This window comes from Maylandia zebra, linkage group LG9, assembly GCF_041146795.1.
Source record: "Maylandia zebra isolate NMK-2024a linkage group LG9, Mzebra_GT3a, whole genome shotgun sequence".
Lineage (NCBI taxonomy): Eukaryota > Metazoa > Chordata > Actinopteri > Cichliformes > Cichlidae > Maylandia > Maylandia zebra.
This window is the reverse complement of record NC_135175.1, coordinates 32,926,518-33,070,696: the sequence shown is the minus strand read 5'-3', so window position 1 is coordinate 33,070,696 and position 144,179 is coordinate 32,926,518. Positions and strand designations below refer to the sequence as shown.

Below are 144,179 nucleotides of genomic sequence, written 5' to 3'. Positions count from 1 at the left end.
AGAAACTGAAAAGAAATGGCACACAGTACAAGTTTCAGCTCCTCTTTAATTTTTAGAAGTGAAGATTTCTTATTGTGTTATTCCTGCACAGACATGAGAGTGGATGAAAAATTTAGCAGAACTGAAGCCATTTCTGATTTTATTAAGTGTAAAAACTCTAGGCTAAAATTTTCTTTTATGCCATCACACCTCAGATTATTGATTTAATCTGACTGTAGGCCACTTTTCCTCACTTTAGTTAACCTCTCCTTTATTTCTTCCCCTCTTGTTCCATCCCTGCACCACCGGTTCCACCAGCAGCTATTGTTATTGAGACACACCTCAGATACTTTCAATCCGACTCTGATGGAGGAAAAAAACCCAGAAACACTCACGATCTTTGTTCCGTAGCTAGTTTGCATAATACATGCAGTGTACTGCGCGTGTGTATCTTTCTGTGAGGACTGTGTAACTTTCTTTGTTTGTGGTGTTATGGTTCAGTAAAGGCCACAGTATTTGCGTGAAATTTGCTTTTAGTTTGCAACTGAACATATAATTAAGAGTGTGTACTTTTTAACTCAGTAGTGTACTAAGGGGAAAGTCTAATATGCAGGATGTACTAGTAGAATCATGATGCTCTACCTTCTTAAGCTTTTTAAATTATTGGGGTGAAAGGTTAGTATCTAATAGCTAAATATAAGTGGTGACAAGGAAACATTGTATATGGACGTTTTGTTTACGTTGGTTTTAAACCAGTTTATCAAACAGCTCAGAGGCCTACTGATTGGTTGTCAACCCTCTGGCAACCTCTGTTGTCTGTAGGTATTCCCTAAGCAGTTGACAAGTTGTTGCTGTAGTCTGCTGGGTGAATTTAGCAGGGTCCTGTGGTTGGTAGTTTGCTTGGAAGATGTTGACTTGTCTGCTTGTCGGCATCTTCCACTTAAAAAGATTGTAAGAAGATTTTTGGGGCAGCACCTTTTTGCAACCCAGCGACTGCTAAACCCCCAGGTACACTTTCTCTACTAACCCATGGTTGCCAAATGGTTGCAGACCAGTCTCCAGGCCTGTGTGACTGGTGCTAAATGAATAGGGATGGGTATCGTTTAGGTTTTATCCGATACCGGTGCCAAATCGGTATTTTTGAAACAGTGCTCGTGCTTAACGAATGGAGAACACAAACGTTGTCGTCTTATGTTTTTTGTTTTTTTTTTTTTTTTTTTTTTTTTTTTTTTTTTTTTTAGCCGTCTTTTTTCTTTTTTTTTGACTCCACCGTTGAAAATGGATGGAGATCTTTGACTTTAAATTTTGTCACTGCCCTATGAATTTCGACCACTTTTTCTTTGGTCATTTTAGCCTTTTTGGCCAGAGTGAAGGATGTATCTGCCATCAAACATGAAGACAGCCGCATATAACTACGACGGTGTTTGCTAGTTCACCCTACATGCATTAATTTAATAACATAGTTGGCCTACTCAACGTAAATTACACACGAACAACATTAAGCTACTCGCCCGAGAAGAATGACGGCACGGATACCGGTACCCATTCCTATAAATGAACCAAGCTTTTCAGCCTGTGCAAGCTGTGCGTGAGCTTTTTATGGCTCCTGAAGTGGGGCTTCAGGGGGGTAAGGGTAAACAAAAGATTTGAGAACCATTGCTTTAAATGAGCAAAATTAAATACTTATTTTGGGGCTGAGTAAACAAAGTTTTTCAGCATCTTTTTAATGAGATTTGACAAGTGAGAGGTGATTCTGTACATGACTGCTAAAGGGAAAGCTAATTAACTTATTAGTACATAATTAGTACATAATATCTCAACATGCATACAGTTTATTAGACGTCTTCTCTTGAGACGGAAGTCACTGATTGCATTTCCATGTTCATAAAATTTGACTTCTGACTTCGTGTTGGAAGCCATTAGACGATAGTAAACTGTGGCAATAAAGAAAACTGTACAGAGTCAGCAGAAACACTCATGTCGTGGCAGTCAAACTACGATTTACTGGTAAATTAAGTGTTCAAAGTGTGCCAAGAAAACATTCCCCAGTCTATCTGTATTGTTGGCAACAGCATGGAGTCATCTTTTTAAAGCCCAATGACCCTGCTGTCTGCAGTCTCAGCATAAATGAAGTTTTGTTAGAAGTTTTTCTGTCCAGATTTAGTGAACCGATGCTCTTCACAACCTCCAGTTTCAGAAACCTGACACGGCCCTTTATTGTAGTCCATCCACCTCAAAGTTGGTGTGTTTGTGTGACGTGAATCAGTCAGGATTGTTTGATAACTATATAACGCTATAATATTTTTTTCTTTACAACATATTTTCAAACTGGAGATGAAATGTTTGGGTGGATGAAACCGACAAATTAGAAACAAAAATCTGCAACTACAGTAGAAATTCACAGCAGCAGAGGACCATAAACACCCACAAAACTCCATTCAATCTTAGTAATTAGAAAAAAGGTATTTTCACATTGAGAATGCACTGATGATCCACGATGATCTCAGTGTCCTTAAAAACTTTATGTGGGCGATCATAAATGCTCCAATAGTGGATCTTTATTTACCTCAGAGATCGACTGGAGACATGTTTATAACAAACATTATTGACAATATTTCTTTTTATATTTGCTCAGTTTCATTAATAATGGTTAATATCTGTCAGTTAAGCTGTTTTGACGGCTCTAACTGTGCAGCTGGTTGTTGTTCAGCGATATTAGTAAGTTACTGCTCAACATGTTGCATTTACAAAACATACTCTGGAAGCAGAAAAAATAGGATTTCGCTCAAATTTGGCACTTTGGGGTGATTTTTAAACCAAAATCAAATGAAACCTGCTCCAGTCTGGGATATGTGTACAGCATAAGTTACCATAGTGATCTAGCTCGATAAAAACAGAGCCAGCAACTTTGTGACACTAACCAGTCTGACTGTAAACTGGACATATCTCATTAACCCATAAATCTAGCTTTATAGTTGCACCCCTCCAGGCTCATGCATGACCCAACTTGGTAACTTCAAAGTTGGTTACTTAATCTGCACTTCTCCTTTAGTAAGTTAGTGCTTAGTGACGGACAGTACAGTTTTTTCTGTTTGTGTGTGTGTGTGTGTGTGTGTTCGTGTTCGTGTTCCTTCTGACTCTGCAAATGACACTTCAGTGAGTCGTCGTCTTTCCTTCCCTTTCCTACTAGACTTTCAGTATGAAACAAGAAGCTTTGCTCATATTTCTCCTAATATTGCAAAGCAGCTGTTCAGACAGTTTTTCTAACTAAAAATGCAAAGGTCAGGGCTGGAGTGATAATTCCAACGTACTGATGGAGTTTGAATAGCAAATCATTATGTAACTCCTTCATGCTTTAGTTCTGTACTTGGCTGCTGTTTATTTTTTGTTATTGTTTATTTGTGGATAGTTTAATAGGGGGCTTTGTGTGAAATCCTCAAATTTAATAAAAAAGGATTTGGATTAAATCATTTATTTTAAAATGCATGATTTGTGTGTGCGTGTGTGTGTGTGTGTGTGCGTGTGTGTGTGTAAACTGTGATGGCTTGCGTGGCTGTGGGAGAGTTGGATTAACGGTTATTTAGCCAGATTTTTTATCTGTGAATAAACATTGCAAGCAAATGCTCTTTGGGGTTCAGCGGGGTGCGGTTTTCCTGCTTGTGTGGTTGTTCTTGGTGTTTTGTTGGCACAGGAAGTGAAAGCAGACAGACCACAGTGAAACCAGTTCTGACTAAACCCAAACATAACCCATGTTCTTCCTAAGAATGAGCTGTTAGACTTTGTCCGGCAGGAATTGCATCATAATGTCAGAAATCTGACTCCTGCGTGGTTTATTTTTTTAAATAGAGAACAGTAATGAAGCACAATCTTATTATCGACTGTATTTCTGCTGCCTCTTAGAATGTGCTACCTTTAGATAGACGTGTTTTTAGTCAAACATGATGACAGTTTTACAAATAAGCTTCACACCAGAGACCTTGACGGACCTAAATGTGTGATATCACTGGTTTAATGTTTCTGTTAAAATATAAGCAGAGATGAGGTGAAAGTGAATTAAAAATATTTTTCTTTCTTTGGGTTAAATTTAAAAGGGGAAGTCCTCTGCAATCTGAAGGTATCCAATTAATAAACATATCGTAAATCTAAGATCAATCTTTGTTAGATTTGACTATTAAAATTGTTGTTTATGAACAGAGAAAAAAGAAGAAAGAAAAAAGAAGGAAATCATGGACCCGGAATTCTTTGCAGTTTATTTAATGTTTTGTTTTGGTTTTTGTTTTTTTTGTTTTTTTTTTTGAAGGCCAGCCAGGAAGTTGGTTAGCATTGCCTTGGTTCCTTTGATTGAAAGAAAATACCTTTTTTGCAATAATAAAGAAGTTTATCAGTAACATATTATTTGCAACTTAACTGAGATCTTCCTAAAAGCAAAGCACTAACGTTAAACTATAAACTACACCGCATGATGTCAGCATAACCACGAATAACTTCCTATTTTTAGCGTGATGACACTGAAAATGTCTCACAATATAAAAGCTTCATAATTGACAGCTGAGATTTTTACTTAAGCTTCATATTTTTAAGCTCGTCTTAACCCCAGACCTTATTTCAGATGAGTCGGCGTCAAACTTGTCCATTAAAACACATTAAAAACAAGGAAGCTGTGTAGTTATTTCCTGCTTTTAAGCCTCCTCTGCATCACCCTGGAGATGCCCACAAAATGTAATGACGTACAGCATTGAGTTTGAAGTAGAAGCTGGTTCAGGATGATCAATAAAAATGATGGACAGTAAATCAAGCCGTCCATTTTCTTCAAGTTATCTATTTAACAGCCACATTTAACAGGGTGAGAGGTTGGCTGCACCCTGGGCACGTCTGTAGCCTGTCACAGGGCCACCACAGAGACGACTATTCATGCTGAGAAAACAGGAAAATATAAATCAATGAATCTCCAAAAAGTTGATTCTGTTCATCTGGACGCAGCGTTCTGTGGGAGAAACGTTTCGTCACTCATCCAAGTGACTTCTTCAGTCTCAGCTGACTGCAGGTTTCCCCAACCTTATAAACAGTACATTTGCATAATGACTTAAACCAGCCCACTGAGGGAACAATGGACTGGGAGGTCAGTTCCTTAATCATAATTATGCAAACACCGGGTCTCTGTGGCTTTTAAACCCCAAAACACGCTGCGCCAAAAACTCTGTTACTCTGTTAAGTACCAGGAGAATTGCCAGGATTTATACATCGGGGAAACCAAACAACCTCTGGCGAAGCGGATGGCACAACACAGAAGAGCGGCCTCGTCAGGCCAGGACTCTGCAGTCTATTCACACCTACAGGCCAGTGGACACTCAAGGATGAGGATGTACACATCCTGGACAGGGAGGAATGCTGGTTTGAGGGCGGAGTCAAGGAGGCCATTTACATGAAAAGGGAAAGACCATCTCTGAATCAAGGAGGGAGCCTAAGGGTACATCTTTCGCCATCTTACAATGCTGTGATTGAAGCCATTCCCCAACTCTCTGTGAATGGTACTCATGGCCATTGATCAGTGAGTTTTGGTCAGTGATTGTTGATCAATGGTCATGAGAATTTGCATAATTATGATTAAGGAACTGACCCCCCAGCCCATTGTTCCCTCAGTGGGCTGGTTTCAGTCATTATGCAAATGTAGTGTTTATAATATTTGGGGAAACCTGCAGTCAGCTGAGACTGAAGAAGTCACTTGGATGAGTGACGAAACGTTTCTCCCACAGAACGCTACGTCCAGATGAACAGAATCAACTTTTGGAGATTCCTGGATGATTGAGAATGCATCACGACGATAAATCAATGAAAGCATATAAAGAGCTAACTTGAGTTTTTTGAGCCCGTTTTCGCCGTCTGACTAAGATGTGTCCGGGACACCACCTTGTTATTTCAGGAGGCACCGGGGCAGACCCAGAACACACGGGGAGATCATGTTTCTGTGCTGCCTTGGGAACACCTCTGCCTCCTCCCCTCCCCCCCCCGCCTGGAAGAGCTGGAGGAGGGGCTCCAAAACCTGGACCCATTAAGCATCAGAAAATGGATGGATGTCATATGTATCATAGTAAAGCAAGGTGCTGGGTATATTAAAAGCTATGGAGACTGTGAGAATTCATTAGGGGCTCCTGTGGTGGTTCTGGAGGTCAATGTCAACTAGTGTTTAATTCTTATTTGCTCACATGAAAACTGTATACAATTCAGCACACATCAAGATATTTATAGAATTACAGCATGCTGAAAGATTTACGGCATCTTTCAGTTCAATGTTTGAGTTTTATAGCCCACAACGATACTATTTTTCATTCTTATTGAACAAATCTCATTTTAGGCAGCAAGCAGACATGGTTGGAACATGAGTTGGGGGTCAGTGTTCAGCCTGAGGATGTGGTGGAGACCAAAAGTTGAGCTAAAAGAGAGAAAATATCTGATTTTGATTCGTGTGACCTAAACCCAACAGTTAATCTGTCATCATTGCTAAAATGTTTGCAAAAAAATCTGTGGGACAATCCCAAAAGGTTGATTCTGTTCATCTGGACGTAGCATTACATCCAAATGCACAGAATCAACTTTTCGGGATGTCCTTCCCTGGATAATTGAGCATGCATCAAGACTGTGGAACAATCCTCTGACCACAGGCTGATCACCTGATAAAATAAAGTTCACACTTCACCTGAAAGATCTTTAAACATTACAGCTTTAATCTAAGTGGGCTTTACTCAGCTCCAAACGGCAGATAGATGGAACCTGGATATGATAATGTGGATGTTTATATCAGTGATGTCAGTCAGGATTTCAGGATTGCCACACGGTAAAGCATTGCTTTACTTCAGAAACCTTTTCTCGTGCTTTCTTATAAGCGCTCTTATCCATTTTTTAACCTCTATACACATCTTTTCTTTTCCTGGATTCCTCTTTAATCCCCTTTCTTGTACTACAGCCTACCGGTCCATTCTCCTCCTCCTTTATTCTCCCGCAGCGGCAGTTAACCTCACATAAGACACTAATCCAAAGATCAGGATTAACAGAGGAGAAGCACAGGAAGCACATATTCCCCTGTACAATTGTATGTCTTAGCATGCGGAGCAAGAGTTGGGGAAAAAAAGGAAAAACAAACAAAAAGGGATCAGTGGTGTTCACGTGTGCACTCATGAATGAAGAGGATTCACTGGAGAGGATTTTCACACAAACTGACCCAGAAACATGAATGTGAAGAGAAATGCTGTGCGTGGGTGAAACACACCAGTGAGCTTGTCATGTTGGCTGGATGACTCATCCAAAATTTGGGATGTGGACCGGGAATTTTGCATAATTCCAATTAAGAAATTCACCTGAAGTTCTTTTCAGGCAACATGAAATGATCCATTTAATGAACTGAACTGACCGTCAGACAGGAACTGTAATGGGTTTAGAACGCTCTGATGTTGGTCGCTGTGCTGCCGTTAATGATACCCTGACATTTCTTTTCAGTGCACAACCAGCGAGTGGTTACATGTTGACTCTGAGATCAAATGTTTCTCTGTTGGTTTAGACCAGACTCAAGGCTTCCTGATTATTTTTCCCCCACAGCAACTGAACCTGAAGTCTGTAATAAGCAATTAATGTCAGATAAAGAGTTTTAAAAACACATCAGAACAGGATTCTTAGAGCTAGTTTTATCCACAGAGACGGTTGCTTTTAAAATCTAAAAGTTTAATTGGCACATTCTGATCTGTTTTACTCTAGATGACCACATCCAGTTTTGTTCCTTATCTTTGACTTAACCACCATATTCCCTCATTACCTGCCAGGTGAGCCCCGGGCTCCAGACTGAGTGCTAGCCATGCTGCAGCAGATTGAGCCATCGTCCAGCACCCTGCAGCTGGTTGCCAGTGATATGAGCGACATCATGGACAATCTGGACACCCGCGATCTCGATTTAGGCGATGGAGATTATGACACGACAGACACCAATGCACCTGGTACCTGCCATCACTGCACTCTGTACAGGTGTTTCTCTACTTGTTGTGTAAGCGATTTGTTTGTGTAACTGTTTATATTTTTTCAATAGCAGAGGGTTTGCCTTTTAAAGAGATTTACAACACAGTGGGTTTCAAGGAGACAGAGGCCAAAGTCTACCTTTCCTCTCCCATCACTGTCAAAATCCTGGAGGTGGAGCGTTTCACCTCAGTTCAGGACCGCTTCAACCTCACCACGCAGAGGAGCGTCAACAAGGTGAAGAGCTTTTTGTCACTGTAGGGAAGAAAATGCATTTAGCCGTACACTATACATGAAACATGGAGGTAGCCACTGTGACGTCACAGTTTGAGCCAGAAGGGACTATATTTGTAGAAGAGGATGGTGTGCTAAGCTGCAGCTAGATGGTTAGCAAGCTGCATCTGTATATTGTGTGGATGCAACACAGGCACAGATACCTGCTGATTAGGGCTAAGCAAGAAACTGGGTACCAGAGTTTTACTTACCAATACTGTAACATAGGTGATGGGTGAATATCTGTCCATTAAAATGCTCTTAAAAGCACCAGCAGTAAAAATGCACTGAAAAGGTCCATTTTAGTAACTTGATGTAGCTGAGGTTGGGTGTAGCAGCAGCTGAGATGGCATCTACAGTCATGGATAAAGCAGAAGAAGTCATTATTCCAGTTCCAGGGAAACTTTTAGCTGCTTAGGAAAACCAGGTGACTCGATTACTTAAAGATTCCAACAACGTAGTAAAAGTTGGCAGTTTATCAACCAGAAACAAAAGAAATGATGTCAAAATTCTAGACTAAATCCCAAACTTTATTCTAATCCCATTTATTTGATGAGCTTTTTGAAATGATAAACACTGAATGTAAATAACTGGAGGCCCTGCTGTGTGTGCAGTCAATGCCAGCTGTGTATAAAATTGAGATGAAACATGGAGAGTTTACATGGTTGGTGAAGAGGAAGGAGAAGCACTTCATCGATCTCCACAGAGAACTGAGAACATACAAGACCTTCATGAAGATTCCACTTCCACGCAGGTACCTCAGTGCCTCCTGTGCCTATTCACAGTTCATATTTTATCTTCACTGTGCTTTGCAGAGCTCATTTTTCTGCCTGTATTTCCACTGCATGTTCTTGGATTTGAACACACAGCCTCCTAACAAAACTTTATTTTATTTCTCTCTCTGCAGTCACACGGTGAAGAGGAACATACCGTTGAGGAGTGAGGTGAGCCAGATCCCAGAACTCCCCAGAGGAGGCGATGGCGAACTGGACAGAGGAGTTTCCAGTCGAAGGGTAAATTGCTCCTGATGGCCGATATTTAATTTTATGGTACCAGATTTATGTACTACGTATATTAAATTGTACTGAATATTTCTCATTGTTTCCTTGATCTAGAAACAACTGGAAGATTACTTGAATACTGTGCTAGCGATGCAGATGTATAGGAACTACCACGCTACGGTAAGGACACAAAAGTTACAAAGTAACTACATTCTGCTCATTTTCAGCTCCATGTTTTTGTTTTTGGATTCTATCAGAGTCACTTTGCATAATTCACAGTTCCAAATAATCCTTCTTACCTTAAACTTGGCCCCTCAGTTTTAGGTCCAACCCCCTCTAAGCCAACTTCTGATTGGCTACATCTTGCAAACAGGTTTAAGTAAGAAGTGGGCAGGGCTTCTTTATCTAACATGACCGGGTTAAAAAAGAGAGAAAGAAACTGAGTGTTTAGAGTATTCTGGAATCCGAGCTTCATTTTTAAAAACTTTGGCAATGCTTAATATGAACATCCACTGTAGTAACACTGTACATAATAGAGAAAAGCATAACAGTTAACCTTGAAAGGTTTCAATATATTTTGGAAAACACTGACGACCTTTTCAGGTCAACTTAGAAGATGATAAGTAGACAACAATCTTGTGAAAGTGAGTTTATAAATATTTTTGCTTGATTTTCAGATGGAGTTCATTGATGTTAGTCAATTGTCTTTCATTCACGACCTGGGACCAAAAGGACTGTAAGAATCATTTGTTATCAATGTGTCAATTTTTCACTGAAATCTTGCACTTTAAGAAATATATCCAGTGAAATTCTGAAATTTCTACTCAAAGATGGTGTAGGTGGGGAGTGCAGGTTAAAGTTGATGGCAAAATATTTAATCTTGTCTTGCTTTGTATAATAAGGTTCTCCTAACCAGTCCTTTCTAAGTATTTTTCTATATTATGAACTGTCCTTTTGTCTTTTAGAGAGGGAATGGTGCTGAAGAGATCCGGCGGCCATCGGATCCCCGGCATGAACTGCTGTGGTCGCAGCAGAATGTGCTACCGCTGGTCCAAACGGTCAGTAAATAATCAGGATTCTTACAGGATGTTTGCTTAGCCTTAATAGTCTTGGTCATTTTCAATGTGAGCTTGTGATATGTCACAAATACACAGCAGCTTAGGTAAAACAGGAAATGATGGGGAAGCTTAGAGACATCTTACCGGTGCATCACCTCGTCTATGCAGAAGATGCAATGCTGTATTTATTGGCTGTTTAATCTGAGGAAAGGGTTCAATTCTTGGGGGTTCTGAAGTGAAAAGTTAGTACTCGATTTAAGAAAAACATTTGAATCTATCTATGTAGCTGACAAACCAAACGTCCTGAAGATGAGATTTAAATATAAAGCATTTAAAGCAATGTTTTATGTTATGCTATCTTATCTGGAACCTTATCTGTACAAACCTTCCTTAGATTTATACTTGAAATTAGTGTTAAAATCACTGTAACGGTCTGCAAATTGTACAACTGCAGTTCAGAATCGTTAATGCCTTGGATACGGAGTAAAATGCTGACACGTCATTTTAACAGAGCCTCTTATTAATGGCAGGAAAGAAGGGTTAACAGGTAAGTCCACTAAACAACAAGAGGAAACTTTGATTAGGATCGTCAGTGTTGCCACAGCTGACTGACTCAAAAACAGTAAAGTTCTTTCCATTTAGCTTTAGATTCATTTTCTTTAGCAAACAGTAGAATTCACCTTTGATTCTTTTTATTTAAATCCTTCATCTTATTCCCAGGATGTGCATCATAAGTTAAATGCAAATCCACACTCAATCACGCAAGGATAGGAACTAATTGCATGAACTCCTGGGTGTGAAATGGTGAACAGAAGAATATTAATATTAGAAACATTGCTCTGTGTATTTGTTGCGCTTCATAGGGGGTTTCCTGAACCATCCTGCTTGGTTCATTACAAGTAGGAAGAGTTGACATTTAACCAGTTAAATATGTGGCACGCCAAATGGGGTATTTAACCTTTTTAAAATGCCGTGATCCATCATAACAGATAAACATTTTGAATCTAAGAAGCTCGTCAGCTTTATTTATTTATGTATTTATTTTAAAGGGGAGCCATTATGTTTACATAAGCCAAATGGTGTTTAAGGAAGTATATGACAATAAAAAACTTTTACTTAAAATACTGCCTGTGTGTGTGTGTGTGCAGCTGGTTGGTGGTGAAGGACTCGTTTCTGCTGTACATGAAGATGGATTCAGGCGCCATCTCCTTTGTAATGCTGTTTGACAAAGAGTTTGGCATCAAGATGGACTCCAAGGACACGGATACCAAACACGGCGTCCGTGTGGACAGTCTCTCCAGGTCTGCGATGGCTATTTTTACTGCATATGTTCAATATTTTAAGGCTTGAAGAAAATCAGAAACTGAAGTAGTGTTTGTGCAGGTCTTTGGTGCTCAAGTGCAACAGCTACAGACATGCCCGCTGGTGGGGTCAGTCCATTGAAGGCTTTGTCCAGAAGAATGGCTCAGCCTTCCTCAAAGATCACCGCTTTGGATCTTTCGCTAGAGTGGAAGTGAACATCCCTGCCAAATGGTAACCACACTTACTCTTTCTGCTGTAGTTACACTCACATTTGACACCTTAAAACCTGTTATTTAACATTCAGATCACTTCTAGTCAAAGTAGTTTCAGTTCCTGAGTCACATTAGACCGAGTTAGGGATACACCGATCTACATTTGTGGACTGTGCATCGGGCCGATCTTGTTGACAGACTCTTAGACGATTTCTTTATTTCAGTTCTTTGTTGTTCTGTGTTTACTTCAGTTTAAAAGCAGCAAAACAATATAAGAGAACCTCAGTAATGGATACCTCCAAAACACACATCACTATTCTGCTGCAATAGGTAAATGCATCATAACTGGAAAGCTCTCAGCGCCTGATACAGAAAGTGAATGCAGAGCTGTTAAAATGCTATTTAATGATGCTCTCAAGTGAAAGAGTGAGTGAAGGCTGCAAAGTTCAGCTGCAAGTGAACACATCACCATTTAAACTGAACTTCTGGATAACAGCGGGTAAAATCCACTGCCATTATAAAGCATTACAGTACAGTTTCCATAAAAGCAAGCGAACAAGATGTGGATACAGGTCAGTTTTTTCTTCACTGCTGTGACGCTGATGCTTCAGGCAACTTAAAACTCGGCAGCAAGCAGACACAGTTGGAACTTAGAGATTTAAACTTAAATGGATACGAGCTGATCTGTGTATGAACTGAGCTTCTTTTATTTATTAACAAGCAGTAAAAAACAGCCTCACATCTTCCTCTTAACCTTAAACTGAAGCACTTTAGTGCCAATCACCAGACGCAGGATCACTTTAAAAAAAAGTCTAGACAATACCCGGTCCAGCTGGCACAGTGTGCAGGTTAGTGTGTGTTTGTGTACTTCTGCCTTTGTGGGAACTGCTTTGAGGTTTAGACTTTAAACATGAGGACATTTATAGAAAGTGATGAGCCACTTTTAGAGATTTAAAGACTGTAGCTGCGAGGTTACACAAAGAAAAAGCATTATGTAAGAGGCAATCCTCACAAGGTAGATGCACAAATGTGTGTCTCGCGCTGGAGTAACCCGACACAAAGCAAGGGAAAGTGAGACTCACCTGCTCATCACCTGTCCTCCCGCTGGGGAACCCTATACCATCTGTGAGACACACTGTGAGTGAGTGTGTGCCTGCTGTCAAGAGCATAAGGATTCAACAGGCAATGGACAGATTGAAAAGTGAGAGGAGAAGTGTTCGTTTCATTTTTCTTTCTGTCCAAACAAGAGCAAAAAGCATCAAACACTGCAATGAAACCAGAGGACGGCTAAAGCTGAAACCTCGGAGGCTGAAAAATGAACCTAGTGCTCAAGTTCCAATAACTGCAGGTCCTCTAATGTCCACTGGGGCTGGCTTCAAAAGTGAGTCAGTTCCCTACAGACTCCCATGTTAAAATGCCTAATTTTACAGCAGAAGTAAACATGTTTACAGCCTCCTGCAGAAACTGTTTTGTCTCTTAGACAGGATCAAAGGTCAGGGAAAGCTGGAACAGCTGGGTTTGAGGAGGGATGAGAACACGCTCCCATTCTCTGTTAAACAGAAGACAGAGCAATCAGCAAGTTTTCCCACCTGGTGCACGAGAGAGAGAAAAACGAAGAAGTGAAGTTGGAGGAAGGACATGAGGAAGGGTGTGACAGGGAGAGGGAACAAAGAGGAGGGAGGGCAAGAAGTGCACGTCAGGCTACGTCGCAGGTTATAATTCAAATAGCACAAGAAAAAACTATTCCTACTCTGATTCACTCCTCCTACATAAATAAAAAAGTTAGCACTCCACTCACGAGTCAAATAGAAATAAAAGCAACTTAAATAAGAGTCAATCTCAGCGAGTTAAAGCAGCAGACACATCACAACCTCCGCAGCTGTGTCTTTGTCAGAGAAGGTGGACAGATGGTAATTACATGCAGGAGGAGATGTGAGGATAGTGTTGCAGTTTAATTCAGCATGCATGGCTTCCACAACATCCTACAGCAGGGGTGGGGAACTCCAGGCCTCGAGGGCCGGCGTCCTGCAGGTTTTAGATGTGTCCTTGATCCCACACAGCTGATCTAAATGGCTAAATTACCTCTTCACCATGTCTTGAAGTTCTCCAGAGGCCGGATAATGAACTAATCATTTGATTCAGGTGTGCTGACCCAGGCTGATATCTAAAACCTGCAGGACACCGGCCCTCGAGGCCTGGAGTTGCCCCACCCCTGTCCTACAGCAACATGATGACCAGTCAGGTTATAGATAAGTGGGACCCTTCATCAGGACCCTGATTAGAAACCCCTCCAGGCTCGACTCATAACTCATAATCCCCCAGGTTAAAATCAGCTGAGACAGTTTGGAATGAGTTGGAGTGCAAAGTAAAGGAAGGACAATTCCGTTTATGAAGGGCACACCTTCAAAATAAAAGAATCCAGAATATTTTATAATTTTATATGTGGTGAACTAGTTCTGATGCCTTCTGTGTTGTTGTTCACAGTAGGAAAGAAAATAAACAAAGTGTTGAATGGGAGAAAAAAAACAGATTTCATGGATGTCTTGTGCTCCTTCGATTATTTCTTTTTTTTGTACTTTTTAATATGAAATTTAAAAAAAAAAACTGTTTTGGACTGATTTTCCCATTTTGAGAAGGCGATGATTGAAGTGTAATTTGTGGGTTTGTTTGTGGTTCTTCTGAAGGTACGTGAACGGGAAAACATACATGGAGGATGTGGCCAATGCTCTCGAAGAAGCCAAGGAGGAAATCTTTATCACCGACTGGTGGTGAGTGTTCAGCGCACACAGAGCTGTGAGTGTGTCTGTGTGTCTGTTTCATAGTGCACTGAGTGCATGTGGCGGTCACCTCTAAGAGAGGTTTCTGGTCAAATAGATCAGTTACAGTCTAGCTACTGTTACTTACACACACACACACACACACACACACACACACACACACACACACACACACACACACACACACACACACACACACACACACACAGACAGACAGTATTTGTTTTTATAAATCAGTCTTACCACTAAACAAAAATACTACATTTTACTTGCATATATATATATATGTATATAAAAAAATAAAAAAATAAGTGTGTGTAAGTGTAATCAAGTATCCTGGAGGCCGGAGTCCGCAGTTTTAAGTCTACTGGTATGCTTCCGGATTAGCTAGAGAGGAAGTAAAGGGAAAGAGAAAAGGGAAACCAGAAAACAAGCAAAGTAAGGAACAGAAAAGATGAATGAAAGGAAAGGAGGAGGAAGCGTAACAGTGAGAGTGAACTGAGGGGAAAAACCTTTTTGGCCTGTTTCGTCCCGCAGGCTGAGTCCAGAGATCTTTTTGAAAAGGCCAGTTGTTGAAGGAAACCGATGGCGTCTCGACTGCATACTAAAACGCAAAGCGGTAAGAAGGACGTTTTTCTTAGTTTTTATAGCAAAAGTAAAGCTGTCATGTCAATTTCTCCATATTGATATAATACAAAGTATTTTTCCCTAAATTTAAGGTTGTGTCCTGATTCATTGTTTCCCTGCTCTCCTCCACAGCAACAAGGAGTTCGAATCTTTGTGATGCTCTACAAGGAGGTGGAGTTAGCTCTGGGCATTAACTCAGGATACAGCAAGAGAACACTGCTGCGCCTCCACCCCAACATCAAGGCAAGTACACAAGTGTAAAGGCCTTCTGCAGGTTCATAATGGCTGAAACGTTGCATTTCTTCTCTAAATTTTGGGATATTTTGTTCACCAGGTGATGCGCCACCCAGACCACGTCTCCTCCGCTGTGTACCTGTGGGCGCATCATGAGAAGATCATCGTCATTGATCAGTCGGTGGCCTTTGTGGGTGGGATTGACCTTGCTTATGGACGTTGGGATGACAGGGAACACCGGCTCACCGATGTTGGGAGTGTGACGCTCTCTCACTTGGAGCAGGTTACTTCTTCAATTTAGTGTCACTTTGTGCAAGAATCAAAACATTTTATAGACCTATTTTCCCATCATCACTCTCCACAGATACTTATCTCGTTTCTTTCAAATAGACTAAAGGATTTAATGCTCTGCTCACATTGAGAAAACCCTGCACAGAAACATACCCAGACAGGTGTTTAGAACCCTCCTCCCATGTTCTGATATTAGGTGCTAATTAACCTCCTTATAACCAAGGGTGTTCCCCAGGGAACCATTCTAGGGCCTCTCAAATTAATAACACTCTTAGCCACAATATCACAAATGCCTACTCCAACTTTTATGTTTCTGATAGAGTGATCTGCTGCTCAAAGTCTTCTTCTAACCAAGCTTTCTATCAACTGAATAACTTTTTAAAAACTTTTCTTAGTAAAAAATATTAAAAACCCAAAAAGAACAGAGGGAAAATGATCTAAAAATGAACCCAATAGTCATAATTAATATAAATTAACTGAATTAACTGGATCAGACTTACATTAAAGAAAGCAGCACAAGAGTGATAATACATCTGTTTTATTACTGTTTATTAGGCTGCAGCTGCCTCTCCCAGCATGGCTGCCCAAGCCAACGGCAGTGGTACGTTTTCCCAGAGCAACGGAAAAGGCGTATTCACTGTGGCAGACTCGATGGACCAGCCAAGGCTAAAGAGTCACGGGAGGTTGAGGAGGACCAGGATGAGCATCAGAAGACACCTGCAGAAACACGGGCTGGCCCATCCCGATAGCGACAGTGACCTGGAGCACGAAGAGTGTGAGTTTTGCAAAAGTGCATGCACAACACAGCAGATGCACAGAACACGCTTATGTCAGGGTGCATGGGTGTACTTTCACTTTAAAAAAACAAAAACTGCTTAGTCGACTTTATGTGCAGAGTGTGTGTCTCTGCAAAAATAAAAGATTTTTGCTCACCGGCGCTTAAATTATGTTGTGTTTTCATCCTTGCCTTCAGTATTTTCACATGGTTTTGATGAAACAGATACAATTTGTTTAGGTTAGCTTAGGCATGGTAAGACAGACTGTGAGCCACATGGGACTCTATCGGCTAATGATATTGGTATCTGCTGCCTCCATGTCTCCATCACATTCTGCTCTTTTTAAATGTAGTTTCATAGGATGATCTAAAGTGGCTCTTTTGATGTTGGAGGTTGCCGACACATGGGTTAGGTAAACAGTACTGTGTGTTACTGGTGTACGATTCATGCCATTTTGGGAATGACAGTGCTATGGAAGATGATAGGTGACAGAGTGAGGTAATCATCAATAATCAAAGCATCAGCTTTGCCCCCATAAAACTTTGCAAAGATTAATGAAATAGAAAACAGGAATTAAAGACAAATGAATCTAAAACTATTAGTTTAGGTTGTTTTTTGTCTTTCTATGTTAATCTCTTTTAAATACATTTCATCTTAAAATGTAAATTTTTACTAGGTTTATTTATTCCTTGCTTTTATTTTATTTATTTTTTTTATTTCCTTTCTTTCTATTACTTTAATAAGAACATTTATTATTATCTGTTTATCTTTATTAAATCAATACATGCATTCTTTCTTGTTAGCTATTTCTTTACTCTCTTTTTGTTAAATTAAAACATTTCTTCCATTGTTTTCATCATATTTGATGGTGGCGTTCGTGCTGATGCTTTTTTATCTGCCTCGGTCTCGTCAGTCTCTCGTATTATGTGGCCGTCAGAACTGCATCAAGAACAGCTGAAATTAACCTGTAATTAATGAGGTGTTATTAATTAACATGAACTCAAATGCTCCTGCTTAGAGGGAAGAAGGTGATTTGATGTGTGTTTTCATGGGCGCTGCGTTTAGGTTGGTCTGACAGCATCAGCAGCCATCAGGCTCTGATCCCCGGCAGGCTGTCAGAGCCGAGGGTGGCCATACCGCTCGGCCTGTGCCAGGCTGGTGAGTTGGAGGCAGGGTGGCTGCTAGATCGCCTGTTTTGCAGTGTGCTTTGCTGTGGTTTCAGCTTGACTGACATTTGATTCTGTTTGTCAAAGGTCAATCTAAGCTTCTATTTTTTTATTTAACTTTAATTAAGACACGACATTTAATCAAAAGAATAAATGTTATACCAGGAAAACAATTAGTAGAAATACTGTATGAGTTATCACTAACAAGCAAGCATTAACAGACCTGATTTAATGCTTCCACCTAACGGGCCTCTATGTGAACCATAAGTCCCGTTGATTTTCTAAACAAAACTAAAATCTCACCCAAAAGTCACAGTTTAATGTTCCCGATCGACTGACTGAGAGAGACTTGGAGCTTTTTATTGTCACTGTGCAGTTTCTTGCACAGCGAAATTGGGTAGCTGGACTACAAAGGTGCAAAAGTTAAAAAAAAAAAAAAGAGAGAAAACAATATACAACGAGGGAAAAATAAAAAGCAATATGTATGTGTACATATATACATATATGTGAGTGAACTATATACATGGTGTATGCATTGGAGACATTGAAACAGAAACATTGTGGGGCTGTATACAAGGGCACGTAATAACACGTTTTGATCAAACGACCAAAGGTTCTCAGTGCTGTTATCTAGTCCATTGCACCTGCACACGCAGTGAGCTGAGAGCATGAATACATTCATAAACGTCAAAAAAAGCTAAGAAATGGGGGAGTAAGGGGGAAAAAACGCACACACAGAGGGTGAAAACGTGTATTTGTGAGTTTAATGATAAGGAATCAACCAGCCTTCTCTTAAATAACTCACAGCTCAGTCTGATTGTGGCCTGTTTCAGATTTTCCCTTTAATGATATACCACAGCCTGTAATCACTTTCACTCCATTTATTTATTTTTTTAAACAAACACGTTTCTGAGCGTGTTTCGTTCCTGCAGTAAAACAGCTGCTGCAGGCTTTGTGTTTTTAGCTGCAGGAGGCATTTTGTTTGTTTGCCACGTTCATCTACGTTAATCCTGCTGATGTCATATCACAGGGAACGTGATGCAAATTAAACAATAAGGGCAGAAAAATCACCCCTGCTGTTGCTTCTTCTCTTTGTTTGCACATCTGATACAGTTGACCGTATGAATATGTTTTTGAAATGAGCCTCCAGCCTGGCGGGTAGGTGAAGTGATTGTAGTGCAAACAGGGTGAGTGGAGTTCAGTCTGCTTGCAGCCTCTATGTCCTGTCCTCCTTCCAGCTGCTGTTTCATGTCTTTAAAATGGCTGTTGAAGCATTTTCAACACCCATATATCACTGACAGAGTCTCCATGGCTCTCTAAGATAAGCTGCACTGTAAAATTGAATTAGTTCCCAGAACTTAAAAAGACTATGCAAACTCATTGCCTCAAAAAACAAAGTGAAGTTTACTTAAGATAACGTTCATTGCAGGTATACAGTACTAAGAATAGCCAGGTGTTTCTGGCACAATACTAAATGTTTACCCTCTGATAATCATTTCAAGTTCTACTAAATTAAAAAATAATTTGTGCTAACTTACTTAAAAAAATCACATTATTTTTTTATCATCCTTGAAATTTCTAGTACAGCATTTATATTAATATAACACTGAATACAAGTATCATTCAAAAAGAACTCATTTGCTTTCTTAAACATTTTTTTTCCTGCATTTGCTGTAGAACAGACCTCAAAGTAGACAATCTCAGGCTCCCTCCCCACCGGAGAGGCGACATTCAATGTCCCACCTGTCAGTCTGGATAGCCCTGACCACCACCCAACACACATTAATGTCAGGAAAGCATATTTTTAAAAAGAGCTATGTTCAAGAACTTTTCATTGTGATTATTTGTATAATAATTTGGACACAAAGCAAATTTAACTGTTCAAAAACTTGCAGACTTCATTATATATTGTGCAGACAGTGTGGACCCTCTAAACCAGGGCTGGGTAACTCCAGGCCTCGAGGGCCGGTGTCCTGCAGGTTTTAGATCTCACCCAGAGTCAACACACCTGAATCCAGTGATTAGTTCATTATCAGGCCTCTGGTGTAGACACCTCTGCTCTAAACTAAGTTTGTGCGATATGATTTTTCAAGAAATGCAGATTAAACTGTCGTTGTTTGTATTTACTTACACAGGATGTCTTGTGGAATTAACTCATCAGTGACTGCATAGTGCAGTCATAACGCAACTCTAATATCAGAAGGCAGGAAACGATCAATAAAGAAACAAGTTCCCCAAAGCAAAGATCAAATGAAACAAGAAGTAAAACGGGTTGATCTGCAGTATAATTACAGTTGCAGTTATTAGCAATTGTCACTGACAATTACTAATATATTGGAAAACCAAAATACTTCCCACTCAGGTTATGTCTCTCTGTCCAGCAGCTGCTTTTCTAGACTCAGTTTGATAAGTAAGAGTTTGATGTAATGTGTGCTGTGCTGGTCCTGAGCCTCAAAGACTGTAAGAAGCAAGCAGAGGGAGAAAAACCATTTAGAAGCTGATTTGATCCTTAATAGCTGTGCAGACCCCATACAACCACATTAGACTAACACATTTAGTATTAAAAACATCATCTATTGCTGTGTCTGAATGTGTGTTATTGGCACTGTCAGTTTAGGCCTAAAGAGATATGTGTGTTAAATTAGGTGGTTTTATTTTTTAATGTAATGATTACATGCTTGTTAAAAGAGTCCATGTCCAACTTGTGGGATCTTTATCCCACATAAAAATGTATAAAACGACTTCAGGTGACTGTTGTCTAAGGAGCTTGGAAAGAACTGTTGTTGTTAATTGGCGCTACATAAACAACATTTAATAATTTAATAAAAAGCCAATGCTCATGTAAAGGTATTAAACCTATTTTTAAATGGCAGGCTTTTTTTTTGTTTGATTGTATGAAAGTGTACTTTTCATTTGATCTATGACCTCAGTAAACACTTTCCAGATCAGTTTATGGCCTCTATTGATCCACGGCCACTATTAAAATATGGTCCTTATTTGTATCACTTTGGACAATAAATCTCACGTACCGTGCTGACTCCATCCATCTCTGATATACAGTTTAACTGTGGTGTGTGCTTGGATGTGTATTTTTGTCAGCAGCAGTATCTTTGAAAATCCCACCATGAAAATGGTGCGTTGTTTAAACAGCACAGGTGCAACATCAGGAAAACTGAAATGCTCAAAGAAGAGACCGTTGTTATCATTGTATATTGACCATATAATGGTTTCAAATAAGTATAATAAGAACTGGTCAAAAATGAACTCCCCAGGTTGGGTGAACTCACTGAAATAGCTTTTATAAGAATAGTTCATTGTCTTCTTTTGATGATAGATAATTGATCAATATCAATTGTTTTTTAGCCTCTGACCCAGTGCAAAATGAGCCTGCGGGGGTCAGAGAGTTGCATGGGAACACGCGATTCTGGCACGGGAAAGACTACTGCAACTTTGTGCACAAGGACTGGATTCAGCTAGATAAGCCTTTTGATGGTAAGCACATCATTGATGGTCTCACTCTTGATGCAGGATGCTTTTCTTTAGGTCTGAACTTCCTGTTTCTGCTTCTTTAGATTTCATAGACAGGCACAAAACTCCCAGAATGCCTTGGCATGACATCGCCTCAGTGGTTCATGGGAAAGCAGCTCGGGATGTGGCCAGACACTTCATCCAGCGGTGGAATTTCACTAAGGTTGGGGGTCATGCTGCTGCTGCTTCAGTCTGAATAAAAATGACAGAACTGGGAAAGTTGTGATCAAAAATTATGTGATCCCTGGTTGAACTGACTTGCACTAAACAAAGTCTGCTTGATTTTCATGACTGTAGAAGAAAAAGTTGATGAGATCTCTTTTCTGTTGCATTACCAGCTTGTGAAGCCAAAGTACCGCTCCCTGTCATACCCATATCTGCTGCCCAAGTCTCACACCACTGCTGGAGAACAGCGATACCAAGTCCCCAACTGCATCCCCACCAAAGTACAGGTTAGTAGAGGTACTAACCCCCAAGTAGGCTATTTTGGGGTTGTTGTTATTTTTGCTGGCTTAGCTAATAGTCATCTGGTGTCAGTTATGTGCCTTATTCTTCGGTGAATTGATTAGTTTTACATTATTTGTAAAAAGTTGAAGCTACAAACACTGGTTTATTATATACTGTAATATACATTATTATGTAGTTTGTTGTGTCCGGATCAGCCGGTTTCTCACTTTTCAGACAGGAGCTTTATAATTATTAAGCCAGAACTTTGCCACTTGAACTGACGTGGCGTCCCCCAGAGCTCTGCCTTAGGTCCAATTATGTTTCTATTCAAGTCAATTCAGTTTTATGTATATAGCGCCAAATCACAACAGCAGTCGCCTCAAGGCGCTTCATATTGTACAGTAGATCGTACAATTGTACACGATTCCTTTTGCACACACATCCTTTCATTTCCATGAAGATAATATTCAGTGATTCATATCAAATAACCTTCGTAGAGTTTGACTGCATTGTCTTGTGGTCAGTTTAGGATCACATCAGTTGTGAATAAGATCTTTATTGTCCTTGCTTGGGGTTCTTCCCCAACTCAGAGGTAGAAATCCACTGTTTTCTGGCAGAGAACCAAGACCTCGTACTTGGAAACTGTACAAGGTCAGACTTGGAGGTGCTGACTCTCATTCCAGCTGCTTCACGTTCAACTGCAAAATACCTGCTGAAGATCACACTGAAATCAAACCAACAAAACATCATCTGAGATACAGTTCAGAGGTTCCCAAAACATAAAAAAGGAATGTTAAAAATGTTATAAATTTTCTACATAGTTATTTGTTTGTAATTTATTTGCTAACCCACATCAGGTTATTCAGCATGGAAAAATTGAGCAGAATAAAATCAAAATATGGGAATAAATGGGAATGCCAACTAGCTGATAACCAAATATAGAAACATGTTCACAAGGAACAGTTTCAAGCTTTTTTGTAAAAGCTGAAATAAACATAAAAAGGTAATAAATCTTGTCTGTGAAGTTTCCTCTGAGTGACAGGAAACAGAGTCTGTGACTTATTCCCATCGCTAATCTGTGTTCCCTCAGATCCTGCGCTCAGCTTCAGATTGGTCTGCTGGCATCAAATACCATGAAGAGTCCATCCACAATGCCTACGTTCACGTCATCAAGAACAGCCAGCACTTCATCTACATAGAGGTTTTCATTTTTACACATATAACTCCTTCCTGTAGTAGAAGTATACAACAAAAGTAGAAATTGTTTCTAAACGCTGCAACATAGAAAGATACCAACTTGATTTTTAAAGCTTCAGCCTTATTTTGGCTTCATGTTCTTGCAGAATCAGGTCTGCGTATGCAGCATGAAGCTTTGATATCCATAGGAGCACTTCGCTTTTCTTCACTGTGCAGAAAATATTTGTGACCTTTGTACAGGATATAAGAATGTTTCTGTTTTTATCTCCCAGAATCAGTTCTTCATCAGCTGTGCCGACAACAAATATGTTTTCAACCAGATAGGAGACGCGATTGCAGAGCGCATCATTCGTGCGTACAGGTAAAACACAGATGCACACGCACACAGCGTAACGCTGAAAGAACACACAGTTTGTCGATGTTTGTGTGGCTGCTGTGTGTTTAGAGTAAAAACACTCCAATGGACTCGACACTCGCTCTGGTTTATTGTGACATTATTTCCTAGAAACACAGTGTTTGTGTTGCTCTGTGTACCTTCCACATGTTTAACAGATGAACTCGGTCTGACACAGTCAAAGAGCTCTTTGGATACTTTCCTTTTGGTTCTCCTCTCTGTGATGTTTTGCTGGCGGGAAGTTTATTCTATCCTGCAGAAACACAAACCTGCCCCGACGTCTCTGTGGCTTCAGTTTATAAACAGTCTAGGATGGGTTTTTGATGAACCTTCCAGCTTTAGTGGATGCATACGCAGGAAAACATGTGTAGCATAATTAATGCATAATTCATTTAAAGATCTTTAAAATGGCCACACTCTGAAGTTCAAATTCTTAATCAAATCTTTTTATTTACACTATAGCAGATGTGGGTTTTTTTTACCCGCATAGATACGTTTTTATCTGAGTTTATGCTTCACATCTGTTTTTGCACCAACTTCCTGGGCTCAAAGTCAAAGTTGTGCACAAGAACAATGTCCATTCTGGAAAATTCACGGACTGCTTGTTGTTGTACAGTTATTTAGAGGATTGTTTTGATTTTATAGTCATGTTTAGAAGGACTGAAGTACCTCTTCCTCCTCTCAAGTTACTGAGCTCGTTAAAATAGCCTTTAATGAGTGAAGCGCGAATATAACCCTCTACCAAACTATTGGATATTTCGGATGTTCTGGTCCTGGAGGCACTGATCTTTGTTTGATGGCATCTTGGATAAGGTTGCCAAACGGATGGACAGTTGATGGATGTTTAATCACCACCTGAAGTGTCAAGCCTGGTAGCGAACTCTGCAGTTGAGGGAAAAGCTGCCAATCATTGGATGTCATCAAATAAAGACAAACGAGTCTAAAATATTGTGAAAAGCTTCATAAATATACTGAAATGTTGTGATTTTCTATGTGTGATTTTTAGGGCGGGTAAAACGTATCGTGTTTATGTGGTGACGCCGCTGTTGCCGGGCTTTGAAGGAGACATCAACACTGGAGGCGGCAGCGCCATCCAGGCTGTCATGCACTTCAACTACAGGTGTGTGTGTGTTTGTAAGTAACAAAGAATGAGCCATGTTAAACCACTGCCACACCTTACCTTTTAACACACACACCTGTTAGATCTGCCGTGTGTGTGGGTGCTGTGTGCCTTCACTCCGTTCCTTTTTTTGTTGAAGCATTTTTTTCTCGCCCACATCCTTGAGTAAACAGGCAGCGCTTCCTGTTCAAACATGCTGACACACACAGAGCCTTGTGTTGTGTGGAATGTGGACTTGCTGCTAATCCTCCTCTGTCTCTCTGTCCCTGCAGGACCATGAACAGAGGAGACCACTCCATCATTTCCCAGCTCAAGAAAGAGAGTAAGTCAGCACTAACAGCAACACCCTGATGGTTACAGGGTGTCACGTAGCCGCTCTGGTTGGGACTATGAGCTCTCTTTGCACTGTATGCACTGTATTTTCCATCATTGTGTCACAGCCTTTAACATATGTAGGGTTAAGTTAATAAATTAGTTCTGAAAAAAGCAGTTTATTTACAGTCAGCTGAATCTTAGGTAGACTTTTAATCTCAAATCCTGTTTATCGTGTATATTTGTGCAGTAATGCCTAAAGCTTGGTTTATACTTCTGCGGGAAATCTACGTCCTAACTTGTGTAGTAACCAGAAACTCCTTTTATCCCTAAAATGACACCGTCCATGCCATTCAAGTCATTGCAGCGCAGTGTTAAAATGGGATTCCAGTTACAGTGTAGATTGTTACAGTTACAGTAACTTCAGCAATGTTTTCCTGTAAATTGTAGTTGTAGCAATGAAGCTCTTACCTGAGTCAGTTTGAACATTTCGTAGTTCCCTCGCTCACTTCGGTTTCATTTGTATATCACCAACTCACACTTTTATATTGTAAGATAAATAATCGATAGTATTAGCCAGAGAAGCGCATCAGTCAGTTCCTTATGAGCAAACACTAGGTGACGGTGTGGATTTTCTGCTCTTTCTATACAATTTCAATGATCAAAACCCCCAAACTGCTAAAATACTGATGTGATTGTAACTGTGTGGTGTTTGCTTGCAGTGGGAGATAACTGGATAAACTACATCTCCATCGCTGGTCTGAGGACTCACACTGATCTGGAGGGGAAGCTCGTCACTGAGCTCATCTATGTCCACAGCAAGATGCTCATCGCGGACGACAACACCGTCGTCATCGGTGAGCAGCTTCAACTGAGTATAGGAATTAAATTCCACCCTGAACATGTATAATAGAGAAGCGAGAAATGAGAGCTGCAGAGTGAGACGTGTCAGAAGATTTTAGATGTTTTTAAAATGGTTCAAAACAAAGTCACGACTCAGTTTCCACAAGATAAGACCGTTTTCAAAGATGGAGAGAGATGAAATCAAACACCTGTTTCTGATGAGAGTTTGTCTTTTGTGCAGATTAGTGGAAGATGCTGTGCTTTACAGGAAGCTGATGATCTATTCGGTTTATAAGTTCATTTAAAGACGCGTGCTTCCACAACTCTGGTTTTATTTGGAAATTGCTATAAGAGTTTTAATAATTTAATTCAGAATTACAGAATTTCCAATAAATAGTATAATTTATACATTATTTTGATCACTGATGTCATAGTAGCTGTAAAAGACAATAAGTTTTCTTATTTTTGCAAATAAATGTTTGAAGTAAAAGACAAAAATGAGTGAATCTAAGGAAATTACTGAAGTGGATTCCTTAGATTTGACTTCTTGGTTTGTGTGTTATAAAATCATCAGGATCATTTCATGTAAACAACCAAACGCAGGGTATTACATTTTTGTTTGTTTGTTTTAATATTAAATGATGCTGTTTAAAAATGTTACCTTCTTACTGTGGACAGTTTCAGAGTTTCAGGCGCTTGAATTAAAATCTCGAGGTTTTAGTTCAGGTTTTAAACCCACTGTGGGAGGGCACCACTTGTGGCCACAAGTGGCGTCATCTAAAGCCACTTTTTTATATATCGAGATATAAAATGAGACTGATGGGTTAATTTGGGAGGCAATGATTGAGTTTCTCAGATGTTTTCATAAGAAAGGCCCAGAGTGTTGTGTACGGATAATCTGAGAGTCGTTGACACCCGGACGGATGTGGTGGTGATGGGGAGGAGAGTTAGTACAGTAGATTTCAAAGGCAGAATTATCTGATAATGTGGTGACATCAGTATTATAAATATTGGTTGACAATGTGGGGAAGTGATGGTTAAAATAACAAAAATACTCGGCCAGAATAAAGAGATAATCTGAGGGAGCAGAACTTCCTCCTCCAAACTTCATCTCAAGATCTCTTTTCTGTGAATCATCTCTAAGCTTAGGTGATAGTTGGCAGTAACTCTTGACCACTGAACAGTGTCAGCATCCTATAATACTGTCAGGATATGTTGCTGATGTCTTGACTGTTTTGTTGCTGTTTGCATCGTAAGTAAATTTAGGAATAAATGCGTTTTTCTCTGTTTTTAAATGGAAAGTTGGTGCTTTTATTTTGCCCACACTCACAAAGACAAGTTTAAAAGAAAAACATTTCCCTAAAAAGCTGAATTAGCACAAGAAAGTAAAAGTAAACTTTTATTTAACAAAAACTCTCCTGTTGAATTAATTGTAATTAAGTCTTTTAGTGTCTCGTGGTAGTTTTAGTGAAATGTATTTGTTTAGCTGCAGGTCTTATGATTAGGATGTGATTCTAACATAAAGTGAAGTGAAAACCTCCAGTACACTCAAACTGGCTGTGAGAGAGCTGCAAACAGCCTGAACAGCAGAAACCTAAACAGTCTAAAATCCAGTGTTGCAGCGCCCCCTGCTGGTGCTTTCTGTCCCCTGACGCCTGGTTTGATCCTCGGTTTCTTCAGGTTCTGCCAACATCAACGACCGGAGCATGCTGGGAAAGCGGGACAGTGAGGTGGCGGTGATCGTGGAGGACTCGGAGATGGTGGACTCGGTGATGGACGGAGAGCCGTACAAGGCGGGAAAATACGCCCTGCAGCTCCGGCTCGAGTGCTTCAAGTACTGAAAAATGTGCAATTACACATTAGAAAGGCTTATTTGACAGAAACACTGATTATTTAATGATGATGATAACTGGAAACATACATTCTCAAATCAGCTGTCCAACGCTAACGTGGTGAAAGAATGGGAGGTTCAGTCCCAGCCTGAAGGAGCGTGTTTGAGGCAAAACCCTTCTTTCAGATTCATTTAATATTAGTGCATTACTGCTCTCTTAACCTCCTTGTTTTCTGACATGGATTCTGCTCTTCACCACCTCTCACTGGGTGCAGATTTCAAACTTCTCAGACTTTCAAACAGTCTCAGACTGCACACCTCTGCCAGTTTGTAAATTTCCCTTCACATCACGCACGACTTGAGTTTCTGCATCCATACTGACATCTAGATCCTGATTAGTTAGTTACATTGTTGTCTTTCAAAAAGAAAAAAAGAAACCAGAGAACAGATAAAAAGAGGTGTGATAGTGCAAACATCCACACAGTCACTGCTTCTTAATATGTGGTTCAATCCATGAAATTAAACAATCCAGATGTGACTGAAGTGCAGCCTTTAAGCTTTAAGTTATGCTATATTGTATCCATTTTTATACATAGTCCTTATTTGCCTTTTAAATTCTTTTCAAGTTTGTCTCGAAGTAAATGTGTAATTTTTGTATGACTATTATATTCATTTTCTACCCTTTAAGTCTCTCGGTTGTTTAATGTTATGATGAAATGTAAAGATTTTAAAGCAGGTTGTTGCTCTGTTTTTACTTATTATATTGTTCAGTATATCTTTGTGTGTCTCACCCTCCTCCTGTGTCCATCAGGACGATCCTCGGCACTTACACAGATCCCACCATCGATGTTTCGGATCCAATCAGCGATCACTTCTACAAGGAGGTCTGGATGTCCACCAGCGCTCGCAACGCCTCCATCTACCAGCGAGTGAGTGTACTCCTTTGTATTCAGCTCAACTTTTTCTTTCTTTTTCTAAAATATATTTTTTACATGAGTTTTCTATTATTTAATGGATGATTTAGTCAATATTAAAACTACAAGCATATCAGCTGAAGGTAAAGCTGAACTTTTCCACTTGCTGTCACACAGTCATGGAGGAATACTATAACTACATAATCAGTCATAGATCCTGAATAATGACATGAAAAAATTGCTCCAAGCTCCTGTTTCTCTCCTGCTCCTCCAGGTTTTCCGCTGTCTGCCATCCAGCGACGTCCGTAACATAATGGAGTTGGAGGGCTACCTGGCCAAGGCCGGCCTGGACAAGGAGGACCCGGCTCGGGCTCAGGAGGAGCTGAAGAAGATCCGTGGCTTCCTCGTTCAGTTTCCTCTTCAGTTCCTGTCTGAACAAAACCTGCTTCCACCCATCGGCTCCAAGGAGGCTATGGTGCCCATGGAGGTCTGGACCTGAGGCAGAGGGGGCACGTCTGTGTTCGTTGAGTGGAAGGTGGATAGAAAACACTCTGACGCCATTCTGGAGGTCTGACGGGGCTCTGACCAAAAACAGATGAGGTCATGCTGGAGCTTTTTAAATGTTATGATCTCTGTTTCACATCATAGATTATAGCTCATGATTGCATGTTAAGAAGACAGCATCTCCCTGAGTTGAGACTCTCAGGAGACATTTACTTTTAAACTGTAATCTGATCATGGCAACATGAGGAGTTCTCAGTGATGAGTATTTGGATTTAGACTCTCCACAAACACACAGACCGATGTCAAAAATGCTGACATGTTCACAGAGAGCAGAGACTGGAAAAATGAAGTAATCATAGATAAAATCATACATGAAGTTTAAATGATAAATAAATGTATTGACAACAGGCAATTTATGTGATTTAAATAGATTACCTGGCAGCCTCAACAGGCGTGCCACAGGAAAACAGGTGTGGTCAAAACCGTTTAAAATGGTTGTGTCACACAAGGAAATCACAGAAATCGGAGATTCTTTAGAAACACCTACTAATTACTGTGATGAGCTTTAAGCTGCAGCTTTAGAGGAATGTCTGCCCTTAAGGCAGAAATATTTCTGGATACTCATGTCAATAAAGCAGGAACTAAAATTTTGTCCAACCAGGCTTTTGTGTGTTTGTTCAAACCCACATTTGTTTGAGTTACACTAATCTGAAAAAACTCTAATAAGCTCCAGTTTCTAAACGAATATACGAGACCACACCTGAACATACATCAAGCAGCCACAACATTAAACCTTCTGACAGGTGAATCACATCTTGTGAAAAAACAGTGCTTTGCTGAGAAGCTTTGAGTCCTGGCATCCCATCAAAAGATAGTTGCAGACTAAATGCATACACCCTTTTATGTTACCAACACTCCCTGACAGCAGCGGTCTCGTCCCAGCATGATGAAACATGACGCAAAACCTTCCCGGGAACACGATCTCCACCTAGAGGCCAAAACTTCTAAACTCCACTAAAATCTGGTCGACCATCAGCAGGATGAGCCAGAGCAGGCAGAGCAATCAATGCAGCCCACATTATTAAAGGACAGTCATTAGGGTCGGGCATGGACCTCAAGTCCTGGGCAGTTTTTGCTTTGTGGAGGAGACCACTGCTGTTGCAACGGGTGGTAGCATGTAGATGTGCATGAGCTTGGTCTGCAGAAATCGTGATACATACCAGGGCCCTGGGGCAGAATCTTTAATTGCATCAAAATTACAAATGTTATTCATTTAAACTGCCAGGACTTCTGTTCTCACAGCATGGGGTGACCACATTATGACTGTCCCCACTTTGTGACATCATACAGAGCCAATAGTGGAAACATTTTTATAAACGGAGGGTTTGGAGCAGTGTGAGTTTTGGGCTCAGCCATGTTTAACATGACTATCCACCATCTGATTTATGACAGAAGGTGGACAGACCTAAATGTTGTGGCTCTTTGGTGTGTGTTACTTTCTGTGTTTAGTAGCTCCAAAAACCAGAATTGACTCTTTGTTACAGACATACAGCAGTTTTGATTACAGCCTTGTAAACGTCAACTCCAGCATGGCGTCAGCTGTGATGTAACATCTATGAACCTAACCTTACGATGTTCAAAGACTGAGAGAGACTCCACAGCTTCCCAGAGCTCATATGTGCACACAGGTTGCTTCTGAACAGAAGCAACAGACATGGGCGTACAAACCAGCAACAGAGGGAGTGATGGACTCTACAGTGCCTGAAAATCTAGGCCTCGTGTTTACAGGAAAAAATGAAATTCCCCTGTCACCGTGAAGCTATTACTCTACCTTTTTTGTTTGTTTTTTAAGTACAGCTTGAGCCTCCGTTCTCTAACAACACTATGCAACGTCCAGCTCTGACTCTTCTGCTTTCAAAAGACACTAAATCGTTAAATCCAGCAGAGCAGAGGCGGGGATGAAGAGCCGGATCGAGCTGTCGGGCGTCTCTGCACATGTTTTCCTTTTAAACTTGTCTCATGTGGCTGCTTTTAATATTTATGTCAAACAGGAAATCAAACGTGCCAAAGATGACGGACTGTACGCTGATGTTAACACACATTCCTCATACTGTGGATTCTGCATGACTTAAGCCTCAAGTGACCTACGTTTATACCAGCTGTACTGATATAGCTCTATGTTGCTGGTTTCTAATTTCCTAATAATAATTTTCTGGAAACCACTACTGTAACTTGGTGATTGGGGGATTTAAATAATAATAAATATTTATTTATTACTTGTGTGTAATTGGGAACATTTTTCTAGATGTAATAAATTATTTTCATTGGTTGACTTTTAGAAAGACTCCAGTTATTGAGATCAATTCATACAACGTGTCACTATTTCCAGGAAACTATTAGGAAATTATAGACTTGTACAAAGCTATTTTATTTTGGAGAAGCATGCATGAAGAGTTTATTAAATTGCTGCATTTCCTTTTGTGTCAGAAAGCGGAAATTTCCCACAATGGCTAACTTTGCATTAACAGGTAATACTGGTTTGTCACTGGTATAATGGATGTTTTATGTCCACCAGGGGGCGGTAGAACAACATGTTACCACTTTAGTAAGTTGTTGTGATGACTGTGTCTGCAAACTGTTGCCAGTTTAGACAAGCAGCAGGAATAAAGACACATGACTGTCCATTACTGCGTTCACCTGCTGAATATCCATCAAATCTAATTCGGAAAGTTATGATGCCAAAGTCTGTCACTGTTCCAGATGGTGATTCCCAATGTTTGGTTGACTGAACGATTGAACTGTGGTGCTTGGATAGATCTCCCCTTGGTGAACTTGTGTGTGCAGCGTTGCTACCATGAGACACTGCAGTCACATGTTTTTGCTACCATGAAGTCAATCAAAGCTCTCTTATCTTAGATCAGGACGTCTGCCTGTGATACTTGTGATACTATTTGCATTCTGCCTTTTAGTCATTTTAAATTATCCGGTGTTAACAGTCATGGGGGATCTAAAAGAGTAGCTTCTGTCACATTTTCACAATCCTGAATCAACTATTCACCCCAAAAGTCAAACTTTCACTCTTTCAGCTGCATATTTGGTCTCCACCTACTCTAAGAATTGCCTCTTACAGTTCAGCTGCTACATGTAACACTATACTGATCGGCTACTTGGATAGTCTGTGTAGAGTTGAGGAGAATCCAACAAACAAAAGCCTTCAATGCTTGTGGCGTTCCTTTGAAATTGGATTAAGTGTTGGTCCTATTTGGAACAGAACTGCACTTTGGTGTAAAGTGCGACGAAGTCAGACCACAAGACTTTCATGATTTCATATTGACTTTGTGGACTTTGACTGATTTATGTCAAAATTTGGGTAAATATCACCGTGACCATGTCCATGTCAAAATAGACAATTTCAGTTTTAACCTTTTTATTGCTCAAATCAGCCCTAACTTCTGGTGATTAAAAGAGGACTTTTGTGGATGCAAACATGGCTTCACCTTGTGGAAAATATGTCTTTAAGTGCGTTATCAAGAAGATATTACACCAGCTTTGTCTTTGTACTTTGTTTCTGCTCCCCTCAAGTTGCCAAAAGATATTATTGCAGGTTTGGAATATTTACAGTTAAATACCTTCTGATTAACCAGATTCTGATGCATGAAGCCTCATGCATCAGAATCTTCTGATCTTCTAACACATCTGGAACGCAGCATCACTATTAGTGTCTTCCTCGTTGGTCTGTTCCTCTGCATGATGCTGTTTTGTGCTGTAAATTTGAAATGTAAGGATCTTTACTGACTGCAGCTGACAGCATGACAGCAGCTCGTTGCCATTAAACCGTCACGGACAAACGTGTGAACTTTATAAGCTGAACAGTTTTCTTTAAAGCCATTGTTGAAGCTAATCGTGTGTCTGTCTGTAAGATAGACCTGATACTTTAATGTTGTTGGAAATTGGACCTTAAGTGTGCTCTTTCTGTTTAGTCTTCCTCTCTACCTCCCTGTGTTTCTACCTCCTGGTCCAGCGCTTTCTCAGCTCCTCACCTTTTCAGCTTTTGTGATATCAGATTAAATCTAAATCAGAAGCTTAAAATATAAAAGGCTGAGCTCAAATCAATCAACTTAAACACAGAAATATATCTGAAATCTGACTGTTTGCTCGTGTTCTTTGAATCTCAGCTTTTCTCTCGTCTGCCTTTGTTTTTGCTGTATCTCTATAAAAATGCACTATTTGCACAGTTTGTTTCTTTGTGGCAGCCCCTTAAAGTGATCTGCACATCATGTGTTGCTTTTTGAAATGATGGATTAAATAAATGAGGTGTTAACAAGTCATTGAAAAGCATCTGATCATGTTGTTCAGTGATTCCTTAGTTCAGTTCAACTCAGACTTATACTGAGACGCTCAGTAGCATCTTCTTTAGAGTTTTCTGTCAATCTACACAGAGGCACAAGCACTCACTGTGCTGGATCTATATGGGCTGTTCAGCACCTACGATGTTAAATATTAAAATGTTTTCATTATCAAAGTCTAATTCTTTAGGATTTAAACCCTTGTATGGAAATACATATTTTTTCATGATATCACAATTGTTCTTTTTTGTTGAATGAAATTCAATATTTCTTTTTATTCATAAAAGATTAACATTTTTTTTCCTGTAATTAAAATGGAAAGTTTAAAGTTTGTGAAATGGGAACGTCCAGCTAAGAATCCACTGTAGAAAAATACATTTTAAATACATTTTAAAAACACCTTTTATTTCTTAATAACATGGTATACATTTTTAAATTCTCATCATCTATTTCTCAAAGTTATAAAATGCACAAATGTCTTTAAAACTGACAAAAATGCTAAATTCATAACATGAAATGCTGAAATTAATGTGATTAATGTGAGTAGTTTTATGGCTTCATTTATTGGTAAATGTTTGGAAACTTGTTTAAATATTAATCATTTCATTCTGTTTCCCTGCCTTTCTTTTGTCACATGATGGAAGTGTTACTTAAAAAAAAAAAATCCTTTCTTTCAAACCAGGGGTCTCAAACTCCAGCTAGACGCCGGTTAGCTTAGCATTGCACAAAATTTGAAAGCACCAGGAAAACACACAAGTTCAGTTCAGTACAGGTTTATTTATACAGCACTAAATCACAACAGGACTTTCTACTGAAAGGTAATTTATCCTAAAGAAAATCACCCCTACTTGTGGCTCGTGTATGTGAAGGAATACAATGCAATCTGGCCCTTGAAGCTGCTTTTTTTGTTAGGGGGATTTGTTTGTTGTTCTTCTTTAAAAAGCAAAAAATGATTTAATATGAAGGCAAAATACAAGTTTACATTTGCAGTTTAAAATGAAAGAAACGGCGAAAAGAAAAACACTACATTTTTGGATTTCTGGATGTTTTCTTATTTATTTGTACTACTTTAGCACTAAAGTGGCCAGCAGGGACCCACAGCTCATTTAAGATTGAGTCCCTGTTACAAACCAATGCTTTAGTTTCTTTTTACTCAAATCTACTGTGACACACACCAGTTTAAATGTTTTTATTTACATGACTACTTTTTAAAAATCTCCCGTCAAATGGAACAAAACTGTGATGCGCAATACAAACATCAGTTGAACTGGATCCACAACAAGAACAAACAAACTCTATGAAAGAAAAACGGCATATCAGAGAAATCGAGTGGAAACGTTCAGATGGCTACAATTTAAATTCCATAAGAAGCCCATAAACACTCACTCCTCTGTGACGCTGGGCTGATCATTGTCAAAAAACTCAGATGTGGATTACTCCAGATGTGAAAGTGAGCACTGACAAATTCTCCCTGTTTGATAAAACTCACAGCAATCACCTGAAGTATTAAAGAAATCTTCTTATGGAATTTGTTGACATGAAATGAAAAACACATAACAAACAAACATCCAACACTGCCTTATAAGGAAAGATGATGGAAATCAATCTGTTGGTAGGAAACCGTGACCCTGGTATCAAAGACTATCCACCATAAAGAGACACCTGCAGTACTTCACAGGTTTTTACATATTTTATGGAAATAAACCACAGAGGCTTTAAATAACTACAGGTCATCTGCATGTTGGTCCAGTTCTATCTTTGCATTCACAGTGTTAAATAAACCTTTAAGGCCCAATTCTTGGATGTGTTTCAAATGCACGTTTGACACTTGAGAATACAGATGTAGAAAAATACAATCTACACAATCAAAACTGAACAGCATCACCTCTGTTTTTGTTGGCATTTACGTCTTTTTCTAGTTACTTTTTACAGCAACTGTAACGGCAGTCTCGCTTTTCATGCCCCTCTGAGTTTGGCAGGAGATTTACAAGAATCGATCGACCTGTGAAATATATTTCCATTATGCATATATGATTAAAAAGACAACATGGTTTAATGTGATCAGGAGGAAGTAAACTTACGTGTCTTTTCAAAGGTTCAGGTTGGACTCTATAAATCGGGGGGAAAACTTCTACTGTTTGTCCTCACACACGGAGTTCTGTAAAAAGAAGAAGTCATGCATTTATAAACAGTGCACTGAAACTGTTACACAACGCAGTTTGTCAATATGACGTTCCAGCTAGAAGCCGGTTAGCTTAGCATTGCACAAAATCTGAAAACAACAGGGAAACACGTGAACTAAGCAAACAGTGAAGAAAGTTCAGTTCAGTACAGGTTTATTTATACAGCGCTAAATCACAACAGGACTTTCTACTAAAAGGTAATTTATCCTAAAGAAAATCACAGCAAGCACTTGGCGACAGCGGGGAAGGAAAAACTGCCTTTTAACAGGAAGAAACCTCCAATAGAACCAGGCTCAGGGAGGAGCAGCCATCAGCACTGAGTTGTTGTATTAGTTAAGAGTGGTTGAGATTTGTATTTATATCTCTTTCTTTGTATTATGTTTTAGTCTCCCCACAGAGTCACACTGAATCTTGTCCTCAAACCCTTTTTAGGTCACGTCCTATTTTACTTTGACTTTGTGCCTGTTTGATCCTGGTGTTTGCTGGAGTTTGGTTGTTGTTTTGCTTCATGAACTTTGTACACTTGGAGTTACCTCTAATTTTAGACCAGCTAGCATTTTCTTAATAAAGGTATCAGAAAGCAAGACAAAGACAGGGAATTAAGGCACCTTTAATCATGCTTACTTCACATTTTCATTCTCCAATTTAGATCCGATCAGCTCCTGGTTGCAGTTGTGTTTCATCAGCAGAAACTTGGCTGTGGGAAACTTCGGTGCGTCCATCTGTAGCTCATCACTGAAAGACAGATTCACTCAGTCACTTTGGCTAAAAGAGAAAAATGTAGCCTGGCTGCAGTAAAAGTACAGAAGATCAATAAAGTCAGTCATTCGAGGGTTGAGGATTTAGCAGCTGCCCTCGGAGTGTGCTGAACTGAAACAAGTTTGTGTTTTATTACTTAGAAGTTATAAGCTATATTTAACAGTTTGCACCATGTTACTTCTTTGGGACATTTTCTACATACAGCTGGCATCAATCTATAGTCAGTTGCAGATAGTTTCAAATAGAAAGTCAAGAATATCGTGCACGGGCACTGTGACCACCAGCTCTTAATCATCCTTTACATTTAGTGCATTTATTCTCAAGACTGGTTGGTATTAAGTGATTTTACACATGTACGGATCCACGTTCGGAACAGCCAGCTTCTCGTGTCACTGTAACAGCTGAATGTTAAATGTTGTCTCACTCTGTATGTTTGTGGTAATAACTGAAGCACCGACTGATGGGACGCTTTGTGAATGTGGACCAGCTGGTCGCTCCAGTCTCTGCTATGTGCTTCTCTGCAATGTTTCCATCCTGGTATCCTTCACGGGGCGCCATTTTGACTGGTTCAAAGCACCTGAATGAGATCAGGAAGATAAACAACTGAGCAAAACTGTTCACTGTTAGAGAAAGTATGCAGATGGTTTAGTCTGTAAGAATGTGGAACCACTTCAAACATTCATTACATCTTATGAGCTCCACGAATAATTATAGTTACAGCATAGCATCTAAGTATTTCTGAGATAAAGCTGCGTCCGTCGCATAGAAAGAGACAACCATTCATTCTCATCCATGTAGTTATTCATTTAAAAAAAAAATACATTTTGTTGGTTTATTAATAATATTTTTTATATGCATGCCCTTTCATTATTATTTAGAATCACCAATTAACCTAACCCCACTAAAGGCATGTTTTTGGACACATGGGGAGAACATGCCATCTCCACACAGGAGGACCCAGCCAGTGGAGTCACACTCAGGACATTCCTGCTGTGAGACAACAGTGCTAACCACCACAGCACCGTGCTGCCTGCCGAAACAACAACTGTATTTTTTATCTTCTTTTTTCTTCTTCTATTTTTTGCATTTAACATATTAAATGTAAAAAATAGAAAAAAAACAGAGGAGTAACTGAGTAAAGGCAGCTAAGTACTTCACACTGATAGCGTCACACTCACTGACTGCAATGATTCAGAGCAGGGGTGTTAAATATGGGCTGCGGAGGCCAGAACTGCTCTACGAGAGACTACAAGCAAACTAAACAAACAAACGAAAAAAACATTAAAAAAAAAAGTCAACACACAAAATGTCCGTTTCATTTTACACAGATGAATGAAGAGCAGAGTTCTTTGGTCATGCATCAGGTAGAAACAAGTAGAAACTGTTTCATTTTCACTGACAGCACAATTAAGTTCCCACACCTGCTTTCACCCTGGACAACGTTTTCTTCAGACACAAAATTTAAACAGGTGGTCGGAAACATGACTGTCAGTAAACACGAGCCCATACAAAAGCAATTTTATATTCATTTGATATTTTTATATTTATACTTTTATATTTTCATCAGTTGCAAATTGTTATTTCTTAGATGCTCCATTTTTCTCCGTTACATTTATAATTAAAGCTGCAAGAGGCGTTATGAGGGCCATCGCACCCCGGCGCATCGAGCCACACCCAACACCTACACCCATCACGTCTGATCTGATGTCACATTGATGGAATTCATGCGTAGAACCACGAGCTAAAATTTCATCTTGTTCAATGATGATTATAGTCGTCCCACTAGGTGGCGCTCTAACTATTACTGAGAAATCGAGAAATCAGCCTGCGATGTCTGGGAGATACTGGGCATTGTGTTTTTGAGTGACAGCAGATTACTGCTCTTTGGCGAGTGATTGAAACTCCACGTGCCGCCATGACCACCCCGTTTCCCTAAACGTAAAAAGCGTCGCAATTTAATATCACAAAGGTCTTTAGAGTCCCTGCACCGGAGATCACGTCATTTTGATGAAATCCCTTGGAGGAGTTCGTCTAAGTATGAGGCCTGAAAAGAGGGGAAAATGTCGCGAAAATGACACTTTAATTTTAAAATGGCTGACTTCCTGTTGGATTTGGGATATTGCTCCAAGAGACTTTTTTGTACATCTTGATATCTTCAATAAGCTTACCAGGTCTCAGACTCATAGATGAAACGCAGAGCAGGGGCTGATGTTTTGAAATTTTGTAAGGGGCGCTGTGGAGCCATTTTCCAATATTCCATGAAAATGATCACATAACAAGGAAGACTTCATCACATTGGAGGTGTGCGTCAAATTTCAAGAGCTTTTAAACTTTCCAAGCCCCTCTAAAGCTACTTCATCTTTCATCATGAACCGCGTTGCCACCAGGGTGCGTTGTTCAGTTTAAAGTCACAATTTTCTCACTGAAGCATCACGAGGAACTGATGTTAATATCCACCGCTTTTGAGGTGGACCTGATGAACCTGTAAAAATCAGTGCAACAAAATAAAAGACATGATATTTCCTGTTGCCACTAGGTGGCGTTCTGCGTATTCCTGACAATGGGCACATCAATCTGTTCAGGGCGGGTCTGACATCATGCCTGTAAAGTCTGGTACTGACTGGATTTTATTGAGTTATACTAATTTGTTTTTCATGGTGTGACATCAAAGTTCGCCATGCTGCTGGGGTCACACCCTTTCACAAAAACTCACAGTTTTCATTGTAACCCAAGACCAACTCCTTAAGGCTTTCCTGGAAAAATTTGAGGCTGCAGATGTTACCCATCAATATACTGTACCCCAAAGTGTAAAACATGACACTTCCTGTTCCCAATAGGTGGCGCTCTACTTGATGTCAAATATGGCAGTTGAAATTTGTTCAGGGCTGGAGCCTTATCATATGTGTGCTCTTTGGTCCAGATCGCACAATGTATGAAAGAATGAGAGGCAATAAGATTTTGATGGCAAATCATCGAAATTCGCTGTGGCGCCACGATCACGCCGTATCCCAAAAACTCAAAAGCTCCGCAATTTAACATGGCCCAGGTGTGTAGTTGACACTGACCAAATATGAAGCTTATACGATCAAATCCCAAGGAGGAGTTCGCAAAAGTACGAGACGTGGAAATGGGAAAAACGGAGCCAAAATGTCACCTTCAATCCAACATGGCGGACTTCCTGTTGTGTTTGCGTCAGTGGTCCCACTGACTTTTTGTCCGTCACAGCATGATACACGTGTGTGCCAAAATACATTCATGTAGCTCAATCAATGTTTTCGTAGGGCTGCATTTAACAATGCATAGGTGGCGCTCCAGAGCCATTTTCCAATGCTCATATGTAAAACCATTAAAATACAAAATATTTCACCAGACCTGACATGTGTGCAAAATTCGCACTCTCACTGCTCGGGCCCTAATAAACTAAAAGATCACATTAAAAAGGTGCCAGTCCAGGTCTGGTTAGGACAAGTGTTAATCCAATTGGCCACGCCCCTAACTTAACTTTCCAGACAGAGAAGTAAAAAAAAAGAACAAAACAAAACAAATAATACTCTTAAAGCGAAGGCTGTCACGGAAACTCAAGCCTAAACTCTCACATAAATTCCATCCATCCCATTCGTGCTTCTTCTAGATAAGATCATTATTTTCCACCTCAGGTTATGTAAAGAATGTCGAGCTCGTGTCTGAAAGGTGCTGAACAATTAAGCGCAGCTTGCCTTTCTTTCCTCTGCTCTCATTTGAATTCCTCATGTTTGTCCAGCTTTAGAAATCAATAATGATTTTCCTATAGCCACAAGAATTTCTACTTTTTTCCCAGCATTTATATTTTCCAATCGCATTGCTGGAAAAAGTTGTCGTCACCATCTTTTGCACAGGTAACACGAACGCCTGGTTGTAGGTTTTTGTCTTTCACCGATACAAAACTCTCTTAGAAGCAACTTTATTCCTAAGTACAAATTTTGAGTGGATGTGCACCTGTGTAGGTTTTACTTTTAAAGAAATAAGAGAAGCGTGGGAGTGCACCACAGGTCACGAAAAGCTCGTTGAACTGCTGTAATTTAGTGTTCCCACTGAGCAGCAGACAAAACTGAGTTAGCTAGATTACAAAAGGAGCTGCACAGCAAAACTAAGGTAGGTCAGTAAAGCCATCTATGGAAAAGTGGTTCAGGGGTTGATATGCTCCTCTTGTAACCAGAATGTTGCTGGTTCGATCCCCAGCTGTGTTTGTCTTGGTTGTTGTGTCCTTGGGCAAGACATTTCACCTACTGCCCACTGGTGTTGGCCAGAGGGGCTGATGGTGTGATATGGCAGCCTCGCTTCTGTCAATTTGTCCTGTGGCAACTGTAACTTACCTCCACCAGTGTGTGAATGAATAGTGCAACTGTAAAGTGCTTTTAGGGTCTCGAAAAGTGCTATATAAATGCAATCCATTATTATTATTAAAAGAAACCTTGGAAAAGTTGAATTTGCTTCATTGTACTCTGGACTCTGAAAGTGGGATCAGGCTATAAAGAGCCAGAGATAAAGAGATTTGATCTTATTTAAGCAAAGAGGGCAGGTGCTGATCCACAATGCCCAACACAAATAACGGCAAAACAGACAAAGCAAAACTGTGGTTCACAAACTTCACCCATTTGTTGCACCACAGAAACTGATGCACATTAGTGCGTAAGATGTTAAAAGTCACAGATTTAGCTGGAAAACATGAGATTTGCAGAAATTATTACTTTCTTTCTTCCTCACACCATCCAGCTCACCCTCTGCTCCGACACAAAAACGGCACATACAACGTGAGACACAACAGATCGGTCAGCATCGTCACACACAGAACAAGGTTTTTCAGCTTCCTCCCCGGCACTGTACGACTGATGGCAAAACAAAAAACACTGAACACTTAAAATAACACAACACTACCTCACTTCAAATGTACATTGGGATTAAGTCACTGACTGATGTTGCAGTATACTCACTGAAACAGATTTGTGTAAATGTGCAATGTTATGTTTGCAGTACTAAGAAGTGCATTACCATCCTCTCTGTACAGTGTTTTTGTATATAGTAAACATGATGATTGATATGATTGATCCATTAGTTGCTTTGTTTTTATCTTGTAAAAATGTAACTTGACCCGGAGAGCTCTGCGCAAATGGCAAATAAAAATCTTGAATCTCTGATCCTGTAATTTAACTATAGAACATTTTGATACTCCAAAGTCTGTTTCAGTAGGTTTGAACTTTGCCAGTTTCAAATTGTGTAACATAAACCATCTCATACATACTTATGAGCTCAGGCTTTTGGGCCTTTCTGGGATTTGAAGTGTGGCTGATGATAGAGTTTTAGTAAATCTGGCAATAAAACTAATAATAACAGTTTCATTCTTCTTTCAAAAATGGTTCCTGATAAAGAAGAGAATCACAGGAAGCAAACTTTACACAAACACACTGTGATACCGCTCTGACTGCACTATTGTCAGCACTTACCCTCAGTTGTAGTTTGGATTTCAGCTTCTCCTCCGACATCCCAAAGCCAAATCAGAAATGTCCTCAGTTTTCTGCTCTTTTCAACTGGTTCTTTGACACTTGAGATTTTTGATCATTTGCCAAGTTAACTTTGCCACTCCTATAGAACACCTGCACGAAGAGGAATTTCAATCTGGAAAATAGCCAAGTCGCCTCATTTGATAAACCTCACCCTGCGTCACTGAAAACAGGTATGCTGAGTTAGGTAACGAAGTTGTTTGCATCTAATCCTTCAGGCTCATAATAGTGGTGGAAAATGTTACAAATTCTGTTATTTGATATTTAAGCAGTGGAAAATTCATTGTGCACACCAAAATAAATCACAGTTATGATGCAAGCAACTCTATAATATAGTAAATTATTATAATAGATGGTAAGGTTATGGCATGGTACTGAGGGTGACCCAGTGTTTGTACTTATTTAGAAGTTACAAACTACATAAATTACTTACATTTACAATGTAATTTAATGTGTTTTTATAAGGTGCTGTCAATTTTTTTTTAGCTTCTTTGCCTCTGAAACACTTTTTAATGAGACGACCTTACAAAGATTTTAAAATGCAATTGAAGGCCCAATTTTCAGGATTTGAACCTCAAAACAAAACTGGTATGAACAACAAAATATCAATTTATGCTGTTAAGTAATGGAAAACTATAAAGAAATTATGTTCCTACATGCATATGTATACATGCATGTATGGAGTATACAAGCATTCAAATGTATGCATTAGAGATGGACCGATCCGATATTACGTATCGGTATCGGTCCGATACTGACCTAAATTACTGGATCGGATATCAGAGAAAAATAAAAAATGTAATCCGATCCATTAAATATCACGAAAGCACCTCACAAAACTTGCAACACGCCGTAACTCACCTCAGAACGTTAACACGTCGGAGCAGTATGCATCACGTGATAGAGCGGCTGTGGCATGCGGGACCTGTCGGTGGTCTGGATAGCATTTGGAGCTTCGCTAGCAACCCGGCATTTCATCTCCGACAAAGTTATCCCCGAGAGAAGTAAAGCAAGTGTGTAAGTTCATCTCTGAATGTTTGTAAAGCATTCCTGCGTTAAGCTTAACCCTATTAGTTAGGTTGCTTAATATTTACGCTAAGTGCTCTTTAAAATACCAGAATAGGGAGGATGGTGCAGGTTTAAGTTTATTAGATTGATCAGTATTGCTGAACTATGAAATATTTTTTTTTGCATACAGGTATAACAGAATAGCTTTAGTGTAGTTGTTGTTTTAAACTTGAGTATGAACTTATACAAAATGCCGCAAGATATTTAAAAAAACAGTTTTGTTGATTAAAAAACACTATATCGGATTCATATCGGTATCGGTAGATATCCAAATTTATGATATCGGTATCGGACATAAAAAAGTGGTATCGTGCCATCTCTAGTTTGAACCAAGACTTACAAGTTTAAGTACAATAATGGCAACATTTAACAATTTGACTGCAACAGTGTATAGCTGTTAAATCAGAGATTAAGTTACTGAAATTTTGTTTGCTCAGTGTGTATGAGCATTACCTTTTTTCTTTGTTCTATAGTCTAAAACTAAATAAAAAAGTGATGATTTTAAAGATCTTATTTTAGGTCAGATTTTTAATAAGCTGCAGGAACCCTGTTCAGTGCGAGTAGAGAACAGCCAAGTCTCCTCTAATAAACCTCCATCTGTGCTAGTGAAAACAGTTCATCTGACTGTAAACATGTTTCCATTTGTCAATTCAGTCTTCACTCTGAAATACAGGAAGTGAAATCACGGCTCAAACAGTTTATTTTAATTTTTTATTTTACCGTTCCAGAATTTCAGAGCACAGCCTGAACAAGAAAACATCTGCAGAACATGTTTTAAAACACATGCAATAAAAACTTGATAACATGACAACAGTTTTGTTCATCCAACTGCTGGAACAAAGCTAACCATTCGCCACGAACACTGACGCAGAACAGTGTAGAAAGCTTAAAATTTAAGTAGCAGAACATTTTCATTCAAAGTTACCTGATTAGATCTTTACAGGAGATTCCATCTGAACTCTGTGGAGCCTGATCTCAAGGGTTTTGAGTCTGACCCTGAAACCAGAGGATCTTTCTGTCTCTGCAGATTCATTGTGATCCAGTGATGGGAGTGATTTCAGCCCTGAGTGATCACGCTGATGTTTGCACAGAGCAGATAATGAAGTGAATGTTTTGGCACATTGGTAACAGTGAAACAGTTTATTAGTAACGTGGGATCGTTTGTGTTTGGAGTATGAACTGAGATTCCTGAAGCTCTTGTCACACTGGTCACAGCTGTAGTTTCCTTCCATGTGTGTACGTTCATGATGGTTACAAGCAGATGAACATGAGAAGCTTCTGTCACAGTGTCTGCACTTGTATGGTTTCTCTCCTGTGTGGACACGTTTGTGTATTTTAAGGCTACTGGCACTAATGAAGGATGACCCACACTGATCACAGAGGTGATTTTTAACCCCACTGTGAATCAGTTCATGTTGTTTTAAGTCACTTGGTTTGGGGAAGCCTCTCCCACATTCTTTGCAGTAGTTCAGTTTTTCTCCAGTGTGTCTACGTTGATGTAGTATTAGGCTTCCCTGAAGAATGAAAGTTCTCCCACAAAGGTCACAGAGGAAGTCTTTCCCACCACCACAGTGATGACAGGGTTGAGAACTGGATCCACCTGTGTCGCTCTGCTTCTAAACAAAGACACAAAGACAGTGTAAGTCAGTACGAAGCCACATCCTTGATGGATTGTTGGAGCACTACGGGCTACTGTAGTCAGGAGCCTTGCAGAGTGATACGTACAGTGCTTTAACATAATATTGCCATATGTTGTGTGTATAAGGACCCCAAAATGGCACCTGTTAAGAGACATGCTTATGAAACTGATTTCAAAGTCAAGGCTGTCAGCCACGCATTAGAACATGGGAATAGAGCAGCTGCAAGAGAATTCAACATTAATGAATCAATGGTACGGAAGTGGAGGAAGCAAGAAGAATGAGTTGAGTAAAGCTTGACTTATCTGACCGTTTTGTTTTGCTTAATGCACCTTATGGTCCAGAGAATACGGGACACTTCAGTTTTATGATACAAAGTTTTGTGGATATTATACATGGTTATGCTGAGGATATGTCAGCCAATTTCCACTAGAAATGCCATTTGGTTAAAATGTTAGCAAGGAATTTGCATTTGCACTGTTAAATTTTTATATACAAAATAAATTCATGTCTTTTTTTTCACTAATAATGTTGTGGAGTTGTAAAGTATTTTGTCTCACGTCAATTATATCATCAGTTATGTTGCTATTAGAGATGGACCGATCCGATATTACGTATCGTATCGGTCCAATACTGACCTAAATTACTGGATCGGATATCGGAGAAAAATAAAAAATGTAATCCGATCCATTAAATATCACGAAAGCACCTCACAAAACTTGCAACACGCCGTAACTCACCTCAGAACGTTAGCACGTCGGAGCAGTATGCATCACGTGATAGAGCGGCTGTGGCATGCAGGACCTGTCGGTGGTCTGGATAGCATTTGGAGCTTCGCTAGCAACCCGGCATTTCATCTCCGACAAAGTTATCCCGAGAGAAGTAAAGCAAGTGTGTAAGTCCATCTCTGAATGTTTGTAAAGCATTCCTGCGTTAAGCTTAACAAGCGACTGCCTCTTCTTGCTGCTACTTCAATCATGAAACTGCTTAACGATCAGCTGATCGGCTTTTCTGTCACGAGTCCGTGTCTCTAGTTTGCTTTTGGCCCACTTTGCACCAGAAAGAGGAAACCAGCGGCTGAACAACAGCAGCACGTTTAAGCTTGATCAGCTGTTGTTAGAATGTATTTAATATTACTTTCTACTCGAGGATCTTTTTCTACGTAGCTGACGCTGGTAACTGTGCAGGGGCGGATCTAGCAAAGTTTAGCCAGGGGGGCCGATAGGGCATTAACAGGGAAAAGGGGGCACAAAGACATACTTTTCTTTCTTATTCTCATTTAAAATGTCAAGCTTTTAATAAATAATTATCTGACACCCAAAGTTTTAATTTGATGCAAAATGAATAGAAGTCCATTACTGTATAGAGTAACTATTAAGTCTAATATATATACTCTAGTAAGCTATAGTACTTTTTCCTTTGGGAAGGTACCATCTGTGCAGTCTGCAATTTTGTTGAAGAAAGATGTTGAATCTATTTAATATTTCTTGAAAAATAATTGATTTCTGTGCATTTTTTTCACACTGCATCAAATTAAGGTTGATTACGTCGATTAAGCATCATGAGGTGGAGCGTGAGGGGTGGTTCCCTATTTATTTTTTATTTATTTTTGTTGTTGCTGGGAGTTGGAACCCTATTAGTTAGGTTGCTTAATATTTATGCTAAGTACTCTTTAAAATACCAGAATAGGGAGGATGGTGTAGGTTTAAGTTTATTAGATTGATCAGTATTGCTGAACTATGAAATTATTTTTTTTTTGCATACAGGTATAACAGAATAGCTTTAGTGTAGTTGTTGTTTTAAACTTGAGTATGAACTTATACAAAATGCAGCAAGATATTTAAAAAACAGTTTTGTTGATTAAAAAACACTATATCGGATTCATATCGGTATCGGCAGATATCCAAATTTATGATATCGGTATCGGACATAAAAAAGTGGTATCGTGCCATCTCTAGTTGCTATTGCAAATTTTCAATATATATATATATATATATATATATATATATATATATATATATATATATATATATATATATATATCGTGAAAAATATTTTTGGGCCATATTGTCCCGCCCTAATGCCACGATAAGGCACGAAACTACCTGAACATTAAATAACGCCATCATATCTATTTTCAGCACTTTTAGTTTTTCATGATCGTGTAAACAAAAATCATAACTGACATGAAAATCTGAATAATCACTCAGAGCTGCTTTTCCATGCAGTAGAATTGCTAACATGCTAACACAGTTTAATGAGCAGAGTTGTTCCAAACAGTCAGGCTAAAATGACAAGATAACAATATAAATACATACCTCACAGTAACTGCACTTGGAGAGTCTCTTTCTGGTGTGGATCTGTTGGTGTCGTCTCAGGTAATGTATAGTTTTAAAAGTCTTCGCACACAGGTCACATTTATGAGGTCTCTCCTCAGTGTGGGTCAACATGTGTTGTTGTAACTGTGAGCCTGTTGTAAACTGTTTGCCACACTGATCACACCAGTACACATCATGTCTGGTGTGAATGCGTAGGTGTATGGTTCGGCTGAACGGCCGGCTGAAGGTTTTTCCACAAATCTCACAGCTGTATGCCTTAATTCCAGAGTGACTAACTAGATGCCGCTGTAAGCTGCTCTTGCGAGAAAAAGCTCTGCCACACTGATCACAGCTGTACGCTTTAACTCCACTGTGAATGACCTGGTGTGCTTTTAGGGAACGCTTCCAGGAAAAAGTCTTTCCACACTCATCACAACTGTACGGTTTCTCTCCAGTGTGGATGACCTGATGACGTTCTAGTTTATACTTCACAGTAAACTCCTTCCCACACTCGTCACAGGTGTATGTTTTCTCTCCCTTTCTTCTGTGAGGTTTGTCGGCCTCCTGAGAGCGCTGACTTCTCGCTCCATGTTGGTCCTGCAGTGACAGAGATACAAACAGAGGCAGTGAGTGAAATGCAGTCGTGGAACAAACTCAACCTTCAAACTCCCTCCATTAACACTAGTTTTAAACCTGTGGCACCAAACACCTTAAAGGCATCTTATCCCCACCTGCTGGTAGTTCTAACACATTACATCCAACCTGGTGTTAAAAATAATTAAGACCAGGTTGGATGACTGTTCAAACAGTAAAATCATGCCCATCCCTCCTACTTATACACAAATATTAATGCTAACATGCTAAAACACTCATAATAGTAAAAAATGTTTACAGGTCTATGCTTTTTTTTTTAATATTTCCCGTTCCTGATATTAGTTTGTTCAATGACAACAGATCCATTGTAATAGTTAACAGGTTCTTAGTCATTCAGGTCATCGTACTCTAAGGAGCTTGGAAGGCAAGCATGTTCAAGCTTGCTTGAAGACGTTTCATCTCTCATCCCAGAATCTTCTTCAGTGCTAGGGTCAAATGGTGGAGAGTCCCAGATTTTAAACTTAATGGGAGTTTCCCCCAAAAAGGGTCATGGACCCCTATTGATCCTCTACCTGATCACACCAGCCATGGTGTAAAAACAGGTGTGGGTCACAGTCAGCCAAGGTTTCAGGTGAATCTATTATGAAACTTAACTCCACCCTATCATGTGATTTCCTGAGGGTTTTTTCCCCCTGTCCAGTTTGGCACCGTAACAATAAGATTTATTGTCTGAAGGCCAAAGAAAATGTTTGGAAGGGGCTCGACTGAGCCACAGGTGCCAGGCACCACCAAGCAGCCACCAGGAGTGAGCCAGTACACAGCTGAGCGCCTAAACCGCCACACCTGGGGGGGGTTTGAGATGTTCCCAGAGAGGTGGAGTTAAGACCAGACTTGACATATAAGCATAGACAAACAGGCACAATCATGCATCCCCACCTTCATGCACACCCATAAAAATACTCAGCACTCGCCCAACGTGGAGACAAACACAAATATACACTGTGCACACACTAACACTCCCCCACTCTGTATCCCCAGGTCCAGGTGCCATCACCCACGGAGGGGCAATCTGCTCCCAGACCCAGGAGATGCTGCCCTGTGCTCTGGGGTGGAGACAAGCAGACCGTCCCCAGTCCTGCAGCAGCAGAGAGGCCCAGCATCCCAGACCCCGACTAGATGGGCGACTCCTCCTGGCCCCTCATGGTGAACAGAGAACAGGGGTGTGAAGACCCCATACCTCTCGCCACCCACTCATATGTAGTGTTTCTGTGTGCTGTTCATTAAAATCATGGGAGGGGCTGTGATTCTTTTCCCCACGCTGAGCCACTACAGCTGATTTTAGGGTTCCCACCTGCTCAATCCCACTTTAACCTCTTCCCTGCTCATGTTCCTGTTTAGAGGCAAAGTCACCCTCTACAGTGTAGGCAACAGAAAATACACATATGTTTTATTTTCCTTTATTTTCCACTTAACTGATTCAAACAGAGAACCTTTATTAGAAATAAATAGTTCTTATTTCATCTACTAATCTTATTTTATTATTACATTAATGTAGCACATGGTTCAGTTAGCTTTGGAGAAAAACAGGTGGTAAAAATGTTCTTCAAGGAGCTACTTTTACTTTCTTACTCTGATTACATTTCAGAGCCTGTACGTTTTCACTTTATCTTGAGTAAAGAGGTTAAATCAGTACTTCAACTTTTACTAATAAACTCATATGTGTTCTTTAGGCGAGAAGACATCACATGTTACCCACCAGCTCGATAGCAGACGAGGATCATTTGAGCCCGGCAAGAACAGCGGACTCCCACAAACCATTTTCAGACCCCCGCAGGTTAAACATAATATATAAGTGTCTAGATTTATTTCATTGTTTTATTGTTCCTGAGTAAATCAGTTTGGCTGAGATTAAAGTTAAGCCTCATAACATATTATAGCACAGTTACATAATAGGGGACCTATTATTATGTATTATGTAATAGGGGACCTATTATGTAACTGCTATAATGGTAAAAACTCAGTAAAAATCGCATCAAGTACACTGGTGTTCCAATTGTACAAATCATACTTGAGATTTGAGAAAGGGCCATAGATTCCTCACCTTCTGTGTTGAGCTCATTGTTTCCTCTGTAGTGACTCAGCTGAGTCCAGATGGCTGAAAATGTTCCTCTGCTGCTCCGTCAGACTCTTCTCCTCCTGCTGATCAGCTGGGACACAAAACAGATCTTTGTTAGGCTCCACACTGCACTGAAGAGTCAAAGTGTCTCATATGTTCATCTGACAACACAAAGTACAAATTTCACTCTGATTGCTTGTAGAAATCTTGTGAGACGTGTTGTGCTGCAAAGTGAGGAAACTCTCTCACTCACTTATACTTCAGGAGGAACTTTGTGACATTGGCTCTAATATTCTAAGCAGCCCTTTACTATGACAGGGCCAGAAAGTCATATTCTTCTACCAAATCACCAGGAGCTGCACATTAACCACCACAATATATTTTATTCTCTGTGCTTTCAAATATGAACACTGTTTACTTTCATCTCTGTTTCATTAGTTTTTGTTAACATCTTCCTGTGCATCACTTTACAGCAGCCACACTCATTAAAATGAGACTTTGTAGGAGTTCACTTCCTCTCATGTGTTCATCCACAGCAGCTGGACAATAAAGTTTATTGTGACCCTGATACTGCAGCAGATCGCTCTCATCCATTTCCTGTTATCACTTCAAATAGAAATGAGGCTGTAGAGGTTTGGTGCAGGCAGAAAAACAGCTGCAGGAACAATGAAAAGACTTTTCTGCTCCAACTTCTCCCAGCATGCTGAGCTAATGATTAGTTGGTGTTTTTCTCCAAACACTCTCTCACTCTTCTCTCAACGTGTTCACAATAAACTGTGAACAGACACCGAGGAGAGCAGCAGAAGACCTCATTCAGGAGCTAAACTCAACATGAACTGAACTCACAGTAAAGTTAGCTCGGTGCTTACCTTTAGATGAGCCCACAAACCGAGAGAAACTCCGCGATGAAGTTGCAACTCTTTCCAAACACAGGAAACAGATCAGGGAGCAGAGACCCACGTGGTTCACGCTGATCTCAGCTACGATCCAGGAGACAAGGGTGGGCAGATCGATGCAGATATCGATCCAAACGTTGGTTTAGTTTGTTTTATCATCCAAAATCAGGATTTTACTCGCTTGGGATGAAACGGTAACTCCGTCTGCATAAACTGTGTCCAGCATGTGATCCCGGAACAGACTTCTTCTTCTTTGTATTGGTTATTGGCGGTTGTCAAACACCAAAATGGTGCATTACCGCCACCAACTGGTGTGGAGTGAAACGTCGACACCAGAATCCTCCCTCAATGTATACTCTGTTTTAAAAACTGGAATAAGGCCTGACAACTTTCACTTCTTGAACCCTTTTGCAGTAAACTTACGTTTTGAACAGCGGGCGCGTCAACATTATCCCCCTATTCAGCTTCTCGGCGACTCAAAGGTTTGACAGTCACCAATAGTAGTGATCAAACCAATATGTCCAAATCTTATTCCAGATATGACCACCTCCTCTCTCCTACTCCTTCCTGTGCTTCTCATTTCTCCTACCCTCCTTAAATTTTTATACAACCATCGTCCCCTCCTTTCTTCCTCCCACTGTTTTTGTCATGTTTCCTTTATTTCTTGCCTTATTATACTCATTATCTCTGTCTGACAGAAGTTAATAGCCAGTTCAGTTAACCCATGTTTTGTGGCTTTCTTCACAACTCTGTCGTTTCATTTCCTCTGACTCCATAGTGAGCTGGATCCATAAAAAGCCAACTATAAGTCCCATCATGTGTATTTCGTTAAATGTTTGCTGAACCTCTGTTAGTACATCTGCTCTACTTTCTGAGTGGCTACACTGTAAACTGGCCAATGAAGAGCTTCAGTCACTTCTCCCTTCCCTGGGTAGATCTGATCACAACCTGGTGCACCTTGTCCCTGTGTATAAGCCCTTAGTGCACAGGGAGCCACCAGCCACCCGCACAGTGCAGAGATGGTCAGAGGAAAGCGAGGAGGCTCTTAATGACTGTTTTGAGTCTACTGTGTGGGAGGTGGTCTGTGAAACCACGGAGAGGACATCGACAGCCTGGGGACATGCATTACAACAAAACAATGTTGGCGAAGTCTGGAGAGGCCTCAGAACCATCTCAGGGTACAAACGTCAGAACTCTCTGCCTGGCAGGGATGTGAGGTGGGCAAATGAACTGCATCATTTCTTCAACAGGTTTGATTCATCCATGAGGCAGTCTCCCAACATCGGCTGCAGACTCACCCACACCCACTGCTGCTGTTCCACCTCTGACACCTCAGATACTTAACACCTCCTCTACTCACCCTGGTCACTCCTCCCCACCCCCAACAACAGCATCCAATACACACTTAACACAAGGCTCCAGCCTGCCTCTCTCAACCACCCAGCTTAGGAGGGAAGTGAGGAGGATTAAAGCCAGGAAAGCTGCAGGTCTAGATGGCATCAGCTCAAGGGTTGTCATGTCCTGCGCAGACCAACTGTGTGGGGTGATGGAGCACCTTCTCAACCAGAGCCTGAGGCAGCTCTGGAAAACCTCCTGTGTTGTACCAGTGCCAAAGACCTCAACAGCTATGGGCTGGTGGCTCTGACATCCAACTTGATGAAGACCCTGGAGCGGCTGGTCCTGGCTCAGCTTCGGCGCCTGGTGAGCTCATCACTTCAGTTTGCCTAGCAGCAAAAACTGGTTTGCAAAAAGGCTGCAACTTCAGTGGTGTGGCTTTGTTCCGTCAGATACACAACAAAGCACTATTTTTGGTAGCACATGCTAGCGGGCCGTCGTTATTACCGTGTTTTTTTGGAAAATACGGCACACTTAAAATCAATCCTTTGATTTTTCTGAAAATCAACAGTGCCACTTATAATCCTGTGTGTCTTATGTATGAATTCTGGTTGTGTTTACTGACCTGGAAACGATTTTATGTAGTACACGGCGCTCGAAAAGGTTTTAGTATGACTTTTCTAAGCTACGAATCCGCACCGCTTGATGGATTGTTGGAGCATTACGGCTATCGTAGGCAGGAGCCTCGCGGGGTGATAAAAACTGTGCTTCAACATAATATTACCGTATTGTGTGTGTATAACCTCCTTTTAAGTTTTGTGGATATTCTACATGGTTATGCTGAAGATATGTTGGCCATTTTCCACTGGAAATGCCTTTTGGTTAAACTGTCAGCAAGGAATTAGCATTTGCACTGTTAATTTTTATATAACTGTAATGCACATAAAAACAGCTGCTTGTTTATGTGAAAATACATTGATGGGGTTTTTTGCACTAATAAAGTTGTAAAGTATTTTGTCTCGTGTCAATGATATCGTCAGTCACCTGGATTTTGGACTACCTCACTGACCGACCACAGTATGTGAGAACTCAGGGCTGTGTGTCGGAGAGGGTCGTCTGCAGTACGGGGGCCCCACAGGGAACCGTTCTGGCTCTGTTCCTCTTCACCATCTACACTGCAGACTTCTCCCACAACTCCACCCAGTGCTTCCTGCAGAAGTTCTCTGACGACTCTGCAATAGTCGGCCTCATCACTGATGGGGACGACAAGGAGTACAGTACAAAAGTGCATCACCCCATCACTAGGAGTCCCAGGCTTCTACCTTTCTACCTTTAAAACCCGCCTTCCAGCCAAATGGCTGGAAGGCTTTTAGCTAAGCTTTAGCTTCAGCCAAGTGGAAGCTAAATTGGCTAGTCATTCATATGTAAATTAGGTTGTTACCTGGGAATTCTGGAGGGAGGGGAGTGGGGGTATGTGATTGAGGGGGTGGGGGAGCTGCTAAAAGCTGTGAACTTCCTTTTGTGTTCGCTTTGATGCATTCTCAATCATCCAGGGAAATAAATCTCCAAAGGTCACCAACTTGGAGTGTTTCAGTTTGCCATCTTAGGGAGAAATCAACACACATGGGTGTATGTCCTTTGTTGCTGAGATTTATTGATAAAAACAGTACAAAAAACCAACCATTTGTACACATATTTACAAATAATAATAAAAAGTGAGTGAATACATTTCAACATTTTCAACATTATACCAGTGGTCTGATTGATGCCACAATGGATTGCCCTGAAGAATTCTGTGATGTACGGACCTCCTCTCCAAGGAAAGAAAATGCAGAGAAGACTCACCACTCAGCAGGCCTTGGAAATGATCCTGAGGGAAGTCGACCCTTGTGACTCGGATGGAGAAGACCTAGAAGTTCAGCCGGATTCGGACTCAGAGCTGTCTGATCAGTCTTCCGGTTAGTTTCATTTCATGTTATTTCCTAATACATTTCAAACAAGTAAGTGGATGTAGTTAGTAAGTAAGATATTTCAGACATTATTCTGATACAGAGGAGGAGGAGATCATGCAACACCTACGCTTTGATGACAAGTCCACCCGCAGTGATCGAGCAAAGACTGATAAGTTCGCTGCAATTTCCAGTGTGTGGGGATCATTTGTCACCAACAGCATCACGTGCTGCAACCCTGGTCTACATATCACTGTTGATGAACAGCTTTTCCCATCAAAGACTCGGTGCTGTTTCCTGCAGTATATTGCAAGTAAACCTGACAAGTTTGGGATCAAGTTTTGGGTGGCTTGCGACCTAAAATCCAAGTACATTTGCAATGTCTTCCCATATCTTGGCAAGGACCCCAATCGTCCCACTGGGGAGAGACTTTCTGAAAATGTAGTAATGAGGCTGATGGAACTATTCCTAGACAAGGGCAGAAATGTTACCACGCACAATTTCTTCACATCGCTTTCACTTGCGCAAAAACTTCTTAGACGGAAAACCACCATCCTCGGCACAGTCAACAAGATTCGCAGGGAAATTCCTCAATCCACTAGACAGACAGATCGCAATGAATTCACCACTCAGGTATGTTGCAGGTCTTTTGTGGTTCTATGTTTATGTGTTTCATTGTGTGTAAAAGGGCTATGGAAATAACAATTTATCTTATTTCTTAGGTGTTTTCAACCTCTGCTGCCACGCTGACGGCGTATGCGGCCAAACGGAAGAAGACAGTCTATATTCTTAGCAGCATGCACAGAGTGGTTCAGACTGATAACACTACCAAAAGGAAGCCAAACACTGTCACCCTTTACAACAAAACAAAGTGTGGCGTGGATGTGATGGACCAGATGGTTCGGGAGTACACTGTCCGCAGAGGAACACGGCGCTGGCCAGTTGCCGTGTTTTATAACATGATTGACATGGCAGCACTGAATGCACATGTGCTGTATCAAGCATGCACCGGGACGAAGGAAAGACGGGTGGACTTCCTGGTGGAGCTTGCAAGAGAGTTGGCTCACTCTCATGTAGCTGAGAAGAAGGCAAGAAAAGAACAGTTGCTTTGGACACAACCCTCCACACCTAGCCCTGGAAAAACTATCTCTATCTCTACTTTTAAGATTAGGCTTAAAACTTTCCTTTTTGCTAAAGCATATAGTTAGGGCTGGACCTGGTGACCCTGAATCCTCCCTTAGTTATGCTGCAATAGATGTAGGCTGCCGGGGGATTCCCATGATGCATTGAGTGTTTCCTTTCCAGTCACCTTTCTCACTCACTATGTATTAACAGACCTCTCTGCATTGAATCATATCTGTTATTAACCTCTGTCTCTCTTCCACAGCATGTCTTTTATCCTGTCTTCCTTCTCTCACCCCAACCGGTCGCAGCAGATGGCCCCGCCCCTCCCTGAGCCTGGTTCTGCCGGAGGTTTCTTCCTGTTAAAAGGGAGTTTTTCCTTCCCACTGTCGCCAAAGTGCTTGCTCATAGGGGGTCATATGATTTTTGGGTTTTTCTCTGTATCTATGAAGCGCCTTGAGGCGACTTTTGTTGTGATTTGGCGCTATATAAATAAAATTGAATTGAATTGAAAAAGAGCCATGTGTCAGGTCAAACACAAATGCAAGAACAGTCATGCCACTGTGCGATGTGTTCACTGCTACAGATACACATGTGGTAAATGCAGACTACAGATACCATGGCAGTGCCAGAATTGTGAGTGATTGCTGAAAATGTTGAAATGTACTCACTCACTTTTTATTATTATTTGTAAATATGTGTACAAATGGTTGGTTTTTGGTACTGTTTTTATCAATAAATCGCAGCAACAAAGGAAATACACCCATGTGTGTTGATTTCTCCCTAAGATGGCAAACTGAAACACTCCAAGTTTGGGACTTTTGGAGCTTTATTTCCCTGGATGATTGAGAATGCATCAAAGTGAACACAAAAGGAAGTTCACAGCTTTTAGCAGCTCCCCCACCCCCTCATTCACACACCCCCACTCCCCTCCCTCCAGAATTCCCAGGTAACAACCTAATTTACATATGAATGACTAGCCAATTTAGCTTCCACTTGGCTGAAGCTAAAGCCTAGCTAAAAGCCATTTGGCTGGTAGGAGGGTTTTAAAGGTAGAAAAGCCAACTGGCTGCTCTCCGGGGCCCTAGTGAAGGGCCCACTCCTGAAGACCTTCTATGACTCTGTGGTCGCCTCAGCCATCTTTTACAGTGTGGTCTGCTGGGGCGGCAGCATCTCTGCTGGGGACAGGAAGAGACTGAACAGGTTGATCAGAAGGGCCAGCTCTGTTCTAGGATGCCCTCTGGACCCAGTGGAGGTGGTGAGTGACAGGAGAATGGTGGCTAAGCTGTCATCCCTGTTGGACAACATCTCCCACCCAATGCAGGAGACTCTGACGGCACTGAGGAGCTCCTTCAGTGGCTGCGGCACCTACGATGTGGGACGGAGAGATTTCGCAGGTCTTTCCTCCCCACTGCTGTCAGACTCCACAACAAAGACTTCAACTGACTAAGCACACACATCCACACATGTGCAATACTCTTTCTGGCATCGTTGTATTATACTCAATTGTAAATAGTATTTGTATTCTATTTTATTCAATTGCATGTAGTATTTCATTCTATTCTATTGTGTACAGTATCTCATGGATATATTATTCCAGTGTTTTTTCTTAAAATTTTCTATGCAACTTTGCACTGTCCACTGCTGTAACAAAACAAATTTCCTACGCTCGGGACTAATAAAGGTTATCTTATTTTATGCAACCAAGACTATATATCTCCCGTACTGGCATCCTTACACTGGCTGCGAGTTAGGTTTTGAATTCATTTTAAGATTTTATTATGTGTTTTTAAGGCGTTGCATGGGTTAGGACCCTCAAACCTTTCTGATCTTTTAAATTTGTTCACTCCTGTAAGATCACTGAAGTCTGTGGATCAGATGCTCTTAGCTGTCCCAAGGTCCAGATTAAACACAGAGGATAAGAAAGGTCTGGCCTCTCTTATCTGGAAACAAAATTAACAAAATTGATTGAAAAACCTGTTGCAAAAATTCCTTTTTATTTTGTTTTGTGAAGCTACAAACTGATGAACTAGATTACTGGTAGAATGATGTATAAATAAAACATGATTTGCCGTCTTATGCATATTGTATTGATGTATCATGACCAGTGATGTGCAATACCACTGATTTCCTTTCTGATCCAATACCAAGTAAAATTCAGGGTGGTATCGACGATACTGAACCAATACCTAGTAGAAAAACGTATATTTTTTTTATTGTATCTCAAATTTTAGCGTCATCATGATTACAGGACATCAGACTACTTGTTCTTATCACATAATAAAGCTGAATTCATCATGGCTCCTTTAAGTTCAGTAATTACTATGTCCTCTGCCTCATGTAATTAGGAGCTGGTGTGTAGGAGCCATTTTTCTTATTTCCCTCTCTTTAACACTACTAGAAGGTTGTATTTCATTTTATGTACTGGTTATGGCAGTGGTAGGTACAGGGTTATTTAAGGTCAAGGGTAATTCTGTCCAGGTGTTGCTGATGAGAAGGGGCAAACCATTTCCTACTGTGCTTAGTCCAGTTACTTGTCTGTGTTTAAATGGATGTTGCAAAGGAAATAAAAGTCCCCTTAGGCCCCCTCCTTGATTCAGTCTTTCCCTTTTGACGTAAATGGTCTCCTTGACTCTGGTCTCAAACAGGCGTTCCTCCCTGTCCAGGATGTGTACCTGTGTTCCTGGAGGACAGGCGGGTCCATGGACCAGTCCACAGCTGGACACCGTACTTGGGTTAAACTTCCAGTGAAACTGAGGCCACAGCTCAGGACAATAGAAGATTGAAAAATGCTGCCTGGTCTAATGGGTCTCAATCTCTGCAACGTTCAGCTTTCAGAATTTGTCTTAAACAGCATAAAAGCATGGATCCATCCCACCTTGCATCAGGAAAACATTGATGAACTTTGAGCAAATGAAACCACAACTTTAAAAAATGAATTCACAAAATTAATTGTTTCGACATCTTAAACACAAAATCATAAGTTTTAATACCTACAACAAGTTTAAGGAAAAATAAAAGATTTTAAAGATCTTTCAACCTTTTTTCTCAAATATAAAACAGCTGATGACACTGACATGCATCTTACTATGATGGGAGTGATTTCAGCCCTGAGTGATCACGCTGATGTTTGCACAGAGCAGACAATGAAGTGAATGTTTTGGCACATTGGTAACAGTGAAAGAGTTTATTAGTAACGTGGGATCGTTTGTGGTCGGAGTATGAACTGAGATTCCTGAAGCTCTTGTCACACTGGTCACAGCTGTAGTTTCCTTCCATGTGTGTACGTTCATGCTTGTTTTGATTACCTGATTGTGAGAAGCTTTTGTCACAGTGTCTGCACTTGTATGGTTTCTCTCCTGTGTGGACTCGTTTGTGTCTTTTAAGGTCGACTGCAGTAATGAAAGATGACCCACACTGATCACAGAGGTGCTTTTTTGTCCCACTGTGAATCCGTTCATGTTGTTTTAATCCACTTAATGTTGGGAAGCTTCTCCCACATTCTTTGCAGTATTTCAGTTCCTCTCCAGTGTGTCTACGTTGATGTGTTTTTAGGGTGTATTGGTGACTGAAAGTTTTTCCACAAAGGTCACAACGAAAGTCTTTCCCACCACCACAGTGATGACAGGGTTGAGAACTGGATCCATCTGTGTCGCTCTGCTTCTAAACAAAGACACAAAGACAGTGTAAGTCAGTCCTTCAACATTTTTATCCTGAACATCGCCTGAAATAAAGAGCAAATAAAAAACAAACAAAATCATAACTGAAATGAAAATCTGAATAATCACTCAGAGCTGCTTTTTCATGCAATAGAATTGCCGAACGATCAGAATCAGTGAGCTGCAAACTTTCAGCCCCGACTGTGTCCGTGCTGTCAGGTGAGAAAGGCGACAACTCGCTTATTCTAATCCGCAGGTCTGCGGTTTGTGCATAATCCGTGTACCTCCTCTAGTTTACTGTTTGAGCTGTTTGGTGGTTGTCAAAATTTTGTGAGGTTTCACCTGAGATTCGGGCGTTTTGGGAAAAATAAAATTATATTAAAAAACTCAATTCAGGATTTTAATGAATTGATGTCACGTTATCCAAGCCAGACTCGATTTTAATCGGTAAATCGATTATCAAAACCCACCTCTAGCTGAGACAGTTTAACCCTTTAAGACCTACCATAGAACCAAGTCCGCCAGAGCTTATATTATATTTTTACATGCTGTGGAGCCAGTTTTGGGAGCATTTCAAGTTGCTATACATCAATACAACCATTATAGCCCAGATTTTAATAATATGTATTCATTAAGTGCATAGTAATTACATAAATTGCAAAAAAGTGCAATAAACTACAAAAAAATTGAAAATCGTTTTTGATTTTTTAACATATATTTGTAGTTAGAGAAATTTAAGAGGCTTATCCCTCAAAACTGTAAATACAAAAAAGTTGCACAAAATAGTTTCCCACCACAGGAAATTTATTTTGAGTGTCTTCATAGTTTTATTTTTGAAATACACCAATTTTTATACACTGCAGGAAAAACGAAAATAAATATTATACTGCAAATTTGCAAAAAAGCAGCATATGCATCAAAATAAACTATTTCCAGCAGTGCAATATGAGTCCTAAGCATCCCAGAAACGACACAGAAAGTCATAAAGTCAAAGATAACTTTTAAAAAGAGCAGTATAGGCCCTGAGGCCCTGATCGCAAAAAAGACTACATTTCCGCGAAAATGATGTCACTTCCAGTTTCGGCCAGGTAATGGCGGAAATGCAAAAGTTCGCGCTGACGTCTATTCCAACGTAGGAAGTGTTTTGAACAGCTGATTGGATCGGCAAAGCGTGTTTCTGGAATATTATGTTTTTGTTCCTGCAAGCGCTTTTTATGCAGTTTTTGCAAAGCTTTATGTGGAAGGAAACCGTGACCTAGGACAAGCTGATGGCATCAGATGTAAGTACAACTCCTCCGGTTTCATATGCAAAAAATTTTTTTGCGCTAGCTTACGTGGTTGCAGTGCTACCGGGATTTAAAAATAGTTACGCATAACAGAGCGTTCCCGCTCCGATCGGCTCTAAAGGGTTAATGAGCAGAGTTGTTCCAAACAGTCAGGCTAAAATGACAAGATAAAAATATAATATAAAAACATACCTCACAGTAACTGCACTTGGAGAGTCTCTTTCTGGTGTGGATCTGTTGGTGTCGTCTCAGGTGATATGGAGATTTAAAAGTCTTCTCACACAGGTCACATTTATAAGGTCTCTCCTCAGTGTGGGTAAACATGTGTTGTTGTAACTGCGTGTTGGTTATAAACTGTTTGCCACACTGATCACAGCAGTACACATCATGTCTGGTGTGAATGCGTAGGTGTGTATTTCTGCTCTCAATCCGGCTGAAAGTTTTCCCACAAATGTCACAGCTGTATGCCTTAATTCCAGAGTGGGTAACTAGATGACTCTGTAAGTGGCTACTGTGAGTAAAAGTTCTGCCACACTGATCACAGCTGTACGCTTTAACTCCACTGTGGATGAGTTGGTGTGCTTTTAGGGAAAGCCTCCAGGAAAAAGACTTTCCACACAAGTCACAGGTGAACGGTCTCTCTCCAGTGTGGATGACCTGATGATGTTTTAGTGACTCCTTCAGAGTAAACTTCTTCCCACACTTGTCACAGCTGTATGTTTTCTCTCCCTTTCTTTTGTGAGGTTTGTCGGCCTCCTGAGAGCGCTGACTTCTCGCTCCATGTTGGTCCTGCAGTGACAGAGATACAAACAGAGGCAGTGAGTGAAATGCAGTCGTGGAACAAACTCAACCTTCAAACTCCCTCCATTAACACTAGTTTTAAACATGAAGGTGGAGTGTGGCACCAAACACCTTAAAGGTCTCTTATCCCCACCTGCTGGTAGTTCTAACACATTACATCCAACCTGGTTTTAAAAATAATTCATGACTGTTCAAACACTCTAAAATATTTTTCCTTTTTTTCCTTACTTTTACTCCCCACAGAAAAAAAAGACTTTCTACTCATTACATTTTCAAAACAGACTTTTTACTTTTGGTTTGAGGAATTTGAGGGGAGTTATTTCATCACTAAAGGCATCAAACTGATTTGAGCCTGAAAAGTAACACATGAAAGGCAATCCTGATCGTGTACTAATCACCAGGGTGTGAAACATAAAAAGAGATGAAAGAGGCAAAACTGTGAGTCATAGTCAGGAGTTAAAGTGAGACGTTGTTCTTCTTTCTTTTTTGCACAGCACCTGAACAAACAGGTAATTTCAAATGCAGCGTTTCTATCAACAAACATCAGCAAACACACAAACTGTTTGTGTGCAGTTTGTCTCACAGTGTGTTGCTGGCTAAAGGTCCAGCTGCTGTACATCACAGGGAGAGAAAAGAAAGAGAGCTAACTTCACTCAGATGGAGAAAGATAAGACACACAGGACAGGAGAGGAAGAAGAGAGGTTAGATTTAAAGGGAAGGACTGCTCAGTGGGATTTGATCAACTGGAGATTAAAGCTTACATGTAAGTCCTCATGTGTTGAAATCAGATATTGGGTCTGTACATGTGACATTATGTTTTTTCATAAACTGAAAGATGCTGCAAAACAATCTGAGGCAGATTAACTGTGTTATTTAAAGACTGCATGAAGATCCTCTGCAGGTTAGTGCAGGATAAACAGGTTCGTTTGCTGAACTGTGATGGATTTAAAGTAAAGAACAGTGTGTGACTGGTGCACAGTGACTGTGGTGCTCATGTCACAGTTAGATTACATCAAGTGTAGCAGAGATTCATTTAAACTGAAGCTCATGATGCTGACATTCATTCACTGAGTTCCACCTTCATACCAACAGTATAGTGTCTAATATAAAGACAGTGTACTGTCAGTGTAGAGGATGGAAATCAGCCAGGACAGCTCATGAAACATCTGCTGACATCTGGTTGAATTCAGTTGTGTACATCCACAGAGAGCAGCAGCCTGTACTTTAACAGGGCTCTAGAGTGCGACCAAATTTTTCAGTGGTGCGACAAAAAAAAAAATATTTGGTTGCACCTGTGCGACCAACTGTTCGGGTAACAAAAATAAAATAAAAATCTCTGCAACCTTCCCTGTGGTCAACAACAGACACATTATGCCCCTATCGTGGACTAAACCAATCAGAGATAGTAAGGGGCGGGACCTCTCTGATTGGCCGTGGTCCAGTTGAAAGTGCAGGTGGAAGTGGGAGGTGAGTAGCTTGAATAAAGCGATATCAATTCATTAAATCCTGAATCGACTTTTAAATATAACTGTGTTTTGCCAGAAACACCAGATTCTCAGATTAAAGCTCACAAAACCATTTCAACAACCACCAAACAGCAAATGAGAGCAGGTACACGGATTCCACACAAAGACGTAAACACAGAGCGGACCGACGCATCAGAATCAGCTTTGTCTTTCTCAGCTTTCTCACCCGACGACCCGTAGATGGACACGCTGTCAGAGCTCTGTGTTTACGTCTTTTGCGCCGATTCTGAGCTGCAGGTTTTGTCTCTCTCCAACCAAAATTCACCGAGCCAGCAGCAAAAGAAGCAGCAAACTGCGCTTCACATTTGATCAATGTCGTCATGAATTTTGCTGTTTTGCTTCCACGACTAGGGATGGGTATTGATAAGATTTTAACGATTCCGATTCCATTTTCGATTCTGTTTAACGATTCGATTCCTTATCGATTCTTTTTTTTAAAAAGGAGAACACTAAAGTCGATTAGCTTAGAACTGTGTTTTATATGTTCTCTTTGAACAAGATAGAAATTTAGGAGTAACATGGCCTTACAAACCCAACAGTGAGATCTTAAGAGATCCAGCCTACGGCTCTTCCATGGGGTGTCACAGGGTCCCCAGGAAAAAAAATGTATATGTAAAATAATAAAATAAATATTCTCCTGTAGCAATAACAAAGTTTAACATAAATTATTCTGTAGCAATTACACAAGAATATCCAGTAATGTCCCTGCCTACAATTAAACACATTCACTTACCAAAGTGAAATCGGGGGCATCTGCTGTGGCAAATGGGTGCAAGCCTTTGACCACAAACTTAGACACTGCTCGGTGACATTCGTCTATCCTGGCCTGAAAGGAGACGCTACCGGTAGACTGCAGCGAGAACTGCCAGCATCTGAGCCAGCCAGACTCTGTCTCTCTCATCATGGTTATCTAAATGCAACGCACAGTAATAGCAGGTTTTGTAATAAGGTAAATCGCGCTAACATAATATGCAATGCTAATTGATTAGTTACCTGCAGTATTAACGGGAGAGGACGTGGAAACGCTACCGCTGCTGCTGGGTTGAGCTTCGCTAGTCCGGAGCGGATCAAAAACACGACATTCGTTGAAAGCAATCGCGTGTTTTTTGAGCAAATGCTTTTGCATGTTCGTAGTGTTTCCTCCCTTTGATGAAATCTCTACTTTGCAAGTATTGCACGTTGCCCTGTTGTCATCCTTTCTCATAAAGTGTAACCAAACTTTTGAGCGTTTGTGCCGCTCAGGCGCCGTGTTTCCTACTGGGTAAAAGACGCTATTCAACGTGATGACGTCATTCGGGGCGACTGGAATCGATAAGGGAATCGTTTATAAAAGTGGCGAACGATTCCAAGGAATTGAAACAGTGGGAACCGGTTCTCAACAAGAACCGGTTTTCGATACCCATCCCTATCCACGACTATTAAAATCACACTTCATGCACAGCTCTCTCTCTCTCTGTCTCTCTCTGTACTTCAAGAACAGTTTCCCGTCTCCAATCTCTGTTTTCTGTATTATTCATTCGTTTATTACCCAGCAGTCTACCGTTGTTTACAGCGCTGTCTTTTTCTTTTTTTTCACTTAAATGACCTCGGACAAGAAAGCCTAATTTTTCTGTTGTTCAATACTGAAGTAATTTAAACTTTATATGCAGAATATTGCAGAATGTTTTTAAGGTTATCTGCTATAAAAAGCCAGACCAGAAAAATCTCCTTCATGTTTTTCTGTGTTTTATTCTCAGTTGCTTTGACACAAAGGCATCTGCTGTGATGTTCACAATTCTGATGAAGTCTCACATGTATCAGTACTGATAAATGATCAGAATTATAATATTTCTGACTGTCTGAGGCTAAGTTGAACCGAATCGGGACTTTGAAAACCGGAATCGAATGGATTATAGAAATCAGTGATGATACCCAGCCATAGTGAGCAGCCTAGGCACGACAGAAGTGGATGTAGCTGTAATAGGAAAAGAAGTATTGATAACTTTTCTGTGAAGTTAAGGCCTGATCCTTCTGAAATTCATAGCCAGTGCTCTGACACGGTGTCATCAATCTTTGAAAGCTGAAAAAGCACAGTGTATCCAGAAAAACACATTATATTATGTCAATTATTATAAAATTTGTGTGCGCCTAACTTTTGTGCCGGTACGCCTAACTTTTTAAAGTTAGGCGTACGCCTAACTTTTTAAAGTTAGGCGTACCGGTACGCCCATGGCAAAAAGTTAGTCTAGAGCCTGTACTTTAAGAAAATCTACTGGAGCTCTCAACAGAAATTATTGTGAGCTGTGATTCTTTTCCCCACGCTGAGCCACTACAGCTGATTTTAGGGTTCCCACCTGCTCAATCCCACTTTAACCTCTTCCCTGCTCATGTTCCTGTTTAGAGGCAAAGTCACCCTCTACAATGTAGGCAACAGAAAATACACATATGTTTTATTTTCCTTCATTTTCTAATTAACTGATTCAAACAGAGAACCTTTATTAGAAATAAATAGTTCTTATTTCATTTACTAATCTTATTTTATTATTACATTAATAAAGCACAAGGTTCAGTTAAATTTGGATAAAAAACATGTGGTTAAAAAGTTCTTCAAGGAGCAATTTTACTTTTTTACTCTGATTACATTTCAGAGCCTGTACTTTTTCACTGTTACTTAAGTAAAGAAGGTGAATGAATACTTTTACTGAAGTATTTATAACACTAATATCTGTACTTCTACTTAAGTATAGAGTAAATGTACATTTGCCTCCTCTGATCATTTCTATAATATTATTTATATCAGTGATGGCCAAATGAAGCTTTCTGAAACACTGAAGCTTGTATTGAAAAAGGTTCATTACTCAAAGCTTTTCAACACAGTCCTCTTTGGTGACATCTGCTGGCCAAAAATATGAAGAGCAGCTTGAATCTACAAATTATAATATAGAGTTTCATTATAATTGCCCACTCTACAGAGCTCAGCTGACAGCTTCTGTCTGATATCGGGCTGCTGTTGTGGTGCTTTGAACGTGTATTTTTGGGGATGATGAAAAAAATGTTTTGCCTATTTGATTATTAATAATTTTGATGAATAAACCTTCCTGATTTTAACATGTGCTGTGGTCTCTAAAAAACAACATAATATACAACACAGTCATATAACAGGTTTGGAGGATGAGAGTTTTAGACGTGACTGATTATTTGGTGAAACTGTGATATTTTCCTCACCTCCTGTGTTGAGCTCATTGTTTCCTCTGTAGTGACTCAGCTGAGTCCAGATGGCTGAAAATGTTCCTCTGCTGCTCCGTCAGACTCTTCTCCTCCTGCTGATCAGCTGGGACACAAAACAGATCTTTGTTAGGCTCCACACTGCACTGAAGAGTCAAAGTGTCTCATATGTTCATCTGACAACACAAAGTACAAATTTCACTCTGGTTGCTTGTAGAAATCTTGTGAGACGTGTTGTGCTGCAAAGTGAGGAAACTCTCTCACTCACTTATACTTCAGGAGGAACTTTGTGACATTGGCTCTAATATTCTAAGCAGCCCTTTACTATGACAGGGCCAGAAAGTCCTATTTGAAGGTTTGGGAGAAGGACCATGTTAAAGGTGGATTGGGGTTTATACACTTTGTTATGATACAGGTAAGGCTGTAAGAGCCTGAGAAGGTGTCCTGAATGAACCTCTAAAACCAGTTTTCAGCTAACGACTCTGCTTCAGTCTGGAAAACAGCAACTACAAGTTTAAAGACTCCATCAACAATTCACACCCAGCAACAGCCTGAACAGCTCCTCCTGTGGTTTCCACAAACAGGGACAGACCTGTTACTCCCCCACCCCACACTTTCAACTCCTTCAGCCCCCCAGTCCCACCACCTCCACCATTCCCCAAACTTTGATTCTGTTCATCTTGACGTAGCTTTTGCAGTAGGAAAAACGTTTCGGCCCTCATCCAAGTGACTTCTTCAGTCTCAGCTGACTGCAGCTTTCCCCAATCTTCAACAGTGCATTTGCATAATGACTGAAACGAGCACCACTGAAGGAACAATGGGCTGGGAGGTCAGTTATTGAGCATTAATATGCAAATTCTCATGATCATTGATCAACAACCACTGATCAAAGCTCATTGATCAAATGCTGTGATTTTAGCGACTCCCCAACTCTCTGAATGGTACTCATGGCCATTGATCAGCGGTCTTTGATTAATGAGCTTTGATCAGTGGTTTCAGTGCTTTCCTTCCTGCTTTGACTGCAGCTGTGTTTGACACAGGAAGACATTATTACATTCTTCACACTCTCCTGCACATTAACCACCACAATATATTTTATTCTCTGTGCTTTCAAATATGAACACTGTTTACTTTCATCTCTGTTTCATTAGTTTTTGTTAACATCTTCCTGTGCATCACTTTACAGCAGCCAGACTCATTAAAATGAGACTTTGTAGGAGTTCATTTCCTCTCATGTGTTCATCCACAGCAGCTGGACAATAAAGTTTATTGTGACCCTGATACTGCAGCAGATCGCTCTCATCCATTTCCTGTTATCACTTCAAATAGAAACGAGGCTGTAGAGGTTTGGTGCAGGCAGAAAAACAGCTGCAGGGACAATGAAAAGACTTTTCTGCTCCAACTTCTCCCAGCATGCTGAGCTAATGATTAGTTGGTGTTTTTCTCCAAACACTCTCTCACTCTTCTCTCAACATGTTCACAATAAACTGTGAACAGACACCGAGGAGAGCAGCAGAAGACCTCATTCAGGAGCTAAACTCAACATGAACTGAACTCACAGTAAAGTTAGCTCGGTGCTTACCTTTAGATGAGCCCACAAACCGAGAGAAACTCCGCGATGAAGCTGCAACTCTTTCCAAACACAGGAAACAGATCAGGGAGCAGAGACCCACGTGGTTCACGCTGATCTCAGCTACGATCCAGGAGACAAGGGTGGGCAGATCGATGCAGATATCGATCCAAGCGTTGGTTTAGTTTGTTTTATCATCCAAATTCACTCTTTTACTCGCTTAGGAAGAAACGGTAGCTCCGTCTGAGTTATCACTACCCGATCCGTACCGGAAACCCGATCGGTAGTGATGGGACGTTCTGTATCGAGGCTTCGAAGCTTGTGTCGAGTAATGGAGGGGGCGTTTCCGCGAAGCGCGTATCGAGGCTTGCTTCATTTATGGGAGGAGCTGAAAATGATGACGTCCGAAGCCTCGCTGCCCGGCTGTACCACGTGACTGGTTCATGAAGTGGTTCGAACTTTGCCGCGAGATATGACAGCGATATAAACCCCTCAGACTTCATTCAAAAATGTGGGTGTTTGATGGAGAGTTGCGGTTAGTGAGAGTTTGGAGACCGTATGGAGGTTTATGAGAGTGAGGAAAGTCAGGAGAGAATGGAGCCGGCTAAGAAGAGGAGGATGTCCTCCCCTGTGTGGGAACATTTTGATCTTATTCCTCCCAACAAGGTATGTAAATTTCTACAGAAGATGTATTTTCATAATACTGATGGTGCAATACAATTTATGTTAAGCTGTCTGTACTTTTGTACAAGGTGAAGTGTTTGCTATGTGCCAGGGAGCTGGGATATAACAACAACACCTTATCCATGCTTAGGCACTACAGAGCTTTGCATGAGAATAAGGGGAACACCGATTGTGGAGCAAGACCAGGTGAGCCATCAAATGCAATGATAATATAGCATGCAGTAATGTTACTAAATGATATAACAATATTATACAACTGTTATAAGTTACGTGTGTGATATTTATATTTGTGCTTTATCTTTATTGTCTTTCCTCAGGAGAACAATCTCAAATAGATGAAGACCTGGTCAGCATGGTGATTGAGGACTCACAGCCATTTAGCATTGTGGAGGACAAAGGATTTAAAAGATTTGTTAAATCATTAAATCCCAGCTATGTTCTCCCCACTAAAAAGGTCGTAAAAGCAGTGAAAATTTAGTTTTTACAGAATAAAATGTGAACAGGCAGGACTGAGGCTCAAAGCCTCAGTGTGTAGCTGTCCATACCTCAACGTTACAAAAGCACAACTACTGTCCACACCCCAACCACACCTCACCTCACAGTAAATGATCATTTCCATTTCAAGCATTTCCAAATAATCATTTTCCATACTGCCAGTATAAATATACACAGTATACTGCCATCACTACAATATACATGTTTTACACACTCCTTTTGTTGTTGACATTTACAGGCTGTGTGCAAAATGCCACACTCTTCAAATTCATGCCAGCTATTATTTTTTACGTCCAGTAGGTGTCCTGCTAGAGCAAATGAAGCTTCATGAAGCTTCGCGTTGGGGTGAACCAATTGGATGAAAAGCTTCAGTGCTTCATGGGGCTTCATCTGCCCATCACTACCGATCGGTACCCCGCATGCGCGAAAGGTGTCTACTTCCGGTCGAAGCGTTTTACGATAGTTACGGGTCAGAGTATCTTTTTTTTAAAACTTTATTTAACAAACAATGAGTATACAACATACGAACAGATGAAGTATACAAAACAACAGAACATGAACACACAAAGCCAGGGGTAAAAGACGAAGGTAACAATTATAAGAATACACGCAAAAATTCACATACATATATTGTTTTGAGAGCCTTTTTGTTGGTGGAGTCTGATATTGATTGTATGTACATTTCCACATCCTTAAAATAATGACAGAAATATGGTGTTTTGTTAGTAAACTTACATTTATGGATAAAGAATTTCGCTAAAGGTATTAACAAATTTATCATAAAAAAAACATTTATCATTCTTCCTGGTGAACTTAAAGAAACAGAATAAAACATTTTCCCATCGTAAAGAAAACTCCCTTAAAATATGGACAATAACAAAGCTGCTAAATTCCTTCCAGAATCTCTGTGTAAAAGAACAGTACCAAAAAAGATGTGTCACAGTTTCTGGATGATCCCCACAGAAGTACAATTAGTATTTATGTCCCTTTTAAATTTTACCATGTAGTGACTGGCTGGATAACATTTATGTAGAATTTTAAATGAGACTTCTTTCACCTTATTTACAATCAAATATTTATGGGGGACCATCCAGACTGTCTTCCACTTGATATCTGGAACATGTTGGTTCCAGTAAGATATTATATATATGGGAGAGAGACGATATCTTCTTGGAATAAACTACGTATTCTCTTATTGCGGTTACCAAGTTCCTGTGAAAAGCAGATTTTTCCTATTGGTGACTCAGCTGGATCAGGGAGAGTGACTGAGGTAGAGATCGAGCTGTCAGTGTTTTTATATAACATTAAAGTCCCTGAGGGTATGGCACCAAGCACCATTGAGAATTCCTGAACACTGATTGGAAAATTATATAGTGCAAGAAAGTCGTCGTATGTAAGTAGTTGTCCCTCTTTACTAACCAGCTGAGCCACCAATAGGATCCCATTTTGGATCCAAGTTTCCAGGAAAAGTGATTTATTTTTCTATAAAATATCTCTGTTGTTCCAGATGAGGTATTTGTGAGGTGAGAAGTTGTGTTTATAAATGAGGGTCCACGCTAAGAGGACCTGCTTATGGAAGGATGAAAGCTTTACAGGGAGTTTCTCAACATTGTAATTACAATTTAAAATAAAATTAAAGCCACCAAAACGAGAGAAAATATGATATGGTATAAAGTTCCAGATAGAGATAGGGTTTTAAGAAAATGTTTAGCCCAGTTAATTTTGAAAGTGTTATTTAAAGTAGAAAAGTCTAAGACGTTAAGCCCACCTGATTCATACGTATTCATCACAACAGTTTTTCTAATATAGTGCGTACGGTTTTTCCATATAAAATTAAAGAGCATACAGTCAATATCTTTACTAATTTTCTTATCCAGATGTAAGGAGAGAGCAGCATATGTTAATCGGGATATCCCTTCAGCTTTAGTAAGTAACACTCTACCTTTCAAAGACAAGTCCCTTTGCAGCCACTGGTTGAACCTTTTTAGGGTTAATTGGAGTGAAGTTTGACGAGCATCTTGATTTTTGGTCTTTGGATATTAACAGTCCCAAGTATGTGACTTCTTGTTTAACAGAGATATTACAGATAGTATTTGCAGGACAGTCTTTAATTGCTAGTAACTCACACTTTTTAAGATTTAGGCATAAACCAGAGGCCTCAGAGAAATCACTAATCACAGTAAGAGCTGGTGGGATTTGGTTTGCATTCTTCAAGAAGAGTGTGGTGTCATCGGCTAACTGGCTGATGACGAGCTCCTTATCAGCTATGGTGATTCCTTGTACAACACTGTTTGAAATATTAGTTGCAAGAATTTGTGTACAAAGTAAAAATAAATATGGTGAAATAGGACATCCTTGGCGAATACCACGTTTCAGGTCAAATCTCGGGGTGGAGCCGTTAATCATTTTAATAGAACTATTGCCATTTGTGTATAAGGTTTTGACAGCTTTACAGAAAAACTTGCCGAAGCCAAATTTTTCCAAAGAGTGGAAAATAAATTGATGTTCAATTGTATCAAAAGCCTTATAAAAATCCAGGAAGAGAATGAAGCTATTGTCAGGTACCAAATCAGAGTAATCAAGTAAATCCAAAACCAGTCTAATGTTATTAGAAATGTGTCTGTTTCTCATAAAGCCTGATTGTGTCTCATCAATAATTGTTTCCAAGACCTCTTTAATTCTGTTAGCAAGTATTAAAGCCATAACCTTATAGTCATTATTAAGCAGGGAGATGGGTCTCCAATTATCAATAAAGAGTAAGTCTTTGTTTGGTTTTGGAATAAGTGTTATGAGACCCTGAGTAAGAGAAGGAGGGACGATGTTATTCTCTATACTTTCTGTAAAAACCTGCAGTAAAAATGGAGCCAGGAGATTAGAAAATGATTTATAAAACTCTGCAGTCAAACCATCTGTGCCGGGAGATTTATTGGCCTTAAGTGCAGAAATGGAATTACAAACTTCCTCCACAGTCAGAGGGCTGTCACAATAACTTCTATCTTCCACAACAATAGATTTTAGGTTTTTAATATTATTGAAAAATCCTGTTGAGACAGCCTCATTATATTTTGAGTCGTATAGTTTAGTATAGAATTCGGCACAGAAATGTGAAATTTCTCTAGGATTGTCAGAGACAATGCCATTAATATTTAGTTGATGAATAGAGTTTGTTTTTGATCTGTATTTTTCAAGTCTGAAAAAGTAAGCAGAATTTTGTTCGCCCTCCTCCAGCCACCTCTTCCTGGATCTTATGAAAGCACCCTCAGCCTTGCGTCGATATAAACCGTCCAGTTTATTTTGAAGTTCTAGTAAACTTAATTTATCTTCCTCTGAGATTTCTTCTGGGGACTTCTAGTAATAAGAGGCAATTCTGCTTATTACTTCTTGTTCTTCAGCTTTCCTTAATTTAGCAATTTGACTCCCGTATCTTCTCAAGAATTTGCATGCTTCAAATTTAAAAAGTTCCCAATTGGTACAAAAGGACTTCTCTCTGTTAGCTTTGTTCCAATAATAAACAATTACTTTATTAATCTGCATGTTAACTATTTTATCTTTTAGTAAAGAATTATTTAGCTTCCAGTAAGAGAATTTATGAGGTATAGTATCCAGTGTAAACATTTGGACGTTAATGTGAATTGCTCTATGATCAGTGAGGGGGGTGGCAAGTATATTAACAGTAATATTATCTTTATCAATACAGTCAGAAACAAGCCAAAAGTCAACACGTGATTGCCTGGATCCTGTCTTATTGCTCCAAGTAAAGAGTCTATCATCTGGAAATTTTTCTCTCCAAATACCCACAAGATTAAAGTTTGCACTGTATGAAGACTGCTGCCCTGGAGGCCACCTATCAACCGTATTGTCTAAAGCAATGTTAAAGTCTCCACCAATTAAGAGGACTGAATTTGGGTATTTGGAGAGCCAGAAATTAATTCTTTCTTCTAAGGAGTCAAGTAATTTATCATTTTCAGTTTTATTATTGTAACCATATATATTTACTGCAATGAAAGTACTGTTATTGTGTCTGATTAGTGAGCAGAGGTAGTGTCCTAAGGTGTCACAGTCAGAGTGTAACACATCTCCAGAAAAAGAATTTTTAAGCGTGACAACTCCAGCAGAACGCTCAGAGCCATGGGACAACCAGACTTCATTACCCCATTGTGATTTCCAAAAATTTGTATCAGCAGGTGTGGAATGACTCTCTTGGAAAAAGCAAAAATCTGTTTTAAATTGTTTGGCAAATAAAAACAAAGCTTTGCGTTTACATGTTTGTCTTAAACCCCTGGTATTAAGAGAAACAAATGAAAAAGACAAAGTTATTAGAAAAAAAGAAAGAGAAAAAGTAAGTTCTAAACTTCTACAGCTAAGAACAGATCTATAGGATAAGGGGACCGGGTGCTGCACAATTTAGGTAGTAGAACAGTAAAAACCCTGAGTGACTAAGCTTATAAAAACACAGTATTTAACTATCTACTGTACTATGGTTTAAATATAGCTTTTCATAGATAAACACACTCTTCAACACAAAATAAAGCTTTAACCTGAGGGTGAAAATATCAAGTTCACCATGTAAACAAGCTTACAGAAATGTCATTTCGGAGACTGAATAAGCGTCTCTATGAAGGAGGGAAAACTTCTGATCCACTGATGAATCCTCGGCCTCCCACGAAATAAGCCGGCTTACCCTCCTTACGGGCTTTGTCTATCATCGGCCACAGTTTGTCACGACGTTCTCTGTCCTCCCTGGACAGATCTTCAGCGAACCTCAAATGATTGTCTTGCAGGTAGGAGGATGTCTTGGCTGCTTTCCATACAGCATCTCTGTAGATTCGGGAGGTGAACTGCACGATGATGCCTCTAGGTCTGGTGCTACCTTGTCGCTTGGCTCCGAGTCGGTGTACGGTGTCGATGACGTCAGGCAGCCTATGATTTTGTTCTGGCAGAACAGACTGGCATATCACAGTCACCTTTCCCCTTACGTCTTCTTTCTCAGCCTGCCAACTGTGGCACGCGTGCCTAGGGTTGCCGACCCCTGGTGTACAGTATCTTATGGATATATTACTCCAGTGTTTTTTCTCAAAGTTTTCTATGAAACTTTGCTGTTGAGGAGTACTTGGTGAGGGCTAGTTCTTTTAGGTTCAGCAGCTAACAAGATGGTGTATCGGTCAGGATACAGGAGGACAACAGGCTTCCACTTTGCTGGATTGTCACCGCCAGCTGTTTTATTGCCACACAATATTGCAGAACATAGACATAAAACCCCAGAGCCTTTTATACATTTGCACTGTCTACTGCTGTAACAAAATAAATTTCCCACGCTCGGGACTAATAAAGGTTATCTTATCTTATGCAACCGAGTCTCCCATACTGGCATCCTTACACTGGCTGCGAGTTAGGTTTTGAATTCATTTTAAGATTTTATTATGTGTTTTTAAGGCGTTGCATGGGTTAGGACCCTCAAACCTTTCTGATCTTTTAAATTGGTTCGCTCCTGCAAGATCACTGAAGTCTGTGGTTTAAAAGCTCTTAGCTGTCCCAACGTCCAGATTAAACACAGAGGATAAGAAAGGTCTGGCCTCTCTTATCTGGAAACAAAATTAACAAAATTGATTGAAAAACCTGTTGCAAAAATTCCTTTTTGTTTAGTTTTGTGAAGCTACTAACTGATGAACTAGATTACTGGTAGAATGATGTATAAATTAAACATGGTTTGCCCTCTTATGCATATTGTATTGATGTATCATGACTAGTGATGTGCAATACCACTGATTTACTTTCGGATCCGATACCAAGTAAACTTCAGGGTGGTATCGACGATACCTAGTACAAAAACTTATTTTATTTATTGTATCTCAAATTTTAGTGTCATCATGATAACAGGACATCAGACTACTTGTTCTTATCACATAATAAAGCTGAATTCATCATGGCACCTTTAAGTTCAAGAATTGCTATAATCTCTGCAACGTTCAGCTTTCAGAATTTGTCTTAAACAGCATAAAAGCATGGATCCATCACACCTTGTATCAGGAAAACGTTGATGAACTCTGAACAAATGAAACCACAACTTTAAAAAAAATGAGCTCCCAAAATTAATTGTTTCGACATCTTAAACACAAAATCATAAGTTTTAATACCTACAGCAAGTTTAAGGAAAAATAAAAGATTTTAAAGATGTTTCAAATTTTTCTCAAATATAAAACAGCAGATGGAACTTACATGCATCTTCTATGGGATTGTCTAAAAATATCTAAATTCTGGCTCTGCATCAACAAGAAAATGAACTTGATACTAAACTTTAAGATATATAAACATCCGGGTCAATTCTTACCACAGTTGCTGCCTCTGAATAAAAATCTGGACAAAAAGGGATCCACATTATTAAATAAGCTTATGTTTAATGTCAGGAGATGTGTTATTGAACTGGATTATGGAGCAGCCCCCCTACTGTAACTCAGTGTTACAAGGAAACTTCATAACTTTCAGGTCAGATTTTTAATAAGCTGCAGGAACCCTCTTCAGTGTGAGTGGAGAGCAGCCAAGTCTCCTCCTCTGATAAACCTCCATCTGTGCCACTGAAAATAGTTCATCTGACTTTGAGCTGTGATTTCATTTCCTGTATTTCAGAGTAAAGGCTGAAGTGACAAATGGAAACATGTTTACAGTCAAACTTCTTCATCCAACTGCTGGAACAAAGCGAACCACTCGACATGAACACTGAAGCAGAACAGTTTAGAAAGCTTAAAATGAGACTAGGGAACCATTTTCATTCATAGTTGCCTCATCAGATCTTTATAGGAGATTCACTCTGAACTCTGTGGAGCCTGATCTCAAGGGTTTTGAGTCTGACCCTGAAACCAGAAGAGAATCTTTCTGTCTCTTCATATTCACTGTGATGGGAGTGATTTCAGCCCTGAGTGATCACGCTGATGTTTGCACAGAGCAGATAATTTAGTGAATGTTTTGGGACATTGGTAACAGTGAAACAGTTTTTTAGTAACGTGGGATCGTTTGTGTTTGGAGTATGAACTGAGATTCCTGAAGCTCTTGTCACACTGGTCACAGCTGTAGTTTCCTTCCATGTGTGCACATTCATGCTTGTTACGATTAGCTGATTGTGAGAATCTTTTGTCACAGTGTCTGCACTTGTATGGTTTCTCCCCTGTGTGGACTCGTTTGTGTCTTTTAAGCTCACCTGCAGTAATGAAAGATGACCCACACTGATCACAGAGGTGCTTTTTTGTCCCACTGTGAATGAGTTCATGTCGTTTTAATCCCCTTAATGTGGTGAAGCTTCTCCCACATTCTTTGCAGTATTTCAGTTCTTCTCCAGTGTGTCTACGTTGATGTGTTTTTAGGTCAGCTTTCCAACTGAAAGTTTTTCCAGAGAGGTCACAATGAAAGTCTTTCCCACCACCACAGTGATGACAGGGTTGAGAACTGGATCCATCTGTGTCGCTCTGCTTCTAAACAAAGACACAAAGACAGTGTAAGTCAGTCCTTCAACATTTTTATCCTGAATGTCGCCTGAAATAAAGAGCAAATAAAAAACAAACAAAATCATAACTGAAATGAAAATCTGAATAATCACTCAGAGCTGCTGAGATTCGGGCATTTCGAGCAAAATAAAATTATATTAAAAAACTCGATTCAGGATTTTAATGAATTGATGTCATGTTATCCAAGCCAGAATCGATTTTAATCGTAAATCGATTATCAAAACCCAACCCTAGCTGAGACAATTTAATGAGCAGAGTTGTTCCAAACAGTCAGGCTAAAATGACAAGATAACAATATAAATACATACCTCACAGTAACTGCACTTGTTGAGTCTCTTTCTGGTGTGGATCTGTTGGTGTCGTCTCAGGTAACGTGGAGATTTAAAAGTCTTCTCACACAGGTCACATTTATAAGGTCTCTCCTCAGTGTGGGTAAACATGTGTTGTTGTAAGTCTCTGTCTGTGACAAACTGTTTGCCACACTGATCACAGCAGTACACATCATGTCCGGTGTGAATGCGTAGGTGTGTATTTCGGTTCCCTAACCGGCTGAAGGTTTTCCCACAGATGTCACAGCTGTATGCCTTAATTCCAGAGTGGGTAACTAGATGATTCTGTAAGTGGCTACTGTCAGTAAAAGCTCTGCCACACTGATCACAGTTGTACGCTTTAACTCCACTGTGGATGAGTTGGTGTGTTTTTAGGGAACGCTTCCAGGAAAAAGTCTTTTCACACAAGTCACAGCTGTACGGTTTCTCTCCAGTGTGGATGACCTGATGACATTTTAGTGTAGACTTAGCAGGAAAATCCTTCCCACAATCATCACAGGTGTGTGTTTTCTCTCCCTTTCTTGGTTGAGGTTTGTCGGCCTCCTGAGAGCGCTGACTTCTCGCTCCATGTTGGTCCTGCAGTGACAGAGATACAAACAGAGGCAGTGAGTGAAATGCAGTCGTGGAACAAACTCAACCTTCAAACTCCCTCCATTAACACTAGTTTTAAACCTGAAGGTGGAGTGTGGCACCAAACACCTTAAAGGTCTCTTATCCCCACCTGCTGGTAGTTCTAACACATTACATCCAACCTGGTGTTAAAAATAATTCATGACTTTTCAAACACTAAAATATTTTTTCCTTATTTTCCTTACTTTTACTCCCCACACAAAAAGGACTTTCTACTCATTGTATTTTCAAAACAGACTTTTTTACTTTTGGTTTGAGAAATTTGAGGGGAGTTATTTCATCACTAAGGGCATCAAACATCAAACCAATTTGAGCCTGAAAAGTAACACATGAAAGACAATCCTGATCGTGTACTAATCACCAGGGTATGAAACATAAAAAGAGATGAAAGAGGCAAAACTGTGAGTCATAGTCAGGAGTTAAAGTGAGACGTTAGGGCTGCACAATTAATCGTTAGAAAATCGCGATCTCAATTCATACTTATGTGCGATCTCATTTACAAATGACAACGATTAAAAAAAAAGAAGAAACAAAAGATGACGATTGTACCGCATTTTGATCCGGGACATGAAAACAAGCGCTCACTCTTCCTGCTCAACAAATGACAAGGGCGGAGCCTTATACCACGTGATACAGAAGCCAGCTTGCTGATGCAGGGGAAAAAACAACGGAGAGCATGTGAGAGATGACGAAGCTGTAAAGGTCAAGAAAGTGACAGGAGAAAATCCGTCCCGGTCAGCCACCCAAACATCAATAACGGGAACCTTATACAGCGCCGTCGAACTCCCGCAGGCACAAAGAAATTATGGAGGCTTTCACTTATCACCTGGCTAAAGATATGGCTCCCATCAACACTGTGCAAAACGAGGGATTTAGGAAAATGATCAACACCCTAGACCAGGGGTCGGCAACCTGCGGCTCCGGAGCCGCATGTGGCTCTTTAGTCCTTACAGTGCGGCTCCGCGTGGTTTGGGAAATAAATTAGAAGTATTTAGCTGAAGTGTATTTTATTTATGTTAGTTCTTTGTTAACTTGTAGTTCTAAATTGGAAGATTATTGTGATATTGAAATATAAAAATAAAATTATATTCTATTTTTTTTTTCCCGCTCAAAATAAGCGTCACACTGGCGGAAGCCGATATACCGCCCGAAACGCCGTGCAATTTATCGAGACTTTCAACCCCATGTAGGACAATTATGGATCTTCGGATCCACATTATGTCAGCTGCTGTTCTCCACCGTGAACTATGTTAAAAACAAACACCGCTCATGCCTCACAGATGACAGCTTATAGTCCTGCGAGAAGATGAAAGTGACTTCGTACAACCCCGATCTGCAGACGCTGTGCGCAGAGGTTCAGGAGCAGAAGTCCCATTGTAAACATATCAGGGCAGACCCGACGATGTTTGTACACTCAACAAAGATATAAACGCAACACTTTTGTCTTTGCTCCCATTCCCCATGGGATGGACGTAGAGACCTAAAATTCATTCCAGATACACAATATAACCATCCCTCCCAAACAGTGGTCACAAATCAGTCCAAATATGTGGTAGTGGGCACATCTGCCATATTGAGATAATCCATCCCACCTCACAGGTGTGCCACATCAGGATGCTGATCTGACATCATGAGTAGCGCACAGGTGTACCTCAGACTGCCCACAACAAAAGGCCACCCTGGAATGTGCAGTTCTTTGCGCTATTGGGGGTCTGGGGACCCAGAACCGGTCAGTCTCTGGTGTGACCACCATTTGCCTCATGCAGTGCAACACATCGTCGCATGGAGTCTATCAGATTGTCAATTGTGGCCTGTGGAATGTTGGTCCACTCCACTTCAATGGCTGTGCGAGGTTGTTGGATATTCGTGGGAACTGGTACACGCTGTCGTATACGCCGGTCAAGCACATCCCGAACATGCTCAATGGGTGACATGTCCGGTGAGTATGCTGGCCATGCAAGAACTGGGACATTCTCAGCTGCCATCTGCCCTGAACAATGTGAACCATGATTCATCCGTGAAGCGCACACCTCTCCAACGTGCCAGACGCCATCGGATGTGAGCATTTGCCCACACAAGTCTGTTACGGCGACGAGCTGGAGTCAGGTCAAGACCCCGATGAGGACGACGGGCATGCAGTTGAGCGTCCCTGAGACGGTTTCTGACAGTTTGTGCAGAAATTGTTTGGTTGTGCAAACCAATTGTTCCAGCAGCTGTCTGGGTGGCTGGTCTCAGACGATCTTGGAGGTGAACCTGCTGGATGTGGAGGTCCTGGGCTGGTGTGGTTACACGAGGTCTGCGGTTGTGAGGCCGGTTGGATGTGCTGCCATATTCTCTGAAACGCCTGTGGAGACGGCTTATGGTTGAGAAATGAACATTCAATGCACGGGCGACAGATCTGGTTGACATTCCTGCTGTCAGCATGCCAATTGCACGCTCCCTCATTGCTTGTGGCATCTGTGGCATTTTGCTGTGAGACAAAACTGCACATTCCAGGGTGGCCTTTTGTTGTGGGCAGTCTGAGGTACACCTGTGCACTACTCATGATGTCAGATCAGCATCCTGATGTGGCACACCTGTGAGGTGGGATGGATTATCTCAATATAGCAGATGTGCCCACTACCACACATTTGGACTGATTTGTGACCACTGTTTGGGAGGGATGGTTATATTGTGTATCTGGAATGAATTTTAGGTCTCTACGTCCATCCCATGGGGAATGGGAGCAGTAACAAAGGTGTTGCGTTTATATTTTTGTTCAGTGTATGAACATACTTTTCAGCATCTCTTTATTGACCACTTTTCACACACGGTTGCTGTACGTATACAGCTGGCTGTAGCTTTTCAGCTCACAGCCCGACACACACCAACACAACAGCATAGAGAGCACAGACTTTAAGGCGGCGAGGCGTGATTGCGGGTCCCGCTCAGATGCATCTGCCTCCCCTGCAGCAGCGCTGCAGACCACGCCCCGCCACACACATTAACCAGGTAAAATACATATTTAGGCAGAATTTTGCAAATATCTATTTTTCATCTTTTAGCAGCATAGTGCTTTTTTCCAGTTATTTTTTTTTAAAGTCAGGTCAAGGCTCCAAAAGCCCAAAGGCGATATAAGGGTGGCGGCTCACAACAGTTTTTCTTTGCTACATGGATCATTTTAGTTCAGCTGGGTGTCTTTCCTTTTGTTATATTTCTTTAAGAGTTCAAAATGTGTTAATTACAGAAATAAAATGTAATTTTCTCTGTAGCACTTCATGGACTTCATAAGCAACACACCTTAGTTGTTCACACAAAGCATAAAGGTAAAAACAATATATACAGTGTTATCTTCATTTGAGATGTCAAAAAGTATTTGCGCCCCCATCGTTTTCTTTTGCGTGGAACCCGGGTCCAAATGGCTCTTTGGGTGTTAAAGGTTGCTGACCCCTACCCTAGACAAACGCTACACAGTGCCATCCTGCAACTATTTTTCAAATGTTGCACTACCTGCTGTATACACGCAGTGTCGAGCAACGGTGGAGACGAAATTGTTCTTATGTTCAGTCTCAACTATTACGAAGTTGATGTGCAGTTAATAAGTGTAATAAATATTTATATTAGAAAAGAAAATTGTGAGAGAATCGTAATCTCAATTCTAAGCAAAAAAAATTGTGATTCTCATTTTATGCAAAATCGTGCAGCCCTATGAGACGTTGTTCTTCTTTCTTTTTTGCACAGCACCTGAACAAACAGGTAATTTCAAATGCAGCGTTTCTATCAACAAACATCAGCAAACACACAAACTGTTTGTGTGCAGTTTGTCTCACAGTGTGTTGCTGGCTAAAGGTCCAGCTGCTGTACATCACAGGGAGAGAAAAGAAAGAGAGCTAACTTCACTCAGAGATGGAGAAAGATAAGACACACAGGACAGGAGAGGAAGAAGAGAGGTTAGATTTAAAGGGAAGGACTGCTCAGTGGGATGTGATCAACTGGAGATTAAAGCTTACATGTAAGTCCTCATGTGTTGAAATCAGATATTGGGTCTGTACTAGAGATGGCACGATACCACTTTGTTATGTCCGATACCAATATCATAAATTTGGATATCTGCCAATACCAATATGAATCTGATACTGTGTGTTTTTAATCAATAAAACTGACCACCACTGGTGGTGGTCAGAGGGCCCGGTGGCGCCAGTGTCCGGCAGCCTCGCCTCTGTCAGTGCGCCCCAGGGTGGCTGTGGCTACAATGTAGCTGCCATCGCCAGTGTGTGAATGGGTGAATGACTGAATGTAGTGTAAAGTGCTTTGGGGTCCTATGGACTAGAAAAGCGCTATACAAATACAGACCATTTACCATTTACATTTTTTAATATCATGCTCAAGTAAAAAAAAAAAAAAACCCACTAAATGTATTCTGTTATACCTGTATGCAAAAAATACACTGCACCCAAAATATTTCATAGTTCAGCAATACTGACCAATCTAATGAATGTAAACCTACTCCATCCTCCCTATTCTGGTATTTTAAAGAGTAAGCAACCTAACTAATAGGGCTCTAAAACTCCCAGCAAAAAAAAACAAAAACAAAAGGCAACCACCCACCCTCCACCTCATGATACTTGCAAGGAAATCAATTATTTTTCAAGAACATTTAAATAGATTCAACATCTTCAACAGATTTGCAGACTGCACAGATGGTAACTTCCCAAAGGAAAAAGTAGTATAGCTTACTAGGGTATATTAGACTTGATAGTTACGATATACAGTAATGAACTTCTATACATTTTACATCAGATTAAAACTTTGGGTGTAAGCTTCGTATAATTATTTATTAAAAGATAGACATTTTAAATGAGAATAAGAAAGAAAAGCATGTAAGTCCTCATGTGTTGAAATCAGATCTTGGGTCTGTACATGTGTCATTATGTCTTTTTTTTCAGATTATGAAACATGCTGCAAAACAATCTGAGGCAGATTAACTGTGCCGCCTCAGATGCAGCCTTTTCCAGGCAGTAGAATTGCTAACATGCTAACACAGTTTAATGAGCAGAGTTGTTCCAAACAGTCAGGCTAAAATGACAAGATAACAATATAAATACATACCTCACAGTAACTGCACTTGTAGAGTCTCTTTCTGGTGTGGATCTGTTGGTGTAGTCTCAGGTAATGTGGAGATTTAAAAGTCTTCTCACACAGGTCACATTTATAAGGTCTCTCCTCGGTGTGGGTAAACATGTGTTGTTGTAACTGTGAGCCTGTTGTAAACTGTTTGCCACACTGATCACAGCAGTACACATCTTCTCTGGTGTGAATGCGTAGGTGTGTATTTCGGTACCCTTTCCGGCTGAAAGTTTTCCCACAGATGTCACAGCTGTATGCCTTAATTCCAGAGTGGGTAACTAGATGATTCTGTAAGTGGCTACTGTGAGTAAAAGCTCTGCCACACTGATCACAGCTGTACGCTTTAACTCCACTGTGGATGAGTTGGTGTCTTTTTAGAGCAACCTTCCAGGAAAAAGACTTTCCACACAACTCACAGCTGAACGGTTTCTCTCCAGTGTGGATGACCTGATGATATTTTAGTGACTCCTTCAGAGTAAACTTCTTCCCACACTTGTCACAGCTGTATGTTTTCTCTCCCTTTCTTCTGTGAGGTTTGTCGGCCTCCTGAGAGCGCTGACTTCTCGCTCCATGTTGGTCCTGCAGTGACAGAGATACAAACAGAGGCAGTGAGTGAAATGCAGTCGTGGAACAAACTCAACCTTCAAACTCCCTCCATTAACACTAGTTTTAAACCTGAAGGTGGAGTGTGGCACCAAACACATTAAAGGTCTCTTATCCCCACCTGCTGGTAGTAGAAACACATTACATCCAACCTGGTGTTAAAAATAATTCATGACTGTTCAAACAGTAAAATCATTTTTTCCTTACTTTTACTCCCCACATTAAAAAAAGGACATTCTACTCATTGTATTTTCAAAACAGTCTTTTTACTTTTGGTTGGAGGAATTTGAGGAGAGTTATTTCAGAATCAGAATCAGAATACTTTATTTATCCCTGGGGGAAATTATTTTTTGTTACAGTGCTCCATTATAAACCAACATTAAGACAAGACAGACAATATGCTAACTAAGAATAGTACAATATATACATATATATACATACATACATACATAAGTCACTCATAAATAAATAGCTGGAAAAGAAACATGTGTAGTTGTAGCAGTAACCAGTGTGTTAAGTGGATGCGTTGTACAGGGAGATGGCCACAGGCAGAAAAGATTTCCTGTGTCGTTCAGTGGTGCTTTTCGGTAATCTCAGTCTCTCACTGAACGAGCTCCTGTGACTGACCAGCATGTCATGGAGTGGGTGGGAGGTGTTATCCAACATTGTCTTTATCTTGGACAGCATCCGCCTCTCCGACACCACCTTGAGGGAGTCCAGCTCCATCCCCACAACATTGCTGGCCTTACGGATTAGTTTATTAAGTCTGTTGGCATCTGCGACCCTCAGCCTGCTCCCCCAGCATGCAACAGCATAGAGGATCGCACTGGCCACAACAGACTCATAGAAAATCCTCAGCATTTTCTGGCAGATGTTGAAGGACCTCAGTCGCCTCAAAAAATAGAGACGACTCTGGCCCTTCCTGTAAAGTGCTGTGGTGTTTTTAGCCCAGTCCAGTTTATTGTCAATGTGAACTCCAAGGTATTTATAGTCTTCCACAATGTCAACACTGACCCCCTGGATTGAAACGGGGGTCAAGTGTTTCCTGGTCTTCCTGAAGTCCACGATCAGTTCCTTGGTCTTTGCCACGTTGAGCTGCAGATGATTCTGCTCACACCACGTGACAAAGGAGTCGACCACAGCCCGGTACTCTGTCTCATCATCCCTGCTGATGCATCCAACCACCGCAGAGTCATCAGAAGACTTCTGAAGATAGCAGGTCTCCGTGCAGTGGCTGAAGTCTGTGGTGTAGAGGGTGAAGAGGAAGGGGGAGAGGACAGTCCCCTGTGGTGCCCCTGTGTTGCTGATCACCTTGTCAGACACACACTGTGGGAGACGTACATATTGTGGTCTTCCTGTCAGGTAATCAACAATCCAGGACACCAGAGAAGCATCCATTTCATCACTAACTGTGTTATTTAAAGACTGCATGAAGATCCTCTGCAGGTTAGTGCAGGATAAACAGGTTCGTTTGCTGAACTGTGATGGATTTAAAGTAAAGGACAGTGTGTGACTGGTGCACAGTGACTGTGGTGCTCATGTCACAGTTAGATCACATCAAGTGTAGCAGAGATTCATTTAAACTGAAGCTCATGATGCTGACATCCATTCACTGAGTTCCACCTTCATACCAACAGTATAGTGTCTAATATAAAGACAGTGTACTGTCAGTGTAGAGGATGGAAATCAGCCAGGACAGCTCATGAAACATCTGCTGACATCTGGTTGAATTCAGTTGTGTACATCCACAGAGAGCAGCAGGTCAGCTGATCACAGCCTGTACTTTAAGAAAATCTACTGGAGCTCTCAATAGAAATTATTGTGAGCTGTGATTCTTTTCCCCACGCTGAGCCACTACAGCTGATTTTAGGGTTCCCACCTGCTCAATCCCACTTTAACCTCTTCCCTGCTCATGTTCCTGTTTAGAGGCAAAGTCACCCTCTACAATGTAGGCAACAGAAAATACACACATGTTTTATTTTCCTTCATTTTCTAATTAACTGATTCAAACAGAGAACCTTTATTAGAAATAAATAGTTTGTACTTCATTTACTAATATTATTTTATTATTACATTAATAAAGCACAAGGTTCAGTTAACTTTGGATAAAAACGTGTGGTTAAAATGTTCTTCAAGAAGCTACTTTTACTTTTTTACTCTGATTACATTTCAGAGCCTGTACTTTTTCACTGTTACTTAAGTAAAGAAGTTGAATGAATACTTTTACTGAAGTATTTATAACACTAATATCTGTACTTCCACTTAAGTATAGAGTAAATGTACTTTTGCCTCCTCTGATCATTTCTATAATATTATTTATATCAGTGATGGCCAAATGAAGCTTTCTGAAACACTGAAGCTTGTATTGAAAAAGGTTCATTACTCAAAGCTTTTCAACACAGTCCTCTTTGGTGACATCTGCTGGCCAAAAATATGAAGAGCAGCTTGAATCTACAAATCCTAATGAAGCTTCATTATAATTGCCCACTCTACAGATGCTCAGCTGAGAGCTTCTGCCTGATATCGGGCTGCTGTTGAGGTGCTTTGAACGTGTATTTTTTGGGGTGATGAAAAAACTGTTAGGTTTAATGTATGTGTTGTAGGTTGCCATTTAAAAAGCTACACAATGCCATTTAGAAAGCTAGAATGCTTCTGTTTGCTATCTAGGTAACCTACGCATATGACTACATGCATGACATTGATAAGGGGAACAAGCAGCCTTGAGAAGAACAGATTCTACCAACAACAATCTGGGAGAGCTGCACTCTCATCATATAACCACACACAATGTATAATCACGCTTGCACAGCACAATCACTTCGTAACCAGTTATAGTAGTTTCTCATAGGTAATACAGCAACAAGCTTTATGAACATTCATGTGTGTAACCAATAAAAACAACCTGCAGGGGGAAAGCAAGTTGAAGTGGGTTGGAGATAATTGCTTCCCCCTCGCAAGTGAAAACTTGAGCTCTGTGTGACCTCGTTCCTGAGTGAGTTTCTGTTTATCCAGCAGTATCAGGGGTAAAACTCTGACAAATGTCCATTTGATTATTAATAATGTTGATGAATAAACCTTCCTGATTTTAACATGTGCTGTGGTCTCTAAAAAACAACATAATATACAACACAGTCATATAACAGGTTGGGAGGATGAGAGTTTTAGACGTGACTGAATATTTGGTGAAACTGTGATATTTTCCTCACCTCCTGTGTTGAGCTCATTGTTTCCTCTGTAGTGACTCAGCTGAGTCCAGATGGCTGAAAATGTTCCTCTGCTGCTCCGTCAGACTCTTCTCCTCCTGCTGATCAGCTGGGACACAAAACAGATCTTTGTTAGGCTCCACACTGCACTGAAGAGTCAAAGTGTCTCATATGTTCATCTGACAACACAAAGTACAAATTTCACTCTGATTGCTTGTAGAAATCTTGTGAGACGTGTTGTGCTGCAAAGTGAGGAAACTCTCTCACTCACTTATACTTCAGGAGGAACTTTGTGACATTGGCTCTAATATTCTAAGCAGCCCTTTACTATGACAGGGCCAGAAAGTCCTATTTGAAGGTTTGGGAGAAGGACCATGTTAAAGGTGGATTGGGGTTTATACACTTTGTTATGATACAGGTAAGGCTGTAAGAGCCTGAGAAGGTGTCCTGAATGAACCTCTAAAACCAGTTTTCAGCTAACGACTCTGCTTCAGTCTGGAAAACAGCAACTACAAGTTTAAAGACTCCATCAACAATTCACACCCAGCAACAGCCTGAACAGCTCCTCCTGTGGTTTCCACAAACAGGGACAGACCTGTTACTCCCCCACCCCACACTTTCAACTCCTTCAGTCCCACCACCTCCACTATTCCCCAACAACCACTGATTAAAGCTCATTGATCAAATGCTGTGATTGCAGCGACTCACTCACTGTTGTCGGGATGAAATATTATTTACTGTTACTATTCATAATCATTAGTAAAGCGCTATATAAAAATACAGGCCATTATTATTATTGTTGCATCATTTATGATTTATCATTATCACTTCATTGACACATTTATTGAAACTGTTGATGTTATGTTAAAGTCTGTATTTCAGGTGTTAGTATAACTACATTATAATCTTATATACACATATAAGCTCGGTCAAGTTAATTAATGGTTTGAAGCTACAGCTGGCGCGAGTTCGACTGATCTATGGAGCAAAGTTCAAGTTGAAAGAATTGCCCTACATGTTTACAGTACAATTTACCACATATTGAAGGCTGGTGTGTATGCTCAGCAGCCTGCTGCATTGAAGTTTGCCTGGTAATAGATGACTCAAACGGAGTCAGGAAGTATCCGGTTGTTCAGTCTGACGTCACTAGCCGTGTCTGGGTCTAAACTCCGCTGCAGGTCCATATATCAAACGATCACTATGGCATTACTGAGAGTTGAAAAACTGTCTAAAGTCTTTCATCTTTAATAAAATGATCAGCGTTCTGCTCTACCAGGTGTAACAATTGAGTTTAACATCCAGGCATCCATGAAAACGGAATTTATGACATTTAACGGAGGTAGAAGTTAGCAGGGACTTAGCTCGCTAGCTTCTATCTAAATACAATATAGCATGTCCTGACTGCGGGGTTTTGGAAACAAATTAAAACGTACAGCTCTGTTATCACTTCCAGCATAAATGAAGACAGAAAACTAAACAGCAGTGACGTTTGTAGGATTACTGAAGTTTGGCTAGCTGGTACATAATGACGTGCTACGTGACCGCTAGCGACACAGCTATGTTAGCATAATATAAACAAGCTAACTTTTTTTCCACTCGATAAAAGTTAACGTGAGTGTTCTCGGTGGTCAGGAACAAATGTAATCGCATGGCAGGATGCTGTAAAAGGACCAAACTTCAGCCAGGAGAACAACTGAGATAATCCATCCACAATACGAGGTTAGTCATTCATATACTGCTGCATGGGCTGGGCTGTAGTTACATCCTAAGGTTTTAAAAACTGAGCTTAAATAAATGATTAGCGGTAATAAAAGCCGAGGGAGGTCAACAGGGATCACTGACTGTTTTAGGAGCTTTTTGAGATCAAATAGAAGAAAATACATAACATTAAACATGTTAACAACACAAAAGCCATATTAAACGCAGACTACTTTAGGCCCGGAAGTAGGATTCGTCGTGTCATCACTGAACAACCGGATACTTCTAAAATGTCTTTGTTTGTTGAGTGAGGTCATGTACTGAGGTTAAAACACAGACATAAGTCGGCCTGCACACATAGTAGACTTGTGTTGCTTGTAAACGGCATGCTCATGTTCTGTTCTGAAGTGCAGAGGGAGTGGAATAACAGGCAGCATCTGGAGGAACAGAGGAAGTAGCTGTTCTTTTTTAGAATATGTCCTCGCTGGAGTTACTGGAACATGCATCTGCGGTGACGCATATTACAAGTATAAATATCACACCCACCTATTGTTCGCGGGAGATCGAGGCTGATGTTTTGCAGAGCCTATCTTCACCACATATATGTGTTTTAATAAAATCATTTGTGTTGACCCACTATGGACTTTCAGTCGTATGTCTCTTCTCAAATTCGAACCACAACACTGAACGGTAATCATGGCCATTGATTAATGAGCTTTGATCAGTGGTTTAAGTGCTTTCCTTCCTGCTTTGACTGCAGCTGTGTTTGACACAGGAAGACATTTTTACATTCTTCATGATTATACTTTATTCTTTTTGGGGGAAGTGCAGCTTTAAACCTTCACATGATTCAAGTAAATCCAACAAATCAATCTGAACGATCACAAGTGGGAAAAACTTCTGTAGACAAAATGAAATCAAACCCAACATTCAATCCACAACATGATTAAAAACATGATTCTCCCAAATCACCAAGAGCTGCACATTAACCACCACAATATATTTTTATTCTCTGTGCTTTCAAATATGAACACTGTTTACTTTCATCTCTGTTTCATTAGTTTTTGTTAACATCTTCCTGTGCATCACTTTACAGCAGCCAGACTCATTAAAATGAGACTTTGTAGGAGTTCACTTCCTCTCATGTGTTCATCCACAGCAGCTGGACTCTTCTCTCAACGTGTTCACAATAAACTGTGAACAGACACCGAGGAGAGCAGCAGAAGACCTCATTCAGGAGCTAAACTCAACATGAACTGAACTCACAGTAAAGTTAGCTCGGTGCTTACCTTTAGATGAGCCCACAAACCGAGAGAAACTCCGCGATGAAGCTGGAACTCTTTCCAAACAGGAAACAGATCAGGGAGCAGAGACCCACGTGGTTCACGCTGATCTCAGCTACGATCCAGGAGACAAGGGTGGGCAGATCGATGCAGATATCGATCCAAACGGTGGTTTAGTTTGTTTTATCATCCAAATTCCCTACTTTACTCGCTTAGGACGAAACGGTAGCTCCGTCTGTGCAAACTGTGTACGGCATATGATCCCGGAACAGGCTTCTTCTTCTTTATATTGTTTGCACCATTTTGTTGTTTGGCGGTTGTTAAACAACAAAATGGTGCATTACCGCCACCAACTGCTGTGGAGTGGAACGTCGACACACAAATCCTCCCTCAATGTATACTCTGTTTTAAAAACTGGAATAAGACCTTAAAACGTTCACTTCTTGAACCCTTTTGCAGTAAACTTACATTTTGAACAGCAGGCGCGTCAACATTATCCCCCTATTCAGCTTCTCGGCGACTCAAAGGTTTGACAGTCACCAATAGTAGTGATCAAACCAGTATGTCCAAATCTTATTCCAGATATGACCACCTCCTCTCTCCTACTCCTTCCTGTGCTTCTCATTTCTCCTACCCTCCTTAAATTTCTTTCTCCCTCCCACTGTTTTTGTCATGTTTCCTTTATTTCTTGCCTTATTATACTCGTTATCTGTCTGACAGAAGTTAATAGCCAGTTCAGTTAACCCATGTTTTGTGGCTTTCTTCACAACTCTGTCGTTTCATTTCCTCTGACTCCATAGTGAGCTGGATCCATAAAAAGCCAACTATAAGTCCCATCATGTGTATTTCGTTAAATGTTTGCTGAACCTCTGTTAGTACATCTGCTCTACTTTCTGAGTGGCTACACTGTAAACTGGCCAATGAAGAGCTTCAGTCTGAACAAATGCCTGATTGTAACGGTCACATGTCTTCTACCCACTGAACAGCTGACAGTACTGGAAGCATTTCTCCAGTGTGTACTGACGGTCCACCATTGATCCTTTTCAGGGACTACAAATGCTACCCCGGTTTGACTGGCTGTATTCTTTGATGCCAGCCCCCAGGCCTCTGGTAGAGGACCTGAGCTTGAATGATAAACCACCTGCACGGGCGAGAGGGGAATTTATCATCTTTCTGTCTGGTTGGGGTTTTTTTTAGCATCTATTTTTTATTATTTGGTAAGAGTGAATTCTGGTCCACACTAGTTAGTGGTGGCAATGCCCCACCTCCTTATTTGCAAACCGTCAAAAAAAGTGAGCATGCACCAGGAGAGGAAGACTGTGTCCAAATTCAGGGGACTGATACTTCAAATGCCGTATTTGTAGGCAATTATGTCACAGTGATGCGATGAAGGCTTTCCAAAGTCGAAGAGTCCTCCGAATGTGGTGACGAACGTGTCCTACTTTTCCACACATTTCAAGGATGGGTCTGGTGTATCCTTTGTGGCCCACCATATCCGAGGATTCACTGCGAGTCATACAGGAGAATTTTTCCTCATAAGAATAGCAGACAAAGTAGGAGTTACTGCTGGAGAGGAATACACTATTAAATGAAGTATACGAAAATCTGGTCGTATAAAAGTTACATTTTTGTAGCAGTTGTGTTGTTAGACTTTGGGCATTTGCATATGGTTTTTAAAAAAAATTAATATAATCTTTGTAAAAACTGCTCGTAGACTCGCTTGTATGGTGGGTCCTGTGATTTTTCATGTATTGCCGCTAACACACAGCTGATTTAGATTTTTAGAATTAACCTTTTTGTGATATGCTTTGGTACCAAAGAGCAAACGGCTCAATTTATTAAAATCAGGCAATAACAATAACCTCTTCACTGGGGTGAAGAATCCAGCCACTGTGGCATGGAGGTACAAGAATAAATCAATTTACACATCATATTGATTTGGGTACGGTTTATTAACCCTCATGCTGTACAGAACCTGTGGTGTCCAGATTGTAGATGGATTTAGGGATAGATATTTGATGGCACCTGTGTGTGAAGTCCAATAGACTTGGACATAGAGGATTGGGTCAGGGTCCGAGGATTCGTGCGATCTAAGGCAGGATCAATAACACAGTTTAAGTAACCACCCAATATTAAAAGATGGCGAAGGACCTCATTGAAAGCCACATGGGCCCGTGCTGTCTTAGCAGTGTGGTTGGTGAACACAGAAATGGTCATATTATTTATCTGAACCGTCTGCAGCTCCCTGGCCTTCTGGAGAATCCTAGCACAGTCCGCGTAATAGTGCAGCTTCACAATCATAGCGCGGGGACTGTTCCATCTCCGTAACTGTGCTTCTGAGGCCAGCGAATTCCTGCTGCATGGTCATTATGTCTGAGGAAAGGTCAGTTTTTAGTTGCTGTATGTTGGACCTGATAGACGTGAGATTCTCTGCAAATGCTGCCGTCAGTTCCTTTTTAAACAGTGCTGAAATTTCTTTACGAAGTTCAGAGAAGAGTTCAGCCTTCGTGAACGTCTCCGTATCGACGAGCAGCGTGTTGGGCGACCCAGGCAGTGGCAAAGTTTTACCATGAGGCGGGGATGCAGTGTTAGCAGCAAGCCGCAAGTTTGACTGAGAGGTGTTTGCGCTCTTATTAACCTTACGCGACATTCTAAACGCAAAAAGCAAAAACATTCTTGTCTCGGAACTATACAAAACAGTTGATATATCAAAAAAAACCAAAAAAACGTCAAAATGTGCTTGGAAATACTCGATAATAACTAGACTCTGTAGGAACTACTAGGGGAGGTAGGATCTAGATTCTGTGTTTTTAACAGAGGGGTTACCTCAGCATGTTTAAAATAGGACGGAACACAGCCTTGCCTCAGTGAATTGTTGATGATGGATAGTAGTGTGGGACCATTGCTGGTGAGAGTCCCAGACAGGACAGAGGGAGGTAATATATCTAAGGAGCATGATGAGGATTTCATTTTACCTATTACTGCAATTAAGTCATTGAGTGTGTTTGGAGAAAAAGAAGTAAATGACCCGGGACAACAAGGGGCATCTTCTTAAGGGGAGGCACTTGAGGAGATTTTGGATCTCAAGTCCATCAACTTATTTACAAAGTAATTGAGGAAAGTGAGGTTGATCTGATCACAACCTGGTGCACCTTGTCCCTGTGTATAAGCCCTTAGTGCACAGGGAGCCACCAGCCACCCGCACAGTGCAGAGATGGTCAGAGGAAAGCGAGGAGGCTCTTAATGACTGTTTTGAGTCTACTGTGTGGGAGGTGGTCTGTGAAACCACGGAGAGGACATCGACAGCCTGGGGACATGCATTACAACAAAACAATGTTGGCAAAGTCTGGAGAGGCCTCAGAACCATCTCAGGGTACAAACGTCAGAACTCTCTGCCTGGCAGGGATGTGAGGTGGGCAAATGAACTGCATCATTTCTTCAACAGGTTTGATTCATCCATGAGGCAGTCTCCCAACATCGGCTGCAGACTCACCCACACCCACTGCTGCTGTTCCACCTCTGACACCTCAGATACTTAACACCTCCTCTACTCACCCTGGTCACTCCTCCCCACCCCCAACAACAGCATCCAATACACACTTAACACAAGGCTCCAGCCTGCCTCTCTCAACCACCCAGCTTAGGAGGGAAGTGAGGAGGATTAAAGCCAGGAAAGCTGCAGGTCTAGATGGCATCAGCTCAAGGGTTGTCATGTCCTGCGCAGACCAACTGTGTGGGGTGATGGAGCACCTCCTCAACCAGAGCCTGAGGCAGCTCTGGAAAACCTCCTGTGTTGTACCAGTGCCAAAGACCTCAACAGCTATGGGCCGGTGGCTCTGACATCCCACTTGATGAAGACCCTGGAGCGGCTGGTCCTGGCTCAGCTTCGGCGCCTGGTGAGCTCATCACTGGACCCACTTCAGTTTGCCTAGCAGCAAAAACTGGTTTGCAAAAAGGCTGCAACTTCAGTGGTGTGGCTTTGTTCCGTCAGATACACAACAAAGCACTATTTTTGGTAGCACATGCTAGCGGGCCATCGTTATTACCGTGTTTTTTTGGAAAATACGGCACACTTAAAATCAATCCTTTGATTTTTCTGAAAATCAACAGTGCCACTTATAATCCTGTGTGTCTTATGTATGAATTCTGGTTGTGTTTACTGACCTGGAAACGATTTTATGTGGTACACGGCGCTCGAAAAGGTTTTAGTATGACTTTTCTAAGCTACGAATCCGCACCGCTTGATGGATTGTTGGAGCATTACGGCTATCGTAGGCAGGAGCCTCGCGGGGTGATAAAAACTGTGCTTCAACATAATATTACCGTATTGTGTGTGTATAACCTCCTTTTAAGTTTTGTGGATATTCTACATGGTTATGCTGAAGATATGTTGGCCATTTTCCACTGGAAATGCCTTTTGGTTAAACTGTCAGCAAGGAATTAGCATTTGCACTGTTAATTTTTATATAACTGTAATGCACATAAAAACAGCTGCTTGTTTATGTGAAAATACATTGATGGGGTTTTTTGCACTAATAAAGTTGTAAAGTATTTTGTCTCGTGTCAATGATATCGTCAGTCACCTGGATTTTAGACTACCTCACTGACCGACCACAGTATGTGAGAACTCAGGGCTGTGTGTCGGAGAGGGTCGTCTGCAGTACGGGGGCCCCACAGGGAACCGTTCTGGCTCCGTTCCTCTTCACCATCTACACTGCAGACTTCTCCCACAACTCCACCCAGTGCTTCCTGCAGAAGTTCTCTGACGACTCTGCAATAGTCGGCCTCATCACTGATGGGGACGACAAGGAGTACAGTACAAAAGTGCATCACCCCATCACTAGGAGTCCCAGGCTTCTACCTTTCTACCTTTAAAACCCGCCTTCCAGCCAAATGAAGCTTTAGCTTCAGCCAAGTGGAAGCTAAATTGGCTAGTCATTCATATGTAAATTAGGTTGTTACCTGGGAATTCTGGAGGGAGGGGAGTGGGGGTGTGTGATTGAGGGGGTGGGGGAGCTGCTAAAAGCTGTGAACTTCCTTTTGTGTTCACTTTGATGCATTCTCAATCATCCATGGAAATAAATCTCCAAAAGTCACCAACTTGGAGTGTTTCAGTTTGCCATCTTAGGGAGAAATCAACACACATGGGTGTATGTCCTTTGTTGCTGAGATTTATTGATAAAAACAGTACAAAAAACCAACCATTTATACACATATTTACAAATAATAATAAAAGGTGAGTGAGTACATTTCAACATTTTCAACATTATACCAGTGGTCTGATTGATGCCACAATGGATTGCCCTGAAGAATTCTGTGGTGTACGGACCTCCTCTCCAAGGAAAGAAAATGCAGAGAAGACTCACCACTCAGCAGGCCTTGGAAATGATCCTGAGGGAAGTCGACCCTTGTGACTCGGATGGAGAAGACCTAGAAGTTCAGTCGGATTCGGACTCAGAGCTGTCTGATCAGTCTTCCGGTTAGTTTCATTTCATGTTATTTCCTAATACATTTCAAACAAGTAAGTGGATGTAGTTAGTAAGTAAGATATTTCAGACATTATTCTGATACAGAGGAGGAGGAGATACTGGAATTATAATTAGTATCTATTAGGGATGGGTATCGAAAACCGGTTCTTGTTGAGAACCGGTTCCCACTGTTTCAATTCCTTGGAATTGTTTGCCATTTTTGCAAACGATTCCCTTATCGATTCCAGTCGCCCCGAATGACGTCACCACGTTGCGGAGCGTCATTTACCTGGCAGGAAACAAGGCGGCTCAAACGCTAAAAAGTTTGATTATACTTTACGAGAACGGATGACAACAGGGCAACTTGCAATACTTGCAAAGTAGATATTTCATTTAAGGGAGGAAACACTACGAATATGCAAAAGCATTTCCTCACAAAACACGCGATGACCTTAAATGAATGTCGTGTTTTTAATTCCGCTCCGGACTCGTGAATCTCAACCCAGCAGCAGCGGTAACGTTTGCACGTCCTCTCCCGTTAATGCGGCAGGTAAATAATCAACTAACAGTGCATATTATGGTAGCGCGATCTGCCTTATTACAAAACCTGCCATTACTGTGCATTTAGGTGACCGTGATGAGAGAGACAGACAGAGTCTGGCTCAGATGCTGCCAGTTCTCGCTGCAGTCTACCGGTAGCGTCTCCTTTCAGGCCAGGATAGACGAATGTCACCGAGCAGTGACTAAGTTTGTGGTAAAAGGCTTTAACCCATTTGCCACAGCAGATGCCCCCGATTTCACTTTGGTAAGTGAATGTGTTTAATTGTAGGCAGGGACATTACTGGATATTCTTGTGTAATTGCCACAGAACAATTTATGTTATACTTTGTTATTGCTGCAGACGAATATTTATTTTATTATTTTACATTTACAATTTTTTTTCCTGGGGACCCTGTGACACCCCATTGAAGAGCCGTAGGCTGGATCTCTTAAGATCTCACTGTTGGGTTTGTAAGGCCATGTTACTCCTAAATTTCTACCTTGTTCAAAGAGAAGATATAAAACAAAGTTCTAAGCTAATCGACCTTAGTGTTCTCCTTTTTTTAAAAAAAAAAAAAAAAGAATCGATAAGAGAATCGATAAAGAATCGAATCGTTAAACAGAATCGAAAATGGAATCGGAATTGTGAAAATCTTATCAATACCCATCCCTAGTATCTATGCATGCATTTGTGATTTTGTTTGACCTTCCCATTGCTCACAATTTGAATTTGTTCACACTGCAGATGAGGAGACTGCTTCTCCACCTAAAAAGAGAGCTTTTTTGGGGACTGAGACAGCGAAACATGGCACAGTGTGGCGTGAAGAACAGGTGGGGACCTGTCTCCCTTTCACCCCAATAGAAGCGTACGCTGCAGATGGAGAGCCAAGGGCTAAGGCCAGGAGAAGTATCTCGAGTCGCCTTCAGAGCTTCCTGTGTTTCATCACTCTTGACATGCTTCATAGCATTCAAGAATGGACTATTCAACATGCACAGCAAACGGAGCATGTTCATTGGTTCATGGACCTCCCTGAACTAATGGCATTTATTGCAATTGTCATCTTGCGGGGGGTTAACAGGGTTTCATCTCTACGTGACTGCTGGTCAGCAAACCTGGGAAACCCACAGATAATTGGAACTATGGCACGAAACCACTTCCAAGACATCATGCAACACCTACGCTTTGATGACAAGTCCACCCGCAGTGATCGAGCAAAGACTGATAAGTTCGCTGCAATTTCCAGTGTGTGGGGATCATTTGTCACCAACAGCATCACGTGCTACAATCCTGGTCTACATATCACCGTTGATGAACAGCTTTTCCCATCAAAGACTCGGTGCTGTTTCCTGCAGTATATTGCAAGTAAACCTGACAAGTTTGGGATCAAGTTTTGGGTGGCTTGCGACCTAAAATCCAAGTACATTTGCAATGTCTTCCCATATCTTGGCAAGGACCCCAATCGTCCCACTGGGGAGAGACTTTCTGAAAATGTAGTAATGAGGCTGATGGAACCATTCCTAGACAAGGGCAGAAATGTTACCACGGACAATTTTTTCACATCGCTTTCACTTGCGCAAAAACTTCTTAGACGGAAAACCACCATCCTCGGCACAGTCAACAAGATTCGCAGGGAAATTCCTCAATCCACTAGACAGACAGATCGCAATGAATTTACCACTCAGGTATGTTGCAGGTCTTTTGTGGTTCTATGTTTATGTGTTTCATTGTGTGTAAAAGGGCTATGGAAATAACAATTTATCTTATTTCTTAGGTGTTTTCAACCTCTGCTGCCACGCTGACGGCGTATGCGGCCAAACGGAAGAAGACAGTCTATATTCTTAGCAGCATGCACAGAGTGGTTCAGACTGATAACACTACCAAAAGGAAGCCAAACACTGTCACCCTTTACAACAAAACAAAGTGTGGCGTGGATGTGATGGACCAGATGGTTCGGGAGTACACTGTCCGCAGAGGAACACGGCGCTGGCCAGTTGCCGTGTTTTATAACATGATTGACATGGCAGCACTGAATGCACATGTGCTGTATCAAGCATGCACCGGGACGAAGGAAAGACGGGTGGACTTCCTGGTGGAGCTTGCAAGAGAGTTGGCTCACTCTCATGTAGCTGAGAAGAAGGCAAGAAAAGAACAGTTGCTTTGGACACAACCCTCCACACCTAGCCCTGGAAAAACTATCTCTATCTCTACTTTTAAGATTAGGCTTAAAACTTTCCTTTTTGCTAAAGCATATAGTTAGGGCTGGACCTGGTGACCCTGAATCCTCCCTTAGTTATGCTGCAATAGATGTAGGCTGCCGGGGGATTCCCATGATGCATTGAGTGTTTCCTTTCCAGTCACCTTTCTCACTCATTATGTATTAACAGACCTCTCTGCATTGAATCATATCTGTTATTAACCTCTGTCTCTCTTCCACAGCATGTCTTTATCCTGTCTTCCTTCTCTCACCCCAACCGGTCGCAGCAGATGGCCCCGCCCCTCCCTGAGCCTGGTTCTGCCGGAGGTTTCTTCCTGTTAAAAGGGAGTTTTTCCTTCCCACTGTTGCCAAAGTGCTTGCTCATAGGGGGTCATATGATTTTTGGGTTTTTCTCTGTATCTATGAAGCGCCTTGAGGCGACTTTTGTTGTGATTTGGCGCTATATAAATAAAATTGAATTGAATTGAAAAAGAGCCATGTGTCAGGTCAAACACAAATGCAAGAACAGTCATGCCACTGTGCGATGTGTTCACTGCTACAGATACACATGTGGTAAATGCAGACTACAGATACCATGGCAGTGCCAGAATTGTGAGTGATTGCTGAAAATGTTGAAATGTACTCACTCACTTTTTATTATTATTTGTAAATATGTGTACAAATGGTTGGTTTTTGGTACTGTTTTTATCAATAAATCGCAGCAACAAAGGAAATACACCCATGTGTGTTGATTTCTCCCTAAGATGGCAAACTGAAACACTCCAAGTTGGTGACTTTTGGAGATTTATTTCCCTGGATGATTGAGAATGCATCAAAGTGAACACAAAAGGAAGTTCACAGCTTTTAGCAGCTCCCCCACCCCCTCATTCACACACCCCCACTCCCCTCCCTCCAGAATTCCCAGGTAACAACCTAATTTACATATGAATGACTAGCCTAGCTTCCACTTGGCTGAAGCTAAAGCCTAGCTAAAAGCCATTTGGCTGGTAGGAGGGTTTTAAAGGTAGAAAAGCCAACTGGCTGCTCTCTGGGGCCCTAATCACTACTCAAAACTCATCTATTTAGAATTGCATACACCTGATCTGCTCAGTTCTTATATTTGCTTTTATACTTTTATGACTGTTTATGTCTAAATTTTATCTGCCATGTTTGCTATATATACATTTTTCTTATGTTTTTTATGGTATTGTTTACATGTTACTGTAAGTTGACCTTGATGGTCTGAAAGGCGCCTATAAATGAAATGTATTATTATTATTATTATAAAAGAGGAGTGACTCAAGGCTTTGTGGACTGGTGCCAGCAGAACTACCTCCAGATCAACACTAGTAAAACCAAAGAGCTGCTGGTAGACTTCCGCAGGCACTAACATCCCCCACTGCAACCACTGAGGTCCAAGGTATGGACATTGAGACTGGACATCTACAGGTACCTTGGTGTTCATCTGAACAATAAACTGGACTGGACTCATAACTCAGACGCCCTCTACAGGAAAGGGCAGAGCAGGCTGTACCTGCTGCAGAGACTCAGGTCTTTTGGAGTGAAGGGCCCACTCCTGAAGACCTTCTATGACTCTGTGGTCGCCTCAGCCATCTTTTACGGTGTGGTCTGCTGGGGCAGCAGCATCTCTGCTGGGGACAGGAAGAGACTGAACAGGTTGATCAGAAGGGCCAGCTCTGTTCTAGGATGCCCTCTGGACCCAGTGGAGGTGGTGAGTGACAGGAGAATGGTGGCTAAGCTGTCATCCCTGTTGGACAACATCTCCCACCCAATGCAGGAGACTCTGACGGCACTGAGGAGCTCCTTCAGTGGCTGCGGCACCTACGATGTGGGACGGAGAGATTTCGCAGGTCTTTCCTCCCCACTGCTGTCAGACTCCACAACAAAGACTTCAACTGACTAAGCACACACATCCACACATGTGCAATACTCTTTCTGGCATCGTTGTATTATACTCAATTGTAAATAGTATTTGTATTCTATTTTATTCAATTGCATGTATTATTTCATTCTATTCTATTGTGTACAGTATCTCATGGATATATTATTCCAGTGTTTTTTCTTAAAATTTTCTATGCAACTTTGCACTGTCTACTGCTGTAACAAAACAAATTTCCTACGCTCGGGACTAATAAAGGTTATCTTATTTTATGCAACCAAGACTACATATCTCCCGTACTGGCATCCTTACACTGGCTGCGAGTTAGGTTTTGAATTCATTTTAAGATTTTATTATGTGTTTTTAAATCGTTGCATAGGTTAGGACCCTCAAACCTTTCTGATCTTTTAAATTTGTTCACTCCTGTAAGATCACTGAAGTCTGTGGATCAGATGCTCTTAGCTGTCCCAAGGTCCAGATTAAACACAGAGGATAAGAAAGGTCTGGCCTCTCTTATCTGGAAACAAAATTAACAAAATTGATTGAAAAACCTGTTGCAAAAATTCCTTTTTATTTTGTTTTGTGAAGCTACAAACTGATGAACTAGATTACTGGTAGAATGATGTATAAATTAAACATGATTTGCCGTCTTATGCATATTGTATTGATGTATCATGACCAGTGATGTGCAATACCACTGATTTCCTTTCTGATCCAATACCAAGTAAAATTCAGGGTGGTATCGACGATACTGAACCAATACCTAGTAGAAAAACTTATATTTTTTTTATTGTATCTCAAATTTTAGCGTCATCATGATTACAGGACATCAGACTACTTGTTCTTATCACATAATAAAGCTGAATTCATCATGGCTCCTTTAAGTTCAGTAATTACTATGTCCTCTGCCTCATGTAATTAGGAGTTGGTGTGTAGGAGCCATTTTTCTTATTTCCCTGTCTTTAACACTACTAGAAGGTTGCATTTCATTTTATGTACTGGTTATGGCAGTGGTAGGTACAGGGTTATTTAAGGTCAAGGGTAATTCTGTCCAGGTGTTGCTGATGAGAAGGGGCAAACCATTTCCTACTGTGCTTAGTCTAGTTGTTGTCTGTGTTTAAATGGACGTTGCAAAGGAAATAAAAGTCCCCTTAGGCCCCCTCCTTGATTCAGAGTCTTTCCCTTTTGACGTAAATGGTCTCCTTGACTCTGGTCTCAAACCGGCGTTCCTCGCTGTCCAGGATGTGTACCTGTGTTCCTGGAGGACAGGCGGGTCCATGGACCAGTCCACAGCTGAACACCGTACTTGGGTTAAACTTCCAGTGAAACTGAGGCCACAGCTTAGGACAATAGAAGATTGAAAAATGCTGCCTGGTCTAATGGGTCTCAATCTCTGCAACGTTCAGCTTTCAGAATTTGTCTTAAACAGCATAAAAGCATGGATCCATCCCACCTTGCATCAGGAAAACATTGATGAACTTTGAGCAAATGAAACCACAACTTTAAAAAATGAATTCCCAAAATTAATTGTTTCGACATCTTAAACACAAAATCATAAGTTTTAATACCTACAGCAAGTTTAAGGAAAAATAAATTTTTTTTAAAGATCTTTCAACCTTTTTTCTCAAATATAAAACAGCTGATGACACTGACATGCATCTTACTATGATGGGAGCGATTTCAGCCCTGAGTGATCACGCTGATGTTTGCACAGAGCAGACAATGAGGTGAATGTTTTGGCACATTGGTAACAGTGAAAGAGTTTATTAGTAACGTGGGATCGTTTGTGTTTGGAGTATGAACTGAGATTCTTGAAGCTCTTGTCACACTGGTCACAGCTGTAGTTTTCTTCCATGTGTGTATGTTCATGAAGGTTACGATTAGCTGAATGTGCAAAGCTTTTGTCACAGTGTCTGCACTTGTATGGTTTCTCTCCTGTGTGGCCTCGTTTGTGTCTTTTAAGGTTGGTTGCAGTAATGAAAGATGACCCACACTGATCACAGACGTGCTTTTTAACCCCACTGTGAATCAGTTCATGTTGTTTTAATCCACTTAATGTGCTGAAGCTTCTCCCACATTCTTTGCAGTATTTCAGTTCTTCTCCAGTGTGTTTACGCTGATGTACTTTTAGACTGTCTTTTCGACTGAAAGCTTTTCCACAAAGGTCACAAACAAAATCTTTCCCACCACCACGGTGATGACAGGGTTGAGAACTGGATCCATCTGTGTCGCTCTGCTTCTAAACAAAGACACAAAGACGGTGTAAGTCAGTCCTTCAACATTTTTATCCTGAACATCGCCTGAAATAAAGAGCAAATAAAAAACAAACAAAATCATAACTGAAATGAAAATCTGAATAATCACTCAGAGCTGCTTTTTCATGCAGTAGAATTGCCAAAACATCAGAATCAGTGAGCTGCAAACTTTCAGCCCCGACTGTGTCTGTGCTGTCGGGTGAGAAAGGCGACAACTCACTGATTCTAATCGGCAGGTCTGCGCTTTGTGCAGAATCCGTGTACCTCCTCTAGTTTACTGTTTGAGCTGTTTGGTGGTTGTCAAAATTTTGTGAGGTTTCACCTGAGATTCGGGCGTTTTGGGAAAAATAAAATTATATTAAAAAACTCGATTCAGGATTTTAATGAATTGATGTCACGTTATCCAAGCCAGACTCGATTTTAATTGGTAAATCGATTATCAAAACCCACCCCTAGCTGAGACAGTTTAATGAGCAGAGTTGTTCCAAACAGTCAGGCTAAAATGACAAGATAAAAATATAATATAAAAACATACCTCACAGTAACTGCACTTGGAGAGTCTCTTTCTGGTGTGGATCTGTTGGTGTTTTCTCAGGTCATGTGGAGATTTAAAAGTCTTCTCACACAGGTCACATTTATAAGGTCTCTCCTCAGTGTGGGCAAACATGTGTTGTTGTAACTGCGTGTTGGTTATAAACTGTTTGCCACACTGTTCACAGCAGTACACATCATGTCTGGTGTGAATGCGTAGGTGTGTATTTCTGCTCTCAATCCGGCTGAAAGTTTTCCCACAGATGTCACAGCTGTATGCCTTAATTCCAGAGTGGGTAACTAGATGCCTCTGTAAGTTGCTACTGTGAGTAAAAGCTCTCCCACACTGATCACAGTTGTACACTTTAACTCCACTGTGGATGAGTTGGTGTGCTTTTAGGGAAAGCTTCCAGGAAAAAGACTTTCCACACAAGTCACAGCTGAACGGTCTCTCTCCAGTGTGGATGACCTGATGCTGTTTTAGTGAATCCTTCCCAATAAAACCCATCCCACACTCATCACAGGTGTGTTTTTTCTCTCTCTTTCTTCTGTGAGGTTTGTCGGCCTCCTGAGAGTGCTGACTTCTCGCTCCATGTTGGTCCTGCAGTGACAGAGATACAAACAGAGGCAGTGAGTGAAATGCAGTCGTGGAACAAACTCAACCTTCAAACTCCCTCCATTAACACTAGTTTTAAACCTGAAGGTGGAGTGTGGCACCAAACACCTTAAAGGTCTCTTATCCCCACCTGCTGGTAGTTCTAACACATTACATCCAACCTGGTGTTAAAAATAATTCATGACTGTTCAAACACTCTAAAATATTTTTCCTTTTTTTCCTTACTTTTACTCCCCACAGAAAAAAAGACTTTCTACTCATTACATTTTCAAAACAGACTTTTTACTTTTGGTTTGAGGAATTTGAGGGGAGTTATTTCATCACTAAGGGCATCAAACTGATTTGAGCCTGAAAAGTAACACATGAAAGAATCCTGATCGTGTACTAATCACCAGGGTTTGAAACATAAAAAGAGATGAAAGAGGCAAAACTGTGAGTCATAGTCAGGAGTTAAAGTGAGACGTTGTTCTTCTTTCTTTTTTGCACAGCACCTGAACAAACAGGTAATTTCAAATGCAGCGTTTCTATCAACAAACATCAGCAAACACACAAACTGTTTGTGTGCAGTTTGTCTCACAGTGTGTTGCTGGCTAAAGGTCCAGCTGCTGTACATCACAGGGAGAGAAAAGAAAGAGAGCTAACTTCACTCAGAGATGGAGAAAGATAAGACACACAGGACAGGAGAGGAAGAAGAGAGGTTAGATTTAAAGGGAAGGACTGCTCAGTGGGATTTGATCAACTGGAGATTAAAGCTTACATGTAAGTCCTCATGTGTTGAAATCAGATATTGGGTCTGTACATGTTACATTATGGTTTTTTTTTTCAGATTATGAAACATGCTGCAAAACAATCTGAGGCAGATTAACTGTGCCGCCTCAGATGCAGCCTTTGCCATGCAGTAGAATTGCTAACATGCTAACACAGTTTAATGAGCAGAGTTGTTCCAAACAGTCAGGCTAAAATGACAAGATAAAAATATAAATACATACCTCACAGTAACTGCGCTTGGAGAGTCTCTTTCTGGTGTGGATCTGTTGGTGTAGTCTCAGGTGATGTGGAGATTTAAAAGTCTTCTCACACAGGTCACATTTATAAGGTTTCTCCTCAGTGTGGGTAAACATGTGTTGTTGCAAGTTTGAGTCTGTTGTAAACTGTTTGCCACACTGATCACAGCAGTACACAAGATGTCTGGTGTGAATGCGTAGGTGTGTATTTCTGCTCTCAATCCGGCTGAAAGTTTTCCCACAGATGTCACAGCTGTATGCCTTAATTCCAGAGTGGGTAACTAGATGCCTCTGTAAGTGGCCACTTTGAGTAAAAGCTCTGCCACACTGATCACAGCTGTACGCTTTAACTCCACTGTGGATGAGTTGGTGTGCTTTTAGGGAACCCTTCCAGGAAAAAGACTTTCCACACAAGTCACAGCTGAACGGTCTCTCTCCAGTGTGGATGACCTGATGACGTTTCAGGTGACACTTGGAAATAAAACCCATTCCACACTCGTCACAGGTGTATGTTTTCTCTCCCTTTCTTCTGTGAGGTTTGTCGGCCTCCTGAGAGCGCTGACTTCTCGCTCCATGTTGGTCCTGCAGTGACAGAGATACAAACAGAGGCAGTGAGTGAAATGCAGTCGTGGAACAAACTCAACCTTCAAACTCCCTCCATTAACACTAGTTTTAAACCTGAAGGTGGAGTGTGGCACCAAACACCTTAAAGGTCTCTTATCCCCACCTGCTGGTAGTAGAAACAAATTACATCCAACCTGGTGTTAAAAATAATTCATGACTGTTCAAACAGTAAAATAATTTTTTCCTTACTTTTACTCCCCACATTAAAAAAAAAGGACTTTCTACTCATTGTATTTTCAAAACAGTCTTTTTACTTTTGGTTGGAGGAATTTGAGGAGAGTTATTTCATCACTAACTGTGTTATTTAAAGACTGCATGAAGATCCTCTGCAGGTTAGTGCAGGATAAACAGGTTCGTTTGCTGAACTGTGATGGATTTAAAGTAAAGAACAGTGTGTGACTGGTGCACAGTGACTGTGGTGCTCATGTCAGAGTTAGATTACATCAAGTGTAGCAGAGATTCATTTAAACTGAAGCTCATGATGCTGACATTCATTCACTGAGTTCCACCTTCATACCAACAGTATAGTGTCTAATATAATGATAGTGTACTGTCAGTGTAGAGGATGGAAATCAGCCAGGACAGCTCATGAAACATCTGCTGACATCTGGTTGAATTCAGTTGTGTACATCCACAGAGAGCAGCAGGTCAGCTGATCACAGCCTGTACTTTAACAGGGCTCTAGAGTGCGACCAATCTGGTCGCAAATGCGACCAAATTTTTCAGTGGTGCGACTAAAAAAAATATTTGGTTGCACCTGTGCGACCAACTGTTCGGGTAACAAAAATAAAATAAAAATCTCTGCAACTCTCTGTGTGGTCAACAACAGACACACATTATGCCCCTATCGTGGACTAAACTAGATCCGATATTACGTATCGGTATCGGTCCGATACTGACCTAAATTACTGGATCGGATATCGGAGAAAAATAAAAAATGTAATCCGATCCATTAAATATCACGAAAGCACCTCACAAAACTTGCAACACGCCGTAACTCACCTCAGAACGTTAGCACGTCGGAGCAGTAGGCATCACGTGATAGAGCGGCTGTGGCATGCGGGACCTGTTGGTGCTCTGGATAGCATTTGGAGCTTAGCTACCAACCCGGCATTTCATCTCCGACAAAGTTATCCCGAGAGAAGTAAAGCAAGTGTGTAAGTCCATCTCTGAATGTTTGTAAAGCATTCCTGCGTTAAGCTTAACAAGCGACTGCCTCTTCTTGCTGCTACTTCAATCATGAAACTGCTTAACGATCAGCTGATCGGCTTTTCTGTCGCGAGTCCGTCTCTCTTGTTTGTTTTTGGCCCACTTTGCACCAGAAAGAGGAAACCAGCGGCTGAACAACAGCAGCACGTTTAAGCTTGATCAGCTGTTGTTAGAATTTATTTAATATTACTTTCTACACCAGGATCTTTTTCTACGTAGCTGACGGCTGGTAACTGTGCAGGGGCGGATCTAGCAAAGTTTAGCCAAAGGGGGCCGATAGGGCATTAACAGGGAAAAGGGGGCACAAAGACAGACTTTTCTTTCTTATTCTCATTTAAAATGTCTAGCTTTTAATAAATAATTATCTGACACCCAAAGTTTTAATTTGATGTAAAATGAATAGAAGTCAATTACTGTATATAGTAACTATTAAGTCTAATATACCCTAGTAAGCTATAGTACTTTTTCCTTTGGGTTCAAGGTTCAAGGTTCTTTATTTGTCACATGCATAGTTATACAAGTATAACACACAGTGAAATGTGGGAAGGTACCATCTGTGCAGTCTGCAATTTTGTTGAAGAAAGATGTTGAATCTATTTAATATTTCTTGAAAAATAATTGATTTCTGTGCATTTTTTTTTCACACTGCATCAAATTAAGGTTGATTACGTCGATTAAGCATCATGAGGTGGAGCGTGAGAGGTGGTTCCCTATTTTTTATTTATTTATTTTTGTTGTTGCTGGGAGTTGGAACCCTATTAGTTAGGTTGCTTAATATTTACGCTAAGTACTCTTTAAAATACCAGAATAGGGAGGATAGTGTAGGTTTAAGTTTATTAGATTGATCAGTATTGCTGAACTATGAAATATTTTTTTTTGCATACAGGTATAACAGAATAGCTTTAGTGTAGTTGTTGTTTTAAACTTGATTATGAACTTATACAAAATGCAGCAAGATATTTAAAAAAAAACAGTTTTGTTGATTAAAAAACACTATATCGGATTCATATCGGTATCGGCAGATATCCAAATTTATGATATCGGTATCGGACATAAAAAAGTGGTATCGTGCCATCTCTAGACTAAACCAATCAGAGATAGTAAGGGGCGGGACCTCTCTGATTGGCCGTGGTCCAGTTGAAAGTGCAGGTGGAAGTGGGAGGTGAGTAGCTTGAATAAAGCGATATCGATTCATTAAATCCTGAATCGACTTTTAAATATAACTGTGTTTTGCCAGAAACGCCAGATTCTCAGATTAAAGCTCACAAAACAATTTCAACAACAACCAAACAGCAAATGAGAGCAGGTACACGGATTCCACACAAAGACGTAAACACAGACCCGACGCATCAGAATCACCTTCGTCTTTCTCGGCTTTCTCACCCGACGACCCGTAGACGGACACGCTGTCGGAGCTCTGTGTTTACGTCTTTTTGCGCTGATTCTGAGCTGCAGGTTTTGTCTCTCCAACCAAAATTCACCGAGCCAGTAGCAAAAGAAGCAGCAAACTGCGCTTCACATTTGATCAATGTCATCATGAATTTTGCTGTTTTGCTTCCACGACTATTAAAATCACACTTCATGCACAGCTCTCTCTCTCTCTGTACTTCAAGAACAGTTTCACGTCTCCAATCTCTGTTTTCTGTATTATTCATTCGTTTATTACCCAGCAGTCTACCGTTGTTTACAGCGCTGTCTTTTTCTTTTTTTTCACTTAAATGACCTCGGACAAGAAAGCCTAATTTTTCTGTTGTTCAATACTGAAGTAATTTAAACTTTATAGGCAGAATATTGCAGAATGTTTTTAAGGTTATCTGCTATAAAAAGCCAGACCAGGAAAATCTCCTTCATGTTTTTCTGTGTTTTATTCTCAGTTGCTTTGACACAAAGGCATCTGCTGTGATGTTCACAATTCTGATGAAGTCTCACATGTATCAGTACTGATAAATGATCAGAATTATAATATTTCTGACTGTCTGAGGCTAAGTTGAATCGAATCGGGACTTTGAAAACCGGAATCGAACGGATTATAGAAATCAGTGATGATACCCAGCCATAGTGAGCAGCCTAGGCATGACAGAAGTGGATGTAGCTGTAATAGGAAAAGAAGTATTGATAACTTTTCTGTTAAGTTAAGGCCTGATCCTTCTGAAATTCATAGCCAGTGCTCTGACATGGTGTCATCAATCTTTGAAAGCTGAAAAAGCACAGTGTATCCAGAAAAACACATTATATTATATCAATTATTATATAATTTGTGTGCGCCTAACTTTTGTGCCGGTACGCCCAACTTTTTAAAGTTAGGCGTACCGGTACGCCCATGGCAAAAAGTTAGTCTAGAGCCTGTACTTTAAGAAAATCTACTGGAGCTCTCAACAGAAATTATTGTGAGCTGTGATTCTTTTCCCCACGCTGAGCCACTACAGCTGATTTTAGGGTTCCCACCTGCTCAATCCCACTTTAACCTCTTCCCTGCTCATGTTAAATAAATGGTAAATGGCCTGCATTTGTATAGCGCTTTTCTAGTCCCTAAGGACCCCAAAGCGCTTCACACTACATTCAGTCATTCACCCATTCACACACATGTTCCTGTTTAGAGGCAAAGTCACCCTCTACAGTGTAGGCAACAGAAAATACACATATGTTTTATTTTCCTTCATTTTCTACTTAACTGATAAAACAGAGAACCTTTATTAGAAAGAAATAGTTTGTACTTCATTTACTAATCTTATTTTATTATTACATTAATAAAGCACAAGGTTCAGTTAACTTTGGATAAAAACATGTGGTTAAAAAGTTCTTCAAGGAGCAACTTTTACTTTTTTACTCTGATTACATTTCAGAGCCTGTACTTTTTCACTGTTACTTAAGTAAAGAAGGTGAATGAATACTTTTACTGAAGTATTTTTAACACTAATATCTGTACTTCTAGTTAAGTATAGAGTAAATGTACTTTTGCCTCCTCTGATCATTTCTATAATATTATTTATATCAGTGATGGCCAAATGAAGCTTTCTGAAACACTGAAGCTTGTATTGAAAAAGGTTCATTACTCAAAGCTTTTCAACACAGTCCTCTTTGGTGACATCTGCTGGCCAAAAATATGAAGAGCAGCTTGAATCTACAAATTATAATATAGAGTTTCATTATAATTGCCCACTCTACAGAGCTCAGCTGACAGCTTCTGTCTGATATCAGGCTGCTGTTGTGGTGCTTTGAACGTGTATTTTTGGGGATGATGAAAAAAATGTTTTGTCTATTTGATTATTAATAATTTTGATGAATAAACCTTCCTGATTTTAACATGTGCTGTGGTCTCTAAAAAACAACATAATATACAACACAGTCATATAACCGGTTTGGAGGATGAGAGTTTTAGACGTGACTGATTATTTGGTGAAACTGTGATATTTTCCTCACCTCCTGTGTTGAGCTCATTGTTTCCTCTGTAGTGACTCAGCTGAGTCCAGATGGCTGAAAATGTTCCTCTGCTGCTCCGTCAGACTCTTCTCCTCCTGCTGATCAGCTGGGACACAAAACAGATCTTTGTTAGGCTCCACACTGCACTGAAGAGTCAAAGTGTCTCATATGTTCATCTGACAACACAAAGTACAAATTTCACTCTGATTGCTTGTAGAAATCTTGTGAGACGTGTTGTGCTGCAAAGTGAGGAAACTCTCTCACTCACTTATACTTCAGGAGGAACTTTGTGACATTGGCTCTAATATTCTAAGCAGCCCTTTACTATGACAGGGCCAGAAAGTCCTATTTGAAGGTTTGGGAGAAGGACCATGTTAAAGGTGGATTGGGGTTTATACACTTTGTTATGATACAGGTAAGGCTGTAAGAGCCTGAGAAGGTGTCCTGAATGAACCTCTAAAACCAGTTTTCAGCTAACGACTCTGCTTCAGTCTGGAAAACAGCAACTACAAGTTTAAAGACTCCATCAACAATTCACACCCAGCAACAGCCTGAACAGCTCCTCCTGTGGTTTCCACAAACAGGGACAGACCTGTTACTCCCCCACCCCACACTTTCAACTCCTTCAGCCCCCCAGTCCCACCACCTCCACCATTCCCCAACAACCAATGATTAAAGCTCATTGATCAAATGCTGTGATTGCAGCGACTCACTCACTGTGAATGGTAATCATGGCCATTGATTAATGAGCTTTGATCAGTGGTTTCAGTGCTTTCCTTCCTGCTTTGACTGCAGCTGTGTTTGACACAGGAAGACATTTTTACATTCTTCACGATTATACTTTATTCTTTTTGGGGGAAGTGCAGCTTTAAACCTTCACATGATTCAAGTCAACCCAACAAATCAATCTGAACGACCACAGGTGGGAAAAACTTCTGTAGACAAAATGAAATAAAACCCAACATTCAATCCACAACATGATTAAAAACATGATTCTCCCAAATCACCAAGAGCTGCACATTAACCACCACAATATATTTTATTCTCTGTGCTTTCAAATATGAACACTGTTTACTTTCATCTACGTTTCAATTGTTTTTGTTAACATCTTCCTGTGCATCACTTTACAGCAGCCACACTCATTAAAATGAGACTTTGTAGGAGTTCACTTCCTCTCATGTGTTCATCCACAGCAGCTGGACAATAAAGTTTATTGTGACCCTGATACTGCAGCAGATCGCTCTCATCCATTTCCTGTTATCACTTCAAATAGAAACGAGGCTGTAGAGGTTTGGTGCAGGCAGAAAAACAGCTGCAGGGACAATGAAAAGACTTTTCTGCTCCAACTTCTCCCAGCATGCTGAGCTAATGATTAGTTGGTGTTTTTCTCCAAACACTCTCTCACTCTTCTCTCAACGTGTTCACAATAAACTGTGAACAGACACCGAGGAGAGCAGCAGAAGACCTCATTCAGGAGCTAAACTCAACATGAACTGAACTCACAGTAAAGTTAGCTCGGTGCTTACCTTTAGATGAGCCCACAAACCGAGAGAAACTCCGCGATGAAGCTGCAACTCTTTCCAAACACAGGAAACAGATCAGGGAGCAGAGACCCACGTGGTTCACGCTGATCTCAGCTACGATCCAGGAGACAAGGGTGGGCAGATCGATGCAGATATCGATCCAAACGTTGGTTTAGTTTGTTTTATCATCCAAAATCAGGATTTTACTCGCTTAGGATGAAACGGTAACTCCGTCTGCGTAAACTGTGTCCAGCATGTGATCCCGGAACAGACTTCTTCTTCTTTGTATTGGTTATTGGCGGTTGTCAAACACCAAAATGGTGCATTACCGCCACCAACTGGTGTGGAGTGAAACGTCGACATCAGAATCCTCCCTCAATGTATACTCTGTTTTAAAAACTGGAATAAGGCCTGACAACTTTCACTTCTTGAACCCTTTTGCAGTAAACTTACGTTTTGAACAGCGGGCGCGTCAACATTATCCCCCTATTCAGCTTCTCGGCGACTCAAAGGTTTGACAGTCACCAATAGTAGTGATCAAACCAGTATGTCCAAATCTTATTCCAGATATGACCACCTCCTCTCTCCTACTCCTTCCTGTGCTTCTCATTTCTCCTACCCTCCTTAAATTTTTATACAACCATCGTCCCCTCCTTTCTTCCTCCCACTTTTTTTTTACCATATTTCCTTTATTTCTTGTCTTATTATACTCGTTATCTCTGTCTGACAGAAGTTAATAGCCAGTTCAGTTAACCCATGTTTTGTGGCTTTCTTCACAACTCTGTCGTTTCATTTCCTCTGACTCCATAGTGAGCTGGATCCATAAAAAGCCAACTATAAGTCCCATCATGTGTATTTCGTTAAATGTTTGCTGAACCTCTGTTAGTACATCTGCTCTACTTTCTGAGTGGCTACACTGTAAACTGGCCAATGAAGAGCTTCAGTCTGAACAAATGCCTGATTGTAACGGTCACATGTCTTCTACCCACTGAACAGCTGACAGTACTGGAAGCATTTCTCCAGTGTGTACTGACGGTCCACCATTGATCCTTTTCAGGGACCACAAATGCTACCCCGGTTTGACTGGCTGTATTCTTTGATGCACCTGTATATATTTGTACATAATTATAATACTGATCAATGTAAGTCTGTACTGTATGTAAGTTTAAATTAAATTCCCTATTCCTGTTCTTCTTCTCATGTAATGTGAAATCTACTGTGGCATCAGTATATTTGGCTCCAGGGGAATTTATCATCTTTCTGTCTGGTTGGGTTTTTTTTTTTTAGCATCTATTTTTTATTATTTGGTAAGAGTGAATTCTGGTCCACACTAGTTAGTGGTGGCAATGCCCCACCTCCTTATTTGCAAAACGTCAAAAAAAAGTGAGCATGCACCAGGAGAGGAAGACTGTGTCCAAATTCAGGGGATTGATTCTTCAAATGCCGTATTTGTAGGCAATTATGTCACAGTGATGCGATGAAGGCTTTCCAAAGTCGAAGAGTCCTCCGAATGTGGTGACGAACGTGTCCTACTTTTCCACACATTTCAAGGATGGGTCTGGTGTATCCTTTGTGGCCCACCATATCCGAGGATTCACTGCAAGTCATACAGGAGAATTTTTCTCATAAGAATACCAAACGAAGTAGGAGTTAATGCTGGAGAGGAATACACTATTAAATTAAGTATATGAAAATCTGGTTGTATAAAAGTTACATTTTTGTAGCGGTTGTGTTGTTAGACTTTGGGCATTTGCATATGGTTTTTACAAAATTAATATAATCTTTGTAAAAACTGCTCGTAAACTAGCTTGTATGGTGGGTCTTGTGATTTTTCATGTATTGCCGCTAACACACAGCTGATTTTGATTTTTAGAATTAACCTTTTTGTGATATGCTTTGGTACCAAAGAGCAAACGGCTCAATTTATTAAAATCAGGCAATAACAATCACCTCTTCACTGGGGTGAAGAATCCAGCCACTGTGGCATGGAGGTACAAGAATAAATCAATTTACACATCATATTGATTTGGGTATGTCAGGGGTTGACATTTGTAAAAGCACAGTAAGAGAGAAATGAGACACTGGCAGACCGACTCAGAGTTTCAAAGACGTGCGCACGGGTGAGAGTCTCTGAGCAGACTAACACACCGAGCACCGTTTACTCGCTTTATTTATAAGGCAAAATGGGTTACATAGTACTTCCTCTTTCAACTGAAGAGGGGAGAGCTCAGGCATTGTCTTAGCTATTTAACTTCTGCACACAAACTGAAAAACAACGACACAGCAGTATTCATGCTTATCTGACATCGCAGACACTGAAGTAAAGAATGCATGTATATATCCTGTCTTTGTCAAACATCCCACACACTTAAGCAAGGAATACATTGTGTTCTTTTCAACAGTAAGCTTTACCGTGTGAAAATATATAAACACTTGATTATAAGGCATACTTGTTTCTACTTGATTATACTTTAATGATTTAACTAAAATAAAAATTCTCTTAACATTCCCTCCTGATGTTAATATATTTCACATGTTTTACTCAATGCATAGTCACTTGTTAGTCACATTTTCAACTTGCACGTCATTCAGTGAAATAATTAAACAACAAGCTTGTCAAGATTGTCATAGAGATTTTCTTCTCTCTCTCTCACACTCAGCATATCATACTGACGATAGGGATCCTCCATAACTGACTGAGCCAAGACATGGTTTCCTAACATACGCTTGAACATGTTTATCATTATGCTTCTCAGACATGGGATAATACAAGCAATGAAAAGGCAAAATAGTAACATCACACTGAAAAGGGCCAACAGGCCTTTAATCAGTAGAGATTTCCAAGAGCCGCTCAGCAGCCAGTCCCACCAACCTTGAGTATCGGTAACGTAGTCCTGCTGCTGAGCGTCTCTCAGTTGTTTCAAAACATTCAAAGCATTTGTCATGTTTAATGAATGGATGTTATCAGGTATGTAGGTACAACATGTAGTGTTAAACAATACGCAGAGACCACCTTTCTCTGCGAGAATGATGTCTAAAGCCACTCGGTGCTGCATGACAGTGATGCGAATTGCATCAATTTCTTCATTCTGTCCTTGATTAATGCGGGTTGAAGCATTTAAAAATAATCCAAAACGATAGTCCAGGGTTTCTATCTGTAGTGCGTGTTTCCCTACTCCTATCCATGGAAACAAAGCGTGTATTACCTTCTGGCTCTTGGTCCAGAGTTTGAAGTCATCTGGTACATCAGAACCAAGATATGGATCATGGGGCTTGAGGCCTGTGTTACGTTTAGCTCTGGTGTTGCTGTTCACTGACATCTTAAAGGTGTGGTCAGATACCAGAACAGGGGCACAGAGTCCGGTGCTGTTTGGTGGCAGCATGAAATAGACTTTCAGGCCACACGCCCAAGCTGCGCCCTGTACCCAGTATGTACCTGTTGATGAGCCGATGCCATCCCAATCTGGTGCCACCAGGATCATGGAGCAGTTTCGGTTTTGTCCTAATTTCTTCAGACCCTGGGGCGTACCTGTTTGTCCGGTTGCTCCTGTGAAGTTAAAGCACACTGGGTGTTGTATGTCAGGTGGCAAAACAACTGAGAATGATTTCAGTTTTCTATGGCTGACGTTTATATGCACCCAGTAGGCTTCATTGCAGGTGTAGTTTATATTTGGGTACTGGTGGGTGCAGTTTGTTATGTTGTAGATTAAAGACTTTACACTCTGTGGGACTATATATTGTGTAGTGTTGTGGCATGGAGTGCTGTCGTGGGCATATGTGAGCAGACATAGCAGTTTGCGGCATTGTCTTCTCTGTGCACTCTGTCATGGACATACCGGTACCATGCATTGTTCAGCCACGGGTGGTTGTGTTCTTTGTCTATCTCCTTCAGGTGCGAGTTGTCGTGGGTCCACCTCTTAGGTCGGAGAATAATTGGTACTGTCTTGTGGGTTCCACTGGGCATCAACCAAAAGAGTGTCGTCATCAGGAGGATAGCCATTAGACAGAATATGTAGCACATGAGTAGTTTTCGTTTGATGTCACAAGCGCCCAAGCACAACAGCTTTGGGGCTGGAACTGGTGCTAGCATTGATTCTGAAGCTGGTTCTTCTTCTGGATTTATCAGGTTGTTTTCCTCAGTCATCTTGTTGAGATTTTATTCAGGCGTCCCTGGTGTTATTATTGGTTCTGCTCTTCGGTGGGATAGGTCAGTCTGATCTTCAGGGCGACCAGGCACACCCGAGCTCCCACGTGAGTAGCACTGCCGAGGAAGCACAGGGCGGGAAACCCGTACGTTGGAATAAAATGATTACATAGACATTTTGCTACTGATATTGCATCTGCTTTTTTCACTGGGTATATTTCTGGCCACTTGGAAAATACATCAATTATCACAAGTGCATATTTCCCTGTGCGTTGTGTCTTTGGCAAATCATACATGTTCTGATAAACTCTTGTGCTGAACTTTCAAAATTTTTTGTATAGAATTGTTTATTAAGAATATTAATCATCCCTCCTGTTGACACATGAGTTTTCCCATGTGTCACTAAAGCAGCAGTTCTATGCAAAGATTTTGGAAGCACTGGTTTGCCATTACACATCATGAGGTTGTCTTTTAATTCTGCTCCATCTTTCACCCAAGATTTTTGTTCACTCAGCGATGCTGTTTTCTGTGCATCTGCTAGTATTTCTAAAGGTATTAGATCTATGGTTTCTGTTGTTAAAACATCAATTTGTTTTTCTGCAGCTGCTTTTGCTGCTTTGTCAGCAAAGTTATTTCCTCTCGTAATTTCTGTGTCATCCTTTTGATGAGCTGCACATTTGCATAGTGCTAATTCTTTTGGCAACGTTATTACTTCTAATAGCTTTTTTAGAAGGTTTGCATGTTGAACTGTGTTGCCTGAGGAAGTTGTCATTCCTCTGTTATGCCATATTTTAGCGAAATGATGAACTGCTGAATAGACATATTGACTGTCTGTGTAAACATTAACACTTTGACCCTTATATAAAGTACATGCTCTGATGACTGCGGTTAGTTCTGCGCTTTGAGCAGAGTTTGAGGAGCTGAGAGCTTTTGCTTCTATCACTTTATCAACAGTTGTGACCGCATAACCCACACAATTTCTACCGTGAATGTCTTTTGACGCTGAGCCGTCCACAAAAACATTACTGAAACTGCTCTGGGGGGAGCTGTATATATCAGTGCGAGGTTTTGTATCTTCCTCTAATTTTTGAATGCAACAGTGTTGTTCTCCGTCCAGAGAAATCGGCAAAAGTGTACTTGGGTTTAGCTGGCCACACTTCTCTATTTTTATGTGTGATTGTGTAAGTAGAATCCCCACATAAGAAAGTTGTCTTGCATGCGTGAGGAAAGAGAGGTTCGCTTGGAGCAAAATAGAGGTCACTGCATGTGGGACTTTGATGATCAATTTATGTCCTAGAACAATGTCTGCACATTTTTTAACTGCCTCTGCTGCTGCTGCGCATGCCTGAACACAGGTAGGTAATCCAGCAGCTACAGAGTCAAGTTTGCATGAGTAGAAAGCTAATGGACGTTGTTTTTCTCCAAAAGCTTGAGTTAAGACTGCTTTCATATACCCTCCTGCACCATCAACATGGAGAACGAAAGGTTTTCCATAGTCTGGTAATGCTAAGACGGTACATGTCTGCAGTGCTATTTTCAAATCAACGAAAGCTTTTTCTGCTTCTGGAGTCCATTGTACTTTGTCTTTTTTACTGCTAGTGGTGTATTACACGTGGCTTTATTAGTTTTCACGAGAATACCTGCTTTCTGCATGTCTGCAATTACTGGCCTAATTCTTTCCTTTGCTTCTGCACTCAAAGGATATTGTGGTTTCACAGGCCTTCTGGCCCTTATGCTGACCTAACTATCAGAGTGTCATTAGAGAATTTCATTTTCACTTGAGGCAATTTTAGATACCTTCTAGTTTTTCAAAGAATTCACACATCTTACATATTTCAAACTTTGAAGTTTTTTGTTTTGTATATATATTATTTCCTAAACTTTGCATTGTTCATAGCTCACAGTTCTAAAACTGGGCATTTGTAAATCATATGTCTAATCACTATGTGTCACCATAATCCACAAGTATTGGCACAAATTTGTTTCCAAACTAACAAAATAATCAAACAAAACAAAAACGTACATGAGTCAGGATACAAAGAGACAAAGAAAAATGCTGCCAGAAACAAAGCAGAAGTGTGAGGGGAAACTGAGCTCACAGACAGCTGTATGTGTTCGCTTTTAACAGCATGCAGCCTCTGCTCTAAAAAAAAGAACCAATAAAAATAAAAGAAAATGTGTAACATGCTTATCAACTTAGCGGTGTCCACACATTTAATTCAGCTTCATAATCCTGTAGGTTTAGTTATTATCTACAGGGTTTGGCTTATTAGTTGTTATTATAGATGTGCTCTGTATCTCAGTAATATTTATCTAGGATAAATGACAGGTTTTCAAGCAGGTTAAGTGCCTCTATGCACCTAATTGGTTTAGATATTGCTTTTATTAATTATTATCATCTTTTTCTCTCTATATAATAACAATAGTGTATTACAATATTTTATTAGTGTATATCACTATATTATTACTGAGCCAATTTAATAGTTAGGATCATCTTACTCGGCAAACAGATAATTTATAGTTCATCCAATCTGTACAAGATTTGCTTTTTTCTCTTAACAGGTTTGTGCCTACTTTTAGACTGGTCTTCTGTTTGCCTCATCTCAGATCCAACCTTCAGATTATTATATTTTATTTTGTATCCATCAGGGACCGTGAGTGAGCTGCAGTCTCACTCACCCTCCAGGATGGAAACATTTATCTTTTCACACACTTTCCTTGGCTGAACAATGACACAGCCTTAATCTACCTTATGCATCTCTCTTTTTTATAGAAAAGGTCTTCATATGAATGATTTCCTTTTATTTATTTCATACAATCTGGGCATGATGGGTCATAAATGCACTGATTTTTGCAGCCACGGCCACTATCTCTATGTGACATAAAAAGGGGATCGGTTAGATGCTGTTTTGTCACATGTCCTGAGGCTGATTTCACAATTATAGTGTTTTTTGAGAATGTTACATTTGGGACTTCTACAGTTAAGACAGTTCTACAAGCTCCTGTGTCTCAAAACATTTTTAACGGCACACCTTTCACATATATTACAACTGCTGGTTTGGCTTTTGACTTTTTTCCACATATAACTCTTTTTGCAAAGCGGTTTTTAAAGCATTTATTGAATCAGGGGTGCATTTGCCTTGCCAAGCTGGACAATATATTTTATGTGGATTTCTCCACCTTTTTGCACTGACTATTCCTGCATTTGAACAGTTTTTTCTAACCACTCTTCGTCTGCTGTTAATTTTACTTTAGTTTTAGAGTTACCCATTTTGAACTAATTACGTCAGAACTGTGACACCTTCTTTGGCATGAAAAAGTGAGAATGGGTTTTCGATAACAGCCTTCTACTCTCCCACTAATTGAGAGAGCGGTTATCAATTTTACGTGATGAAGCACAACCCTTTTTTCCACCTTTACCAATACGTGAGTGTACACAGGAAAACAGTTTGAGAAGTGGTTTGACCGCGTATTGGGTCGTAAAAACAACTCACTCCTCACAAACAAAGCGCGTTTCTATGATTTTTATTGAGATTTTCCGTAGGCCTATTTATTTGTGTAACACCTTCACCTTCAGCCACTCTTCTTGAGTGACCGGAAACCTGTTCCGTTGCAGCCACTCCCAGAGCGACCGGAACTTTTAATAGCGATTTTTCTAGAATTTCGCTCTTGCCTGTCGTCTTCTTAGTCCCGCATGGACACTGAGATCTGTCGGCGTACCTAGGTTTACACACTACTTAAAGGAAAATCTCAATATCAACGTATTTTAGCGCTTGGTGGAATGCGTGTCATGTTCACCTCTACTGTGGCGCTGCGTTTTTGGATCCGGTGCTCATCGGGTCCTGGAGTCGTGAAGGCCGAACGCTGACCGGAGATCGAATTCACGTGTCCGGGTTTTTCGTTTTACTGATCAGATTTCTTCCAGCGCAGGCGTCACGACGTCAGGATCCGATGGAGACCGTCTATGGAAAACTAGACGTTAAAAATAACAGTCAGTTATCCGGCTCGGAGGACCAATTAAATGTCAGGGGTTGACATTTGTAAAAGCACAGTAAGAGAGAAATGAGACACTGGCAGACCGACTCAGAGTTTCAAAGACGTGCGCACGGGTGAGAGTCTCTGAGCAGACTAACACACCGAGCACCGTTTACTCGCTTTATTTATAAGGCAAAATGGGTTACATAGTACTTCCTCTTTCAACTGAAGAGGGGAGAGCTCAGGCATTGTCTTAGCTATTTAACTTCTGCACACAAACTGAAAAACAACGACACAGCAGTATTCATGCTTATCTGACATCGCAGACACTGAAGTAAAGAATGCATGTATATATCCTGTCTTTGTCAAACATCCCACACACTTAAGCAAGGAATACATTGTGTTCTTTTCAACAGTAAGCTTTACCGTGTGAAAATATATAAACACTTGATTATAAGGCATACTTGTTTCTACTTGATTATACTTTAATGATTTAACTAAAATAAAAATTCTCTTAACAGGGTACAATTTATTAACCCTCATGCTGTACAGAACCTGTGGTGTTGTTAAGGTTCAAAATTGAGGAAGGAGAGTACAAACCACCCTTGGTCCAGAAGCTCTTGGTCAAACAATGATTTTTAATTCACACGTGGGAAGATCACTAGAAACAGCAATTGATCTTCAACTTAATCAAAGCATAAACAGATATTTATACCGTCAGGGCTTAAATTTAATGACGCCCCTTCAACGTCACAGATACATTTTATACATAGATCAAATCAAAACCACAATGACTTTTGACACCGTTTAAAAGAACAATTGTCTTCTATCTTCATAACAGGTGCTTCCTGTCACTGCCGGATGCTCGCCTGTCATCCTGACACCTCAGCAGCAGTTCTGCGACAAACTGCTCTTTTTGCAACCCCAAGCAAAACATGATTAAACTTTCACCTATAAATGATTCTCTAACTGAGTGTGTGTGTGTGTGTGTCTGTGTGCTAACCACAATTGCACCCTGTTTCACCTCGCGACCAACTCCTGACCTCTAACCAGACAGAGAGACAGAAGCCGCTCTGATATGTAACAACTGAAACTATGTATGTGTCCTCTACTAAATAAATGTTTTAATCAAGAACCCCTACTAAAAGCTTAATACAAGAATATGAACATATAAAAGATATTAAAATGAACTGTTGTGTAAGCATGTATTGCAATTCCTTCTATGTTCTAGTTTTCCCTCAGCATGGATCATCTAGACACTCTCAGTAGGTGAAGCTTTAGACCATTAATGAACCTGAACATCAACTCAAATAAGCACAGATATGCATTGTGTATAAAATAGTTAGAACTGCACCTGGAATACAAAGTTAACATTATCATAAACATCTTAAGGCCATCTTAAAGCTATCTGTTACATTGTTAAAGCAATGATCAATTTGAATAACCTAGTAATTCAAATGGCCTCGTCTGGCCCAAACTACAGATTATATTATTAATGCAATGGTAATAATGATGATTATTTAACAATAGCAGTAAAATAATTTCCCTGCTCCACAGTGTCCAGATTGTAGATGGATTTAGGGATAGATATTTGATGGCACCTGTGTGTGCTGCTTGCCGTCAGCTGTTACCTGCTTTGTTTTTACTAGCTTTGTTTACATCTGTTTTCTTCAAAAATGTCTGTACACTTCTGGTTTATGACTTCCAATCGCTACTAAATATCAGAGCCACTGAGGTAGAGCAATCCCGACTGGCCCAAGGACGTGAAGATTTTCATATCCCACCTGTGTTCGAGACTGTACCACTGTTCCTCCGGTGCGATCCACAATGCTATCCCACCAGGAAGAAATGTCAAAGAAGGCGAGGGCAACAGGGCAGTGTATTGGTAAAATTCAAAAATTGCATGGCTGCTTCACCAATGGCTAATCCTTACGCTCTTCTGAACAAATTTGCCCCGGAGATCAAGTTGTTCATCTACGGGCGATCCCTGGAATTGGTGCACCTATTGGAATTGGCCAGCAACCCTGTATTAGCTAGATTGACTCTGGTTAATGCGAGGTGCTAAAAAAAGATAAAACCTTTATTTTGAACGACTTCTTCACCACTCATCGCTTAAATCTTCTTCTGGTGACGGAAACTTGGCTAAACTTGGGTGAGTTAAGCTCGCTTTCGGATGTTGTCCCTCCAGGCTGTGAATATCTGAAGTCGCCATGAACTACTGGCCAGGCTGGAGGGCTCGCCATAGTTAATAAAACTATTTCAACTGTCAGCATTGGAATGCTCTTCTGCTAGATTAGGGGATACATTGTCCTCAAAAACCTAAATTTTTTGTGGGGTTCCCCAGGGGTCCATTCTTGGCACAGTTCTCTTTTCAATTTATATCCTCTCTATGCGCTCAATTTTTTAAAAAACATGGCATCTCACACCATTGTTATGCAGACAACTCACGGATTTACCTGCCACTGAAACATAAATCTGTGAGTCCTTTGAAGGGATTGCTGGATTGTTTGGAGGATGTTAAGGCGTGGATGGCTTTAAATGTTCTCAGTTTAAACGAACAGAAAACAAAGATCATTGTGTTTGGTCCCTGTGACCACTACGACTTTGGGCCCTTAGGAATTTATTTTGAAAGAGCCCTTGGGAGGAACCTAGGAGTGAGCTTTGATAGTAATCTAACATTTGATAAACATATTAATGCTGTCATCAAGACCAGTTTCTTTCATCTTCAGCTACTTGCAAAGTGAAGCCAATTCTCTGTTTTAGAGACTTTGAGATAGCTATTCATGCCTTCATTTCATCTCACCTCGACTTATGTAATAGTCTTTACTCTGGTGTTAGTCTGTCATCAGTTAGCCGACTGCAGCTAGTCCAAACGCTGCAGCACAGTTACTAACTGGCACATGGAACTACTTTGAACACCGGCGCCCCCGTGCGTGGCAGCTTGTTACAGCAGCTCCGCTCATTCTCAGCTTCTTTCTTATCTCCTCTTTACTTTTGCCATTTTTTTTTTGTATCTAAAGTTTCAGCTGTTAGATTCTGCAGTCATGGACTACCGTTTTGTGCTAGTCTTGGTTGTCTTTCTCTGTTTTTTTTTTCAACTTTTGTTGGCCGTGTTTGGGAACCCGGCACATGGATATGGATCCTTTGTTTAGTGTAGGTATCAGCTGTTACCGCTGCGTCCCGCAGCAGAGCTGCCGGTGGACAAACACGACATTCCCAGCAAGCTGAGAAGGACACAACGTGGGTGTCGTGCTGGGAGGGAGCGCTGTCGGCAGAGAAGGAGACGCTACAGACCATCTGCCCCTTCTGTAATCACTGGAAACGTAAGATCTTTACCAGGCACGTTCAGAGGGGGGGCGCAAGGGGCTTGCGCACCCGTCCCTTTCCTGATGGGAGCCCAAAGTGCCCGTTTGTTGAGGCATTTTTTTTAATGTGTGTGTACTTGTGGAGTCCTGTCTGTGCCCCTCAAAAATAATATTTAACTATCAATCATAGTTTTTGCTAAATAAAAGGATCTGACTTGCATCAGTCACATGATCGCCATTAACCAATGATTGCCCTTGATGGCAAAACGCTCTGGTTACGAGCGTTCTGCTACATGGACCAGTTCTTGGAGAGGTATTCCAGTATAAAAATAATAATAAGCACAATTGGAATGTTTTGCTGCTGTCAGAAATTTATTATAGATTAAGTGCAGGAGTTGTTAGGTGTGGATAATTACATAATAGTTTATTGCAATAGCAAGTTGTGCCTTGTTCTCAAATGGACACCAAGTGGAGAGTGATAGATGAGATGAGGGGATGTCATATACTGACATGAATTCAAAATTCTGCTCCTCACATACAAGGTCTTAAATAATCAGGCCCCGTCTTATCTTAATGACCTTGTAGTACCATATCACCTTATTAGAGCACTTTGCTCTCGCACTGCAGGCTTACTTGTTGTTCCTAGAGTATTTAAAAGTAGAATGGGAGGGAGAGCCTTCAGTTTTCAGGCCCCTCTTCTGTGGAACCAGCTTCCAGTTTGGATTCGGGAGACAGACACTATCTCTACTTTCAGTTCTGTTCTAGGATGCCCTCTGGACCTAGAGGTGGTGAGTGACAGGAGAATGGTGGCTAAGCTGTCATCCCTGTTGGACAACATCTCCAACCCCATGCAGGAGACTCTGACAGCTCTGAGCAGCTCCTTCAGTGGCTGCGGCACTTACGATGTGGGACGGAGAGATTTCGCAGGTCTTTCCTCCCCACTGCTGTCAGACTCCACAAGAAAGACTTCAACTGACCAAGCACACACATCCACACATGTGGATTCGATTGTATGTAGTATTTTATTTCATTCTATTCTATTGTGTACAGTATCTCATGGATATATTATTCCAGTGTTTTTTCTCAAAATTTTCTATGCAACTTTGTACTGTCCACTGCTGTAACAAAACAAATTTCCCACACGTAGGATTAATAAAGGTTATCTTATTTTATGCAACCAAGACTACATATCTCCCATACTGGCAACCTTACACTGGCTGCCAGTTAGGTTTTGAATTAATTTTAAGATTTTATTATGTGTTTTTAAGGCGTTGCATGGGTTAGCACCCTCATACCTATCTGATCTTTTAAATTGGTTCGCTCCTATAAGATCACTGAAGTCTGTGGATCAGATGCTCTTAGCTGTCCCAAGGTCCAGATTAAACATAGAGGATAAGAAAGGTCTGGCCTCTCTTATCTGGAAACAAAATTAACAAAATTGATTGAAAAACCTGTTGCAAAAATTCATTTTTGTTTTGTTTTGTGAAGCTACAAACTGATGAACTAGATTACTGGTAGAATGATGTATAGAATGATTTAGAATGATGTTTTTTCTACAGTTGACAGGCTAACAAACCCTCCTGTGTCAGTGGCAGCTGAACTTCATTCGACCATGACCTGTAATGACTTTGCCAAATTCTTCACAGAAAAAATCCAAAAGATTAGACAAGCAATTGGTACATCAACAGCAGATTCAGGATATGTACTGTGTCCACTGAAAAACTGTTTAAACACTAGAGGTGGGAATCACCATACATCCCGCGATACGATATTATCACAATACTTAACGCACGATACGATATTATTGCAATTTTTTAAAATATTTTGCGATATTCAGATTCTGTACATAAAGGTAAACTTTATCAATATTCATTTTATCTAATATCAAAGTCTCGCACTCAGTCTTTCTCTCATTTCAGTCAGTTTTATTGTTGACAAACTGAACGGTTTGTATTACAGTCTAGTCCAACTTAACTGAATGCAACAATCTGGTACAATTATAGCTATTCTGAACTATGCAATTTATGAAAACTATGCAGCCCATTCAGCAACTGAAGAATTAGAAAGTAAATTAAAACAAAATATAATTTTACATTAAGTAAAAAAGTTTTAAACTTAATTAAAATAAAACATGTCTTAAATTAAAATAAGTAAACTGTCATGTTTATTGCTGCCAAAAAAAAAAGTTAAACACATTTGGACAGTGAAGGAATGTCAGGATTCTTGCTCAGAAAAAGGATCAACATGCTCTGAAGTAAGAGCATGTTCCAGTCCACAAAAACTTTTTTTGTAACAAAATATCGATTTCTGCTGTCCCTGTATCGATACATTATTAGCAAACAAAATATCACGATGCTACACAGTATCGATTTTTTCCCCCACCCCTATTAAATACCATCAAACAGTTTCACCCTATTAACAGCAAAGACCTGGAGGACATCTTAGGTCAACTGAACTCCTCCTGCTGTTTAGATGTCCTGCCAACAGGTTTTTTCAAAAAGGTCTCAAAGAGTCAGATGTGTTACAGATCGTCAACTTTTCTTTAATGTCAGGTGTGTTTCCAGAACCACTAAAAACTGCTGTAATTAAACCTATACTAAAAAAGGACAATCTTGACAAGACACAAATGAACAACTACAGGCCGATCTCAAATCTCCCATTTTTAAGTAAAATCATTGAAAAGCAGTTTCTCAACAGCTCAATTACTTCTTAAAACAGAATAACTGCTATGATGCCTTCCACAGCACTGAAACCGCTCTGACCAAAGTGTTCAATGACATATGTCTGAATACAGACAGTGGAAAAATGTCAGTCTTAGTTTTACTGGATCTCAGTGCAGCATTTGATACAGTTGACCACAACATATTACTCAAACGACTGGAGAACTGGGCAGGTCTTTCAGGACTGTACTAAACTGGTTCAAAACATACTTAGAAAACAGGAAATACTTTGTATCAATAGGTAACTTCACATCTGAGCAGACAAGTATCACATGTGGAGTTCCCCAAGGTTCCCTCTTGGGACCCCTTCTGTTTAACATCTACATGCTCCCACTGGCACAGATTATAAAGCACAACAAAATAAACTGTCATAGCTATGCAGATGACACACAAATATATATCACAATGTCACCAGGAGACCGAGGCCCTGTACAGGCTCTTGGTAAATGCATTGAGGAAATTAATGACTGGTTGTGCCACAATTTTCTCCAGCTAAACAAAAACAAAAGTGAGGTAATAGTCTTTGGTGCCAAAGAAAAACGATTACAGGTCACCAGAGAACTTCAATCTATACACCTAAAAACCACAAACCAGGCGAGAAATTTGGTTGTAGTGATGGATGCAGACCTAAACTTAGAAAAACACATTAAGACAATAACAAAATCAGCTTACTATCACCTCAAGAATATTTCAAGGATAAATCATCTAATGTCCCAACAGTGCATGGAAAAACTAGTCCATGCATTCATCTTTAGTAGGCTTGATTACTGTAACAGCATCTTTACAGGTCTACCTAAAAAATTCAGTCAGACATCTACAGCTCATTCAGAACTCTGCTGCTCGAGTCCTCACTAAGACCAAAAAAGTGGACCACATCAGTCCAGCTCTGAGGTCTTTACACTGGCTGCCTGTCCGTCAGAGGATAGACTTTAAAGTCCTGATGCTGGTCTATAAAGCTCTGAATGGTTTAGGACCAAAATACATCAGTGACCTCCTGACCCAGTATGAACCTTCCAGATCCCTCAGGTCATCTGGATCCGGCTTTTTATCAGTTCCCAGAGTCAGAACCAGACACGGAGAAGCTGCATTCAGCTTTTATGCTCCTTATATCTGGAACAAACTCCCAGAAAGCCTCAGATCAGCTGAAACACTCAGTTTATTTAAATCCAGGTTGAAGACTCACCTATTCTCAGCTGCATTTGAATAAAACACCAAATCCACACTTTTAAGCTTAAATTTCAAAACTTACATTTTAACTACTGATTTTATCTACTGTTCTGATTTTATCGACTGTTTTTTAATCAATTTTAAATCATTCTTTTTATTTGTTTTTGTTTTTGAATGTCTCTGTAAAGCACTTTGAATCACCTTGTTGTGGAATTGTGCTATATAAATAAACTTGCCTTGCCTATAAATGAAACATGGTTTGCCCTCTTATGCATATTGTAAAGATGTATCATGACTAGTAATGTGGGATACCACTGATTTCATTTCTGATTCGATACCAAGTAAAATTCAGGCTGGTATCGATGATACTGAACCGATACTGATACTTTGTACAAAAAATTATTTTATTTATTGTATCTTCTATTGTATCTCCAATTTTAGCGTCATCATGATTACAGGACATCAGACTACTTGTTCTTATCACTTAATAATGCAGAAGTCATCATATAATAAAAAAAACCTTAAGTGGTGCGCTATTTGAACACCTTGCCTGCCTGCAGCATTAAAGGACTCCGCGAGAGACGTCTGTCTCGCCCTAGCAGCACCTGTCCTCGCCACTTCAGTTCGCCTCAACATACACTCATCATATCCTGCGATATGATTTACTCTCAGGTGTTTGACGAGGTTAGTGGAGCTGCCATGACACCTCACTTTCTTACCACATGAATCGCAAACCATGTCTCGGCTGTTTGTGGAGATAAAATACGTCCGCAGATGACCCCAGTTATGCTCAGCCATTGTTGTGAGTGCGCACGCCAGGCTCTGCGACACATTTATACAGCCGTATTTCAAACATGACTATGAAAGGCGGAAGAGGAAGTAGTTCCTTCCAGTGTAGACGATCCAAATGGTATTTCTTTATTTTCTTTCCACTGTGTTCCTCTTAATGATGAACTACAAATTTACCCTAAATTACTAAAATATCGATATTTTAATATGAGAATCGATTCTAGAACATAAGTTACTGGTATTTGAGGAATCAATATTTCAGTATCGATCCACGCATCACTAATAATGATTTATTATGCCTCCTTTAAGTTCAATAATTACTATGGCTGTGTCCCAATTAAGAGACTGCACGTTTGAAGTACGCGCACTACGCGTACTACGTACGGTGCGTACTATAAGTACGAGAAGTGCGGAAGTGAGAGGCTTGTGAAATGGGACGGTATACGCTTCGTCGCGCTGTTCAGGTTGCCTAGCAACCATAATACTAACCGCGAGACACGTTACATACAGCTTTGTTTGACAGAAATGAAGGAGAAAAATGTTTTGTTGGTCATTCATTTTTGTCATGACATCACTTTGATTAGTTGAGTATCTGAGGCTGAGACCACAGGACTGTAAAACATGATAGTTGGGCTTCATTTCTGTGCTGAATAGTCATTTAAGATTAGTTAGTAAATAACAATTAGTTAATGTTGTTCATGAGACTAAAGCCATCTCACTGTGGTAATGTAAATATAATATGGCCAATATTATAGTATTGTCAGATTATTATATATATATATATATATATATATATATATATATATATATATATACATACACACACACACACATATACATATATCACTGACTTTCAGGTTGTTGTGTTTGTGGATATATGACTGACTTTACTTATTAAACATTCGCACATAAATAAGTGACGTCATATTCAGTACTTTTGACAGTTCACTCTTCGGCCACTCCATCTTATTAGAGAAATTCCACATACCCGTACATAAATGTAAATTTCAAAACTCAACCCCATCATTTAATTTGTTTTTGATTGAAATTGAATATTACTTAAACTCTCTTAAATTAACTTCCAATAAAAAAGGTTTATCATTGATTGAAATTCATTCAGAAATGTTTAACGAATGAGCTGTCACAACTTTCAAGTACAAAGTTGTTATGAAGTCTGTCACATTCCCCCCCTTTTTTTCTTTTCTATCCTTTATTTATTTATCCTTCTTATTTCATTGTACTGTATATTGCTACTCTTATTTGCCTTGCATGTCTACTGTACAAACTGAACTGGAATGACTGACTGTTCGCTTTATGATTTCAATGAAGTTTGGAAAAAAAAAAACAACCTCTTCGGCCACTCCCTTCTCCCGTATTTTGCGGCACACTTCTCCACACCCACCGCCGCGCTATGAATTGTGGGATATATGGGACCACGAAGCATGCACCGGACCACGCTTGATATTTGGGGAAATCGACGGCGCATTTGGAGTATGCATTTGAAGTACACTTTGAATTGGGACAGCCGTCGTCGCGTGGCGGTGACGTAACTGCACTTAAAATGCGTACTTCAAGCGTACAGTCTCTTAATTGGGACACAGCCTATGTCCTCTGCCTCATGTAATTAGGAGCTGGTGTGTAGGAGCCATTTTTCTTGTTTCCCTGTCCTTATCACCACTAGAGGGTTGTATTTCATTTTATGTACTGGTTATGGCAGAGGTAGGTACGGGGTTATTTAAGGTCAAGGGTAATTCTGTCCAGGTGTTGCTGATGAGAAGGGGCAAACCATTTCCTACTGTGCTTAGTCTAGTTACTTGTTGTCTGTGTTTAAATGGAAATTCAAATGGATGTTGCAAAGGAAATAAAAGTCCCCTTAGGCCCCCTCCTTGATTCAGAGTCTTTCCCTTGTCATGTAAATGGTCTCCTTGACTCTGGTCTCAAACCGGCGTTCCTCCCTGTCCAGGATGTGTACTTGTGTTCCTGGAGGACAGGCGGGTCCATGGACCAGTCCACAGCTGAACACCGTACTTGGGTTCAACTTCCAGTGAAACTGAGGCCACAGCTCAGGACAATAGAAGATTGAAAAATGCTGCCTGGTCTAATGGGTCTCAATCTCTGCAACGTTCGGCTTTCAGAATTTGTCTTAAACACCATAAAAGCATGGATCCATCCTACCTTGCATCAGGAAAACGTTGATGAACTCTGAGCAAATGAAACCACAACTTTAAAAAAATGAATTCCCAAAATTAATTGTTTCGACATCTTAAACACAAAATCATAAGTTTTAATACCTACAGCAAGTTTAAGGAAAAATACAAGATTTTAAAGATGTTTCAAATTTTTCTCAAATGTAAAACAGCAGATGGAACTTACATGCATCTTTTATGGAATTGTCTAAAAATATCTAAATTCTGGCTCTGCATCAACAAGGAAATGAACTTGATACTAAACTGTAAGATCTGTAAAGATCCGGGTCAATTCTTACCACAGTTGCTGCCTCTGAATAAAAATCTGGACAAAAAGGGATCCACATTATTAAATAAGCTTATGTTTAATGTCAGGAGATGTGTTATTGAACTGGATTACGGAGCAGCCCCGCTACTGTAACTCAAGTGTTACAAGGAAATTTTTCATAATTTTCAGGTCAGATTTTTAATAAGCTGCAGGAACCCTGTTCAGTGTGAGTGGAGAACAGCCAAGTCTCCTCCTCTGATAAACCTCCATCTGTGCCACTGAAAACAGTTCATCTGACTTACTGTAAACATGTTTCCATTTGTCACTTCAGCCTTTACTCTGAAATACAGGAAATGAAATCACAGCTCAAACTTCTTCATCCAACTGCTGGAACAAAGCGAACCACTCGACATGAACACTGAAGCAGAACAGTTTAGAAAGCTTAAAATGAGACTAGGGAACCATTTTCATTCATAGTTGCCTCATCAGATCTTTACAGGAGATTCACTCTGAACTCTGTGGAGCCTGATCTCAAGGGTTTTGAGTCTGACCCTGAAACCAGAAGAGGATCTTTCTGTCTCTTTAGATTCACTGTGATCCAGCGATGGAAGTGATTTCAGCCCTGAGTGATCACGCTGATGTTTGCACAGAGCAGACAATGAGGTGAATGTTTTGGCACATTGGTAACAGTGAAACAGTTTATTAGTAACGTGGGATCGTTTGTGTTCGGAGTATGAACTGAGATTCCTGAAGCTCTTGTCACACTGGTCACAGCTGTAGTTTCCTTCCATGTGTGCACGTTCATGATAGTTACGATTAGCTGATTGTGAGAAGCTTTTGTCACAGTGTCTGCACTTGTATGGTTTCTCTCCTGTGTGGACTTGTTTGTGTGTTTTAAGCCCACTTGCAGTAATGAAAGATGACCCACACTGATCACAGATGTGCTTTTTAACCCCACTGTGAATGAGTTCATGGCGTTTTAATCCACTTGATGTGGTGAAGCTTCTTCCACATTCTTTGCAGTATTTCAGTTTGTCTCCAGTGTGTTTACGTTGATGTGTTTTTAGGGTGTATTGGTGACTGAAATTTTTTCCACAGAGGTCACAACGAAAGTCTTTCCCACCAACACAGTGATGACAGGGTTGAGAACTGGATCCATCTGTGTCGCTCTGCTTCTAAACAAAGACACAAAGACAGTGTAAGTCAGTCCTTCACCATTTTTATCCTGAATGTCGCCTGAAATAAAGAGCGAATAAAAAACAAAATCATAACTGAAATGAAAATCTGAATAATCACTCAGAGCTGCTTTTTCAAGGCATCTTCCTTGGGGGGCTCAACCCGGGGTAGCGGTCATGTCCGGTTGGGGGCTCTGTTGGCTCTCAGGTGACTGTTTCCTCGCGGCTGCGTGCAGCGGGGCTAGGGGAGGGTCTGTGCTGACGGACGTGGGTTACTGACCTGGTGGCCTGGCTGCCCCTGGGTGGGTCCGGGATGGGCGTGAGGTTCTGGGGGCGCTCCGTCTCCGGGCTGGGGCCCGGGCCGGGCCTCGGGGGCTTGGGTCCTGGTTGGTGTTTTGCCGGGGTTGTGGGCGGGTGGGTGCATGGGGGCCCAGCCCTGGAGCAGGGTGCCGCCGGTGCATCGAGCCACCTGGGGGGCTCTTCAACTGGTGGGGGAGATTGTCACATCTGCAGGAGCTTTCCTCTCTTCAGGGACTCTCTCTGCAGGAGGGGGAGATACAGGAGAGGTGGAGGAAGATCTCAGCCTGGGCGTTTACTGTCTTATGTAGTCTGGAAGATGAGTGGATGGTGGGGTGGGTGCAGCTTTTTCTGTGGTGGGGTTGGGTGAACTGTCCCGGGCTCTGTGGGGCCGGGAGGCGCTGCTGCACTGGGCCCCGGTCTGGATGGGCCTGGGCCCTCTTTCTCTGGCGGGTCGCGGAGTGTGGGAGTGCCTACTGGGGTCAGCGGGGGAGCTGGCCCCAGGGAGGGGTTACCTGCCCCTCCCTTCCTTCCCTCCCCATCTCCAGCTGCCTCCCTCTTCCCGCTCCACCACAACCACCCACACATGCAGGGCCTTGGAGTAGGGGTATGTCACCAGGGTGCAGAGGAGGCTTCTCCCCCCTCTGTCCCCTTCTGGCTGCCTCTGCCTCAATTTTATCCCACAACTTAGACATTCACATTATTCACACTCTCATTACACATACATATAGGATCTTAGGGGTGGGCACAATCACGGAGTCCATATTACCATCAGGGTGTACACCTCACCCCTGGCGTCGTTGCCCACCTCTCAATTTTAAATACACTTAGACATTGAGGGCTATCAGGAGGGACCATGCGCTTACCTGCTGCTCTCTGGCAGGTAGCTCCATGCCCTCCTGGGTTTTAATTGCACCTTAGAACACACATGCATCAACACTACAATGAGCGGGTGGAGGGAGGTTTGGAGTCTTCTCCCACCCCCATTCTCTGCGACCTGCTGGAGCGGGAGGGCTAGGAGGAGTTGGCCGTCCGACTGCGGTCTGGAGTGTGGGGCCTCTCCCCACCGCAGGGAAAAGGGTAACACCACCTGGGTCTGGGTGCAGTTCCCCCCTCCAGGGGCAAGGGTACCTAGGCCCGGTTTGTAGAGTACGCTTGGGGAGTGTGATCGTGTGTACAGCGTCTCTTTATGTCTGTCTCCACGTTGGTTGAGTGTGGAGTGAGTGCATATGAGAGCATGAGGGTGGGAATGGATGTTTGTATCTGTGTGTGCCTGTATGTCTGTGTCTATATGTCAGGTTGGGTATCAGACACCACCTCTCTGGGGACACCTCAGGCCCTCCAAGGTTTGGAGGCATATCTCCACCCACCACCACTTCCCCTGCCGGTGGCGGACTCCCTCAGGTGTCGGTGCGTTGGTGGTTCTTTGTGTCTGGGGGTGGGCGCCCAGGTACACACCGGCTCACTCCTTGGCGGCCGCTTATCGGGGCCTGGAACCTGGGGCTCGCTTGGACCACTTCGGAGGTGGGGTGCCCCCGGCCTCTCGGCCTGGGGCTCGGTCACTCAGGCACAGCTGGCTGCCGGCGGAGCTCACGGGCGCGTCACTGCAACTCCCCCTGGCTTCTGCTCCGCGGCTGCTGAGTGAACCCTCATCTGGGACTCTCCTCAGCTCTTGCTGGGACAGTGGCGCGGCTGCCCCTCTGTTGGTCTTCCATGGTTTCTTGTGTTCTGGGGGCCTCTGGATGTCTGGAGTTTTGATCTCCTCCATACCTGCTTCATACCCTGGAGGACGGGGCTGTGGCCCCCCCCCACACTCCCTAACAGATCGTTACATGGAGAAACCTTTGGAATACAAGCACGCTGATCCACACAGGTATGCACACGGGTGTTCACTGCTCGTAGACTTAAATTACACCTTTCTTGGCTACTACTTCGAAGCACATCTGTCCTGCGTGCTGCACAACAACATTGAATATTTAGTATTTACTGCTGTTTACACTTAGCTAGATTAATGCGATGGTGTTGTGTTTAGTATGTTGCTTTGGTTTTTTTTTTTTTTTTGTCTTTTTTTGCTTGTTTTCTATTCTTCTCTCAACAGGTGATCCAGGAGATTTTTATTTTTTTTCTCCCCCCCTTTCTCACTGTCCCTCTCCCCTTCTGTTTTTCCTTTCCTTCCTCTTTCTTTCTCCCTTTCCTATCCCTCACTGATGTCTGTCCCGTCTGTAACATCTGAAAATAAAATATAATAAATAATAAAAACAAAGATCGACCAAATGGACCAATACGGCAATGCCACGAAGATCCATTTGGCAAAGTAAATCCACTGGGTATCCTTGTTGGTCTTCAGACAACAATTCTGATGGCTAAAGAACCAAATGGGACAGGCAAAAAAAAAAAAAAAGAAAAAAAAAAAAAAAAAAAGAGCTGCTTTTTCATGCAGTAGAATTGACGAAACATCAGAATCAGTGAGCTGCAAGCTTTCAGCCCCGACCGTGTCCGTGCTGTCAGGTGAGAAGGGCGACAACTCACTGATTCTGATCCGCGGGTCGGCGCTTTGTGTTTATGTCTTTGTGCAGAATCCGTGTACCTGCTCTCATTTACTGTTTGGTGGTTGTCAAAATTTTGTAAGGTTTCAACTGAGATTCGGGGCTTTTCGAGCAAAATAAAATTATATTAAAAAAATCGATTCAGGATTTTAATGAATTGATGTCACGTTATCCAAGCCAGAATTGATTTTAATCAGTAAATTGATTATCAAAACCCACCCCTAGCTGAGACAGTTTAATGAGCAGAGTTGTTTCAAACAGTCAGGCTAAAATGACAAGATAAAAATATAAATACATACCTCACAGTAACTGCACTTGGAGAGTCTCTTTCTAGTGTGGATCTGTTGGTGTAGTCTCAGGTGATGTGGAGCTTTAAAAGCCTTCTCACACAGGTCACATTTATAAGGTCTCTCCTCAGTGTGGGTAAACATGTGTTGTTGTAACTGCTTGTTGGTTATAAACTGTTTGCTACACTGATCACAGCAGTACACATCATGTCCGGTGTGAATGCGTAGGTGTGTATTTCGGTTCCCTAACCGGCTGAAGGTTTTCCCACAGATGTCACAGCTGTATGCCTTAATTCCAGAGTGGGTAACTAGATGACTCTGCAGGTGGCCACTTTGAGTAAAAGCTCTTCCACACTGATCACAGCTGTACGCTTTAACTCCACTGTGGATGAGTTGGTGGTTTTTTAGGGAATCCTTCCTGGAAAAAGTCTTTCCACACAAGTCACAGCTGAACGGTCTCTCTCCAGTGTGGCTGACCTGATGAAGTTTCAGGTGACATTTGGAAATAAAACACTTCCCACACTCGTCACAGGTGTATGTTTTCTCTCCCTTTCTTCTGTGAGGTTTGTCAGCCTCCTAAGAGCGCTGACTTCTCGCTCCATGTTGGTCCTGCAGTGACAGAGATACAAACAGAGGCAGTGAGTGAAATGCAGTCGTGGAACAAACTCAACCTTCAAACTCCCTCCATTAACACTAGCTTTAAACCTGAAGGTGGAGTGTGGCACCGAACACCTTAAAGGTCTCTTATCCCCACCTGCTGGTAGTAGAAACACATTACATCCAACCTGGTGTTAAAAATAATTTATGACTGTTTAAACACTCTAAAATCATTTTTTCCTTGTTTTCCTTACTTTTACTCCCCACAGAAAAAAAAGACTTTCTACTCATTATATTTTCAAAACAGTCTTTTTACTTTTGGTTTCAAACATCAAACTGATTTGAGCCTGAAAAGTAACACATGAAAGACAATCCTGATCGTGTACTAATCACCAGGGTTTGAAACATAAAAAGAGATGAAAGAGGCAAAACTGTGAGTCATAGTCAGGAGTTAAAGTGAGACGTTGTTCTTCTTTCTTTTTTGCACAGCACCTGAACAAACAGGTAATTTCAAATGCAGCGTTTCTATCAACAAACATCAGCAAACACACAAACTGTTTGTGTGCAGTTTGTCTCACAGTGTGTTGCTGGCTAAAGGTCCAGCTGCTGTACATCACAGGGAGAGAAAAGAAAGAGAGCTAACGTCACTCAGAGATGGAGAAAGATAAGACACACAGGACAGGAGAGGAAGAAGAGAGGTTAGATTTAAAGGGAAGGACTGCTCAGTGGGATTTGATCAACTGGAGATTAAAGCTTACATGTAAGTCCTCATGTGTTGAAATCAGATATTGGGTCTGTACATGTGACATTATGTTTTTTCTTTCAGATTATGAAACATGCTGCAAAACAATCTGAGGCAGATTAACTGTGCCGCCTCAGATGCAGCCTTTTCCATGCAGTAGAATTGCTAACATGCTAACACAGTTTAATTTGCAGAGTTGTTCCAAACAGTCAGGCTAAAATGACAAGATAAAAATATAAATACATACCTCACAGTAACTGCGCTTCGAGAGTCTCTTTCTGGTGTGGATCTGTTGGTGTCGTCTCAGGTAATGTGGAGATTTAAAAGTCTTCTCACACAGGTCACATTTATAAGGTCTCTCCTCCGAGTGGGTCAACATGTGGCGTTGTAACTGCGTGTTTGTTATAAACTGTTTGCCACACTGATCACAGCAGTACACAAAATGTCTGGTGTGAATGCGTAGGTGTGTATTTAGAGTTTCTTTCAGGCTGAAAGTTTTTCCACAAATGTCACAGCTGTATGCCTTAATTCCAGAGTGGGTAACTAGATGCCTCTGTAAGCTGCTACTGTCAGTAAAAGCTCTGCCACACTGATCACAGCTGTACGCTTTAACTCCACTGTGGATGAGTTGGTGAGCTTTTAGGCCACTCTTCCAGGAAAAAGTCTTTCCACACAAGTCACAGCTGAACGGTCTCTCTCCAGTGTGGATGACCTGATGACGTTTTAGTAAACACTTCTCAGTAAAATCCTTCCCACACTCGTCACAGGTGTGTTTTTTCTCTCCCTTTCTTCTGTGAGGTTTGTCGGCCTCCTGAGAGCGCTGACTTCTCGCTCCATGTTGGTCCTGCAGTGACAGAGATACAAACAGAGGCAGTGAGTGAAATGCAGTCGTGGAACAAACTCAACCTTCAAACTCCCTCCATTAACACTAGTTTTAAACATGAAGGTGGAGTGTGGCACCAAACACCTTAAAGGTCTCTTATCCCCACCTGCTGGTAGTTCTAACACATTACATCCAACCTGGTGTTAAAAATAATTCATGACTGTTCAAACACTCTAGAATATTTTTTCTTTACTTTTACTCCCCACAGAAAAAAAGACTTTCTACTCATTATATTTTCAAAACAGACTTTTTACTTTTGGTTTGAGAAATTTGAGGGGAGTTATTTCATCACTAAGGGCATCAAACATCAAACTGATTTGAGCCTGAAAAGTAACACATGAAAGACAATCCTGATCGTGTACTAATCACCAGGGTATGAAACAGAAAAAGAGATGAAAGAGGCAAAACTGTGAGTCATAGTCAGGAGTTAAAGTGAGACGTTGTTCTTCTTTCTTTTTTGCACAGCACCTGAACAAACAGGTAATTTCAAATGCAGCGTTTCTATCAACAAACATCAGCAAACACACAAACTGTTCGTGTGCAGTTTGTCTCACAGTGTGTTGCTGGCTAAAGGTCCAGCTGCTGTACATCACAGGGAGAGAAAAGAAAGAGAGCTAACTTCACTCAGAGATGGAGAAAGATAAGACACACAGGACAGGAGAGGAAGAAGAGAGGTTAGATTTAAAGGGAAGGACTGCTCAGTGGGATTTGATCAACTGGAGATTAAAGCTTACATGTAAGTCCTCATGTGTTGACATCAGATATTGGGTCTGTACATGTGACATTATGTTTTTTCATAAACTGAAAGATGCTGCAAAACAATCTGAGACAAACTAACTGTGTGATTGTATATATACTAAAATACAACACAGTCATATAACAGGTTGGGAGGATGAGAGTTTTAGACGTGACTGATTATTTGGTGAAACTGTGATATTTTCCTCACCTTCTGTGTTGAGCTCATTGTTTCCTCTGTAGTGACTCAGCTGAGTCCAGATGGCTGAAAATGTTCCTCTGCTGCTCCGTCAGACTCTTCTCCTCCTGCTGATCAGCTGGGACACAAAACAGATCTTTGTTAGGCTCCACACTGCACTGAAGAGTCAAAGTGTCTCATATGTTCATCTGACAACACAAAGTACAAATTTCACTCTGATTGCTTGTAGAAATCTTGTGAGACGTGTTGTGCTGCAAAGTGAGGAAACTCTCTCACTCACTTATACTTCAGGAGGAACTTTGTGACATTGGCTCTAATATTCTAAGCAGCCCTTTACTATGACAGGGTCATAAAGTCCTATTTGATGGTGAGTTACTAGGGATGGGTATCGAAAACCGGTTCTTGTTGAGAACCGGTTCCCACTGTTTCAATTCCTTGGAATCGTTTGCCATTTTTGCAAACGATTCCCTTATCGATTCCAGTCGCCCCGAATGACGTCACCACGTTGCGGAGCGTCATTTACCTGGCAGGAAACACGGCGCCTAAGCGGCTCAAACGCTCAAAAGTTTGATTATACTTTATGAGAACCGATGACAACAGGGCAACTTGCAAAGTAGATATTTCATTTAAGGGAGGAAACACTACGAATATGCAAAAGCATTTGCTCACAAAACACGCGATGACACGCGTTTTTAATTCCGCTCCGGACTCGTGACTCTCAACCCAGCAGCAGCGCTAACGTTTGCACGTCCTCTCCCGTTAATGCGGCAGGTAAATAATCAACTAACAGTGCATATTATGTTAGCGCAATCTGCCTTATTCCAAGACCTGCCATTACTGTACATGTAGGTGACCATGATGAGAGAGACAGACAGAGTCTGGCTGGCGCTCGCTGACAGTTCTCGCTGCAGTCTACCGGTAGCGTCTCCTTTCAGGCCAGGATAGACTAATGTCACCGAGCAGTGTCTAAGTTTGTGGTCAAAGGCTTGCACCCATTTGCCACAGCAGATGCCCCCGATTTTTGGTAAGTGAATGTGTTTAATTGTAGGCAGGGACATTACTGGATATTCTTGTGTAATTGCCACAGAACAATTTATGTTATACTTTGTTATTGCTACAGAAGAATGTTGCAGCTTTAAGGCAGGGATGACTCCTGGAGTTGCTTTCTCACTGCATATGCTTTATTTCACAATCAGATCGATTCGATAACAAAAACATACAGCAGCTCCTCTCCTACTCCTAGCCCTTCGCTGCGGTGGAAAAAAGAACGACTTCAATCCCCTTCAAGGAACATACGTACAAAATAGTTTTCCTGATACACCAATGGGGCGTTCAATGCCATCTTGTAAATATGAGTACTCTGGCAGAGTAACAGTTCAAATGAAAAATACACCAGAACAAACAAGCAAACAAAAAAAGAAGTGTGGGGTACCTTTGAACCAATGAACAAAGTATAACAATTTATACTTTTTAACATAACCCGACCCCGTCAATATGTGATATGTCTCACAAGAATATTTATTTTATTATTTTACATTTACAATTTTTTTTTCCTGGGGACCCTGTGACACCCCATTGAAGAGCCGTAGGCTGGATCTCTCAAGATCTCACTGTTGGGTTTGTAAGGCCATGTTACTCCTAAATTTCTATCTTGTTCAAAGAGAAGATATAAAACAAAGCTCTGAGCTAATCGACCTTAGTGTTCTCCTTTTTAAAAAAAAAAAAAAAGAATCGATAAGAGAATCGATAAAGAATCGAATCGTTAAACAGAATCGAAAATGGAATCGGAATCGTTAAAATCTTATCAATACCCATCCCTATGAGTTACAGTTGTCTGCAACTCCTTTTATTGTATTGATGTTCGTTCCTCACTAACGGTTTCAACACTCTCTCATCCCCATCTGTTTCCTGTTTCTCGTTGTGAGGCCCCATGATCGTATATGACACATCCTCAGTAGGGCCGGGCCATATCATACCGTTCACGGTAATACCGGTGTAATTTTGGGCAACGATAGGAAAATGAAATATCGCGATAGAATATGGGTAAAATGCGCATGCGCAGTGCCTGTGATTACATACGCACATGGCGGCGACGCAGAATGAGAAGAGCGAAAGTGGATCGTTAAATGAAATGGATGAACCAGAATTGGTTTGTAAAAATGCTGCAACTTCAGTGGTGTGGAACTGGTTTAGCTTTCGTCCGTCAGATACACAACAAAGCACTATTTTTGGTAGCGCATGCTAGCGGGCCGCCGTTATTACAGTGTTGTTTGGAAAATACGGCACACTTAAAATCAATCCTTTGATTTTTCTGAAAATCGACAGTGTCCATTATAATCCTGTGTGCCTTATGTAGGAATTCTGGTTGTGTTTACTGACCTGGAAACGATTTTATGTGCACGGTGCTCGAAAATCTGTCAAATGTTTCAGTACGACTTTGCTATGCTACGAAGCCACACCGCTTGATGGATTGTCGGAGCAATACGGCTGTCGTAGGCAGGAGCCTCGCGGAGTGATACGTACTGTGCTTCAACATAATGTTACCGTATTGTGTGTGTATAACCTCTTTTTAAGTTTTGTGGATATTATACATGGTTATGCTGAGGATATGTCGGCCAGTTTCCACTGGAAATGCCTTTTGGTTAAACTGTCAACAAGGAATTTGCATTTGCACTGTTAAATTTTATATAACTTTAATGCACATAAAAAAAAAAAAAAAACAGCTGCTTGTTTAAGTGAAAATACATTGATGTTTTTTTTGCACTAATAAAGTTGTGGAGTTGTAAAGCATTTTGTCTAGTGTCAATTATATTGTCAGTTATATCGTTATCGCAAATTTTCAAATGTATATCGTGATAAATATTTTTGGTCATATCGCCCTGCTCTAATCCTGAGTACATCCTGTTCTAATCTGCGCAGGCACGTATGCAGTTACAAGCAAAACACTACTTTAAATGACTTCCAGTTTAAACCTTCTATCGCCTCTTGATTAATATGGCACTTATTTAAATATTGCAACATTTATATTTCCCACAGTACTGATGGTCATTGATTAATGAGCTTTGATCAGTGGTTTCAGTGCTTTCCTTCCTGCTTTGACTGCAGCTGTGTTTGACACAGGAAGACATTTTTACATTCTTCACGATTATACTTTATTCTTTTTGGGGGAAGTGCAGCTTTAAACCTTCACATGATTCAAGTCAACCCAACAAATCAATCTGAACGATCACAGGTGGGAAAAACTTCTGTAGACAAAATAAAATAAAACCCAACATTCAATCCACAACATGATTAAAACATGATTTCACCAAATCACCAGGAGCTGCACATTAACCACCACAATATATTTTTATTCTCTGTGCTTTCAAATATGAACACTGTTTACTTTCATCTCTGTTTCATTAGTTTTTGTTAACATCTTCCTGTGCATCACTTTACAGCAGCCAGACTCATTAAAATGAGACTTTGTAGGAGTTCACTTCCTCTCATGTGTTCATCCACAGCAGCTGACTAAAGACTAAATAATATTTTTTATGTTCTTGACAAATTTGTTAATTCAGTCGAAGCTGGTCTCTACTTTGGAATCAGGTTTCACGACCTTTTACTTTGAAATTAGGTGTCCGCATATCTCGCCGTAATACTTAGAATACAAAGGAAACACAAAACATGGTGGAGGCTGACTTGACTGTAATTCTCAAACTGGAGGCTGGGTTGACACCAGTAGCATGTTGAGCTAATGATTAGCTGGTGTTTTTCTCCAAACACTCTCTCACTCTTCTCTCAACGTGTTCACAATAAACTGTGAACAGACACCGAGGAGAGCAGCAGAAGACCTCATTCAGGAGCTAAACTCAACATGAACTGAACTCACAGTAAAGTTAGCTCGGTGCTTACCTTTAGATGAGCCCACAAACCGAGAGAAACTCCGCGATGAAGCTGCAACTCTTTCCAAACACAGGAAACAGATCAGGGAGCAGAGACCCACGTGGTTCACGCTGATCTCAGCTACGATCCAGGAGACAAGGGTGGGCAGATCGATGCAGATATCGATCCAAACGTTGGTAGTGGTTTATGATCAATACTTTAGTTTGTTTTCTCCTCTAAGTTCACTTAGTTACTTACTCGCGTTGGATGAAAAAGTAGCTCCGTCTGTGCAAACTGCGTACGGCATGTCACCACGGAGCATGCTTCTTCTTCTTTATATTGTTGGCAAATAACAAAATGGTGCATTACCGCCACCAACTGGTATGGAGATTGAATTGAAACGTCGACTAGCAAAGCAAAGCATGTCAGGGTGGCTTAAAGCCGCAATGCCCACCCGCTCAACACAGGCAACCCAGTATATGACTGTCCCCTCCTTTCTTACTCCCACTGTTTTTGCCATCTTTTCTTGATTTCTTGCCTTATGATACTCTTTGTTTCTGTCAATAGCCAGGTCAACTACCCCATGTGTTGTGGCTTCCTTCGCAGCTCTCTCTGTTGTTTCATTTGCTCTGACTCCATAATGAGCTGGAATCCATAAAAAGGCAACTATAAGTCCCATCATGTGTATCTTGTAAAATGTTTGCTGAACCTCTGTTAGTACTTCTGCTCTACTTTCTGAGTGGTGTTACGCAGGGCTGTGCAGAGAGGTTTAAAGGGGCGGGTGCTCAAAGTTAAAAAGGGGCACATTGAACCAGGCTGAATAACAGCAACACACATTCATCAAGAATCTAATATGGGAAGGGCAGGGCTGTGTTGATCTGAGACTGTAGACATTAAAAAGTCCACAGGAGAGATGGTAGCTGATTAAACAAGTGTCATGAGATAATAACAAAATGCAAAGATTGGTGACAGCGCTTGGAACCATAAGGCAACAAAAAACTGTGAGAAATAATTTAGACTCTGCCTGTGAATCACTCTTTGCTTCTCTTCTTCCTTCCATCCCATCATTTCATATATCACTCTCCACTTGCTATGTGAGAACAAGGCACAACTTTCTATTGCAATAAACTATAAGCTAATTATCCACACCTAACAACTCTTGCACTTAATCTATAATAAAATGATGACAGAAAAATGTTATAGCCCTGCCTTTAGTAGCCACACACAGCTCCTGCTGTTTCCTCCTCATGTCCTTACCAGGCATGTCTGGACAATGTTATATCATGAGTAATATTTTTTTTAAAAATCCATCAAAATAAAACACACACAGTGACATTTTAGACCTTCTTCAGAATACTGTATATACTATGGGCATCATGGTGCTGATCCAGAATCCTTACATTATTATTTATTACTAGAGCTACAATAATAAAGCAATGAGGAGGGGGAAGTAATAAATATGAAATAATGTATTTATGATGATTCCATTTGTTTCACTATCCACTCTGTGCAGGGCAAAGCTTATTACATGTTTAAACTGTAGAGATACAATAATTTTACTGCTGTAAAATCCAAATTTTGTCTTATTTAAAATATAAATCTAATATAATCTGCTTCTTAATGTATGTTCTTTAAAATACAGCGTGTTTTTTAAAATATTATAATTATAATAATTATTATGTGGACATGCATATTAGATCGTTTTTTAGTGAAATATAATCCCTCCAGAAAGGCAGGAAAAGCCCTGTAACTTACTTTAAAACTAAATATGTTCCCTAAAACGGTGACAGAGCTACAGACCCATGACAGCCTTACACAGGTAGCCAGCAGCTATGACCAGCACTACTTGTGCAGTTAATAAAAGGACAGGTAATGTTTGTCGCGCTGTTGCACACACAGCACGCTCGTTTGTTTCAGTTCGTCAGTTGCAACAAGACAACTTACCAACATGTACGTAATAAGCTAATACTCCTGGGTGCTACACACTACAGTGTGCGCTGTACAGCTACTTACTGGTTTTGTCGCATCAGTTTGTGTCTCTGAGTTAACTTGTGTTTCTCCTACAGCTCCGGACCGCTAAAAATGCGCGTGCAAACTCTGTGTCTGTGTGCGTATGCACGAGCATGTGAGTGCCTGTGTGTGCACGTACCTGTGTGTATGTGTGAGTGCAAGTGAGTGAGTGTGCGTGTAGGTGTGGGTGCGTCGTAACAGTCAAAGCACTGTGTGTGTGTCTGTATCTGTGACTTCCTGCCGGTCATATGAGTAATCTCCTCAGCCAAGCTACACCAAATTCCTTTAGACAACACACAAAACACAGTTAAGATATTACATACACTGAGACCCCCACTCTGCATCCACTGGGCCATTGGCCTCTTGTTGTCTTACATTTACAGATAAGGTGGAGAGTCTCCTGCAAACCTACTTCTAAGTTTATAACAATTATGACCGTTTATTAGATTCAGGTTAAAGCATCAGATTCCGCATCCCCCACTGTAGCTTCCTGTCTCCTTTTATGACAGGCAGACCCCCAGTTTCAATAAATTCCTTTGCCTCTACAAAATTACACACACTCTCAGGCCTATAGCTAAGCCAAACTAAAACACACAGACAAATCCTTCCCTATTTCTCTGATCTACTGGTGGACACTCTCATCTAAGCAAATTTAACACATTATATTGTAATAATTGTTTTCTCGTACTCACAGTGGCTACACTGTAAACTGTCCATCATTGATCCTTTTCAGGGACAACAAATGCTACCCCGGTTTGACTGGCTGTATTCTTTGATGCATCTGTGTATATTTGTACATAATTATAATACTGATCAATGTAAGTCTGTACTTTATGTGAGTTTGAATTAAATGCCCTATCCCTGTTATTCTTTTCATGTAATGTGAAATCTACTGTGGCATCAGTAGATTTGGCTCCAGCAGATCCCAGGAACAACATCGGAGATCTCTGCCCAAGGAGCGCAGTCCTAGGAACAGCTAGGATGTGCAGGACCCTCAAGCTCCCAGGCCTCTGGTAGAGGACCTGAGCTTGAAGGATAGACCACCCGCAGGAGCGAGAGGGGAATTTATTATCTTTTTGTTTGGTTTGGTTTTTAACATTTTTGATTATTTGATAAGCTCAAATTCTGATCCACACTCCAAGCCAGATGGTTGGTGGCAGCAAAGCACCACATCCTTGTTTGCCAAATGCCAAAAAAGATAATGATGGAGAAGAAGGGGGCGGAGCAAAGTGAGCTGCTCCAGGAGAGGAGGGCTGTGTCCAAATTCAGGGGGAATGATGCTTCAATGCACTATTTGTAGGCAATTATGTCACAGCGACGTGATGAAGGCTTTCCAAATTCATCGTCTAAATGTGGCAACAAATGCGTCCTACTTTTCCCCAGATTTGAAGGATGGGTCGGGTGTATCCTTCGTGGCCCACCATATCCCAGGATTCATTTCCAGTCATCCAGGAGAATTTTTTGTACACTTTTAAATGCAATTATATGAACATCTGGTGGTACTAATATACATTTTTGTAGTGTTTGTGTTGTTAGGGTTTGGGCATCTGCGTATGTTTATCTTTAAATTAATGTAATCTTTGTAAAAAGTGCCAGTAAACTAGCTTTCGTGTGTCTTGTGGTTTTCATGTATTGCCGCTTACATATGTCGTTGATTTTATTTCCAGATTATGACAAACAGAATTCCAATGAGTTATAGTGATATTGTTGCCAGATGCAGATGAAGTTCCTTTAGACTGTGCCATGTGTTGTGTTGTGTCATGTCAAATGTGTATTCATACCAAGTGGCAGTCCTAGCCTGTTTGGCGCGAACACTCCCTCTGCCCCCACCCCCCACCCCCCCACACACACAGACACAAAACATATTAAGGATTATACATTAACATAAAACTGTTGTCGGAACCATACTGAATTTCGCCAGAGAAACACACACACACACAGACACACATATGAAGAGAGAGAGAGAATGCATTGTATGCAAACGGCTACCAAACAGCCATCATAATTCGTCATACAATGAGAACTGGACGAATCAACGATTGACAACGACTAATTAATATTAAAATCTGTAACATAATGTATTGTTTGGAGTTTAGTCTGTTACTGTTGATATTTTTACCATTTCTTTTTGGAGCAACTGTAACCCACATATTTCCTTAGGGATTAATAAAGTATTCTGATTCTGATTGTTTCAGGATGACCTGCCATCATCCAATCACACGTCTGCTTACCTGTATCTTTTGCTCGTTTCTCTTCTTCTTTTCTATTTTTTCTAAACTGAGCACCTGATGGCTTTGAACTTTTCTTGTACATCTTCCATTGGTTTTAATTTTGCACTAGTATGAACACAAATCCCCCAACCCGAGGATCACCACAACATAACCTAACAGACCTACACCTTAGTTCTCAGATTCACTTTGTGTAGGCTTTATTTCTGGGATTTCACACAACCCAGGATTCAAATCATGAATACATAATGGGCTTGGATTTGCATCATTATGAATGAAATGTGCTCTATCTGGAAGCAGCCGGCCCCCCTCCCCTGTCGACAGGTTGTGTGTGAGATCATAAAACTGTAAATTATAAATTTTAAATTGTTATTGATCCCTTTACCCCTGGTCCTAAAGTGCATATTTATTTTCTTACTCTTCTTATATTTGTTGTTTGTTTACTTGCACTGCTGTAACTGGAGCCTCGTCGTCTCGTCTCTCTATATACTGGACTGTATGTAGCGGAGCTGTCAATAAAGTTTACTTTGACTTCAGCAGCAAGCAGGCGCACCGAGGGC

General features: G+C 40.9%; 4 protein-coding genes and 2 long non-coding RNA genes across 15 annotated transcripts in view; 2 read left to right on the top strand and 4 right to left on the bottom strand.

The window, feature by feature from the left end:
* Positions 1-33,110, top strand: part of LOC101470809 (phospholipase D1) — a 50,470-nt gene extending 17,360 nt beyond the window's left edge. For 3 of the 4 annotated variants that reach the window (XM_004574468.4, XM_076888442.1, XM_004574469.5), the window contains exons 2-26: positions 7,791-7,961; positions 8,051-8,214; positions 8,865-9,004; positions 9,158-9,263; positions 9,366-9,431; positions 9,929-9,987; positions 10,217-10,309; positions 11,458-11,610; positions 11,693-11,842; positions 14,508-14,591; positions 15,138-15,219; positions 15,360-15,470; positions 15,562-15,744; positions 16,308-16,527; positions 21,058-21,186; positions 21,267-21,385; positions 21,561-21,674; positions 22,760-22,870; positions 23,139-23,227; positions 24,267-24,380; positions 24,653-24,702; positions 25,415-25,549; positions 27,216-27,369; positions 28,178-28,295; positions 28,555-33,110. In XM_004574468.4, the coding sequence (XP_004574525.1) occupies positions 7,823-7,961; positions 8,051-8,214; positions 8,865-9,004; positions 9,158-9,263; positions 9,366-9,431; positions 9,929-9,987; positions 10,217-10,309; positions 11,458-11,610; positions 11,693-11,842; positions 14,508-14,591; positions 15,138-15,219; positions 15,360-15,470; positions 15,562-15,744; positions 16,308-16,527; positions 21,058-21,186; positions 21,267-21,385; positions 21,561-21,674; positions 22,760-22,870; positions 23,139-23,227; positions 24,267-24,380; positions 24,653-24,702; positions 25,415-25,549; positions 27,216-27,369; positions 28,178-28,295; positions 28,555-28,779 (3,108 nt within the window). In that variant the 5' untranslated portion in view covers positions 7,791-7,822 and the 3' untranslated portion in view covers positions 28,780-33,110. The remainder of the gene's footprint in view (positions 1-7,790; positions 7,962-8,050; positions 8,215-8,864; positions 9,005-9,157; positions 9,264-9,365; positions 9,432-9,928; positions 9,988-10,216; positions 10,310-11,457; positions 11,611-11,692; positions 11,843-14,507; positions 14,592-15,137; positions 15,220-15,359; positions 15,471-15,561; positions 15,745-16,307; positions 16,528-21,057; positions 21,187-21,266; positions 21,386-21,560; positions 21,675-22,759; positions 22,871-23,138; positions 23,228-24,266; positions 24,381-24,652; positions 24,703-25,414; positions 25,550-27,215; positions 27,370-28,177; positions 28,296-28,554) is intronic. The other variant, XM_004574471.4, reaches the window with a different exon arrangement.
* A 1,194-nt stretch (positions 33,111-34,304) lies between these two features.
* Positions 34,305-42,923, bottom strand: LOC101471670 (uncharacterized). The gene is made up of 6 exons (XR_013100201.1): positions 42,471-42,923; positions 41,553-41,702; positions 36,497-36,649; positions 35,938-36,048; positions 35,212-35,288; positions 34,305-35,132 (listed from the first exon to the last, which is right to left on the bottom strand). It is a non-coding gene; the product is annotated as an uncharacterized LOC101471670 (long non-coding RNA).
* Positions 42,924-43,392: 469 nt separating this feature from the next.
* Positions 43,393-50,473, bottom strand: LOC143420384 (uncharacterized). The gene is made up of 4 exons (XM_076888475.1): positions 50,212-50,473; positions 49,328-49,433; positions 46,633-47,229; positions 43,393-44,293 (listed from the first exon to the last, which is right to left on the bottom strand). The coding sequence occupies exons 2-4, from the start codon at positions 49,343-49,345 to the stop codon at positions 43,607-43,609; spliced, it is 1,302 nt and encodes a 433-aa protein (XP_076744590.1). The 5' UTR covers positions 49,346-49,433; positions 50,212-50,473; the 3' UTR covers positions 43,393-43,606.
* Positions 50,474-56,383: 5,910 nt separating this feature from the next.
* LOC143420381 (uncharacterized) lies at positions 56,384-88,495 on the bottom strand. Of its 2 annotated transcripts, XM_076888439.1 has the most exons (7): positions 85,240-85,861; positions 81,413-82,009; positions 75,674-76,270; positions 75,062-75,332; positions 65,121-65,226; positions 59,782-60,378; positions 56,384-58,307 (listed from the first exon to the last, which is right to left on the bottom strand). In XM_076888439.1, exons 1-5 carry the CDS (start codon positions 85,255-85,257, stop codon positions 65,135-65,137), a joined length of 1,575 nt encoding a protein of 524 aa, XP_076744554.1. In that variant the 5' UTR covers positions 85,258-85,861; the 3' UTR covers positions 56,384-58,307; positions 59,782-60,378; positions 65,121-65,134. The 2 variants fall into 2 exon arrangements, with proteins under 2 accessions (XP_076744554.1, XP_076744553.1); XM_076888438.1 differs by lacking the exons at positions 56,384-58,307; positions 59,782-60,378; positions 65,121-65,226 and adding an exon at positions 88,224-88,495 and having other exon boundaries at positions 74,475-75,332; positions 85,240-85,345.
* Positions 88,496-98,741: 10,246 nt separating this feature from the next.
* LOC143420380 (uncharacterized) lies at positions 98,742-139,705 on the bottom strand. 6 transcript variants are annotated; one of them, XM_076888436.1, is made up of 6 exons: positions 139,412-139,705; positions 135,530-135,635; positions 133,948-134,544; positions 102,712-103,308; positions 101,111-101,707; positions 98,742-100,559 (listed from the first exon to the last, which is right to left on the bottom strand). In XM_076888436.1, exons 2-6 carry the CDS (start codon positions 135,545-135,547, stop codon positions 99,984-99,986), a joined length of 2,385 nt encoding a protein of 794 aa, XP_076744551.1. In that variant the 5' UTR covers positions 135,548-135,635; positions 139,412-139,705; the 3' UTR covers positions 98,742-99,983. The 6 variants fall into 6 exon arrangements, 3 of the variants coding, with proteins under 3 accessions (XP_076744551.1, XP_076744550.1, XP_076744552.1); XM_076888435.1 differs by lacking the exon at positions 139,412-139,705 and having other exon boundaries at positions 135,530-135,858; XM_076888437.1 differs by lacking the exon at positions 139,412-139,705 and having other exon boundaries at positions 98,742-100,556; positions 135,530-135,858.
* On the top strand, positions 135,902-137,248 carry LOC143420379 (uncharacterized). The gene is made up of 2 exons (XR_013100181.1): positions 135,902-136,288; positions 136,367-137,248. It is a non-coding gene; the product is annotated as an uncharacterized LOC143420379 (long non-coding RNA).
* Positions 139,706-144,179: the final 4,474 nt, after the last annotated feature.

Bases quoted from the DNA above. Each gene is read 5' to 3' on its own strand.
- LOC143420381 (XM_076888438.1), bottom strand. The intron at 76,271-81,412 runs GTATGTATTTAT...CTGTCACTGCAG, and splicing joins ACAAGTGCAGTTACTGTGAG to GACCAACATGGAGCGAGAAG. The intron at 75,333-75,673 runs GTATGTATTTAT...GTCTTTGTTTAG, and splicing joins ACAAGTGCAGTTACTGTGAG to AAGCAGAGCGACACAGATGG.
- LOC143420384 (XM_076888475.1), bottom strand. The intron at 44,294-46,632 runs GTATGTATTTAT...GTCTTTGTTTAG, and splicing joins CCAAGTGCAGTTACTGTGAG to AAGCAGAGCGACACAGGTGG.
- LOC143420380 (XM_076888436.1), bottom strand. The intron at 103,309-133,947 runs GTATGTATTTAT...CTGTCACTGCAG, and splicing joins CGAAGCGCAGTTACTGTGAG to GACCAACATGGAGCGAGAAG. The intron at 100,560-101,110 runs GTATGTTTTTAT...GTCTTTGTTTAG, and splicing joins CCAAGTGCAGTTACTGTGAG to AAGCAGAGCGACACAGATGG.